At 43.9% G+C, this 122,353-nt stretch overlaps 3 protein-coding genes across 4 annotated transcripts in view; all 3 read left to right on the top strand.

Annotated features, from left to right (window-relative positions):
- The window catches only part of LOC308295431 (transient receptor potential cation channel subfamily M member 5-like), a gene marked incomplete at both ends in the record, with an annotated part of 79,121 nt that extends 62,606 nt beyond the window's left edge, over positions 1-16,515 (top strand). Inside the window, 13 exons of the mRNA XM_080738485.1 lie at positions 685-813; positions 4,478-4,607; positions 4,823-4,965; positions 5,862-5,974; positions 6,681-6,870; positions 7,143-7,258; positions 8,918-9,050; positions 10,227-10,401; positions 10,669-10,846; positions 12,901-13,091; positions 13,852-13,993; positions 16,172-16,247; positions 16,429-16,515. Of these exons, the coding sequence (XP_080594611.1) occupies positions 685-813; positions 4,478-4,607; positions 4,823-4,965; positions 5,862-5,974; positions 6,681-6,870; positions 7,143-7,258; positions 8,918-9,050; positions 10,227-10,401; positions 10,669-10,846; positions 12,901-13,091; positions 13,852-13,993; positions 16,172-16,247; positions 16,429-16,515 (1,803 nt within the window). The remainder of the gene's footprint in view (positions 1-684; positions 814-4,477; positions 4,608-4,822; positions 4,966-5,861; positions 5,975-6,680; positions 6,871-7,142; positions 7,259-8,917; positions 9,051-10,226; positions 10,402-10,668; positions 10,847-12,900; positions 13,092-13,851; positions 13,994-16,171; positions 16,248-16,428) is intronic.
- Positions 16,516-77,297: 60,782 nt separating this feature from the next.
- ctu1 (cytosolic thiouridylase subunit 1 homolog (S. pombe)) lies at positions 77,298-80,315 on the top strand. Its single transcript, XM_080739177.1, has 3 exons — positions 77,298-77,415; positions 78,334-78,836; positions 79,681-80,315. Exons 2-3 carry the CDS (start codon positions 78,341-78,343, stop codon positions 80,214-80,216), a joined length of 1,032 nt encoding a protein of 343 aa, XP_080595303.1. The 5' UTR covers positions 77,298-77,415; positions 78,334-78,340; the 3' UTR covers positions 80,217-80,315.
- A 1,737-nt stretch (positions 80,316-82,052) lies between these two features.
- Positions 82,053-117,205, top strand: pxnb (paxillin b). 2 transcript variants are annotated; one of them, XM_080739324.1, is made up of 11 exons: positions 82,053-82,196; positions 105,287-105,495; positions 106,515-106,564; positions 107,517-107,656; positions 108,137-108,320; positions 108,701-108,821; positions 112,100-112,261; positions 113,353-113,526; positions 113,622-113,703; positions 115,496-115,644; positions 116,849-117,205. In XM_080739324.1, exons 1-11 carry the CDS (start codon positions 82,184-82,186, stop codon positions 117,113-117,115), a joined length of 1,551 nt encoding a protein of 516 aa, XP_080595450.1. In that variant the 5' UTR covers positions 82,053-82,183; the 3' UTR covers positions 117,116-117,205. The 2 variants fall into 2 exon arrangements, with proteins under 2 accessions (XP_080595450.1, XP_080595451.1); XM_080739325.1 differs by having other exon boundaries at positions 108,725-108,821.
- Positions 117,206-122,353: the final 5,148 nt, after the last annotated feature.

Genomic DNA, 122,353 nt, shown 5'->3' on the forward strand with positions numbered 1-122,353 from the left:
CGCTGCAGGACTCATTCAATATGCGAAAATAGACGATAATATGATTTTTGGAGCGTAATTTCAATGCATGTGTTATTAAAAATTATACATATTTTAAAATTGAAGGGTTTAATATAGTATACATACACAGTATCTTTTTAAAGCTTGGGTCCTCTCGGATCCTTGTGGGTAATACATTTCAGGCCACCCCGAAGATCTGCTGCAATTGGACCCTACCCCACCCTGCCCCGAGGGACAAATCAATATTTTGGAACCGAACCGGCAAAGTTCCCGTGCTACCTACTTCATACTCTGAGCCAACGTGGACATTCTATGTTGGCCGGCGGATCTCGCCGGTTGTTCCGGCGTCTCGAAATGATAACATTTATTTTATACAATTAAAATGTCATGAACCAGCACAGTTATAGGGGGGTTTGCCCAGGCTTATTTTTCTTCCGATCGCCAAAATAAGCCTGGGTTTCCGAGGCTACCTACTTCATAGTTCTGTTCTTCTCTCCTCACTCAGTGTGCCGAAGAGCTGCTAAACAGAGAATATTCATACAGGAACAAGTTCTGTGAATCCCCCTGGAATCATCTCTTTATTTTGGCTGTCCTACAGAACCACAGTGACATGGCTGTCCTCTTCTGGGAGAAGGTAAAACACAGAGAAAGCTGAATGATTTTTTTCTGTTCTTCTCTCCTCAGTGTGCCGAAAAGCTGCTAAACAGAGAATATTCATACAGGAACAAGTTCTGTGAATCCACCTGGAATCATCTCTTTATTTGGGCTGTCCTACAGAACCGCAGTGACATGGCTGTCCTCTTCTGGGAGAAGGTAAAACACAGACACAGAGAAGGCTGAATGATTTTTTATTTATTTTTTATTTTTTTAACATGCACATGTGTAACGTGGCCAGGATTCAAAACGGATGCAAACATTATCTGAACTTGTAAACTTTTGACTTAATTCATACAGGACTTAGTGCAACAACAATTACCTGCTGGGTTTGACCTCTACAGGCAAAGATAACACATGTATATATATATAATATACATATCATTGTGACCGATGCTAACATTATCATCATGGTGGCCGATGCTAACATTATCTTTACTTGTAAACTTAATTCATACAGGACTTTTACAATTACCTGCAGCAAGTGGTTCAAAGCACAAAATATTAAAGTTAGCTCCTCCACTGGTTTTGACCTCTGCCGGGAAAGTTAAAGACGTGATTTGTTCCCCCCTACAACATGATCATCATTCAAATTATGTTTTTGTGAGGCCCCACCCACCTTTTCATTAAGTATGCTTTGTTGTCAGGTGGGTGGTGACCAAGCTCAAGTTAACACACCCACTGTTGCTGTATGTTAAAGAGGGGAAGGGATGATTTTATGATGTCCTTAAAGCGGTGTACTGGGTCTTTTGACTCAGAAGGCCCTATTTTGAACAAGCTCATATTCCTTAAGCAACAACAACAAGAATCTAGAGCCAGACCAATGTATTAGTCGAACAGATGTCGGTCGTTTTTGGACCCCGATGTCGGCATCGGACATTGGTCATTATCTCCCCGATGTATCGGTCATTTTTTATAATTAACATTAGACCAACATTTGATGACATTAAGACACTCAGACCCCAAACTTAAAATGTATTGTCGTTGTCCATCGTTGATCCATTTGGTTTCATTTTACACTCATGAGTGTAAAATCGTATAAGCGTCTTATAAGCGTTATTTGGTTACCAAATCTACATCATTTAGCTGGGGACCACCTGGAAACCCCTCAAGGACCACTGGTGGTCCCTGGACCATTGGTAAATAAAAGGGAAAAAAGTTTTGAAGGTAAGAAGTTTTTGAAATTTAGGTTATTTATTATTATTTTATATTATTACACAACATCGGTTAAACATCGGCATTCGGTGGTCTAACACTCCCCATCGGTATCGGCATCGGTCAAAAGATATGGCACCGGTCGGACTCTACAAAAATCCATTGCACTACATTTGACTAGGGATACAGTACTTTAACAGACATAAGGGAAGTAACCTTTTTACTTTTGGAAAATATTTGAAGAAACTAAATATGTACCGTCTCTTGAAAAGTGTCATAAGTCATAGTATGATGGTGTCACGCACCAAAAAATACCTAATCTACAAACTCACACCGCGTCTGCTCGCACCGTGTTGTGAGCTTGTAGATCTGCTCTTTTCGGTAGACTGAGAAGAAGTCACGCTGGCGACGCCACAGATTCATTCGCATGGAGCGATATATTATAACTCTATGGCAGGGATTTGAGTATCCCAAACGGATTATTATCAATGGAATTATTAATATTTTCAAGCACCACATAGCCTACTTTGTGGAACAGAACGGTTGTCCCACTGCTGCAATAGCCTACGCTGGCATTGTTTCAACTCGTCACAGACATGCAAAGTTTTGGGTCTTATGTGATGCACTATGGACAAGTGCGACACGCTTATTTCCCCGGCCCCCTATCAAAACAATGGACAGCCGCGGTGACAATTCTTCTTTTCCGCGTAAAAGTAAACATCCTTATCAATGTTACAACATAGTGAATTTCCACAACATGGACACGATCGTGGCTTCCGTGGGTCTTCAAATAAAATGCAGTCAATGGCGGCACACACCCTTAATACAACTTTTATCAATTAAATAATAACTAGTAAGACACCTCAGGGTGACATCTGGCCAGTGATGTATATGGGACCAGTTACTCATATGGAGACCCCTGCATGATAGTCAACAATGTTATGTCAAATGATGTCCCTATATGGGCACTCCCAGATATGTCCTTAATATTGATAGCATAATATCCTTAAAAGGATCCCTGGCTAATACGACAAATATGCCTTAATACATTATAATTGTCCTCTATAACGTAATAATAATGTAAAATTAAAAACACCCAAATCATTTTATTTATTCTAGAAATAGCTAATCTTTCACTCAATAGGGGAAATGCCTGTCGCAAGTTGATGATGTCATAAATGTCATGTGTAATTCTTATGGCATGCATGTGCAAAAAAGAAAAAGAAAAACACAAACACATTTGAAATATTGATTTGATGCTCATATTAACCATAGGAATTATTATGTTTGTTTTTATTGCCATAAATTCCATAGGGATAGATCACAAATTACATTTATGACATCATCAACTTGCGACGGGCATTTCCCCTATTGAGTGAAAGATTAGCTATATCTAGAAGAAATAAAATAATTAAGGTGTTTTTAATTTTACATTGTTTTTATAGAGGACAATTATAATGTATTAAGGCATATTTGTCATATTAGCCAGGGATCCCTTTAATAATATCCTTAATATTGATAATATAGGAATCTCCACATATGGGCATAACACGTATATTAATTAGTAAAGCCAAGCAGGGCCTTGGCGAGTTAGGGCCTGGGTTTGATGCCTGGGGATCTCCATACATGGGTATAAGGGGGTAACCTAACAGGGCATCATCTGGGAATGCCCATACTGTATATGGACACTTTATTTATTTAATAATTTATTAATATATATCCATATACATATATGGACTTAATATTAACGTTTTTGGCCTGGGATTGACGACATCAGAAATCTCCATATATGGGCATAAAAGGGATTTTGTTTCTGGGAATGACCATATGGACCTTTATATTTTATTTTATCCTTTATTAATAATAATATATGTATCCATATACATACAATATATTTTATGCCCATACATGGAGATCCCTATCTGAACCAGCCACACAGATATGGGCCATGCCTTTGCCATCTGGCCAGTGATATATATCAATGACATCAGGGATCTTTATATATGGGCATAAAAGGGATATGGACTGTCACTGTGATCACCTGTGATGTCACAGAGACAGTATGAATATCCAGGGTTTGATCTTTGATGAGGTGATGTCACGTGACATCACTTCCTGTACGGAAGAAAGGAAGGAAGAGAAGGACAGAAGGACAAGCTACGACATTTCTTTTAGTCGCAATAAATATTATATATTTATTGCAACCAACATCATTGAATAATAATAATTCTAATTCCTATTTAATGTTGGATCCATCAGGATAAAGTTACCACTTCTGACTGCAGTCACTGCACTGTTAGCCTCGGAAACCCAGGCTACTGCACTGCGTCTGTCCTGCCTGTCAATGTGACAGAGTGACAGGATAAGCAATCCTACGGTTTGAATGTTGTACAAACGCACAAATGGAGCAAAGATGATGATAGACTTTCCCTAGTGAGAGTCGACTTGTGTAATGAAGTCGACTGAGACTTTTTGGTTATGCCCTAATGATGTGTAGCGTATCTGTAACCAGTCTGTCTGTCTGTCTGTCTGTCTGTCTGTCTGTCTGTCTGTCTGTCTGTCTGCTCCTGTCCATCTGTCCCTCTGTCCTTCTGTCTCTGTCCATATGTCTCTGTGTTTCTCTGTCCTTCTGTCTCTCTGTCCATCTGTCTTCCTGTCCATCTCCCAGGTAGAGGAGCCAGTGCTGAATGCGCTTAATGCCTGTAAGATACTTAAAGAGATGTCAAAGTTGGAAATTCAGACAGACACCAAACATTCCATGAAAGAGCTGTCACAGAAGTTTGCGGACAGGGCACATGGTGAGACTTTGAATAAATCATCAGTATTTTTTGTATTTTTAGGTTGTGGCTCCTATGGAGACTATGCCAACTTTGGGAACATTGTATTCTACTACATGGAAATACTTTGTGTTACACATATATACATATTAATATACACTCTAATTATTTCCAATAAATTAATTGTATTTCTTTATAATGATTTGTGAGACTGTGTGCTGTCTTCCTAACCTCAGGTGTGTTGAGCTCATGTTACCAGAGCGATGAGAGTGACTCCTTTGCGCTGCTCAACAGAAAGTCTCCTGTATGGGACAAAAACTGCTTCGAGATGGGCATAGCTCTTGAATCACACAGCTTCTTCAAACATGATGGATTAGAGGTTAGTCCATCTTTGATTGGCTGGTTTAGCTGGTATCCTCAACTATCTTGGTCAAGGTTTCAATTATAAATGAAATTTAAATATTTCAAAGTATGAAACGTGAAAATAGTGGAGGTGGATATTTCTGTCAGCCTGGAATCCAGACTGACGCTACTTTCAGCGTTTCTTTTTTTTCTTCTTTTTTTCCTACACCAAAAAATGCACGCATACACGCGTACTGTCCGTGAAGACGCTCGCGTATGCGTAAACGCTCCAGGCTACACCAAGGAGGGAGTATATAATTAGGAAGACCAGATAGTCTGTGTACAAAACGCATACGCGTGCTTAAAAAATAGAACCGATCATATTTTTAGGGAATGCGTAAACGTGGTTCGCGCTATCCGTACGCCTGGTGTAGCCTGCTGAACTGACATACATTGGATCTATCCAAAACGTGCATACGCGTGCACGACCCGCACACGCACGCATACGCACTGACGCGCGCAAAACGGCTTGGTGTAGTCCGGCCGTGAAGGTCCCCAAAGCAAACACTGAACAGGGGAAGAGAGCCTTTTATTTTAACGCCCCAACCACTTGGAATGAGCTACAGCTTAAATTCAAGATATTTTCTCCTATAACATATGGTCAATTTAAATCTATGGTTGCAGATCTACTGTACCCACAAGTGTCTGCAACTGCTTTTAGATGTTTAAACATGTATGTTTTGTTTTATCATTGATATGAAAACTAAATTGTACTGTACGTATCTTGATGTATCTCAAATGAGGGCAACCTCAATGTCTTTCGAGAATAAATACATATTTGAATGAATGAATGTTTAGAGGGCCTGAAATGGTATTGGAAACTGAACTCATGACCCTACAGAAACAACTAAAACAGACCGTTCTGCTTCTCAGTCCACACTGTCTCAGACTTGGTGGGGTGACATGAAGAAGGACACAGCAGTGTGGAAAGTCCTTCTCACCCTTTTCTGCCTTCCACTCTGCTTCACCAAACTCATCACCTACAGGTTAGCACCCTGCCTTACATGTTTAACACAATAATACAGTTCACATATGCATATTATACTTTTTACTAAAACTATATATTCATTTACTTTGTTGAATGGGTTTATGATTATGCTTCACCTTGCAGAGAACCAGATGATAATAGTCAAAAGCAACTGACAAATTATTAAATTGCTTGTTCAAAACTTGGCAGCCAGAGTTTTAACTACAACTAAGATCAGAGAAAACATTACTCCAGTCTTAGCTTCACTACACTGGCTCTCAGTTGTTTTTAGGCTTGATTTTAAAATGATGTTACTTGTTTATAAAGCTCTCAATGGTCTGGCACTTTCGTATCTCTATGACTGCCTGCCAAGATATGTTCCAAACAAATCTACGGTCTATGACAGGCAGTGTCTGTGGATAGCTTTAAAGCACAGTCAAAGACCTATTTCTTCACTCTTGCTTTCAGTTGAGTTTAAATGTCTGTGCTATTACTCAGGTCCGCACTGCCTTGAAAATGTTTTGTTTTTTGTTTTTAAATGTTGTTCTTATGATTTTACTGTTCTGCTTTGTTGATAGTCATTTGTACTTTTCTGTTGAGTGCGTCTGCTTCACTTTTGTTCTGTAAAGCACTTTGAGCTGCATTTCATGTCATGAAAGGTGCTATACAAATAAAGTTTATTATTATTATAGTGAGAAGCCCAAGCCTTCCTTTGACGTATCAAGATGGAGTCAGTTCTGGAGTGCTCCCGTCACTTCCTTTGTGGGAAATGTGGTGATGTACTTTCCCTTCCTCTTCCTGTTTGCCTACGTGCTGCTGGTGGACTTTAAGAGACCGCCCCCTAGTGGGCCGTCCATCAGTGAATATGTGCTGTACTTCTGGGTGTTCACCTTCTTATGTGAGGAGATCTATGAGGTGAGTGGAAGGAGATTTACAGTAATATCTGCACTTTCCAACACATTTGGGGTCATTTTAATATTGTCTTATCACTGTACCTAAATTGCAGACACATAAGGGGCACTACAGCAGTGTTTAACACTTCAAATGTCAATAACTCAGTGACTGTCCACATAGAATGGTATAGTTCTTACAAATGTGCACTGAAAGCTATATATGCATAAATGATATGCTGCCTGCAGTGCATGTGCTGTATTATCAGTTTGATTGATGTGTCTATGAACTTTCAGGCATTCTTCATGCGTGACATTACTTCACTCCAGAGGATGAAGCTGTACATGCAGGATCAGTGGAACATGTATGACCTCACTGCCATCAGTCTGTTCATTATTGGTCTCATCAGCAGGTTGGTACAAATTATTCATTAATAGGTACTATAGCCCTTCAAGCAAGGACAGAAAACAACAACAACAACAACTGTAAACATTATGTGGGTGATGCATCAGGACCCATTTTTGTATTTTGTATTTTTTTATTAGCACATTAAAAAACAAGAAAAAATACATTTGTATGACATATTGTGCAGGAGAAGTTAAGAAGCCTAGAGGCTTATGAAGAACTTCCCCTATAAAATCAGACATAAGTATACATTACATACGTATATGCATCACATTCACCCACACATTCATACACCGGTGGCGGAGGAAACCATGCAAGGCACCAACCTGCTCATCGGGAGCAACTGAGGGAGCCCGGATTCGAACTAGGAACCCTTCGGGAACCCTCCGTGATCTAATGCCGGTTTCTCTACCGCTGAGCTAATGTCGCCACACACACACACACACACACACACACACACACACACACACACACACACACACACACACACACACACACACACACACACACACACACACACACACACACACACACGCTTAAATATAATAAAGTACATAAATTACATTCATATATACTCTACCTGCAAACCTGTACAGTACACACAAATACAAATGTATATCAGAACTGAATGCAAAGAAACTATTAAAACCATTTGGTAGATTGTGATTATCATAAATACATTTATACACAAATACATATCTGTAAAGAATTAACCTCGGACACAGACAGAATGTTTAGTTTCTTGAAGAGAGGGGCAGATGGTTCAAATCGATGAATGATATATCATATTAGCCCATATCATATTACATAGTAAGAAATATAAGGAAAAATTAGACTATAATAAAGAATTAAAAAAACAACTTCTATTCATCAATGAACATACCTTCCTTATTATACCTACTGACGTCATAGTTTTTTTACAAACATGATCAATGTGTTTCTATATATATATATATATATATACACACATACATACATATATATTTCGTCCCGCGAGGGAAATTAAACATTTTCAGCCCAACCCAGCTGATTCGCTGCCCACAAGGAGCACATGAGCAATTAGTGGTTAAGAGTCTTGCTCAGGAACACACATCGACATTGTTACCCTGGCCTCGAATCGAACCAGTGACAACCAGGGGCTCTTATCAGAAGGGGCTACTCTGCTCTGGTTCCCCAGGCGGGCTCCCTAACCATTCAGCTATGCCGCTTCCTATAAAGAAATGGAGGGCTCGTCTGGGTTTATCATCAACTATAATCCCTAAAAACTTTGTCAAAGTTACTTGATTGATTTCGGTGTCATTGATGAATAGTTGTGCCTCCTCTTTCAGTTTCAAATAAGTCTTACCTTCCATTAATGACCCATAATTGTCATTAATGGAGCTCAACTGTTATAATCTTACAGTAGTTCACCCCCAAAATGCCGTCTTTTCTATTGATTACTTGTGCCATGTTGTTGACAAAAATATCATTAAACTCAAGTCTCCATGGCATAATTAATCAATAGAAAAAAAGGCATTTTGGGGTGAACTACTCCTCTAACACCATGCTTGAAGTAAATAGAGAGCTTTAACAAATGCCAGGACAGTGATGATAATTTTCAAATCATAATAGGGTTATAGGAGGACTTATCTATGTTAAAATGTATTTTTATTTTTGTGTGCTTCAGGATGTTTGAGTGTTCCTATGAGTTTGGACGATGTGTCCTGTGTATCGACTACATGATCTTCACACTCCGCCTCATTCACATCTTCGCTGTTCACAAACAGATGGGACCAAAACTCATCATGGTTAGCAAGATGGTAAGATATGAGACACATATTAATGTTCTTTTATCACGCTGTGATGGTTGCATTGGTCACTCTCAAGCAAAGCTCTTAGGCTGGATTTACACTGGCAGTCAAATCCAGCCTGAATCAGATTTGTGTCACATCCAGATTGGAATCTGATTTGTTCCATGTGACCATTAAACCAATCGGACTCCAATCTGGATGTGGCACAGATCTGATTCAGTCTGGATTTGACTTACAGTGTAAATGGGGCCTTAGACAACTCCAACTGAACTGACTATGACCATAGTCTTAAAATCCTTACATTGGCTACCAGTCTCCCAGAGAATTGGTCTTAATTGGTTGTTACTTTTCTATAAATGTCTCTGTGGCTCTGAGCTACATCCTAGACATGCTGAAGCCATAATTATGAACCCACTAGAACCAGTGTTGTTTTTGACAGCAAATTTTGATTTAGTTTTAGTCAGTCTTTTGAATAAAATGTCATTTAGTTTTAGTCATAATTTAGTCACCCGAAAAGTTTTAGTTTTAGTCTGATTTTAGGCGACTAAATCTACAGTTGATTTGGCATCGTAATGACTGGTTTAACACTTGGTTGTGTGCTGAAAATAGCAGATCTACAAGCTCACAACGCGTCGCAGCACGCAACACCTGAGAGCAACCAAACATAAAATGACTCTTCTCCACTAGTCCCCCCATAAGTTTAAGTTTTAGTCTAGTTTTTATTTTGTTGACGAAATTGACAATATATTTAGTCTTAGTTTTAGTCATCAAAGCTTAGTTTTTATTTAGTTTTTATTTAGTTTTCGTCAGTGAAAAAAACACAGTCGACAAACATTTTTCGTCATAGTTTTAGTTGACAAAATCAACACTGACTAGAACCCTTAGATCATCTGGGGCTGTTGGAACAAAACATGGTGAAGCAGCCTTTCACCACTATCACTATGCACCACAAACCCGGATCAGACAATCCCCAACCATAGCTGCTTTTAAATCCAATTTAAAAACCTATGTTTTTAACATTGCTTGCCCCATGATTTATATGCTCTATTCTTATCTTAAATGTATGTATCATGTTTTTGTTTTTTTCATGTATTGTTGCATTCTGAATGTATTTGTTTTCTGTTCTGTAACTATACGAAAGGTGCTTTATAAATAAAGTTTCCTTGCCTAAATGTCTTGTTTCAGATGAAAGATGTCACCTTCTTCCTCTTCTTCCTGGGGGTGTGGATAGTGGCTTATGGAGTAGCCATTCAGGCACTGCTGTATTACTACGATCCCAACCCATATCGTATCTTACGTCGAGTGTTCTACAGACCTTACCTGCACATCTTTGGAGATTTGAATCTTGAGGAAATAGATGGTGTGTGTGAGTGTGTTTGTGTGTGTGTGTGTGTGTGTGTGTGTGTGTGTGTGTGTGTGTGTGTGTGTGTGTGTGTGTGTGTGTGTGTGTGTATGTGTGTGTGTGTGTGTGTGTGTGTGTGTGTGTGTGTGTGTGTGTGTGTGTGTGTGTGTGTGCGCGTGTGTGCGTATCACTTACAATACCTTACAATTATTAAATAATCATAATTAATAATTATTATTAATAATAATAGGGGTAATAATAATAATGCTGTTATTTTAATCAAAGTGCGATTACACTGGGACATGGCCGACAACTGCACTTCCGACGTGACAGAGATAGAGGGCGGTGCTGAGCCATGCAGGAACGAGTACTGGCTGAGTAACTGTCTCGTGATCATTCTGCTGTTTGTTTTCCTCCTGGTCACCATCATACTGCTCATCAACCTGCTCATCGCCATGCTCACGTAGGTACCCTGTTGTATCTGTTTGCCACCCTCCGTCTGTCTGTCTGTCTGTCTGTCTGTCTGTCTGTCTGTCTGTGACTCCATTAATGTTACTCTGTCTCTTCTTAGTCGGAGGCCTTAGGGTTTTTCAAATAAAACATTTTTTTTCTGGGTGTTTAAAGGGCCACTTCACCTCTGGGACATCATATGATGCAAAACGCATCACTGATGATGCAAAATGCATCACTAGTACATGCTGAAATACCACAATATCTAAAAACACAGATTGAACACAAAAAATAACTCAGGATTGTGTTGATCGTGTCCCAAACAACAATAAAATAAGATAGGGTTGTCCCAGAGGTGAAGTGGGCCTTTAAAGCTATACTGTGTAAGATGCTCAACTAGTGGTCAGTAGCCCTAAAGCAAACCGCAGTCGCGTTCGCGTCTTTCGCCCGTTTTTCGTACCTTCACACCCCCGCGTCTGCCTCCACAACGCCGAGAGCTATCTTTAGAGGGGTCCCTGGTTCCTGTGCGTTCAGGCATTCCGGAGAAACGGACTACTTCACCCTGCCTGGTAGGCGAGATTAGCTTTTGAGTAAAGAGACACACGGGCGACTACAAATATGGCGACCCCACTTCAAGATGCGCTGTGATTGGCCGGTAGTGTACCATGTGTGCATGATTGGCGATATGATTGGGCAACGTATACACAACGTATACAGATGATGCAGATTACGTAATTTTCGCGCGAAATCCCGCCCCTGTCACTGCTAAGAAGAAAACATATAAAGAGAAGGCTTCAGAAGCTGAAAATAACGGAGTGGGTGTTCTAAAACTTTAGCGATTTAACAGTTAGGACAATTTTAAGATTTGTTTTATAAAAAAAGTTACATGGTACAACTTTAAGTAGGATGTGAGGGGTCTAACTCATTTGTTTTGCACAAAAAAACATTCCTTGGGCTACAAATGGCCCCAGAAAACGATGGTTTAGTTTTTTGGGCGTTTTCTGGGGTCATTTGTAGCCCAAGGAATGTTTTTTGTGCAAAACAAATGCTTTTGTGCAAAACAAATCAGCATCATGACAAAAAAAAGTTTTTCTGGGTATTTTCCTCCTGTATAGAAAGTCGATGGGAGCCCAACTTGATTTGGCCGCTGTGGCGACCCCGAAGGTCGCCGACTCGGGCTCCCTAGCTAAATCCTTAGAGCATGCCCTGGGCTACATCTGTACAAAATTTGGCGCTTTTAGACTGATTAGCACGAAATTACCATTCCATCTTCCTAAGGCCCCCGACTATCTTGCTTTCCTGAACTTTCCTGAACCCATTTCTTCTCTCCTCTCATCACCTTAGCTTTACATCAATTCTCATCAGTAGTCCACCTTCCAGAATGTGAACCCAGAAACGTAGAGTATGGAATCCCAGTATTTAGAAACTGCCGGGTGCATAATTATACTGAGCAAGTTTCATAGGACCTTCTGGGTATCTTCTGGATATTTCCGCGATAATCAGTCTTAAAAGCACAAGATTTGCCCCAGACTTCATGGTTTTTCCTGGGGGGGAATAATGCTTATCGGGCGGGGTTGATGGAACCCGAATTTGCATATTTACAAGATGGTGGCTTTGTCAAAACCTTTTTGCACAATTGAAGTATATTCTAGACTACACAAAAGTCTAAGGGTCGATTCAGAGTCTTATAAGGAGCCTAACTTATTTCGGTTCGGGAGGGCTCCCCAACCCGAAATTATTTAGGTTTGGGGGGAGTCCATTCATACTTTCTTAATGGCTATTGCCAAAGTCGCTTGCAAATATTGGAGGTCCATGGCATGAAAACGTTTGTGGTCCCTCTGTTAAAACACACGCACACACGCACACACGCACGCGCGCACACACACACACACACACACACACACACACACACACACACACACACACACACACACACACACACACACACACACACACACACACACACACACACACACACACACTTTACCATATGATGAATGCAAGATCCAATCAACCCTGAATATGATTTAATAGTTTGCTGTTTTGTCATTTCAACCCTCCTTGCAGAAACACGTTCGAAAAGGTGCAGGAGAAGAGTGACCACTACTGGAAGTTCCAGTATTACAACCTCATCTTAGATTACCAGTCCCGTCCTGTTTTGGCTCCTCCATTCATCATCATCAACCACCTTTATCTCTTCATCTCTTTTTTAAAGAAGAAATTAGACACAAAGCCTACAACTGGTTATCAGACAGCTGGTAAGTATTTGATTTGGGTCAAATAAAACTGAATAAAACATATACTATCTTTAGGAAAAGGTTATTGTGTGATTTCATCACTGGGTGAAGTCTTGAACAAAGGAGCTAATCATTTCTAACTGTCTATTTTATTGTGAGCAAGTTGTTTTAGTTTTGCTTGTGAGGTTGAACTTAACAAAATTCACTTCTTAGTCTCAATACATGCTATTACTTATAACGTGCTGTGATCCATCAGTAAGGTTCTCACTTGCTACAGTATAAAGGTATGGGGTGCATCGAAGCGTTTCAGCTTATAGATCTGTCCATTTTGAAGTGTGACGACGTTATGGTCGAGACTATAAATGTCACCACATTAGAGTTCCCGGTCCATTTTGAAGTGTGACGACGTTATGGTCGAGACTATAAATGTCACCACATTAGAGTTCCCGGTTACCTTTTAAGGTTGTTAAAATGGGTGTGGATTTGCTACACGAGGCGGAATGCCTGGGGAAGAGGGAGTCCCCGTGACCGTACGCACACATGAAGGCTGTACACACTGCTTGGTGAATGGCACGTCAGTTTTTGCTTACAGAAGATACACCGGATTTAGTTATTTTATTTACACAATATTTACATCCAGATAATGAATCAGGCCCAATGAGTTAATTAATTGTTACATTTTTGTAATTGCTGACATAGTAGACCTCAGCTCACAGCTGCTGAGATACTGTGTCCATTTTGTTCATGGTGCATGATAACAATTTAACCATTTTCCCCCAAGGGTGGCGGGAGAAGCAGAGGAGAGATGTGGAGGTGGGAAAGGCAAGAGAACTTAAAAACTGGGAGTGGTGTCAGAAGGAGAAGTTCCTCACAGCCCAGATTGAGACAATTGACTCTGAGAGGATTAAGAAGATGTCTGACATGTAAGATGATAATGACCAGAGTTGGACACTAAAGGGCCGTTTATAGTTACGTATGCTTGATTTTGTGTACGTTTTGGGTGAGAGAGTATGTACAGTAAATCCGTCGACATGCATACTTCCTCTACGTTATGTAGCAGTACATACTGACCCGCTCTCCGCTCCAATTCTGCTCCCGTTGGGGCCGCGCGCCACATTGCGCCTCGCAGAACAGAACAGAATAGCTAACAAAAGCGCTAGGAGGTGGTTCTGCACTCACGTGTAAACCGAAGCATTTGGCCAAAATATGTAGAACCACAGAATTATTTCTTGACCCGACGTGATGTTTGGTAATAAGTGGTAACAGTCTGGACTGGTTCTGCTTGTCGGCAACGTTACATTGCGGTAAATGTAACGTGTGTGTGTGTGTGTGTGTGTGTGTGTGTGTGTGTGTGTGTGTGTGTGTGTGAGAGGAGTCAAGGCGACTTCTTCACGTGGTTGCAACAACGTTCCTTTTTTCCCGTTTCTTGATAAAATATATTTCTTATTGGGACCCATAGTTTGAGAACAGCTCTTTTTTGCAGAGGAAAAGTAATTTTCCTCACTACTGCCCCAACGGTTGACAACAGTGGCCGCGGGTACTTCTAGCTACGGACAATCTTGTATGTTCATTTTGGAGCTGTACGGTAGCGACCGTGTACGGACTTAAATCATACGGACATTATGTACAGGGAGAAAGACCGGACATCAAACGGACAAAACAGAATAAATCTCTCTCACCCTACGTTTCTAATGTAGACCTGCTGACCTTATGCGTATTACTACGCATGGTACTTAACAAAGTACATTTAGGCCTACTCTACTGTACTGAGTTTTTGTATTTTTGGATGACTGTCACTACACAGTGTAGTGAGCAGTCATCCAAAGCAATGTAGACTAGCAGTGTACACTGTCTACACTGCTAGACAAATATTGTACTTTTGACTCCTCTACATTTCTAGGAAAGGAAGAATTACGCTTGCAGTTTATTACCACTTAAAGGAGTAGTTCGCCCCCCAAAATGACTTTTTCTTTATTGATTACTCACGCCATGGAGACTTGAATTCATGGATATATACAGTACCGGTATATATATATTTTTGCCGTATTCCTATGACAATAATTTGATTACAATAAATGTATCTCCATTGATTCCGGATGGGGACCCGAATGAATTTGGGTCCCCATCCGGAATCAATGGGGGTAAATTTACACAAATCAATTTTTTGTCTTAGGAATGCGACGAATACAAAAAAGTATTGTAGTCTCCATGGTGTGAATAATCAAGAGAAAAAAAAAACATTTTGGGTCTTAACTACTCCTTTAAGACTGTATTTTATTATTTTCAGATGCATAAAAAAGTACAACGCTCGCCACGACCGCATTGTCAACATAGTGTCCGATGCAGTTAGAAAATGTATGCCATCTAGTGCAGCAATGTATAAACATTCAAGAGTGTTACTGGATTGGTTTGACACCAGATGTTGTTTTTTTTACACCAGTCACAGGGAGGTTCTGATTCTGGAGGTGGGCTGTGTTTTTGATCTGTACATGGAACAGGCTTTCCAAGATAAGCATTCTAGTACCAACCATTACTTGGAATCATAACAGACCTAGGGATGGGACGATATGAAAATGTCATATCACAATTATTGTGACAAAAGAAATTGCGATTTACGATATTATCACGATAATCAAAATCCATTATCCTGGGGAACATTCGCGACACATTGTGAGCTTGTAGATCTGCTATTTTTTGGCAAAGACATTTGATAGAAAGTGAAACAAATATATATATCAAGTAGTATCAAGTACGTATATTATAAGTACCTTTTACCAATTGTAGAGGGTTTAAGTGGTACCGGATATGCAGCTCGGTAAATAAAATGTGAATTGATCCCAGTGCATGACGGAGGATGATATCACAATAAATTAAATCTCCACAATACGATTATCGTGAGTGGTTTTTATCACAATAAACGATAATATCGCGTATTGTCCCATCCCTAAACAGACCTTGGGTACAGAGTTAGATTCTCAATGCTCATATTTGGAAGCCTGGGCCATGTACATAAATTGACCATGATGGAGTGGCCTAACAATAGCTGGCATGACAAAGAGCAAGGCAACTTGCTAAATATTTCTCTTTTTCTGCTGGTGTAGGGTGGAGTCTGCGTTGCCGAACATATTGTACGAAATCGACTACATGGAATGCAAACAGGATGCTTTGGAGGCCAAGGTAACGTCCATATGTTTATTTAAATCTCTTCCATCTGTAGTACAGATAATCATTAATGTTTGTCCTGTGATGACTCCTCAACAGTTTAATACAGATGTCGGTCTCCATTCTGTCAAATAGTTTTTTGCATTTAAATGTTGACATTAATGCCCATATTCATGCTCTTTTTACTGTCCACTAGGTGGAGAATGCTCTCAGTCAGATCTTGGAAACGTTGGCCAAAGGACCCTGGGCCGAACCCCGTCATTCCAGGTTGAATCCCCTGTAATAACAAGAATTGAAATATTCAATATTAACTTTTGTTGCTTGTTTTTTTCTTAAGCATAACAAAGAATATAAAATGGCGCTACACTGCAGTTAGCCAAACAATAGACTATCATAACATCCCATATTGATTTAAAACATTAATCCACACTATTGCAACACACCATGACATCCAAGGCTATAAAAACGTTTGCTTATTGTGGGTAAATTCGTAGTGGTTGGTCACTGCATGGTCAGCAGCAGATGCAAGGAAAGCAGGATAACAGGCTTTAATCCAGTCGGAAAAACATGCCAAAACATCTCGCCGTCGTCGCCCATCTATTAAAAATTCAATTAATTTCTACGCTATACCAGAGCTAACCAGCAGTAACACTAGCATCCATTACATTAGTTACAGCCCAGACCCAACAAAATATTTATTATCAACAGAATCATACAAAGTCAAACAGAGCTGCGTTTACATGACAGCTTCATTCCAAACTGATCTAAATAAACCCGATTGAAGGTATTGGATAAAGTGTTTGTTTACGAATCTCCAGTCAGCACTCCACTCCTATGGGTGTCGCTAGCGGCAACCAAGAATAACAGAATCACTCACATATACTCCCGTAGGACAATTCCCATTGGCCGAAGGGTATGTCCGTCAAATGACGTACCCGCCTGGAGGCGGACCCCTATAAATTCCCCATCCGCCGGATGTTCCCCCTCTTTTTCGCTTCTGCTTCAACTGGATTGCTTGTTTCACTCACTCGCTCCAACAGTTTTTATCTACGTTCCTCAAAGAGAAAGAATTTCGTCTCGTCTGAACTGACTTTGGCAAGTAAGGTCGAGCCACCCGGTTTCGAGACTCATTCCATTCTTCTCTTCGTTCTACCTTTATTGTTCTCTGTTAGCTCGCTAGCCTCGTTAGCTTGTTTACGCTCGCAGCCTTGTTAGCGTTTCTTGTTAGCTTGTTAGCTTGTGTTAGCACTGATGGCTACGGCTAGCTCCACGCCCGCCGGCCGTGCATGCACCACTCCGAGTTGCCCCTTTCTCCTGGAGTCGGTGGACTTGCACCAACTTTGTGTACGCTGCAGGCACTGGGCCCACGCCGCCGACAGCCTGTTGCCCGAACCAAACTGCAGCGATTGCCTCAGCACTCCGGTGCTGATTAGGCAACGACACGCCGCGCAAGCGGCTGGTCTCTTCAACATCATGGCGGCGTTCCAGCCAGGCCCCTCTCCAGGGACCGTGGAACCACCTGCCTCTCCCCCCGGTACCTCTTCAGGACGACGGGGGATGCAGGCCTCTTCCTCCACCCCTCCCACCCGGCGCCGCCGTTCTCCCTCCCCCGCTCTCTCCTATACCAGCGGGGGCAGCGGGGACTCAGGCCCGGACTTCACCCAGAGCCTCTTCAGACGCTGGTCGGATGAAGAATTCGACGACGACGAGGAGGCTGGGGCGGAGGTCGTCGAGGGTGAGGAGGTCAACGCTCCTCAAGTGGAACAGATGGACACACAGTCGGTGGAACTGGAGATCATCATCTCTATCCCCGAGACTGATTCCCCTCTGCCCGTCTTCCCTTCGGTTGCCGCCACGGCTGGAGCTGCCGCCCCCGGTCCAACAGCCGCACCCCCATCGGCGGGGGCTCCAGAGCAGGCTATGCAGGAAGGCTCCGCTTCCTCCCCGGTTGCCTCTGGTCAGCTGCCGGCCTCCCAGGTGTCCACGGAGGGACAGGCTCCCCCTCCCTCTCCCTCAGGGGGAGCTTTTGGGTCTGATGCGGTCCTCTCTGCCTCTCAGACCTCCTCTCTGAGCTCCTTGGGTCCCGCTCCTGCCTCCTCAGGCGCCATTCCAAGACCCAACAACGCGAGCTCCTCCTCCCAGGGCCCTCCTCCTCTTCCGGAGGCCTGGAGTGTACTAGAGAGAGCCACCAGTTACCTGGACCTGCCTGTTGCCTTCGCTCCACAGGCAGAGAAGGCTAAGGTGCACCGCCTAGGGAAGGCTCGCCAAGCCCCCCCCCCCCCCGCAGGTGATGTGCATGCTTCCTCAGATCCCCGGTTTCCAAGAGGCGCTGCACGAAACCTGGGAGAAGCACTGGGACCCAGACAAACTCCCTTATTCTTCGGAGTTCGCGGGAGGTCCAGAGATCGGAGTCCCCTCCTGCCCCAAGATCAGCCCGACTCTGGCCGCTACTCTTCAGGCCAAGTTCTACAAAAAGAACCCCAAGGCTACTAAGGGGCCCTTCACCCTGAGACCCGCCCCCAAACTGGTCGACAGCTTTGAAGACCAGATGTCCAAGGGCGCACGTGACACCTACAGGTCCATCGGCCACGCTGCTAGGGACCTGAACGTCACTGGTCTCCTGGGAGCCTACATTCAGAAACAGATTCAGAATGCATCCGGCTCCCTGCCTCCTGCTGTTGCCACAGAACTCCTGGCCTCGGTGGACCACCTACTAGATGCCAACTTCCATGCCATCTCCTGGGCAGGTCGTGCTATGGACCTCATCATGCAACAGCAGGCTCTCCGCTGGCTCTACCCAGTCGCCGCGGCCAAAGACTTCGAGGAGAGAGAGGAGCTCCTCAAGCTCCCCAGCTCCCCCAAAGAGATCCTGGCGGACGGTTACCAGGTTTTCCAGAGACAGGCCGCAGCCCGCAAGGAAACCCTGGAGATTGTACAGGACATGATGCCCCCCCCTCGGGGCCCCCTGTTCCCGCCGCAGTCCACTAGAGGCTCCTATTCACAGGCAGCCTCCAAGCCAAGAGCCTCCCGCTCCCAGAACAAGAGCTCGGCCTCCTCTAGCTCCAGGTCTTCCTCCAAGACGGCCCGCCGCCATCCAAGCCAGGAGCCGCCCACTCAGAGGCCCAGGGAGGAAAACCCCCAGCGTCAGCCTTTCCGCTCCGCGAGGGGCCGCGGAAGGTCTCAGCGCAAGTGACACTCTGGGGAGGGGAAAGCAGGGGTCATTAAAAAGTTCTTTTTATTCAAAACCTGTAACTCGGCCTCCTGCTGGTTCTGTCATAATATTGTCTCCCTTTGAGCCTTTGGAGTCTATCTCCTTGAAGCTTCTTAGCTTTAAGACGGCTCTTCTCCTGGCTCTGACTACAGCCAAGAGGGTCAGTGACCTTCATGCTCTTTCTGTAGATGAGGGCTGTATGAGGTTTTCGGGTGATGACCGTAAGGTCTTACTCAAACCTCACCTCAAGTTCTTACCCAAGAACGGGAGGATTCAGGAAGTTCCAGTGGAACTTCTGGCCTTTCACCCTCCTCCTTTCGCTTCGGAGGAGGATAGAAGGCTAAACTGTCTTTGCCCGGTTAGGGCGCTGAGAGTTTACTGTGAGAGGACTAAGGACCGCAGACGGTCTAGTAGTCTGTTTGTCTCTCACGGAAAGTCCACTGGTAAGACTGAGATCGCTAAGTCGACTCTGTCGGGGTGGATTGTGGACGCCATTAATTTGGCGTACGACAGTGCGAAGGTGGCTAGACCCTTCGGTCTTAAAGCCCATTCGACTAGGGGAGTTTCCTCTTCCTGGGGTCTCGCTAAAGGGACTTCCTTCCAAGAGGTCTGTATGGCGGCTAATTGGAGGTCGCCTTCCACTTTTGCGGCTTACTATCACCTGGACTTAACGCCTCATTCCTTGGCGCATTCTGTCCTTGGGGTGGCCGCTTCCTCCCCTTCCTCCTGAGCTGAGTCCCTTGGTAGGGTTTCTCTCTCAGGGAGTTTTCTAAGTGTTTTTACACTTTTCTTCCTCCACCAAGACCAGAGGGTAGTGGCTCTGGTGGAGGGGGGCCCTTTTCCTGAGTTTTCCCTTCGGTTTTAACTTGGGGCAGACTGGGATTGAGGTGGGTTCTGGTGGGCCTAGTCTGTAAGGGTTCCTTAATTCCTGTTGGTTCGTTTCCACGTCCGGGAGTTTATGTTTCCCATAGGAGTGGAGTGCTGACTGGAGATTCGTAAACAAACACGTGTTCATACGAAACAGGTGTTTCGTATGAAACACCTGTTTGTTAAGAATCGGAAGGAAGCACTCCACTCCGGTGAGGACCCTGTTCGTGAGTTTGCGCAGAGCTCTCTCAAAGAGGGGGAACATCCGGCGGATGGGGAATTTATAGGGGTCCGCCTCCAGGCGGGTACGTCATTTGACGGACATACCCTTCGGCCAATGGGAATTGTCCTACGGGAGTATATGTGAGTGATTCTGTTATTCTTGGTTGCCGCTAGCGACACCCATAGGAGTGGAGTGCTTCCTTCCGATTCTTAACAAACAGGTGTTTCATACGAAACACCTGATTGGCGTGAGACAGGTGTTTCGAGATCACCTGTGGCGTGAGATCAATCCGATCTGGTGTTTACATGTGCCCACTTTTAAATTGTGTTGTGACGCACATGATTAAATAGATTGCATTTCCCTGTATCCATTAATAATAATAGTAATAATAATGGAGCCTAATGCAAATGCACAGCCCCACCAAAGTGAAAAAATTAGCTGCAATGCTCTTTTAATTAGATTATTGGGGATGTGCATTGTTCTGTTTACGTGTATTAGGCCTATATTATCATTTTTATAATCATCACGTCACAATCCATATTTGCGCCGACGGCCCATAGAACATAATAGGCTTCATGGACAAGTGCATTCACGATAATAACAAAAAGTCTGTATAGTGAAATACTTTTAAAATGGACTCTCTTATATCCACTTACCCCAGTCCCCTTTAAATATTATTTATCTGATGAAGGATATAGGATATTTTGCTGGTGGTTTCTTAGGCTATTTATGATTGCAAGAAGAAATTAGTTAGTGGCCAGGTCAATCTGACCTGGTCAAAGACGCACAAGACTCGACAGGAGGATAGATGAACGAAGACAGCGTAACGTCCAGTCACGCTAGAATCTCTTTCTCTTTCTCTCTCTCTCTGGCCAGGCTGGACCTGGAGGGACACATCGAGAGTCTGCAGGAGGAGATTGGCTTCCTGAAGAAGATCCACGAGGAGGAGATCCATGAGCTCCAGAACCAGATGCAAGACACTCAGGTCCAGGTCCAGATGGACATGTCCAAACCCGACCTGACCGCCGCTTCAGAAGTTCACTCCAAGAAGACTGTTCTCATCAAGACCATGATTGAGACCCGTGACGGAGAGGTGGTCGAGTCCACACAGCACCAGCAAGACATCATGTAAACAGGAGGAAACCCTACTACATAATTACAAATAAATACATGAATACAAAATAATCTGTAACATTTTATATTTTCCTACCACCACTGTGAGGCATGTATAACTACAGAGATATTTCTCTAACTTTATAACACAGCCTCTATGGCTACTTTATAGTGACCATTTTGCCTCCCTTTTATTAACTTTAATTTAATTGGGGGAAGCAAATAAGTGCATGTGAAGGCAATCAGTACACACCTCCTCAGCTACGTTTGTACACTCTTGAGGCTACAAATGGATCAAACAGCGAGGACTTTACTGTGCCACAGTGCCGCACAAAATACACAAGATCTGAGGGATGAGGGGACAGTGAGGCTTTTTATTTTTATTTTTTAGAAACACTTTTCAAGCTTGAATTAAGCACAGGGCCAAGGCATTCCATGCAGGGCTAAGTAGAATTAGTGTCACTTAATGTCTCTGCACAACATGTCTGACTTGTGGGCTGGCAAAATGATCCGTCAGCTGTGGACTATGGTGTCACATGTATGGCTTTAATTAGATTTAGAATATAAATATGCAGATTTGGCCCTGGTTCTATAAACCCTACTTGGTCCTGATCTTGGTCTAAGGTATAAAAAAAAGAAAAAGAAAGGCAGAGGAACATAATAAATGTCTTTGGTATCAAGATGGACATTTGAAGGACAGAAGACATTCATCTGTTACCATGCATAAAATGGTCCAAATTATTTTTCTTTTAAATAAACCACACTGCAGCTTGTTGAACTGCATGTCATACAAAAAGTGATTTCCATGCAAATACATGCACATTTAATGATATAGCATGTGTTGGATGTGTGTTTGTGTGTATGGGCAAGCAGATTACACTGATCAATGTGCCAGAGATATCAAATAAAAAATATGTCATCTGTGTCACTTCTGAACATTTATATATTCTATCAGTTTATCAATTTCATTAAGGATGTATGAATTCTGTTCTTGTCTACTCTTCCTCGGTACGTGAAGCAAACACTCTACCTCTGATACTTAATCACACAAACCCTAGCATCCCTAGTAACATCTGGCCAAAATAGCTAATCGGCAAGCTCAAAACGCATCGTGTTACGGCGTGTTTGTATTGGTTATTTTTGGTGAAGATGTTTGGTGTAGAGCAGTGGTTTTCAACCAGTGGTCCTTGAGGGGGTTCCAGGTGGTCCCAGGTGGTCCCCTAGCTAAATGATGGAGAGTTGGTAACCAAATGGAACAGGAGATCTTTACGGGTCCATTTGGTTTCATTTTACACTCTCAAGTTAAATTATTGTTAAACATCTGCCTTTAATACTTAATTTACAAGAAGTCTACACAATTACAGAATGTAGAAGAAATTATATTTTTGATTGACCTATCTATCTATGTATCTATCTATCTATCTATCTATCTATCTATCTATCTACCTACCTATCTTTCTATTATATATAGGTTTTGGGTCTGAGAGGCTAAATCTCGTCAAATGGTGGTCCGTGGCTCAAATGCCCAATAAATAATGGACCTTGGCTTTGTATGACAAAGGTTGAAAACCCGTAGAGGGATAAAAGGAGGAGGCTTAGCCCTTTCATGCAAGAATTATGATCCCCTGAGTCAAGATTTCTTTCTTTGAGTCTGCAGTTGCTCCACTATCGGCCTTCCTATCATGCTCTGCACTTGAGCTCTACAAAAAGTAAATAGACACAAACTAATGTAAATAAAGATGCACACATTATTATTTTTGAAACAAACAATGCAGGTTACATTCTCTAGTAACACAAATAGATTGATTTATATCCAAAAATGTGACTGCAGATGAAGCATTTTCAAGAGCAAAGAATGGCAGTAAGAATAGTAGTTGAATTACTAGAGCCATGCAGTGATGCATGATGTCAAATTTCCTGGACAAATCAATCAGAATAGCCTCCCTCCCAACAAATCAATACTTGGAAATGTTTACAAGTACGACTAGTATTTAGGGTGACCAGATCCAAATTGTTCATTTGAGGGACAGAAGTATTGTGTGGGACAATGTGGGACGGGCGGGCGATGGGGTTATAGCAACTTATTACTTAAGTTGCTATTAAATTCCTTGATGTCATAGGCTATAGTCGACCGTCCATAGGCCTAATATACCTACTGCCTATAATTTGTTTGTATTAACCTGCTATAGCCTGAGGATATTTCTAATGTTATTTTTACAGGTTTAAAACATATCGTGTAGGAAAAATACAACAATTACATTGTTTAATTTTTAAAACTAACATGTAGACCTAAATGTGTTCTAACTTGATTCTATAGTACACTACTTATTACACCACATATTTCGCCTTTGTTTAGATCAACGATGCTGCAGCGTGTCATTTGAAGTTTGTCTCTCAACAAAATAAATGTGTCCAGACTAGCTTGATTTATACCTTGACTCAAAACGTTATTATTGTAACGCGGGAACAACTGACAGCCTATTAGGCTATTACCTGTGTGCCTGTATTAACAACAGCGAACAGCCTATTGTGTGGGGGGTTTACTCAGTGTAATGCGTCCTCTGGTCCTCATTGGCTCTCAGGTAGAGCGGGCTGTATTGTTTATCCATTCACCCAGCATGGCCCCAGTTCAGTTGTGCTCGGATCCCAAATAGAAGACGTCTGAAGTGTATCTCCGCTTTTACCAGGGAATTACGGACTGTATACTGTTTGTTTAGACTTACTGTTTTCTTTTTTGTTTTTCTTTACATATCTACTGCATAGTACTGTGTTCTATTTGTCTGTCATTCAATGTTATATGAGATACTACAATGGTTTCCAGTGGAAATAAGCTTAGTCTTTTCATGGATCTCCTTTTAGTAGACCTTGTACCAGTGAACTGTACCGTCATGAAACTGTACCTTTTCCTATGCAAACTTCTAATAAAGTCTTCAATCAATCAATGGCCACCCTGTAGACAATATGCCTTCCGGTGTGTTCCAAGATTTCTAGCGGAAGTGCTGCGTTTAACGGACGTTACGTCATGCGGTGCGGGTCTGTTTACATTCCCTAGCGAAAAAACTAAAATAGATTGTAGCTCTTAACTCGCTCTTCATAGGTGTAACATTGCTTGAATCAATGTTTTTGTTTGTATATTGTTTATTGCGAGCGCAACCGACGGAGCAGGAGACGTAGACCAGATTTTTTCGTGCAGGGAATACGTTTGCAGGAACACCGCACTGTGAAAAAAATACAGCTTCCAGTGAAATTCTTACGGCGGAAGTTGAACGCCTTCTGCCTTCTATTGTCACCAGGCTTTTCTCTTCGGAGATGAGTAAGCCTGGCTACGCGAGGCTACTCTCTGGCTGGACTCACACATATGCGTGAAACATCTTCTCCGTATCGTCTGAGAATGGCCACTGGGGTCGCCGTACTAATGCATTGTCAATGGAAGGTTGTTTGTTTTTTTGTCGTGCCGTGTCTCTAGCTCAACCACAGCCTGTCTTTTGGCCAAGAGACACGGCAACGACAAAACACCAAACAACCTTCCATTGACAATCATAGACTGTAGAAAAATATGGACGATGCGAAGCCATTGGTTTCTATGCAGCGCAAATGGCCCTTTTCTACCCCTTGGAATGTGTGTCGCCATCATAGAATTGTAAATGCATCAGAGATGCTATTGGCTGCCAACGGTCACGTGCAACCGCAGGGATACATGGGAGAATGTGGTCGGAGCCTCCCGAAATACAGCGCGCGAAGAAGAACACAGCCGGCTGGTATCAGTTTAGTTGGCCACGCCCCCCCGCAACTATCATTTATTTTAAAATAAATTGGACCACATTTCGACAAAACGAATATGATGGTGATTGAAAGGCAATTTTTAACTAGCGATAGGAACCATACAGTATTCATGAAAATGTTAATTAAGGTTAGAAAACGAAAAGGGAAAATGAATGGGATCCAATGGAGAACAATTCTTTTTGCGATCGGCCGGGGGGGAAAACAGCGCAACTAGCGGCCAATCATAGGAAGTTTTACTTCCGTATTGGAGTCATTTTAAATCGGCAGAACTATGCCCCTGTTGACAATGCATTAGTACGGTGCTCCCAGTGGCCATTCTCAGACGATACGGAGAAGATGTTTCACGCATATGTGTGTGGGGCGCCTTCCTCTCTCTCTCTCACACGCGCTCGCTCGCTCACACACCACATGTACGGGTCGATTTGGTGCATTTGTGCTCGTGAAGTTGGGTCGGTGTGTTAACCTCTCTCTCTCTCGTGATTTTTTGCATCGTGTGTGTGTGCGCATGCGCGCACAGCGTTGTCTCTAAAAAAAAAAAAAAAAAACGAGGGGGGCAGATAAAAGCGACTAGCCTCGCCCAAGAAAGCCGGAGCGCCGGATTCCACATCCTATGCAATGCTGACGGCATCGCCTTCAATTCAAACACACGTGCTGTGCGCCTATAGCTCCGCATTAGCCTCCTCCTTCTGTCTAATTTATCGACTGCACCATGCTCACGTGACTGTCAGGGGAGTTTCGCGGACTCAGTTCAGCTTTTGCTGCTTTCAGCAACAAAATAATAATAAGGGTAATAATAATAAAAACACATCATTTGTATACACTATTTTCAGCGGATCACTGGAGGGCGCCCGATTACATAGGAATAATGTCCAGCACTTCTGGGTTAGAAAAAGTCCCAGCGATAGTGTTGCCAAGTCAAATTATTTGCCTCAACTTTTGTCTTGTTATTCTTGGCTTATTGCTCTTGCAAGAGTTGGCATATTTGTGGAGGTGTGATGGCTTATTTCTCTCACAAGTTTGGCAACCCTGCCCAGCACTCAAATAAAAGATTACAACAACGAAGGGTTAAAGGAGTAGTTCACCCCCAAAATGACTTTTTTTCTATTGATTACTCATGTCATGGAGAGTAGAGTTCAATAATATTTTTTGGTTTTTGTCACATTCCTAAGACAAAAATTTGATTCGAGTAAATTTACCCCCATTGATTCCGAACGAATGGGGGTAAATTTATTGTTATCACATTTTTGTCTTAGGAAGGCGACAAAAAACGACAAATATTATTGAACTGTAGTCTCATGGCGTGACTAATCAATAGAAAAAAAGTCATTTTGGGGGTTCTATCTACACCAGTAATAGTATTGATGACATCCTTAACATATCAAACTCCACAGAGATGAAGCAGCATGACTCACAAGCAACAATAGGAGTACCGGGCTGAGACAAAAAAACAGTCCATACAAGTCCATATTTTAAAACTTTTGAATATAGATATTTTTTTGATTTACCAGACTAAACCACAAAGTAGTTTTTAATCTATTAAATTCTTAATGCACTCCCCCCTCATTTTGTTCAATTAGATTTTTTTTTTGCTTAACTGAGGAATTATAAGACACATGGAAAGTGGAAAAAACTGTACATCTCCAACAGTTTGTGGAACAACAGTATAAGTCTCTACAAGCAATATTCAGCAGACAAAGGGAACAGATAACATTAAAACAGACAATTAGGTAGGTGAGAGTGCATTAATTTAACAGATTAAAAATGACTAGTTTGTGTCTTAGTCTGGTAAATTATAATATATATATATATATATATATATATATATATATATAGACTTACTGTTTTTCGTCTCAGCTCAGGTACTACAAGGTAAAACTCTCACTGCTAGCTAGTTAGTCTGTTAGCTACGATGTTTACTGTATAGGGAAATAGCCTAGTCTTGTTACAACTACAATGTTATTTTCACTTAGGACAACACAACATTGATTCATTGAAATAAAACTCTTCGCTGTTGTACATCTGTGAATGCTATAGCGCATGTTTTCTGTCTTTCAGTAGTGTACAGTACGTCCAGGACCGAAGAAGCAAGATTTGAGGGTCTCTCACCACTGAGAACATTTATTGCAATATAGGCTACACACTTTTCATTGATAAGGAATGTCCCAATGATGCTTTGAATGAAGGAATATAATGCTTTTAAACACACTTGTCATTTTCTAGTAATCCCTTTTGTATTTGTAGATATTAAAGGCAAATGTATTAATTGTTTTGAAGTAACAGGTTAGGAATTAACGATTAAATGAACATTAAATATGAATGGATATTTGTATTGCACTAGATTACGGTAAGATTAAATGGATGATTTACAATGATATGGTGACGTAATAATGAACACAGCATACTGTAGGCATGCACAGATAACTTACAGGGAATAGCATAGGTGGGATACTGTTTAGTATACACTGTATGTCAGTTCTGGACTGGGTTGAGTTATTGACATGTTTTAGGCCTATTTTGTAAAACATTATGCATATCACATGACACAAGCCAACGGTGTCTTGGTGCTCATGATGCCAGAACAGTTGTATCAGTGAACTACATACTGTCATGAAACTGTACCGTGGTCCTTTTCCTATGCAAAACTAATAAATACCTAATATAAATCAATCAATCAATGCAGTGCATAAATACGTTCTCAATATGTGAAAGTCATAGGCGTTGATATAAAGAGCCATCTTCGGCCTGTGGAGGGGAGCATTACGCTTTGAACAGCGTACAGCCAGAACGCACAGTGGTAGCAGTGTTTCAGGCCGGACCATAGACGCTGCTACAAGAGTGGGGTGGCTCAGAGTAGATGACAGAGTACAGCAACTTGCAATGGGCCTGGTGTACAAGATACACTACACCACTATGATACCCATGTACCTGGCAAAATACTTTATAAAGGTTAAGGATGTCCATAATTACAACACCAGAGGCAGTGCCACAGATCACGTTCAACCCAGAGTCAAATCAAACAAAGGGTCAAACTCGTTCTTCCACTATAGGCTACAACAAAAATGTGGAACGCCTTACCGAAGGCCTTAAAGGAGTGTGGATCACTAGCATACTTTAAAATCGCCCTGAAAAACCACTTACAGGCAGCAGCCGTTCGCAACTGGTAAAAACAAACTTAGCCCAGCCCTCCCCTCCCCTGACCCTTCTTGTATTTACCTACTGTATTTTTTTCCCCCTTTTTTTCCGGACTATATCTACTGCATAGTAGTGTTCTATGATTTCTATCCGTCTGTCTTTCAATGTTACTAGAAGTTCGCAGCCCTTTGGGCCGCTCACATCTAGAGATCGCACTCACAGCTATTGCAGCAGTGATCCAACTGATACGGTCCTGCAACGCCTACTGCATGGGGGCCCAGTCCGGCCTTACTGTACTTTACCTTACTGTACTGTGCTGTACTGTAAGTTACTGTACCTTACTGTACTGTACATTACTGTACTGTACTTTACTGTACTCGACAGTACTGTACCTTACTGTACTCGACAGTACTGTACCTTACTGTACTTAACTGTACTCTACTGTACCTTAATGTACTCTACTGTACCTTACTGTACTGTACTTTATTGCACATTACTGTACTGTACTTTACTGTACTCTAATGTACCTTACTGTACTGTACTGTACTGTACCTTACTGTACTCTACTGTATCATACTGTACCTTACTGTACTGTACTGTACCTTACTATTCTACTGTACCTTACTGTACTGTACCTTACTGTACTTTACTTTACTGTACTCTACTGTACCTTACTGTACTGTGCTGTACTGTACCTGACTGTACTGTACTTTACTGTACTCGACAGTACTGTACCTTACTGTACTGTACTTAACTGTACTCTACTGTACCTTACTGTACCTTACTGTACTGTACTTTACTGCACGTTACTGTACTGTACTCTACTGTACCTTACTGTACTGTACTGTACCTTACTGTACTCTACTGTATCTTACTGTACTGTACTTTACTGTACTCTACTGTACCATACTGTACCTTACTGTGCTTACTGTGCATTACTGTATCTTACTGTACTGTACCTTACTGTACTGTACTGTTCACAACTGTAGCTTATTGTACTGTACCTTACTGTACTGTACCTAACTGTACTGTACTGTACATATTCTATGTGTTCTAGATATTTGTTTTTGATTTTACTGTACTGTACCTTACTGTACTCTACTGTATCTTACTGTACTGTACTTTACTGTACTCTACTGTACCATACTGTACCTTACTGTGCATTACTGTATCTTACTGTACTGTACCTTACTGTACTGTACTTTACTGTTCACAACTGTAGCTTATTGTACTGTACCTTACTGTACTGTACCTAACTGTACTGTGCTGTACTGTACATATTCTATGTGTTCTAGATATTTGTTTTTGATTTTGTGTTCTATATTTTTTACATTCTATGTGTTTTAGAGTGTGTGTGTGTGTGTGTGTGTGTGTGTGTGTGTGTGTGTGTGTGTGTGTGTGTGTGTGTGTGTGTGTGTGTGTGTGTGTGCCCCTACTGTGTGGTGGCCCACTCTGGCCCTGCAGTGCCTATACTGTGTGGTGGCCCAGTCTGGCCCTGCAGTGCCTATACTGTGTGGTGGCCCAGTGTGGCCCTTCAGTGCCTATACTGTGTGGTGCCCCAGTCTGGCCCTGCACCACCTACAGGCCAAAATTTGGGATTTTTTTTAATTTACATTTTGGGATTATGAGAAGTAGAGACACATCTGAAGGTGATAAAGTTGATGTTGGGCAAGGTACATGCGTTATTGATTTTTGTATTATGTTTTTTAGACAATTGAACAACTGCTGAACGTGGAGTTACAGATGGACAAACACACTATTTTTTGGTGCAATTCTGATTATGTAGTGGGATATGAGATACTTCAATGGTTTCCTATGGAAATAAGCTTAGTCTTTTCTAGGATCTCCTTTTAGTAGACCTTGTACCAGTGAACTGTACCGTCATGAAACTGTACCTTTTCCTATGCAAACTTCTAATAAAGTCTTCAATCAATCAATCAATCACTTAAAATATCCACAAGTGGGCCTCCGCCCACACGTTGGGAATCACTGTTTTAACGTAATTATTTTTAGACCATGGTTTCTTGTAAACATTAATAACCTGAATAGGGGTCAGGTCAGGTTAGTAGGTGCTGTAATCTCTGGTTGACTGTTGTCTGAAATTAACTGAGCTCACTTGACCTACATAAAACGACAAGCGCTCTCTTGTGGCAAAAGCAGGAATAGCCTTTAACTTACTCTCCTCAAGTAAAAACATGTCTCTTAAACATAAATACACAACACACATGGGCAGAAGAACTGTAGTATTATTATTCCTCTGTTTCCCATAGACATGACTTTAAGTTCCCTTCACTTATCATCTCTCCTTGCTTCTGTCATTGACTGACAGCTTTGATTCTTTGCGTTGATGTTTTTTTTAACTTAAATCTTTTAATTTACTTTGTCGATTTTAATTATATTTATTGTCCCCACCAGCCAAAGGCATGGGGGAAAGTATGTTATCGCCCCTGTCTGTCTGTCCGTCCGTCCGTCCGTCCGTGTGTCCTCCAGTTTGTTACCAGCTAATCTCCGGCACCTTTGGCCCGGTCGCTGCCAAAATGAGCACACACACTCCCTGGATGCCAATTCAGAACCTCTGCCCCACATTTTTCAAATGGCCCTGTTCTAGTGACCACCATGAGGCCGATGTTTGCAAAACACATTTCTGTACACTACTCTTAAGAGATTTTGTCCACAAATCCTACAAATCGGTAGACAGTATCTCTACAATCATGTGATCATCATGGATATGTCCGATTTTCCATATTCCATCCTGATTGGCTACAATTGGCTTCCAAAGTTTGCACGATTGCTCCGTTTTGAACAAAATGCCTCAAATCATGAACACAGCGTGCAATCATGGTGACATTTGGCGCGCACGTTCCCACTAGGCAGAGGAAGAAATGCCACTTCAAATTTCTCAAATCAGCCTCATGGTGGAGCTATAACAAGGCAATTTGTGTGACCTGTGCTCGGAAGAGCACGGCTTCTAGTTCAACAATGAAATTATGAACTTTTTAAACTCAAAATGTACAGCAAAAAAATACATTTATTTATAACTCATACCACTGTCACAACTTCTGTAACCAGCTTTTGTAAATGTATGATAAAACACTAAAAGGCATCTAAAAATGCTCCAAATGTGGTCACTGTCTTGACCCTTGACATTCAGATTTTTGTGTATGTCCGAACCCGACCTCCAAGCTCACAACGCGGCGCGTTGTAAGCTTGGAGGTCTGCTATTTTCGATATTTCCACCAAAAGGCCATTTTAGAAATGTCAGCCCCTGTCTCTGCACGTCCCTGGATAGCAGCTTTAACGGCAGTGGGTTGTCTCATTCAGCCATGGGAGTCATCAGTTCCTCTAGAGCTCTGTCTCTGTGGTTCTCGTGGACGAGCAGAACCTCTTTGATGGCGTTCTGCTGGAAGCCCATCTCCTTGAACTGAGTCAGGAGGCGCAGGAACTCTGCAGCCTGAAATCAACCAGTGTGGGTGCATACAGTAAGGTAAGTAAAATTTCAAATGAACCATGTATGCATACAATGATGAATACAATTTCAATGTACTAGACAACTAAAATGTTTTATATTATCAGCCATCGTCGACTGGAAGCGACGATGGAGGGCCAAATATTTGGAGGCCTACTTGCAATTAGAGTTCTCAAATTCTGCCCGAACCCGACCCGACATTTAGGGCCGGGTAGGGCCTAAATTGTATACTAATTTGTCGGCCGGGTCGGGCCTCAGGCTCAACGGAAAAAATATATATAAAACCTGCCACAAAAAGTTCGGAAATCTAACTTTGGTCGATTATATCTCCCCTTTAATAAACCCAAATGGTATTGTGTTTTATATCATTGTTATCGTTGATTCGTCGCCTTTACAACAAAGTACAGTTTGTAAGCATCGGGCATTCGAGGCATGAGCTACACAGCCAAACGTGTGGGTAGTGCCGACCAGAATTTTGCCAAAATGGCTTGCAATATACTGTTCTGTTGGCATTTACTCTCGTTTTGGGCTTCCCTGACACATTAGCAAAGTGTAAAAATGGCTAATATGTGTTGTTTTTTCTTTTCCTTATTACTTTGAGAGAGTGCAATCATGCAATGCCCCAAGTAACAAAGGTGAACACCAAAAGAACAGTATTGCAGGCCTGCCAGGCCATTTTAACCATTTTTGGAGGGGCCCTACCCTCACGTTTGGCTGTGTTGCTCATTCCACGAATGCCAGATCCTTACAAGCTGTACCTCGTTGTAAAGGTGACAAATCAACGATAACAATGATATCAAACACAATACCATTTGGCATAATTAAAGGGGGGATATAATGAACAGAATGTTGGCAAATTTTGGGTCGGCGCTACCCACACGTTTGGCTGTGTAGCTCATGCCTCGAATGCCCGATGCTTATAAGCTGTACCTCGTTGTAAAGGTGACGAATCAACAATGAATATATAAAACACAATACCATTTGGGTTCATTAAAGGGGAGATATAATCGACCAAAGTTATATATATTTTCTTTTTTTTTCCTTTTTTTTTTCCTTTTACTCTGTGATATAGTTCTCACATTCTTCCCAAACCCGACTATACCCGACCTAAAAGGCCCTAAAATGTATGCTAGGACACCCTGTTCATTATGACCGCTGATGACTCTACTGTGCTGCTTCCTCACCTTGCTCTCACAGCACTGAAACATCTCCAGGGCTTCTTCCACTTGACCTTCATCATAACCCAACCCACACAGATGCTCGCGGGCCACCAGGTAGCTCAGGATCTGTTGTCAAAAGGAAGCACATGGACTCTGTGTAGGGTAATAATAATAATGATAATAATTTCAGGCAGTATTTGCAATGTTCTGGGTTTGAGTCTAGTTCAGGAACCTGCATTGCTTGACTCCCTACACTGTAATAATGTAGTCTTTTATCGTATAGTTTGTTGATTCCTTTTGATGCAGAAATGGTCTTTTTGAACAGTGCTAACCACTCCTACATCTGGCTTTGTGTGTAGGTCCTCCACTGAGGCAACTAACATTCCCAGTTAGGGGATGATTGGATGTTTGCGTTCAGGTCATGATATATGGTGTTTTTAGACATGGGCCCTACCCCTTTTTTAAAGGAAATACAGGCAAACAGTATCAACATGCATGCTTAAAGATCATTGTCACTTGATTCGAGACTATTTGTACCTAATTTGGTAGGAAAAAGAAAACAACAGTAACATATGCTAGTATTTGTGCCACCTACATTTGTACAACCTACAGTCCAAGAGTTATAGGCCAAAACATAAAGTGGCCTGTTATAACGCCACAATGAGACCAATTTGACATATTTTGATGGAGGTTCTACGCCCTTAGCATACTGTCAGTGTGCATGCAAAGTTTGACACCAATTGGTCCAGCAGTGTCCGAGATTGGATGGATGCGCGCACACCGACACAGACTTAAATGACACTGCTCCAACAGATTTTGCCCTAAAATCACACAAAGCGGTACACAGTATCTCTACAGTCATGTCCTCAACATGGATCTGTCCCATTTCCCATATTCCCTCCTGATTGGCAACCATTGCCTTCCAAAGTTTGTGTATGCGACCTGACGGTCGCTTACCTCCCGATTTAGGGAGTCTTACTGGTATTACACAATAAAATCGTGAGCATTCATTTCACTCTAACAGTGTACATCTACATATTTGTACACTCTCAGAGTTAAAGTCAGACTCAGGATTTGACAGTGCACGGTACCTTCTCTGGGTTCCGATAGCCTGTCTTCTGCAGGGCCTGTATGGCCGTGCGTAACGGATAACCCTGCTCAATGACAGCTTCCAGCAGCTCTCGCTCCTCCTGACTCAGAGCTGACAGCAGCTCTGCAGATGAGTCAAGGAAAATCCCATGAGATCCACAAGGCCGCAGAACCTAGGGCAAGAGAGGAACAACATACTTACTGCCTGGCTCATGAACTGTGAACCTAGCAAGGGAGGAACAGCACAGAACCGCACCGAATGAACAGTATACTGGCTCTTGGACTGACAAAACACTAAGGCTGCATTCACACTAAAGAGTGATACCCTCTCCTTGTCCTTTGAGAATGGGGGGTGTCGTCCAATTCATTCTCTATGGAAGTCACATGGTTTCATGCCTCTTCCGAGCCTCTTGGCTTGAATCAAGCTTGATTCGAGCCAAGAGGATGCTTGGAAGAGGCATGAAACCATGTGACTTCCATAGAGAAGAATTGGACGACACCCTCCCCCCCTCATTCTCAAAGGACAAGGAGAGGGTATATGACTTTATTGTTTGTAGGAAGCCTTAGAGACTAGAACAGGGATCTTCAACATTTTCAGGCCAAAGACCCCTTAGCTGAGAGAGAGATGAAGCAGGGACCCCACTACATATTGTATAAAATTGTGTTGCAGATTGAAAATGTTCATAGATTTAGACAGCTTAGACTTGTTTGACAACACTGTCATCATGTTGGAGTAATGCGTATTTTCAGACAGTAACCACTTGAACCGTCAAATACTGCTCTTTTCCCTCAAGAAACCTCTTTGCCAAAAATAGCCGATCTACAAGATTACAATGCCTCCCGGACCCCCTGATGAAGACCCCTGAACTAGAAAACAGAACAGCATGCTGGCACAGGAACAGAATCTATCAAGAAAGGAGCCTAAGGAACAGTATATACCTGCACATGAACTGTGAACCTAGCAAGAACATAATATTACTGTCTCATGAACAGCGTAAGAATGTAAAACATGTCTTAGTTTTGCCACTGAGTTTAAAAGACAGTCTTAAGAAAGTAAATAACTTAATGTGTGTTATCATAGTTGACCTTCCTCTGCCTGCGGTTTTGAACCGCAGGTCCTGCAGAGTAAGGGCGTGGCTGGGAGGGGCTGCCGGGCCGTGTCTTGAGGGAGGGTTTTCTCGCTGCGGTGCCCGGTGGAAGCGGCTTGTTCTTGTGACTCCGTCCATGGCAGCGAGGACTGGTCTGCTGTGCTGCGGAGGCTCGTCTGTGCTCAGTGCTCCTGTGTCCTCCAAGACTGCTGAGAGAGAGAGAGACAGAGTTCCATATTGGTGGTCATTAAAGAACAATTTTAGTTTTTTACAACAAGGGTTCATATTTTAGATTGTAATTAAATAATATAAAGGATGAGTGTTAAAATGATTTAATTTACTTCTTTCTATTGTTTCAGAGATTCTTATTTCAGTGGTTGGGGGCATGCGTACAAGTGGCTAAATATGTCATTTTACACAAAACAAGCCCATTCCCAAGATACAACGCAACCTTTCATGGTTAGATGTGACTTATGGGGGCTAGAAGTATTACTGTAAACATCAATAAAGAAACGGCTGGCTTATTGTGTCTAAAAATACATATTTAGCCACTTGTAAGCATGCCCCCATGCGTACGCATTCCCCACATTTTAGCATGGTAAACACAATAAAACAATAGAACGAAGCAAATGAAAACATTTTAACACTCACTTTTTCTTTTCTCTAATTGCAATCTAAAATATGAACCCTTGTTGTAAAAAATCAAACCTCGGTTCGAAGTGGAGTGGTGAATCTGAGCAGCTATACCATGTGTGTGCGTGCGTGCGTGCGTGTTGAGTGTGCCTGGCCTGCTAAACAGCACCCCTCCTTTGAGTGTGCCTGGCCTGCTAAACAGCACCCCTCCTTTAACATGTGTGTTGTGTGTGGCCACTAGAGGTATTGCCAGCAATGCCAGGCTACAGACATAGCCAGCCAGCCAGCCAGCCACATAGCCAGCCACCCACCCACCCACCCACAGACATACCTGTCTATTGGGAGTGCTTTCACCACTCCAAAAAATCAAAGTTGTCCTTTAACCAAGGAGTTCCCAAACCTTTCAGCTTGATGCCCATTAGATACTGTAACGACCCTGCAAGAGATGTGGCCGTAACTCGCTCCTCTGGTTGCTTGCCTTGTCTGCTGAGTGGGGGGCTGGGGTTCGCCTCCTGGTTGGAGGCGGACCGCCCCAAACTGGTGTCTCCCCGGGGCCCAAACATACAAAGATATAATATGAATAAAATGTATGTCCCGTTTCAAAAAGAGTGAAAACAGGCGATCTACAAGCTGTGTTGCATTGAGACTTGCTATCTTCAAAATTTATTTTGTTTTGTTTTCCTTTTTTTTTTGGAATTAGCCAGTAGCTATGCCCCTCCCAAAAAGCTTTTGTCCAATGCTAGCTTAGAATAACTTCCTGCTTGCCAAGGTTTGCCTTGGCAACAGCCTTGGCAAGCTGCCGGTTGCTAAGCTATAGGACAAAAGCTTTTAGGGGAGGGGCATAGCTACTGGCTAATTGTTTAGATTTTTGGTTTTGACATTTTCTGAAATTCTTTTGAATCATTTTTTGACTTTTTTTAAAAGTTTGAGATCTTTTGAAATGTTTTTATTTAGTAGGAAGCGTAAAAAAGAAAAAAAAAAAGAAAAAGAACTAAGTGATATTTACTCACAACCCATAACAAGGGGTCCGTGACCCCCTCAACAATGGGTTCAATGGATTCAGACTCATTGTTTTGGGGAAACTAGTGCTCTAGTCTAGACAGATAGCAGCTCTCTGGGTGCAGCAGCGAGCGAACCTCTGACTCCCTCTGCTCCTGGAGTGGCGGCGCGCGGCGTCGGCGGAGGAGAACACCTCATCGTCCTCGGAGTAGCCGGCCGCCACCTCACTGCTGGAGACGAGCAGACGAACGGAGCGATGCTGGGGGCGCGGCGCGTCCGCAGAGCTCAGGCTGAGGCTCCGGGGACGCAGCACTATGCACAACAATGTCCCCACCCTACGCCAGTTAGTTCAAAATGTTTCTTAATTTGAGATGCCATTATGAAATATTTAAATATATTTGTAATGCATTTAACAACGGTACAATATATCTATTTAAACATAAAAAGAACTGCTCAAGTGTTATCAGAGAGCACATTAGATGATGATCCATGCGAGAGGTTCAGTGGCTAAAAGAGAACGTACACAGAATGGGTTACTTAGAACGAACAGAGGGCTACTATGAACATGATGCAGGCATTGACACTAAAGCTTGCCCACCTGCCCCTGGCAGGTAATTAAAACGTCCGGGCAGGTGAAGTTTGCTTGGTTGCCCAACTGGGCAAGTGCTTATTTGAGAGGGGACGCAACCGTCTATAAACACAACACCAGATATCTGTCTAAACACCTGAACATGTCCAGCGCACTCTGTCTTCTGGTCTGTAGAATGTAAAATAAGAGCACACCTATAATGTGCCGTTTTTACTGTTGCTACGCTTAAAAATGTAAAAGTGTGAAACCATAGACATAATCAATCATAGCCATGTAGATATTTGGTATTTGGATTATAAGTGCTGAGGTACAGTATGACATTTTTTAATCACACAGCCTCAGAAAGTAAAGAAAAAAGTGTTAAATTGAGCGGTAATTCAAATCTTAACTATCGTTTTATAATGAACAATTTACTTTTCGAGGCAAGTGGGCATGACCTTTGGGCAAGTAGAACATGACCTGTACATGCCCAATGGGCAAGTGCCTCTGAGACCTTAGTGTCAACCCCTGATGATGGATCATCTGGAATTACAGGTCCAAACATAGACTACATTGCATTCTTTTCAGCACTCACCTTTTTATTGGTTGAAGAATAGGCCTATCTTCGGCGAATTCGTGGCCGTACAAAACAGTGAGCGGCCGAGGCGTGCAGAGTGAATGACTAACACTGTAGCCATCATCACACCAGATAAATCTCTTCATTGCTCAGGAGGATTAACCTCTTCAGCAATAAGCCTCTGACATTATCCAGAGATGTTTACCAATAACGGCCTATACAGCTCCTGTTGCAACCATGATGAGGGCTGCCTGTTGTGATGTTATATAGGCCTGTGGTTCTCAACCTGTGGGTTCCCCAAATTAATTATTTTGGGGGGGGGGGGGTCCCCAGATGATTATGCAACATTGTTTTCCCACTCAACGTAAACAGACGTATAGTAATAAAGTGTATACAGAGGGTACCCTAGTAAACCGACTCCTCCCATCTTCAGGAGGAGTCTGGGAGTCCCTCATAGCAGAGTGGAGCCCATAAGCCTATCGCTTTTACGCTATTTTTTTTTTGCAGTCTAAAGTGATTGTTTTTCATCAATCTGTTATTTGTTGTCATTACACACAAGTAACATGTTCATGGAGGGAAGAAAACAAAGACTTGACCGCAACAACTAGCATAAAAGCGATAGGCTTATGGGCTCCACTCTAAGCTATGAGGGCTGCTGGGGAAACTGTACGACAGGTGCCTAATAGACCCCTAACAATCACAACAAGCACAAGATTGTGTTTTGGGCCAAGTTAGAAGTCAAATTTGTAACTTTAACAAAGAGTAGATACTAGACAGTCACTTTAACATTCCAATGTGAACATTTGTCTAGATTAGCATTAGTCTTTTAGGGGGAAAAATAAATTGAAATAATGTTAACCACTGACATTACTAATATATATTAGTGATTAATTGTTAATACCTTCATCACCATGTACTACACCAGGTCTGCTCTGACAGCTTTGAAGTCCCCCATTTAGTGGTATGTATGCAACAATGTAAATACTTGCAAAATTGTTAGTCAAAATAAATCACCTTTTGAACATAACAATTTTATTGCACATGTATTAAATTAAAATGTAACAATCTACCAACAACAGTAAACAACAAACAAACATATCAAAAACATTTAAAAGTTCAGTGGAAAAGCTTCATCCGCATCGTACCCCATCTATGGACAAAAAAACAGTTATTTCAGCACATATACCTATCGTAAGCCATGTCAAACAAGTATAACAGGAATCAAATGTGATCAGGGTTGGCTGCCTCTGCTTTTGACACCCACCCACCACCCAATTAATGGGATACATCGTGCACACAGGTAGCAGTGAGATGTGTAATAGTCTGGCAGCCACTGGGGTGGGAAATGTGGTATAGTCTTTTAACTGGTGAAAGATATTGTCTATATAGGCATGAAACCACCAGCTGAGCTCACGGCAGCACTCTGAGCCAACACGGACAGTTTCTGTATGCAGATGGACGGGCGTGGCGAATCTCTCCGCGAGTCTCTGGCCAATAGCATGTGTTCTCCTCCCCCCACCCCCCTCTGCTCCTCTGCTCAGCGCAGAGAACGCTGCTGCGTCATGACGTCAACACATTCGGTGCGGCGCTCTCTGCACTCTGATTGGTTAGGGAAATTATACACTTCCTACAACAGTGATCATAACGCGATCACCCAGGCTTCTTCTTGAGCAAGATGCTGAACCCCTAACTGCTCCTGATGTGCTCATTGGTGCCTTGCATGGTTTTCTCTGCCATCAGTGTATGAATGTAATGCACAAAGAAAAGCGCTTTGGAATAAAGCGCTACTGTATATAAAGGTACCATTTACTATTGGGCAAGAATTGTTTTTGAGTGGTGCCAACAGCTCCTACATCTGGCTTTGTCTGTTTGCAGGCATGCATGTCCCACACTTGGCAATTTGGCCAAGTTTCGTATGACGCTTAATGAATGAAATGAAGCCTCCCATGGTGGTGAGCTAGTCAGATGACAGCAGGCACCACTGGACAGATAATAGATGTATGGTCACATATCCCATATTAAAAAAGCTCAATGCTGACAGCTGGTGGTTTCATGTATAGACAATTTCTTTCACTAATAAAAATATAATTTTGACCACTTTTGCTGCTGGACTATAATGGATGCACTCGCTTACCAGTGAGTCATGTTGAACTTGACAACGATGGACATAGTAACTGAGAGGATGAGGCCTGAAGAGAGCAAGATCACAGCACAGTTACTATAAGAACTTGGATATATATTATCAATAGGTTTGTATCTTCCTATACAAACCCATTGTAACTTCAAACTCTATTTGTCCTGATATTGTCCTTCTAAAATGTGAGGGGGCAGTCAGTGTTTAAGTGTAAAAATCTACATTTTTCCAAAAACAAATAAGCATTCTTCCAAGAACATAAAAAACACTGACCCTAACGCATTAAAATGTCAATATCAGTCAACAGAACCGAGGATGTTTTCAATGAATCTAACATGGTTAAAGTAGAGTTTGAAGTTACAATAGGAAGGGGGCGTGTCTGATAAAATTATCAAATATCTAAATACTGAATAAAGCAACTTTAAAACCGTTTGGGGTTCGGGCGCATACCACTTAGGCAATACCACAGAGGCATGGATGCCTGGCGGTGGCGCCGGTTCGATTCCCGATCCGGACGACATTTGCTGCATGTCACTCCCCCTCTCTCCCCCCATTTCCTGTCAAGTCTACTACATTTAGTTTGAATTACTTATAAACAATGCAGAGGCCCACATTAACCACTTGAACCCTAGCACAGTCTGCTCATGTCATAGGGGAATATTTAGCAGAAACAGCTGATCTACAAGCGTCAGTGCATATAGAGTTTTAAGTGGTCAAGTTAAAACTAGAGCTCATTTGGAACACAAATTCATATTCAGTTCATGTGATTCATACTCAAAACAAACATCCTCGTTCTGATGCTATAAAAGATTTGATCTAATAGACCTCAAATGACAGTCTAGTGTTTGTGTCTTAAATTATTTGTATACATTTTCTGATGGGCTGAATGAGAGCCTTGTTAGAAAACTCGACAACAGACAGATAAATGAATTAATTGGTGATTGACAAGCTGAGGGACTTACAGGAGCCAGTGGGACGAGGGCGAGACATTCACAGCGGAGGCCTGTGCTGTGCCATCATCTACAAGATAAAGAAGATACAAAATATGGTTCCAGCATCAATCAATCAATGGCCAGACTAACACATTTCTCAATAGTTTCCACCTGGCAACCAGCATGACTGTTGAGCACTGCCTTTTGCCTGGCTGGCAAGTAAAGTATTGCAAGTAAAGTTACTTCCGTTGTTATGCAGTAGTGGATAAAGTACTCACATTTTTTACTTGAGTAAAAGTATCAATACTGCAATGTAGAAAAACTCTGTTACAAGTAAAAGTCCAGAATTCAAAATGTACTTGAGTAAAAGTACAAAAGTGTTGGCCTCAAAAGGTACTAAAAGTACCAAAAGTAAAAGTAGAAAATGTTTGAAAATAGCAGATCTACAAGCTCACAATGCTCAAATAGCCACGGTATAAAATAGGGCCACAGTGGTTTATTCATGTTTTATAATATTATAATTTAATATCTGCAAAATAACTAGTAACTCAAGTTTTTTTTTAAAATGTAGTGGAGTAAAAGTACTATATTTGGGTCATAGATGTAGTGGAGTAGAAGTAAAAGTATTGGAAATTGGAAATACTCAAGAAGAGTACAAATAACCTCAAAACAGTACTTAAGTAAATGTACTTAGTTACTTTACACCACTTATATGCGCGCCACCATAAACTGTCCGGGGCGGCACCGCTGTCAGCAGTTCAGTTTCTGCTCAGTCATTATTACGCTTGACACAATCTACTTTTAACATTTAGTACAAAATAAAAAATAAATCAACTGACCATTTCCACATTGTGATATAAGAAACTATTTTCTCACCTCTACATTTGCAGTAGCGCTGGTGGGTCAGTAGGCCTGCGTGAGTTTTGCAGATCTTCCCGCAAACACATACTGTGTTTGTTGCGTCATGCGATACTGTATAATTTGACAAAAATGGAAAAGGAAAAAAGTCAAAGACATTGAACGATGCCCTGTTATCTCCCAAGTAGTCTCACTTAGCCAGACAGCCATTCCACAGAATTACGCTAGCTGAGAACATAAGTCGCCATCTGTTCGTCATTTCAGTTGAAAATATCGTAATCAATATTGTAGAATAGCAAGCTAGATTTGCTATTCGGTTCGATATGTTGCACCCTAAATAAATACATAAATAAATGTATATAATTTAGTTTTTAGCTAATTATTTTGACCCCTTTTTCAATGTAGTTGTTATACCAATTGGTTCCTCCCCACACACATTTCTGTGTTGTCACAGCTGTTGTATCCTACCTGCCAGTGAGGAGCCCCCACCAGGAGGAGGTAGAGCCTTCGTCCTACTCCTCCCACCCAACACTCCCTGCTGACAGGTGCCATCCCAGCCCGTATGAATACATGCAATGACCAGTATCACCCTCCCCGTCCGGCTTCCCTCCCCCGAACACGGACCGATTGTGTTCGCACAGACGCCTGACATAGCCGGTTGCACCACAGGGGATTCGAACCCACAACCTTCCGTGGTGGTGGGCAGAGACTTTACCACTGCGCAACCTGAGCGCTTTTCATAAACATTTTTATACTCACCTGTTCATTTCAAAAAGTCTTCCAAGACTTTAACCCATTTATCTATCTATCTAGGTCGTCCTCAGACGAGCCCTCCATCGTTGTTTCCAGTCATCTCGGTTCTCCATACATCTGGCCAGCTCATTGGTGTTCTGTGTCCCTACGTCTTCCTTGAGTATGTCCACGTATGTTTTTGTGGGACGTCCTCGCGGCCGGTGCCCGTGTGTTGGCTCCCACAGTACCAATTTGCTGGCTGGAAGCTCCTGGTGTCTTTGGCAGTGTCCTGCTAGTCTCATTCTTCTGGTGGCAATTTTCTCGCTTACCTTTGGTATTCCCTCATACAGGCTCTCGTTTGTAACATGTGCACTCCTGTTGATGTTGAGTACTGCACGCAACATTCTAGTGTAGCACCCGTCTAGAGACTTCTGCAGGGTTGGCTTCAGGGTCCAGCATTCACTGCCATAGAGGAGAACAGACTCCACCGTTGCAAAGAAGAAGCTAAGTTTGATTTGGCGGGGGAGGTTAGAGTTCCATACACTGTTCATGCCGTTCAGGGCCCTCCAAGCGAGTGCCTTCCTTACTTTAAGGTCTTTCTCAGTTGAGTCGACCCATGCGCCCAGGTACTTGAAGTCCTTGACTTCCTTCAACACAGCTCCTTCTGTTGTTGTCAGAGGTGAGTGATCAGGTAGGTTATAGGTGATAACCTCAGTTTTCTTAGCGTTTAGCCTGAGACCAACTTTGGCACACTCTATCTCCACCCTGTTCAGGAGTTCTTGTGCTTGTTCCATGCTGTCGGAGAGCAGGCTGATGTCGTCCGCATAGTCCAGGTCTGTCAGAACTACTGCGGGATGCCGTCTTGACCTCCTTGGTGTTAGCGTGAAGCCAAGCTCTTGTTCCCGTCCCCCTATGGCTTTCCTGAGCGCATAATCTAGAACTATGATGAAGAGGTAGGGGGCTAGGGTGTCTCCTTGCATTACCCCAGCTCGGATGTCACTGCTGCCATCTGGGGTCACCACTTTGGCCCTTGTTTTTGCGTACATGGTCTCGATAGCCCGGAGAATGTTGGGAGGGACATTGTAGGCCTCAAGGATCTTCACCATCTTGCTTCTGTGGATAGAATCAAAAGCCTTTTTGAAGTCAATGAAGCACAGTACAGCTGCTAGGTTGTTCTTTTTCACCTCCTCTATTAATCTCCTTAATGCCAGGATCTGTGCTACGGTTGTTCTCTCCTCTCGAAAACCATTTTGGTTCTCTCTCAGGTGAGGGTCGATGGCATGCCGTATCCTGTTCAGTATCATTCGGTTGAAGACCTTAGCAGTGATACATGTCAGGCTGATGCCTCTGTAGTTGTCTGGCTTTGAGAGGTCTCCAGCTTTAGGCACCGGGATGATATTAGACAGAGACCATATTTCAGGTTGCTTGTTGTGCTGTAGAGCATTGTTGCAAAAGTCTAGGATGAGGTTGTCTAGGTCGCAGTTCTTCAAGACCTCTGGGGGTATGCCATCCGGCCCAGCACTCTTTCCCTCTCTTAGGGTGGATTTTGCCCTGGCGAGCTCGCTGATTGTGAAGGGTCCATCGTCGATGTTCAGGCCCTGGAGGACTGTCGGTATATTTTCCTCCTCTCCCTCTTCCACTGATGTTCCCAGGAGCCTCTGGAAGTGGTCGAACCATGTTGCCACCCTCTCCTCTGGACTGTGTCCCTCCACCTGGCCCTCCTTGGCCCTCTTCCGCCCTGTCATCTCATTTATTACCTTCCAGGCCTCCCCGTATTGCCTTTCACCTTGCGCTGCCTGCACTCTTCGCACACTTTCCATCACTTCTTCCCCTTTGATGGCGTCGTAGGTGCTGAAGAGAGACTGTTTGGCCTCGTTCAGTGTCTCGCGACCCTCCTCTGTTGGTTCACGCTCAAAGTTGAGTCGTGCTTCCTCCATCCTGCCTCGTGCTGCTACAACCTTCGGGTGTCTGGACCGTGGTGGTGCTCTTACTCTGTTCAGCACTGGCACGCACAGTCTGGTCGCCTCCTCATTCGCTGTGATGAATCTCCCATATTCACGGCTGGGCTCCTCTCCCCTATCCAGCTGCCGAAAGCGCTTCCTGACTTCCTCCGAGTACCTGGTTTGGAGGCCCGGATTGGTCGTGAATGCCTTCCAGTCATGCCGAATCTTGGGGCTTGGCTTGGGGACCCTGAGGCTCAGTCGTACCCTCATGGTACCCTCATGGAGACCACACGGTGGTCAGAGCCTAACCCATTTAGGCCTAGAATTATTGAATGCTTTAACCAGTGAAAAATAGCAGATATCAGGGCTCCAGACTAACTTTTTTCACCTACGTCCCGGGACCGTCCCAAAATACAAATTGAACCGTCCCCAAATGAATGTAATCCGTCCCAAAAAATAATAAAAATAATAATAAATTATTGCAGGCCTATTAGTATTACTATTATAATAATATTTATTATTATTGTTATTGTTGTTATATTGTTGTTGTTGTGGTTTTTGTTGTTGTTGCTGCTGGTGAAATTGGCTTGACAATCCTTTCTATTTTTATACTGTCATTTGTGGCTTCTAAAAATCTTACCTCAGCCAGTTTGCTGGTGTGATTGTCATATACGGTAAACTAAAGAACCAATCATGCACGACTGTTGGAGGAATTACGGTAAAACTGGGTTTGTACTTTGTCCGTACGAACGTGTTGCGCGCTAATCTACAACCCTACAACTACGCGCATCCTCAGGGCTTTGAGGGCTTTTAGATCGTCTATATGCTCACCGCACCGCACAACACCGTCGTACTGAAAGAAGTATAACCAGTGCCATCCACGCTTCATCGAGTGGAGAGTGCAGACGCGTGCAGCTGCTGCCGAAATGGAGTTATTTATTATGAGTGGACCGGTTGTTTTTGAGAGTTTTAGAGACACTACTGGACTGGAGAAAATAAGCTGTCACACGGCACGGGAACTTTGTAAAATGAATGCCAGCTTGCACGGCTCACGGCTGGTTGTGATGATGAAGTTGATTAGACGATTAGACGAACATATTCACATAACGTCTTGTAATTGGGAATATAGGCTATAGGTTTATAGAGATGACAAAAGTTAAAGTTATACCATGTAACTTTTTTTATAAAACAAATCTTAAAATTGTCCTAACTGTTAAATCGCTAAAGTTTTAGAACCCCCACTCTGTTATTTTCAGCTTCTGAAGCCTTCTCTTTATATGTGTCCCAATCTCCCCAGGAGCCAGTCATTGCAATTTTTTTCATTTTCATTTTTTCATTTCATTTGAAAGCTGGGGATCATAGCTACAAAATGATATATTGGTTGTGGAGATTGACCCAACAGTTTTGAAGATATGGCTTATAGAATGATGCCATGCTGAAATAGGACTTTTGAGATATTCAAGTTTTAAATAAATTTCTAACCTGCAATGACCTGACTCCGCCACATGGGGAGCAATCTTCAATTCAATCTTCAATTCAAAGAAGCTTTATTGGCATGAGAACACAAACGTTTACACAGTGGTGGAAAAAGTACCAACATTTTATAATAAAGTAAAGTATCAATTCTGCAATGTAGAATCACTCTGTTACAAGTAAAAGTCCAGAATAAAAAATGTACTTGAGTAAAAGTACAAAAGTATTGGTATCCAAATGTACTTAAAGTACCAAAAGTAAAAGTACAAAATGTTTGAAAATAGCAGATCTACAAGCTCACAACGCGTCGCACCGCAATGCGTTGTGAGCTTGTAGATCGTCTATTTTCAAATAGCCTTGGTATAACATAGGGCTAAAGTGGTTTATGTATGTTTTAAACTTTAGTTATTGCTCTCTAAAAAGATAATGCCACAACAGCATCTCAAGCATTATTGGGCTAAATGTAAAGACGCTACAGTGCGCCAACCGTGAAGCAGTTTAACCAATTTGCTACATACGTCTACACAAACGGTCAGATTACAAAGATAAATTGCTTAGTGAAGGCTCACAGATGTCACCATAGGGTACGCTCCAGCAGAATGTCCCGTAATGATCGTATTATTTAATGAGGAGCATTTTAATCCGATCGGTCGTCGTTTCCTTAAAAAGGTATTAATGTATCTAAGTGCAGTACACCTCGCAACCGATGGGGTCGCATGGCTGAAAAACAACAGAAAATGGCATCTGATCGGATTAAAATGCAGTTTATTAAACAATACGAAAGATACGGGTAATTCTGCTTGAGCGTACCATACTGTGACATCTGTGAGACTTCAGTAAGCACGTTATCTTTGAAATATGAAGGTTTTTGTAGACGTACGTAGCAAATAGGATTAACTGCTCAACACGAGGTTGAAGTGAATGTATTACGTGTGCAACAGGGCTAACTGTGCTAAATGTAGCATAATCAGTGTTTGTGCAACTTCAGTCAGAAGGATTATTTGACCTGATAATAAAACACAATCTACAGGCTTAACCGCCTCGCGTTGTGAGCTTGTAGAAGAGAGCAACAATAGAGTTGGGTCACGTTTTATTTGTTTATAGCCTGCAGCTAGCGCTGCAGCTAGCTAGCGCTGCAGCTAGCGCTAGCTAACGCTAGCTAGCGTTAGCCGTTAGCCACTCATAGCCAGTCAACCAGAATAGTCTACTCTAAAGTCAACTTTCCGACGGCGAGTGAACGATTGCATTCCATCCATGTTTTCTTGGCTGTCAATTTATTGTCCAAAAAAACAAACACCCTGAACGTTAGAATTAGATAGTTTAGGACGACACTGATCTATTCAATGCTAAGCTAACTCAGTGACAAAGGAAGCTTCCGCACCGGAGCTTCACAGAAGACAAACGCATACGTCACAGACGCCTCCAGGCAGGAACGGATCATTTCACCAGCGTAGAAGAAGAAACAGCGGAAGAACGGCGGAAGAATAATAAATAATAATACACAAAATCATACATTACGTGGTTAATAATTGTTCATTTGGAACACACGTGGCATTAAATTAATGGGATAAATACTGTGGGTTGCTTCGCTAAGTAATGGAGTCCCGATATTACCGCATTTGGCTACAAACGGCTAACAAAGGCTGGCTAGTTAGCATTTTAGCTAATATAAACTGGGAGGACTAACATAATTATGTACCGATCTCTCACATTAATTAAAAAAAGTCTTATTTACATGCAGAGTTAAGCTCTGGCGTTTAAGTGAAATGTAGCCTAGATATTATGAGATGCTGTTGTGGCATTAAAAAAAAAAGAGCAAAAAAAAATAAAAAAATCATTTTGGCTACAGGGAATAATGACAGTCCCCGAGATGACTAGCTGCTGGGGGTGCTGGGACACATATGTTTTCTATGAGTTGTGAGGGGGGGAGAATTTCCCGGCAAAATGATGTCATCTCCCACATGATACACTACCGGCCAATCACAGCCCCGATCATACACCACCGGCCAATCACAGCGAGTCTTGCTGTCTCTAAAGGAACTAGCTTCCCTCAGCAACTGTGTTTACATTGGTGAAGGAATCTTGCTTGCTACTCCCTCAATCCTGGTCTAAAAATGATGGGAGACGGCTCTACGGAATCGTATCGGCGAGGCGGAGGTGCTCGCGACGGCCGCGGGGGTCCGCGGACCCCCGTTCCGGTGGTCCGCGGCGACTCCGGCCGAAAAAAGCAATACCGCTACTGACCACTAGTTGAGCAGCTTCCACAGTACAGCTTTAAACAAACCGTTGATTTAATTACAATGTGTCCTACTCCAATATCCAAACAACTGCGCGTGCTGCTCACTAAACGTAGGCTATGTGTCTGTGCTTGGTGCGTTGACAGTGTTCCGTTTTACATTTTCATTAATAATCACAATCCAAATCATATAACGTTACTCTTTATGAGGCGAAGCAGGGGGCGGGGATGCTAAGATTTATCTCTCAGCCACAGCTTGTAGATCGGCTATTTTCCACTAGTTGTAACCCAGACAGTCTGTTCTCTGCCTCATTCTGCTAATTAATCTCTTCAAATTGCGCAGCATTTTAGCAACTAAGTACCTGAAAAGGATGATCAGCACTGCCTGTGGTAACTTCTTAAACATTCTGTTTACATCATAGCCTATTCATTTTCTGTGAGTCTCATGCTGCGAGTTTGCACACCATGGTTTGAGCAGTGACATTGATATGCGCCGTTGGCTCAAAAAAATCCTCTACGTCCCGAATGCGTCCCAGGGGAGATTCATTTGCGTCCCGAACACATATATTTAAGTCCCTGGGACGTAGGGATGCCGTTAGTCTCGAGCCCTGATATACAAGCTCACAGCGCGGCCACCGAGTGCAGCGCTGCGAGCTTGTAGATCTGCTATTTTTGAAAAAGTCGTGAAAATGTGTGCAAATCTTTGAATACATGTATTTTCAAAGCGAACGTTTGTAACTCAAATTTTGCATCTGGGCGGTCCCTGGAACTAAATATTTTGAGATGGGGGTCCGTGGCCAAATACATATAATTTTGGGGGTCCTTCACATGAAAAGGTTTGAGAACCACTGACATAGTAGTCACTCAGACTAACTGAGCTCCAGTTAAGTGAAAAGGACCTTTTCTTTGACGATGGCTGGCCAGATTGCCAATACAGAAACATAGGTTTTTTCAAAAAACCTTAGAAGGATTCAAAAGACACTTATAGAATCCGGCAACAGACCGCCATTCCGAAACATCGCCATTCCGAAAGGGTTAGGGTTAGGGTTAGGGTTAGGGTTAGGTTAGGGTTAGGGTAAGGGTTAGGGTTAGGCTAACAATGTAAGTCAATGTGCGGAATGGCGATGTTTCGGAATGGCGGAGTGTAACCATAGAATCCAGTCAAAGTTCTAATTTTCACGATTTTTCAAAAATAGCAGATCTACAAGCTTGCAAATGTGTAAAACAAAACACAAAAGTGGGCCATGCTGCCTGCATCCATGAGAACATACCTGCAGGTGTGGGGGTGCAGGGCAGCTCCTCCAGCAGCCTCTCCATGAAGGACTGGTAGATGCAAGAGTTGCTGAGCATCAGACTGTCACACAGCCACTGGAAGGCCCACTCGTTGTCCTGCAAGGGCGGGAGTAGCAGGGGTTGACACTAAGGTCTAAGAGGCACTTTCCCGTTGGGCAAGTACAGGTCATGTTCTGCTTGCCCAAAGGTCATGTACACTTGCCCAAAAAGTAAATCGTCCATTATAAAATGACAGGTAAGATTTTAATTATCACTCAATTTAACTCAATAAAATGTTTGAATCATACCTCAATACCTCCAAATCCAAATACCTAGGTAGTTATGATTGCTATGGTTTCACACTTTGTCATTTTATATATTATTTTTATGGCCACGGTCAGGTGTTTAGACAGATATCTGGTGTTGTGTTTATAGACGGTCGTGTCCCCTCTCAAATGAGCACTTGCCCTGTCGGGCAACCTGAAAGCAAACTTCACCTGCCCCAAAGTTTTATTTACCTGCCGGGGGGCAGGTGGGCAATCCATTATCCTGGGGCGGAACATTTGCCCAAAAATAGCAGATCTACAAGCTCACAACACGTTGTGAGCTTCTAGATCGTCTATTTTTTGGCAAACACATTTGATAGAGTGAAAAAAAGACAAAAGTTCAAGTGGTACCGGTAATGCAGCTCGTTACCACAAAAGTTCAAATGATCCCAGTGCATGACGGAGGACGATATCACGATAAATGAAATCTCCATTTTAGTGAGTGTTTTTTATCACAATAAACGATAATATTGCTTATCGTCCCATCCCTAGATGGGAGACACCATGGTCCTTATAGCTACTCAAACCTTTGTGCCAAGGACCCCCGAATTGATATGTATCGCCAAGTTAAGTATTTTAGCTGGGGACCCCCTGGAACCTGGAATTATTTTGAAGGTCACCAGCCTGAGAAGGTAGAGAACCTGTGCAGTAAGCTACCTTATAGGTGTTGACTACAGGGACTGCTGGCTCCAGACCAGCGTGGGCGATACGCATAGCCAGAGCTTCACTCATCAACAGCAACAAGCCCTGCTGTGGATACTCCTGCTGTAAACACAAAGACACTTTGATATCGTCACTGTCGGGCAGAAACCTTGTATCTCCAAGTTTCAGATTTGTATGTTTTTTTGCAAAGCAAAGCCTTGCTTCATCACACAAGGCCGTCGCACGGAAGTAGTGAAAGCAGCCGATCTACAAGCACACAACGCCTCGCTGTAGATCGTCTGTTTTCACTAGTTTCAAACACTTTTAAAATGATAAATGCAAAACGAACGGTTTTCGACATACAAGGTTTCCAACCGACAACGACGATGTGCATTACTACGAGCCCTTGCCGTGGATACTTCTGTTAACGCAAACATACTCTGCATTATGGCATGTGACCGAGTCTCATTCACAACTCCTGATGATGATTTAGATTAGCACTAATAAAATAATTTCATTTCCAAACCAGATTTAGGAACACAAGGGCTTTCAGGTGGTACAGTGGTAAAGTTCACTGCCCAGTGCCCACCATTACAGAGTGTGTGGGTTCAAATTCACTATGGTGCATCCAGCTTTGTACCAACCATAACCAGCTACAGCGCATCCTAACCATAATAACTATGTTTATAACCAAGCATTCTTTTCTAAATAAGTTAAAAACAGGAGGTCAAAACAAAGTGTATCATTTACATACAACAAGGGACACTGGGAGGCAGAAGTTCTCCCTGCGTGACAACTGCTTCAATTCCGTCCTGGCAATGATCCTCGCATCCTAAACACCAGGGAGTGAAAAAAAAGCTTTTTAAAGACAATATAATTATAAAATATAATAATGCATAATTTAATGTGGGGCTGGTTAATTAATCAAACATAGCAAAACATTTCTTTATACATCAATTGAATCATAAATCTTTTCTGGGGATCAATTGAATCAAATCTTTTCTGATTAAACCAACCAATCCACTACAAATAGTGTTATTTAGTATTAGAGTCATTCTAGTGTTCAAAGGGATGGACATACCTCTAGATACTCAGTCCTGGGTTTCTCCAGAGGGGTAGGTGTGTTTACCATGCTGAGTAGAGCCTCCCAACACCCAGCCTGGAGGATTAAAAACAAACACCACATTAGCAGCAAGATTACACGCCTGTAACAATAATGCCATTTATCATGGAATATATTAATCTCATGATTGCCTGGGCAGCTAGTGTAGTGGTCCAGATTACACACCTGTGACAATAATGCCATTTGTCATGGAATAAATTAATCTCATGATGGCCTGGGCAGCTAGTGTAGTGGTCCAGCCATTTATCATGGAATATACTAGTAAGACACCTGAGGGTGGAATGCGACCTCAGGGTGACATAAAGGGCGAGGTTGCGCCAATTCTTGACTATCTGGCCAACCACAGCGTTTCTCTGACGATTCTAGTTGTTATCATTCTGGGGGGAGTTTGTTCATGTTTTTGTGACGGTATCAACCCTAGGAGACACGGGGAGAACATGCAAACTCCACACAGAAAGGCCATATCGCCAACCCCACCTAGGGTGTGATCGATAGGGCCGAAACATGGAGATGTGGAGAACACTATATATGGAGATAGTCCAGTCCATCATGTCATATGGGACTACCGTCATAGACAGTAGCCATTGTTAGGCCGGAGTCAATGGCTGTCTGTCTGACTGTCTGTACAGGAAGTGATGTCACATGACATACTTTTTATGCCCATATACGAGTCATTCTGTACCACATCTCCATGTTTAGGCCAAACAGGTTCGCTCCATTTCTCCATGTATAGGTCCAAATGACCAACGTCGAGCTTGACAAGGAGGATACCGCACATTGTACCTCATCCACCCTTTCTTCTCTCTCTCCTTTTGGTATCTTTATCCTCCTCCTCCTTTTTTTCTTTTTTATTCTTTTTTTCACAGCCGCCCCGATATTTACTTTAGAAAATATATATTAAATTCTAAGAAGACGCTTCGAGTACAAGAGCGAATACAAGAGCGAATAAGCGCTACACTTCTGGAATCCTGTGCGTCGACTTAAAGTCGGATCCAGGCCTAATAACTTTATCTAGCCGCCCCCGTTGCCACCTCCTTTTCTTTTCTGAGACACATTGTACCTCATCCACCCTTTCTTCTCTCTCCTTTTGGTATATTTATCCTCCTCCTCCTTTTTTTGTCTTTCTTAGTCTTGTGTATCCTTCTCTTTTGGATACTGTCTATGACGGTAGTCCCATATGACATGATGGACTGGACTATCTCCATATATAGTGTTATCCACATTTCGTTTTCATTTCTGACTGTCTGTACAGGAAGTGATGTCACATGACACATGACATACTTTTTATATATATGTAAATATGGGGGCGTCTGTGTTAAGAACGTTTCGTTGTCAAGCTCAACGTTGGGCATTTGGACCTATACATGGAGAAATGGAGCGAAATTTGTTTGGCCTAAACATGGAGATGTGGAGAACACTATATATGGAGAAAGTCCATTCCATCATGTCATATGGGACTACCGTCAGACAGTAGCCATTGTTAAGCCAACTCAATGGACTGAGTCAAGCTCAAGGTTGGGCATTTGGACCTATACATGGAGAAATGGAGCGAATCTGTTTGGCCTAAACATGGAGATGTCATATGGAACTACCGTCATAGACAGTAGCCATTGTTAGGTCGGAGTCAATGGCTGTCTGTCTGACTGTCTGTACAGGAAGTGATGTCACATGACATACTTTTTATGCCCATATATGAGTCCTTCTGTACCACATCTCCATGTTTAGGCAAACTCCACACAGAAAGGCCCTATCGCCAACCCAACCTAGGGTGTGAGCGATAGGGCCTTTCTGTGTGGAGTTTGCATGTTCTCCCCATGTCTCCTAGGGTTGATACCCTCACAAAAACATGAACAAACTCCCCCCAGAATGACAACAACTAGAATCGTCAGAGAAACGCTGTGGTTGGCCAGATGGTCAAGAATTGGCGCAACCTCGCCCTTTAGGGCGAGGTTGCATGTCACGCTGAGGTTGCATTCCACCCTCAGGTGTCTTACTAGTATACCCATGAAGACAACGGACCTCAGGAATTAGTATTTGTCTCTGCAACGTTTTATATATGCCGTCAAGGCTTGCCTAGCTTCCAAGATTAAAATCGAATCCGAGATAGCATGAACCTGGCATTACAGATGCCAGGTTCATTTGTACATGTGGCAACCCGTAATTACAATATGTCAGATCTTGTTGATTTTATCCCTTAAAGGGGGCGGGACACCGGCCGAAATTTAACATTATGATACAGTAGGTCACGTGGTCTTTCTTCAAACGGTCTGAAAAGGAGGCGGGGCCGTATCAGTTAGTAGTGAATGTATACTTCGTCCGTCGTGCGGTGCCGCGCAATGTATACTTCGTCCGTCGTGCGGTGCCGCGCACAACCTTGTTGTTAGCGTGTAGCGCGGCTAGCGCTGCACCGCACGGCTATTTGCGAGAGCTATTGTGTGTGTACACACACACACGCACGCACGCACGCACGCACACGCTCGCTCACACACAGGCTACCACAGACATCAGTCCTCCGGAGCTCCGGTGAAGCACTGGAGCACTTTTTAGCAGAGAATCTCTGCCATCAGTCTGCCATCTCTGCCAGAGATGGCTGCTAAAAAGTGATCTGTGCTGCGGAGGAGGAGAACGTTGGACCCTGGTTCTAATCTCTGACAGATTTTTGTTAGAAGACTTGTACCCTGTACGCGGTGAGGGGGGATTCTATAGCAGATTATATAAAAGTGTTACCCCTAGAGCTGCTTGTTTTAAAATTCGTTTTATGAATTGTCGCATTTTCTCCTCGCACAGTTCTGTTGGGGTTGTTTCACTAGATAATACTCAGCGCTCAACTCCGCCCCCTCCCGTCATATTACCCAATCAAATTAATTTAATTCAGTTACTGTACAGAAAGTACTACTTTCAGTACAGTAACTACAATACATTAATTTGATTGGGTAATTTAACATGGGGGTACATGACATCATTAAAAAAATTGGCTAATTTGATAGCCATAATTAGCTGTTTTGGCCATGTCACTCCCACTTTAAGTCTTTGCCTTTAACGTTTTTCTTAATGAAAGTAGAGTTTCTTTTGTCATGTTCTAGTCTACGTAAAGTGCTATATACATTTGAGATGTTAATAGACTCACATGACTGAAGATGGCCTTTTGGGTTTTCATCACACTGATGGAAAGTGCCACCAAGCGGGTGTGAGGCTGCGGCACCGCACCTGGGGAAGAGTGATGTAGATGAGTGTGCTTCTCAAAGTGGGGTCTGGGGACCCCTCCAGGGGTCCTCATTGATTAACCCATTTAGACCTGAGGCTGATTCTAAAAAACACCTAAATCCTGAAAAACTTCAAATGCCAACCAGGTGAAGAAATCAAAGATTGAGGTTTAGAACCTCTGCTTTTATATGACATAACCCAGACTATTAGATATTATGCAAGATGCTCCTGAACATATTTTATATGTAATAACCCAGACTATTAGATCTTGTGCTAGATGCTCCTGAACATATTTTATATGTAATAACTAATAACCCAGACTATTAGATCTTATGGAAGATGTTTCTGAACATATTGCTAGTTTGACCACTTCAAACTCTCCAATCTTAAAATAACAAAAATAGCCTATCAACAACAACAACACATTGAGAGCTTTTGACAGGCTATTGTCACTGCCTAACATGATTTCATAGAAGACATACTGGCTTCTTTGAAACTTTTTAACATCAAATCCCATATGGGGGTCCCTGGCACAACATATGTTCTGGTGTTGTTCCTGTGTGCGCAACAATCTGCAAATTAACCTAGTCTTCTAGCTTGCCATAAGAAATTAACCCGCCACCGTTTTTCTGTAGATCTACAATACTAGAAATAAATAAATAATCAATACCAACTAGGAGCATGATAAATAGAATACACAGGACCACAATGGGATTTTTGTGTCAACCTTTTTAGCAGTATTATACATCTGTACTTTCTGCAAACTGTTAATAAAGTATTCGATCAACGATGGGGGTCCATGCTTATTTAAAAAAAAAGGTTGAGAACCATTAAGGTATAGGTCCATTTAGCTTGAAAATACATTCCATTACTGCGGTGGTGCATGTTTTTTTTTGATTACTTAGTTTCTTTAAGAGTCTGACCTTCGATTCTCTCCCACTTGGCAGCGGTCAGCGTGGCCTGTGTGGGAAGCTCATCGGTCAGCACGGGTGCGGTGCTGGTCTCCAGGATCTTCAGGTACAGCTGGAAGAAGAACGGCGAGAGAACGGCGAGGTGGGTGGGGCATTTCTGCGAAGTCCCGACAAACTGGTCCATCGCCTCCGAAAAGTCACCAGTCAAGCACGTGTACAACGGGAGGAGGTCTTTCACCTCCTGAAATCTGCACAAACACCAAGACAAATTCTTACTTTCCGTATCTGCGTTAAGTAGGTGGTCTATTATTTCCAATGGAAAAGTGAACACAGCTTCTGAATGATTTAGCCGCATGGTCACTGAACTGAATATTGGGCCCTGTCGTCACAAGTCACACAATCTTCCCAAGATTGTCATATAATACCAAAATGACTTTTTTCAATGAGACAAATCAGGAGAAAAAATGAAAACATTATCGTCGATCAAGCATCAGACTCTCAAGGAATCGAGCACCAGTAAACATCTGATCTGACGTTTAAATCTTCTGTTAGACACCAGTGCCCAGAGTGGCTTTAATTGATATGGTCTATTCTTAAATCTGTGAAATAAAACTCAAAATTCTAAACACTGAAGTATTTTTTTAGTAGCCAGCATGGTCTGGCCAACGTATCAAACCATCTAATGAATCTCGGTTTGTGTTTTGTTTTTTACATCCGTTCATCCCCAGATAAACTACACATGTCGTTGCTATTGGCCAGAAGCGCCATTTCTCCATATCTAAACTTTGTGGTATGATCAGGTAGGGTGTTCATTTACTTATGAAGAGAAGGCTTTCACACCCAGTTAGTTCCTCTCAAGCAGGTGCGTGGGTAACAAAACGTTAGGAAGGAATCTGACAAGGAGACAGATGAACTCTTACCCCCCTCCATCACCCATCTGCTAATCAAAGGTTGAAACTTCTGACGCCTCAGTAAAACTCGACCAGATACAGTGTACACGTAGCCTGACACTCAGCCTGAATTGACATTTCGTTTCACTTCATTATTCAGTCTGAAGTCGGTTCCGCCCACGGCGTTTGCAGGGATGGGCGTTGCCAAAATGAGGCACTGTTCAGCGATTGGTTCACCGACCAACACATGACATAGTGTTGTTATGTGTGCCTGGCTGGCTAGTGGCTAACCTGTTGCTTGCTAGTGCTACTTGCTAACCAAAGAAACAGTCAGAATAGGAGCACTACAAACTAGTAATCAAACACAACATAACATGCCTGCTACTGGTGTTTCATAGCGAGATCGATACGATCGCATTTTACCGCAATTTACCGCGACACGATGTGCGGTACGGTACGGCGGCGGCGCTGGTGTACCTGGAAACACACATGAGTTCTGGGAAACCCCCACCCACGCTGATCACAAGACGCTGATTCACGACGCCGATTCGCCCGTTTGGATTTTCAACCGAGGCAAGCCTCCTCATTGAGAGCGATTCTAGACCTGAATCGCCGAAACAAAAAAGTTAAAGGGGTGTGGCTAGCAATTCAGGGTCTGGAACTAGGCTAGTGTACACGCCTATTCAACCACAGATTTTCAGCGATTTTCAACATTTGCCGTCATCAGGTTAGCGTGTGTCGACACCCTAGGGCCCGTTACCCTCTGCCCTCAGATAAAATGGTTTTAACCCATTTAGGCCTAAAATTATTGAATGCTTTAACCAGTGAAAAATAGCAGATATACAAGCTCACAGAGCGCGCTGCGAGCTTGTAGATCTGCTATTTTTGAAAAACAAAATGTGAAATATGTATTTTCAAAGCAAACGTTTGTAACTCAAATTTTGCTTCTGGGTGGTCCCTGGACCTAGATATTTTGAGATGGGGGTCCGTGGCCACATAAATATCATTGTGGGGGTCCTTCACATGAAAAGGTTTGAGAACCACTGACATAGTAGTCTCTCAAGAACAGGCCAACTGAGCTCCAGTTAAGTGAAAAGGACCTTTTCTTTGACGATGGCTGGCCAGATTGCTGACATAGAAACATACGTTTTTTCAAAAAGTCTCGGAAGGATTCAAAAGACACTTAGAGAATCAATAGTTAAAGCAGTCAATAATCCTAGGCCTAAATGGTTTTAAATTAGATGTGTAAAAACCTTGTCAGCACGTCCTGGGATCCATGTGCTCTATGACACAACACGTCTGGCAGGTAGCAACACAACTCCCGATACCTGAGGACATGCGTACAACAACTGTTACACAGGCATTCAGCATTATCAGACACGAGGACATGCAACACAGATTAACGTCACACAGGTTATAGCAGCACATACATTGTAGTTTGGGGTATCAGTGTGGCCACAAGCAACATGGCAGGAAAGGTCTTTGACTTCAAGAGTCACACGTCCGGTGAAGACGCACTGTGATCTTCACTTTGTCAGTTCTGCCTTGGTAAATGTCCCTATATGCATAGTAATACAGTCAAGGCCCTAGCAGGGAGGAGTCTATACATTTATGGAAGAATGATTGTTATTGCTTAAATATGCAACTTTATAATTTGTTGTGTTACTTTTGGGTCAATGTAATAATTGTGGGCTCGCCTCTAAGGCGAGCACACTTTAGATATTGTCATTATGTATCTATCAGGCAGGCAGTCAGTCAGTCAACAGTTCTCCTCAAAACTTCGGTTCCTTTCTACTCCTACATACTTAGACAGAAAATGAAAATAAAAACATCAATGTGTTCAGCTTACAGTGGCGAAGTGTGCTATTATTATTTTTTACAGCAATCGGCCAAATGGTGGCGCTGTAGGAAGCCTTAGAAAGTGCGAACTTTGAACAGATAGAGCTCATGCTCTGTTTGAGGTACAGCCATGAAACCTGTATACACGTATGTGTCTCCTCATGCCGAACAACTTTTGCGCTCTTGACTTTTAACCTCTGACCTTTAGATCCACCAGAATTTTGAATTATATGAAAAACTGTAAAAATCTATCTCCTCCTGGGATTTTTGCGTTAGGCACACAACTTTTTTCACATGAACTTTGGACCAATACGGTCAAACTGTCTGGTCGGATTTCCTTTAAAGTGAAATATAATGTTTTAATAATTCAATCGATATTGCCGTTTTATGCAAATTATTCTTCGGCCTCTAAATCATACATGCAAAGTTACACGTTCATGGCATTTGGCAAAGATGTAGAGGGTTAGTCAAAGTATCACTGAAACCAATTTTATTCCAATCGGCCAAAGGGGGGCGCTATACAAAGCGTTTGAAAATTCAAACTTTAAACGGGCATAAGTCATGCCTCGTTTCGTTTGAAGACATGCAACTTGCTTACACGCGTGCTCTGACTCAAGCGGAAGACATCTGTGTCTTTGTTAAGTAAGCTCCGCCCTTAGATTTTCCGCCATTTTGAGCAGTTTGTAAAACGCTTAAACCCGCTTTTATTCTGGAATTTTCGCGTCACGTCCACAAAACTTTTTTTACATGAACTTTGGACCAATATCTAAAGATCTGTCAGATCGGATTTCTTTTTTTAAATTGAAATATGCTTTTTTAATAATTCAATGAATATTGCAGTTTTATGCAAATTATTCTTCTGCCTCTAAATCATACATGCAAAGTAACATGTTCATGGCATTTGGCAAAGATGTAGAGTGTTAGTCCAAATATCACTAAAAACCAATCTTACTCCAATTGGCCAAAAAGGGGCGCTAAATCATTTTGAGCAGTTTGTGAAACGCTTAAACCCGTTAGGATTTTTTGGGCAATTTGCATGAAACATTCTACACACAATCTAAGGACCTTTATCTAATGTAACTATGAAGTGCACACACACAAAAAAAAAAATATATATAGCTGCAAGCAGCGATAAAGTGGCCAAAGCCAAAAAACACCTCAAATCATGAACACAGCCTGCAATGTGCGTGAAATCTTGCAAGCACATTCCCAATAGGTCAGGGAACAGATACCACCCTTCTTACATTGGCCTGTTATAGCGCCACCAGCGGGTCAACTTTTGCACAACACATTTTTGGAACAAAATGGACCAATCTTTGACGTCAGTAACGTCAAAGAGAGCACTGCCTGCGATCTTGACATTTTGTACTTTTATAGCCATTGTTTTCTGGCTTGAAGCGAGCGCACAATTGTTTCGAAGGAACAATATTTTCTAGTTTCTTTAAGCAGCCGTGTAATAAGCAGGATAATAGATGGCGAGCCCGTCAATGTTCAGAAATAAACCCCTTCAGGATGTCTGGGTTTATTTCTCAACAAGTATCCATTGTGTATAGACCGATTTCTCAGTGCGGCAACTGTGGTGTCAAGTAGCACCGCGTACGCATGACGAAACTGCAGCTACACGGCAGCGCTCTAGAAAAAGGCCTACTGTATACCTGTGCTGGTTCTGCAGGTGCTGCACTCGCAGGAGGATCACAGGCAAGTCTTCCACAATCTTCTTGCATCCATTCTGCCCCCTCAGAATTGACACAAGGAGCGCAACGTTCCAAGGACGCACAAGCACCCTACAGCAAGCACACACATGTATTAATAGACTTGTGAGGACAGATTTTAGGAATGCCACTTCTTTAAGTGGGGTCCGGGGGCACCCAGGGGTCCTTGAGGGGGTCCCAGGCCAGAGGGTCCCCGGAAAAAAGTGTTATTAAATATAGCGTTACAATAATGTAAACACTTGAGCTGTGAGCTTGTAGGTCTGCAAAAAAAATAAACTATACTATATAATTATATTTTATTTTTAGAGCGAATATATTTCAAATGCATATCATTTTGGCAGGAAAACGGCATAACGAACCCACCTCCACTTCTCCAGTCCAGGTAAATCAGGGATGTGTAGAATGTGGAACTCCCGCAGCTTCTCAGTGAATTCTGGGCTAAAGTCTGCCAGGATCATCCGTCGCTGGACTGACCTTAGTGCCCTGGGAAAGCACAATAAGACACACAAAAGACAAGAACATTAACGACAAATAAATCATCAGAAGAACTAAGATCAAAGGTTGTGTGTTGGCCTGGGCATTGTCACACTCTACTAGGGACCAAAGCATGTCACGAATGTCACGACTGAAAATCTTTGTTTTAGGCCATCGTCCCAGTCAGGTCATTATCGTCTCTGTAGGGTGGAAACCAATAGCCTAGTAAACTGACTCCTCCCATCTTCTGTTCGAGGCAGGAAGAGTCTGGTTTACGAGGCTAGGAAACCAATGGGGGGCTCTCTCCAATCCGAAATGTCGCCACTCTGACAGTGACTTGAGTTCTTATTGTCGGAGTGGCAACACTTCCATAGAGGTTAAAGGAGTAGTTCACCCCCAAAATGTCTTTTTCTATTGATTACTCATGCCATGGAGACTTGAGTAAATGACCCCCATTGATTCCGGATATACGGAATCAATGGGGGCAAATTTATTGTAATCAAATCTATCACTTTAGAGCTACTAATAATAAGGGAGCTTAGCGAAAGGTTAATTAAACTAGACCAGGTCAACCTGGTTGTGCCAGACCCCGGTTCTGCCAACCCCCTGTCTGTCATCATCATTTATGACATCATGCCTTTTGTAGGCATGTCATCATCATGTCATCATCATATATACCCTTTATATAGAAAACCCGGACAGACAGACCGACATTTGCTTATGTAGGCCTACCCATTTCATGGGTCTGGCAAAAAAATATATAAGTACAAATCATAGGTCGATAGAATACAAGCCCTGGGCTTTAGCTTAGAAATGCTAGGCGTGAGAAAGGTTTCTGGGAGGGCGCCTACCTTTCTAACAGCAAGGCTTGGGCTGTCGTCACACTAGCCTTGGGACAGGGAGAGATGGACATCCTGCACACAGGGAAGGAGACAAGATAATTACATCAACTATAAAATAAATGTCACAAAGACTGTACGTGGACCTGCTGTACAGTAGGTGTCGGTAGGCTCAGGTTGTAGCCGGAGACCCAGTCACCCAAAATGTGAGATGACCTGCGATGTCATGCCGTACTTTTTATTTCTGTTTAATCCATTAGTTTGGTCACTAAGGTCCACAGTATGAGAAGTCTGCTCTGCCGGAAACATCGCGAAAAAAATGCAACTATCATGTGTTGTGTTACTTTTGGGTCAATCTGGGAACCCATTGTCAAAGAAAGGGCGACACCTATCGGTCTGTCTCGTAGCGACTCTGAGGCTGTCTCGAGAGATTACTTTTGGGTCAATGTAATAATTTAGCCGTGAAATATGCAGGATAATTGACGGCGATGTCGACTTCACAGAAAAATATTTTCAAAAGGAAAGAAGCTTCTTTAAAGTTATACCATGTAACTTTTTTTATAAAACAAATCTTAAAATTGTCCTAACTGTTAAATCGCTAAAGTTTTAGAACCCCCACTCCGTTAATTTCAGCTTTTAAAGCCTTCTCTTTATATGTTTTCTATGAGCCGTGAGGGGGGGAGAATTTCGCTGCAAAATGACGTCATCTGCATCATCTGTATACGTTGTGTATACGTTGGCCAATCATATTGCGGATCATAAACACATGGTACACTACCGGCCAATCACAGGCATATCTGCCTGTATCTTCAGGAAGTAGCTTCCCTCAGCTACAGTGTTTACCATGGTGAAGGATCTGAAGGATTCTTAACCTCTTAATCCCCAAATCCTGGCAATCCCCTCCACGGATTCGTATCGTCGCGGTGGTCCGCGGCGGTGGTCCGCGACTACTCCGGGCGAAAAACGGCCGAAAAAAGCAATACCGCTACTGACCACTAGTTTAGCAATCTACACAGTATAGCTTTAAGTATGTGAGGGGTCAACTAGGGGTTCTTCATGATTCTGGATCCACTGCACACATCTTCTTTTCCTGTATAGTGAAGTCGATGGGACAGTGAATATATACAAATGGACATACGTTTTTTTCACGATGTTACCGGGAGAGCAGACCTCTCATTCTGTGGGCCCTTAAGGACCAAAATAGATACAATAGATAAAACAGAAATAAAAAGTATGGCATGACATCACAGGTTCAACCCTATTCCTTGAGCTTTTGGGCCTGTGGGTCCCTGACTATTGAGGATCACAACGTCTGGGTGATAAGACTTCAAATCAGGGTCACGTTTCAACCTTTTGCCTCGATTACGATAAATGAACTTTGTTGAAGCCAATTGATGGCCTTTAAAGCAGTGGTTCTAAACTTTGCATGTCCAGGACCCCCTTGACATGCAGGGGGCAATTATCTACAAGCTTTGACTTTCATAAAATTGCAGTTCTGAAACTTTAATGTCCTCTTAACTCTTTGAACGCATGGTCCACACCGCTACCGCCAGCGCTTGTCAAATCCCTATTTGGGCACGGAAGCATAGGGGGCGCTTGTCCGCAGTCTCTGAATGATCCCAACCGATGGGTTGGTTGGGAGTGTGCCATGAAATCCTTGGCCGCTCCCAGCCTCATGACAGCAGCTGCCTTGTCTTCTTGGCTGTCGGCTTTATCTAGGAACGTCCAAACACACTCGTAGACCGGCGTGTAACTGCAACAACAAATAAATGCCATGATTTTGTATAGCTTGTTGATTAGCCATTTTCAAATGGCTAAATCATAATAGGGCATACGTTGTTAAGTTTTGTAATCATCTCTATTAAGCTTTTCAAGCAGAAGCGACGTTACATTGTATTCAAGTCATGTACTGTATGCATAGATTCTAATGACAGACGGTTCACACAAAATCATACACAATCTGTCAGTGGTCATCATTAATGTACTCACATTCTGTAGTTTGCCTTTGATCAAACTAATCAATTCAGTTGATCATTTACAAATAACAGAAAATGTATCAAGAAAATAGAAAAACAGGCCTCTTTATTAACTATTCGCCAAGAACATAATCGTAAGTTGCAGCCCCAATCCCATGCAAGCTAGGGAATGATTGTGATGACAGATTGTGTCTCTACAGTGACAGCCACAACACTAGAGGGAGCAACCAGGATCTGGTACAACTCAAGACCCAAATTTAATACAAATATGGGAAAATCCTCATTCTACTACTACCAAAATGTGGAATGCCCTGATTAAAGGAGTCATCCAGACCAAAACACATATAGGGTTAAATCTGCCTTTTATCATACCCCTTTTCACCTGCTTTAGTCGATTTTTTTCATAGCTGCCCCTGTTGCTAGATTTTGCGGGCTCTCTCATAACTAACACAATGGATTGTCCTTAGGCTGGTGCGGTTATTTCTTTAGCTTCAAAGTTAGTATTTTTTTTATTGGACATCCTGAGACCAACCACACCGCTGTTTTGACCTCAAAGGCATCCTTACTTGTCAAACTAGCCTAAGGACAATCCACTGTGTTAGTTATGAGAGCCCGCAAAATCTAGCAACAGGGGCAGCTGAAATCTAGCAACAGGGGCAGCTATGAAAAAAATCAACTAAAGCAGGTATGAAGGGGTATGATAAAAGGCAGATTTAACCCTATATGTGTTTTGGTCAGGATGACTCCTTTAAAGGGTGTGCAATACCAGTCTCTTTCAAAATCTTTTAATTAAAACAAATCAGGAGACTACAGGGGGGGGTTAATGCAAATTCCCATCAAAGCTAGGGTCATTCACTGCTGCAGTTTTTCCTTTGTACATAGTGTCTATATTTGTTCATGACATGCATTATTTATTTGTAAACTTTCTATGCCATGTTGATGAATTGAATATATAGGACCACAATGGCAAGAAGCCACTAGGACGTTTGGTCAGGTTATTCCAGGAAACAATACTTGCCATTTCAACCCAAAAAGAACACTTCATACTCACTCATAGATGAACACATGTTGCTGTGCTGTTGAGGGCTGTCCCATCAAGAAGATTAAGTACTTTTGTGTCAGATCTTCTTTGAAGCTCTCCAACATCACCCCTACACAAACCATGGAATAAAGCACAATTAAATCTTACGACTGAAAAAGGGGAAAAAAAGAAGAAAAAAAAAAAGATAATTATTTTTTAATGATTTCTTGCACCTACCCATTCACTTACTATACAGGAAAAAAAGACACCCCAAATAATCTTCTTTAAGTAGTGTTAGTGTTTAATGTGAGGGGTCTAACTAGGTTTTTTTTTCATGATTCTGAATCCATTGCAAGCTTTTGTTTTGCAGGAAAAACATGACTTGGGCTAAAAATGGACCCAACAAAACTGGGGTTTCTTTTCATGAAGAAATCATAACTAGACACCATAAAGGGTCTTAAAAAAAACAGGTTTCGAAAACATGTTGTTCGGGTGCTCTGATCTACCCTACTATATGGATGGTTAAGTCCTAATGTGCGATTTGTGAAACAGTGAAAAAGAAGCCACCCTTTGTCTGCTTTGTCAAGTGTCACTTTTTTATACAGACCCCAAGAATTAACTAAAATGACGACAATTAATTTTGCTGTGTTAAATTAGTTGTTTCTGAGGATATCATGAAGCCGCCTTCCAATAAATAAATGTCAAGGGTACTTTTTTTACCTATTTAAAATGGAAAACGGGTCAAAAATGACCAGAACAAAATGGAAGGGTTAATCATGGTGATGTGGGTTTGCGTGTGTACTAGGGTTGGGATCCTATAGGATTTTAACGATTCCCACTTAACTCTGATGGTCCGATTCCGGACCGTCAGAAGTCTGTAACTGAGGGTACAAATGGAACCAAAAAGACCCATTTTGTTCCATTTGTAACCCCGGTGGTCCTTGACATTTTTAAGTTCAAGAACCACTAGTATTCTAATGTGTGATCGAAGTAACAAGTTTCGGAAAAGTTTCAAATGTGATGGAACCCATTTATGTTCCTCAATGTAGGATCCCAACCCTACGTGTGACTAGAACTGCACAGACCGGCGTCTCGGAGGTGAGCGTCCATCTCCGACGGGGTGATGTTAAAGGCTTTCAGGGACCCCAGGAGTGGGGCGTCTCTGAGACCCTTCCAGTAGTCACTCCTATGGCTGTTGCAGTGACAGGCCTCTCTGACCGTCCACCATACACACTGGAAACACAAGACAAGCAGCTGGATTGAGTTCACCGTAACCACAGCATCAGTGAAGGAAGAAGTACTCACTGATTTACTTGAAGCTGGTATGAAAAAAAAAAAAGATAAATCAGGCTATCTCGTTGGCTAATATTGTTGATGACGTCACGGCGCGACTCTACTGTACTTCACTGTATGTACTGTACTGTTGGTCGGTCCGTCTCCCCTTGCCTGCACTATTTGAAAAACCAGGAAGTCGCCTTACAGGAAAAAGTCTGTGCATATAAAGAAATACTGTATATTACCTCTCAGATATCTTAGTTTTAGCAACGTTGTTCATGTCAAGTACAGTAGTTAGTTTGTCTTATTTGTTGAAATGATAAAATTCGCTGTGGTGGTGGGTGGATTAGCACCCCCGCTGCTGGGCGGTTGAAGGCTGGAATCCAGCCGGGGCGGAGGGAGCTAAAGACGGACATAATATGGTGGTGGTGCTCGCTGACCGTGACAAATATGGTGCTGTACGGTGTTCTCACAGCGATTTTGATCATTATATTGAATAAGCATGAACTATGACTAGTTCATGTGGATGATATCGATGTAACTAGGATATTCAATTGGGTACATCTATTTTAGATGTGCAGAATTACGATTAAAATGCATTTTAAGTTGAGGCCACTTCCTCAATTTCCTGGTCAGTGCGAGGTCCTGCTGCCTCTCGCTCTGCTCTCTGCCTGTTTCAGAACGTTTACAGAGAGACCACGTGACCTACGTTGGTGCGTGACATGACATCACACCTTTAAGTAAAAGAATCAACACAAACAAGTTTACAAGAAATAAAAGTCTGGAATTCAAAATGTACTTTGGCATGAAAAAGTACTCATTCTCAATAGTTTTGTAAATCTTTGATGTAGGAGGAAAAGAGGAGGGTAAGAACATAGGGTGTAACAAGTAGAGTAATTGTCTGGCTACTGTGAGACCAACCGTGAACTAGAGTTGTTCCGATACCAGTATCGAAAAAGATGCCCAAAATGTTGCCATCGGTGAGTATGCCAGTCTATGCCAATCCGATGCCACACAATTTATCCCATATTTCACTTACAGTAATATTTTGAATGGTTCAGTCGATACTCTACTGTACTATCTGCATTATTATTTTACTAACTTGTAGCTGTACTTAAACAATTATCAATAGCTTTTTTGGCATTTATTCCTAGAGTTTCTCACATCTTTGAATTTCAAGGACACCCTCAACTCTGAGAGTGTACAAATGGAACCAAATGGACCAGTAAATTACACACTGGTATCAAATCGGTACTTAGCATCGACTGATGCACATATTATGGTCGGAATCGGGAAGAAAAAAAAAAAAAAAGAATTCCACCCACCTGAGAAGCTAGTTTGTCACAGATGAAACAGTAACACTGCTCACATATGAGGACGTTGTTGTTAATGGGAACCTTCTTCTCGTTTGTAGGCCTGAGGACAAATGTATGGACAGAACAGTTACTCAGGGTGAGGAGGAGCTAAAGAATGCCGACATGGTGCTCTGACAAGCTTCCATTAAAGGATGTGTTATCACTGCTTTCCATACAGGCCTGAAAAGCCATCCATGGCCATACATGGGACCGCAATGGAAACCAATCTCCAGGACGTTATTGCGTTATCCTTTTAGCCTTAATATAATGTCTGACTGTACCATGTGCCGTTTACAATAAAGTAATCGATCAATGCAGAGGACCAGAGTTTAGTCCACTCACTGGAAGCATGAGGCAGCACTCAGTAATGTAATACTCACTGGAAGGGGTTAACAGGACAGTCGTAGCGCGCATGGGGCAGAACGTCAGCGCGCTGGGAGAAGGTTATGACCAGGTCTTCATCCACCACCTTTTGAGCCTGCGCTGGAAAAGCTAAACAAACACTTCCTTACAGCAGTGGTTCTCAAGCATTTCCATGTTTTAGTCTCCCCCTCTATTTAGTAATGTCGATGCCCCACCACGCGCATGCACACATTTCTGCGTGTGTATACTGTACATAAATCAACAAACAACTGCAGGACAGAAAGCACCTCTGTGAAGTTGGCACCCCATATGATGAAAACGTATATAAAAATGGTGTCATTCTTTAGTGCTGAATTTGTGCTGAATTGTGCCGTAAGTTTTATAATTTGTGCTGGTATCACTTTTGAGTTATTCCACATATCACCACTGTTCTGCTCCTATGTTCTACCATTATCTCTATCGCCCTCTGCTGGCCATACCACTGTAATGCTGCTAAATCTGCTCATTCATAACCATATAAATATTTATATATATATATAAATATATATAAAAAATTGATGATTTCAACGGCACAAATTAGAGCACATCCAGCACTAAAGCTGGTTGCACACTGCTGCGTTTTTCGTTGCGAAATGCGTTTTTCAGGGCAAGGAGAGAGAGAGAGATAGAGAGAGCAAGGGACCGAGTGGTGCGCGAAACGGGCGGCAGTGTGCAAACGTGACTGACATAACGTGAGGTTGATTTTTTTATTTGCGTGCTCCGAAATTCACTCCGATATTCGGCCCGAAAAACGCAGCAGTGTGCAACCACCTTAACCCCTTAACGCCTAATGGTGCAAATTTGATACATATTAAATGGAGGCACCTGCAGGCACAAGTGAACTACATATCCCATCACTGACTGTTGATAAGTCATCAGGGAGTGTTGTTTGATCATTGAAAATGCTAGGTCGCCATCTAGTGTTCGGTGGTGGAATTGCACAGCCTCACAATCCAGGAAGTCCAAACATTTTCTCCACATGGACAAGCAGCTCCTCATTTGGACAAAATTCACCCCTTTTGAGGTAAGTTGGGTGAAAATAAAAATACATTCTAGCTTTGTGAACCTCTCAGCTGCTTATATATCAAAATAGATTACATGTGACATCAAGTATTATCCTGATGTGAGCCGATTTTATTATGATGCAAATATGACGCACTAGGCACAAGGGGGATGAAATGAATGAATGGATGAATGGTAATGTATTGAGATGCAATATTGTAGAAATTCCAATTGCTGTGCCTATACTTCAAATGTTTTGAAGAATATAAGTATAAGTTTCCTTATAAGATTGTAAATTTGATGTTTGGCTCATTAATCAATAATGAATGACAGCTGTAATGAAAAAAAACAACAACTTTTTCCTTTCAATTTTCCTTTCAAACAATATTGGACTTTTTTTTCTCACAGTTTTTCCACTTATACAATCACAAGTCCCCCCCTTCTCCCATGGTCCACCAACCCTGCACCCCCCCCCCCCCCCCCCCCCCCCTTTTTGTTATTACAATAACAAATGCAGGTACTGAAATATGGACTATGACTAACTGTAACTGTATGTGCAGAGCAAGTGTGCAACATTGAATTTGGAAATAAATGTGTAAAATATTGCATGTTTATCCTTTGGATCATGTCTGCTATGCTATATTTATAAATTAAATCAATCTATCAACCAAAACAGGGGAAGAAACCAGTGACAGCAGTGACCAAGACAGCAGTGATGGTACTGGTGCCGGCCTTGCTCGACGTGACTTACCGAACCAGTGTTTGAACCTGCGATCCTCCCACACTCCCCTGAGGAAGACTGCATCCATGTTTGAATGCAGAAACAAACATTGTCTGACTCCCTCTCTCTGCTGTCCTACTGTCTGTCTCTCCTACACTGTCTCCCTCTCAGCTGCCCTACTGTCTGTCTTTCCTACACTGTCTCCCTCTTAGTTGTCCTACTATCTGTCTCTCCTACACTGTCTCCCTCTTAGCTCTCCTACTGTCTGTCTCTCTTACACTGTCTCCCTCTCAGCTGTCCTATACTGTCTGTCTCTCCTACACTGTCTCTCTCTCGGCTGTCCTATACTGTCTGTCTCTCCTACACTGTCTCCCTCTAAGCTGTCCTATACTGTCTTTCTCTCCTACACTGTCTCCCTCTCAGCTGTCCTATACTGTCAGTCTCTCCTACACTGTCTCTCCCTCTAAGCTGTCCTATACTGTCTGTCTCTCCTACACGGATCCCTCTCAGCTGTCCTACTGTCTGTCTCTCCTACACTGTCTCTCTCTAAGCTGTCCTACTGTCTGTCTCTCCTACACTGTCTCTCTCTCAGCTGTCCTACTGTCTGTCTCTCCTACACTGATCCCTCTCAGCTGTCCTATACTGTCTGTCTCTCCTACACTGTCTCTCTCAGCTGTCCTACTGTCTGTCTCTCCTGCACTGTCTCCCTCTCAGCTGTCCTACTGTCTGTCTGTCTCTCCTACACTGTCTCTCTCTCAGCTGTCCTACTGTCTGTCTCTCCTGCACTGTCTCCCTCTCAGCTGTCCTACTGTCTGTCTGTCTGTCTGTCTGTCTGTCTGTCTGTCTGTCTGTCTGTCTGTCTGTCTGTCTGTCCTACACTGTCTCTCTCTCAGCTGCCCTACTGTCTGTCTCTCCTACACTGATCCCTCTGAGCTGTCCTATACTGTCTGTCTCTCCTACACTGATCCCTCTCAGCTGTCTTACTGTCTGTCTCTCTCTCAGCTGTCCTACTGTCTGTCTCTCCTACACTGATCCCTCTCAGCTGCCCTACACTGTCTCCCTCTCAGCTGTCCTACTGTCTGTCTGTCTGTCTGTCTGTCTGTCTGTCTGTCTGTCTGTCTGTCTGTCTCTCCTACACTGTCTCCCTCTCAGCTGCCCTATACTGTCTGTCTCTCCTACACTGTCTCTCTCTCAGCTGTCCTACTGTCTGTCTCTCCTACACTGATCCCTCTCAGCTGTCCTATACTGTCTGTCTCTCCTACACTCTCTCTCTCCTGCACTGTCTCCCTCTGAGCTGTCCTATACTGTCTGTCTCTCCTACACTGATCCCTCTCAGCTGTCTTACTGTCTGTCTCTCCTACACTGTCTCTCTCTCAGCTGTCCTACTGTCTGTCTCTCCTACACTGATCCCTCTCAGCTGTCCTATACTGTCTGTCTCTCCTACACTCTCTCTCTCAGCTGTCCTACTGTCTGTCTCTCCTGCACTGTCTCCCTCTGAGCTGTCCTATACTGTCTCTCTCTCTTACACTGATCCCTCTCAGCTGTCTTACTGTCTGTCTCTCCTACACTGTCTCTCTCTCAGCTGTCCTACTGGCTGTCTCTCCTACACTGATCCCTCTCAGCTGCCCTATACTGTCTGTCTCTCCTACACTGTCTCTCTCTCAGCTGTCCTACTGTCTGTCTCTCCTACACTGATCTCTCTCAGCTGTCCTATACTGTCTGTCTCTCCTACACTCTCTCTCAGCTGTCCTACTGTCTGTCTCTCCTGCACTGTCTCCCTCTGAGCTGTCCTATACTGTCTGTCTCTCCTACACTGATCCCTCTCAGCTGTCTTACTGTCTGTCTCTCCTACACTGTCTCTCTCTCAGCTGTCCTACTGTCTGTCTCTCCTACACTGATCCCTCTCAGCTGCTGCCCTATACTGTCTGTCTCTCCTACACTGTCTCTCTCTCAGCTGTCCTACTGTCTGTCTCTCCTGCACTGTCTCCCTCTGAGCTGTCCTATACCGTCTGTCTCTCCTACACTGATCCCTCTCAGCTGTCCTACTGTCTGTCTCTCCTACACTGTCTCCCTCTCAGCTGTCCTACTGTCTGTCTCTCCTACACTGTCTCCCTCTCAGCTGCCCTATACTGTCTGTCTCTCCTACACTGTCTCTCTCTCAGCTGTCCTACTGTCTGTCTCTCCTACACTGATCCCTCTCAGCTGTCCTACTGTCTGTCTCTCCTACACTGTCTCCCTCTCAGCTGTCCTACTGTCTGTCACGGCCAAGTGCTCCGATTTATATTTATACAAACCCGAAGTGAGGGAACATATATTATAAAGTTCAATAAAAAAAAACGGTGCTATACCGATTATGCCTGGTGATGCAAATATGACACATATTACAATTTCCCCGAAGTGAGGGAACATATATTATATGATATTATATATTTTTTTTATTATATTTGTATTTTTTGTATATATTTTTGTATAGTTCAATAAAAAAAACTGTGCTATACTGATTATGCCTGATTGTGCCTGGTGATGCAAATATGACACATATTACAATTTCTGTTTTTTTTATGTGCTATATTAAAATTGACAATTGAAATCTTCTTTCACATCTGTTTGATAGCCAAAACACACAGAATTAATTTTTTTGTACTTTTAGAAATTAATTCAGGCGTCAAGGGGCTAAAGAATGAGACCCTTTTTTCCTGATTTGGAGCCAAAAGATTGGGGGTGCAAGGCTCAGCAAAACTATAACTTGAAATATCTCAAAAATTATACCAGCACAAATTATAACATTTACAGCACAATTCAGCACTAAATAATGACACCATTTTTATATATATTTTCATCATATGGGGTGCCAACTTCACGCAGGTACAGAAAGGTTAGGTTACCTTTGCTTTTCTCTACTTGGGTGTCCATGATGATGACCGATTGGTCACAGGCGTTAGTTTCTCCTTCCTCGTCACAGTCCGAGTCACTGTTTATGACAATCAGCTCTTGCTGAACCCGCATCAGTGGCTTTGGTAGGTTAGACAGAATAAAACACACACAAATCAAGTAAATAATACAGCCACATAACCGTTTTAAAGTCTCTCCATACATACACCCGACTGATGCAATGATAGGTTAGTTTTTGGTAGCCAAAATGTCAAATGTTTAAGCATGTTCAAATCATGATAGTCAGGGAACATTAATAAAAACCTGGGAATAAATTCCTTACCAAACAATTTCTTCACCAATGTGTTCGTAAAGGTGTCTAGTAACATATCTAACAAAGATTGAAATTTAACATCCCTAGGAAAATCTTTGACAGCTAGGGTATTTCTGGGTCTCATTCACTCACTATACACTATACTATAAGGGAAAGAATTACTCCCAAAAATATGCTTTAAGTGGGATGTGAGGGGTCTAACTAGGTGTTTGTAATTATTCTGAATCCATTGCAAGCATTTGTTTTGCACAAAAAAAACATTCATTGGGCTAAAAACAGCCCATGAAAATGATGGTTTAGTGATGTGTCATCACTTTTCACAGTGGTATGGGGGTCCATTTTTAGCCCAAGGAATGTTTTTTGTGCAAAACAAATGCTTGCAAGGTAATTCTTTCCGTTGTAGTATAGTGAATGAGACCCAGAATTACCCTAGCTGTCAAAGATTTTCCTAGGGATGTTGAATTTCAATCTTTGTTAGAAATGTTACTACACACCTTTACGAACACATTGGTGAAGAAATTGTTTGGTATGGAATTTATTCCCAGATTTAACATGTATTCTGCTCATTTTTCCTGACTATGGATATCCGGTTACCCAAGACAATTTCCCAAATTCGTAAAAAAGCATTATAACATTGAGGTGCTCACAGCCCTATTCACGGCCCGCCCACTCAGCATCCCCCTGGTGCCGAAGTCACGCTTTGAAGGGTAAAACCCTGCTAAAAGCCCATAGAGCACAGAAATTGCAAATTGAGAGAATTAATTGGACAACACCCCCCCCCCCCCCCCCCTCATTCTCAAAGGAGAGGGTATATCACTTTACTGTGTGTAGGAAGCCTGTGACTTCCATTGGGAATGAATTGGACAACGCCCTCCCCCCTCATCCCCCAAGGAGAGTCACATGTGATATCACAAGAGTGTGAATGCAGCATTAGTCCTTAGACTAATTTTAACAAATCAGATTCCAATCTGGATGTGGCTCAGATCTGATTCACGCTGGATTTGGCTGCCAGTGTAAATGGGGCCTCAGAGTTAAGGGAAATTAACAAAAGTTTGAAAGCCACTGTGTGGCTTGAACAGAGCCTTCATAGTATCAGTGTCAACACCTGTGAAATAAGTGAGAGGCGTACAAAGCCTAATTTGCCCAATGTCAATATGCAGCCAATCAATGACAGCCAGGTTAGGTCTTTTGGTAGCAATAGTAGAAATGTTAGGCCTTAAAAATAAATGTCAAATGTTGAAGCATGTTCAAATCATATATTGCCTACTGTGGGGTTTGTGTAACATTATTTGAGCCCACAATGTAAGACTCCTGCAGAGTCAATATCCTATTAAAATAAAATGCAAATTTCTAATTCAAAACCGTTTGCTATAAGAAAAACAATTCTTTAAAAGTGTGAGAACTTTAGACAAGTCTAACGTGTACAGTAAAGACAAATGAATGCTAGTTATTATCAGCCCTGAAGCCCCTGAATACATGACTGTGAGATTACACCTCATCCTGTGTGTTTTGTTTACCGTGTTGACGTGTGCAGCACTCATCTTTGGCGCCAGGTGATACAATCAAACACATTATGGAAGTGACGTACTTCTATTTATACTTCTTATTCTACATCTTTGACTGTTTATCTGCTGTTTATGCCAAAGCGTGTCCTACAACGCCCCCTAAAGACGAGCGAGCACTTCGGCGTTAAATTGGTTCTTTTTTTTTCTCAAAATGCAAAAGAAAAAAAAAAGTATGCATGATTAGATTAGAACATGCTTAAACATTTGACAGTTAAAGTTTTATAGTTCTACAATAATTGCTGCAACTAATAGCCTACAAAACAAAATCTGTCCTGTATGCCTTGCCTATCCAGTCGGGATCCGCGTCGTTCCAACTGACAAAAGAAAGTTGAAAGATAAAATTAAGTCTGATAATGCTGTACCGTGCATGTTCACACCGAATTTTAAGGCTTTATTAAAAACAATAGCAACGATAACAGTTATTCTGTGATAAATGCCCACCTGACTTGATTCAGTAGCTAGGATAAGTACGGCAGTCAGTGGTTCTCAAACTTTTTAATGTCAAGCCAAGCCATATATGACGACTACCCTTAAGGGAAGATTTGTACTGCTCTAGCAGTGATTTGCAATCATTTTAATTACAAGGAAGGAGGTCACTGTCAAACTGGGGTTCCCTTGTAATTAAAACCAGTAAGACTCCCTAATCGGGAGATAAGCGACCGTAGGTGGCTTATCTCCACAAATAGGGCAAAAATGTGTTTTTCCAAAATCTTCCTGATCCATGTTGATGACATGAGTGTAGACATGCTGTGTAGTGATATTTGTGATTTTAGGGCAAAAACTGTAGGAGCAGTGTCCAAAAATGTGTTTAAAAATCGGCCTGAAGGTGGCGCTAGAATAGGGCCATGTGAGAAATGAGGGGTGGGGTCTCCGCGTTGCCTTGGCGGACGAATAGGTACCGGCCCCGGCTCTCCCGGACGCTCCTAGCCCGAGTTACGGCATTTTATGTGCGCTGCAGTGGCAGGGGGTCCTCCACTGGGGGCGCCACCACTTTTGCATCCGTTCTGGAGCACCAGGAGTCGGTGGTCCCCGGGAATTCCCCGTGAGCAGCCCCGTTGGGGTGGTCATTTGGTCATTTTTGCACATTTGGTCATTTTTTACATCTGGGGGTCCCCCAGGGACCTGGGGGTCCCTGGGGCTCCGGGGGTCCTTGGAGGTTGTAGTTTGGCAGTCAAGGAGTGTGTGTGCAAAATTTGGCATGGATGGGGGCAACGGTTGTGGAGATATGAGCAGGGCAAAAGTGTGACGGACTCACTCACTCACTCACTGACAGACAGACAGCCGGTGGAGGTTTTGGTAGTAACTGTCAAACTGGGGTTCCCTTGTAATTAAAATGACTAGAAAAAAGCCCCCTGCGGGGGCCTGGCCCCTTTCCTAGGCGAAAGTCCCCTGTTCCCAGAGATGGATACAGTCCAGTGGGCAGCTAAGCAATACAAATTTAGGATAGCTCAACATTAAATATGCAGTTTTTTCCAAAATGCAAAATAGTGTAAATGGCAATCCATCCATCCATCCACATCCATCCGTCCGTCCGTCCGTCCGTCCGTCCGTCCATCCACATCCATCCATCCATCCACATCCATCCATCCATCCACATCCATCCATCTATCCATCCATCCACCCACATCCATCCATCCATCCACATCCATCCACATCCATCCATCCATCCACATCCATCCATCCATCCATCCATCCATCCATCCACATCCATCCATCCACATCCATCCATCCATCCACATCCATCCATCCATCCATCCACATCCATCCATCCATCCATCCACATCCATCCATCCATCCATCCATCCATCCATCCATCCATCCATCCACATCCATCCATCCATCCATCCACCCACATCCATCCACATCCATCCATCCATCCATCCATCCATCCATCCATCCATCCACATCCATCCATCCATCCATCCATCCATCTATCCATCCATCCATCCACATCCATCCATCCATCCATCCATCCACATCCATCCATCCATCCATCCACATCCATCCATCCATCCATCCACATCCATCCATCCATCCATCCATCATCCACATCCATCCACATCCATCCATCCATCCATCCATCCACATCCATCCATCCATCCATCCATCCATCCACATCCATCCATCCATCCATGCACATCCATCCATCCATCCACATCCATCCATCCACATCCATCCATCCATCCATCCACATCCATCCATCCATCCATCCATCCATCCATCCATCCACATCCATCCATCCATCCACATCCATCCACATCCATCCATCCATCCACATCCATCCATCCACATCCATCCATCCATCCATCCACATCCATCCATCCATCCATCCACATCCATCCATCCATCCACATCCATCCATCCATACACATCCATCCATCCATACTCTACTGTACCTTACTGTACTGTACTCTACTGTAATCTACTTTGCCTTACTGTACTGTACTTTGCTGTACTCTACTGTACCTTGCTGTACTGTACTGTACTGTACTGTACTTTACCTTACTGTACTTTACTGTACCCCCCCCCCTCTCTCTCTCTCTCTCTCTCTCTCTCTCTCTCTCTCTCTCTGTCTGTGTGTGTGTGTGCATCTGACCCCCCCCCCCCCCTTCCCTCTTGTAACTTGACTGACTTGATTTTCGTATTATGTTTTTTAGACAATTGAACAACTGCTGAACGTGGAGCTACAGATGGACAAACCAGCATACCAACATACACACTATTTTTTGGTGCAATTCTGATTATGTAGTGGGATGGGGACATGCCCCCATAATGCCCATTCAATAGTATTTTCTATCTCTGAGTGAGACGAGACGAGACGAGACCCCAATGTATATATTAATATAACTTACAGACCCATAAGGGTCCATTTTGTTCCTAAACTTTAATTTAGCTGGGGACCCTCTGGAACTCCCTCAAGGACCGCCGAGTGTCCCCGGACCCCACTCTGAGAACCAATGAAGAGAACAGTAGGTGGCAGTAATGCACATTTCTTTAATCTATGCCAGCCCAGAAGAAGGCAGGCTAAGAAGCTGACGTAACATCCTGTTTATTTATTTGGTCCCAGAAGATGTGCTAACAACACATGGTTGATTGGTTGTGGTAGTAAACACTTTTCCATAAGTTAGACGCATGGTTTGGAGCTTTCACTGATTACTTGGGCATTTGGTCAACCCGTTGTTATTCGGAATCCAGTCGTTGTGTACATTTTTGTAAGTATTTGTGAGATTTTACTAGTTAACTTATAGAAATGAGCTAGCTATAGTCAGCCACGGGGGTAAGTGGGGACTTGCACGTTTGACGATTTACAGGAGTGTACTCGGCTGATTCTGTCAGTTTTGATAATGCACTAACTCAAGATCTTGACTAGAGTGACACTTGATTAATTCATTGATTGAATACTTAATTAACAGTTTGCATTTGCAAATAGTACAGTGGTACGAGGGGGGGGGGGGGGGGGATATCCCTCTGGAGTTGTGCCTGTGTATGTCTTTCACGTTATTGTAGTAGTATGACAGTTATAATATAACTATGATATAATAACATCCCTGTTCCCCTAATAGAGGACGACTTCACCACTTATCTTCATATAATTGGCCCTCACTAATGTTCATGATAAAAGGGCAAAAAGGGCACCGTTTATATTCTGTTCTGTCTGTGTCTCATAGGAGGGCTGTTGGCAGTTCAGAAACCTGTCTACCAGTGAGATCATCGTTAGGCAGATTATTTTTTTAAACAAGTTTTATTTTTTAACAAATTAGATTTTTATTATTGTGAGAACAATGGCTTCCATTATCTTATTGTAACTTTTCCAGAATAGAAAGCCTGCAGTTTCTATTAGCTTGGATTCCCCATTGATGTCACTGGTAGACACTCAGCCCACAGAGTAGAAAAAAATTTGCTACTTTATCATGAACATGAGCGAGGAGCAATTATATGAATATGGGTTGAAAAGTGGTGAAGTCGTCCTTAAGACCAGGCCCATTGCTAGTTGCTGTACTCTGTCCTCTAATCTACGCTGCCGAGCCCGAGGTACCACCTGTTTAATGTTTTTGTTTAAATATCATTTTGTTGTCTGTTGTACAATATGTATTTGTCATACATTTAACTGTTTTTCTTTTCTTTTTCAGAGTAAAGATGCCAATACAGTGTAGTAGCTGCTCTGAGAAGCGTGCTGCTCTTAAACGTCCAAAGACCGGCCACTCGCTATGCAAAGAGTGCTTCTTCGGCGCCTTCGAGGAGGAAGTGCATCAGACCATTTTGGCAGCGAAGCTTTTCAATCCTGGGGAAACCGTGGCAATCGGTGCCTCCGGTGGAAAGGATTCTACGGTGCTAGCACATGTAATGAAGACGCTGAACGAGCGATACAACTACGGCCTCAATCTTCTGCTGCTGTCAGTGGATGAGGGAATCACGGGCTACCGAGATGACTCCTTGGAGACGGTCAAGAGGAACCAACAGCAGTATGACCTGCCACTCAAGATTGTGTCCTATGAAGAGCTGTATGGCTGGACCATGGATGCTATAGTGAAGCAGATCGGACTGAAGAATAACTGCACTTTCTGTGGGGTGTTCAGAAGGCAGGCTCTAGACCGAGGAGCCATCATGCTAAAAGTTGATAAGATATGCACAGGTAACTGGAAACTGTCTGCTAGTGTGCTTGTGTCTTGTCTTGTCTGTTATATCACACATTTAGTGAAAGGAGAGGAGTTGTTTATTATCTCAAAGAAGCCGGTCTATGGATAAATACATTACAATAACGTCCAAAGAAAACACATCCTCCTGCTGAGCCCAGACTCATGAAAATGCTCCAATTTTATTAACAGCACAGCAGCAATATGACCGTTTACTTGAAAAATCGAACCTCGGTTCGAAGTGAAGCGGTGAATTCTTATTCTACGTGTTCTAGAGCTATGAAATCTGTGTTCTAGATCTATACATTCTATCTTCTAGATCTATACTTTCTATGTGCTTTAGTTCTATATTTTCATGAATTCTGAATTCTGAATGATTTTGTCTGGAGGGCCAAATTGTCATGTGAAGCTTGACCAATCCTCAATTCTGCATGCACGGGACAGACATGGGACAGACAAAGCCACACCTTGGAAGCGGCTTTGACCGCTTCAAAAAGACTGCAAGGTCGAAACGTATTATTGCTGCTGTGAATAAAATTGGAGCCCCCATCTTGTTTTTCATAAATACAATAACTTCCCATGAGTGTTAAAATGTAACAGTTGAGGGCGCCTGCTGGCCTAGTGGTCAGGTGCATACCATATACTAGGCTATGATGCCTGCTGGCGTCGCCGGTTCGATTCCCGGTCCGGCTGACCTTTGCCACATGTCATTCCCCATCTCTCCCCATTTCCTGTCAGTCTACTATCCTATCAAATAAAGGCATAAAAAGCCCAAAAACAAATCTTAAAAAAAAAAAAAAAAAATGTAACAGTTGATCACTCTGCTATCTGTTTATACAACAGGTCACAATGCTGACGACGTGGCAGAGACGGTGTTGATGAACGTGCTGCGAGGGGACATTGCACGTTTACGCCGCTGCACGGCTATATCTACAGCCTCCGAGGGCGAGGGCGTCATCCCCCGCTGCAAGCCTCTCAAATATGCCTACGAAAAGGAGATAGTGCTCTACGCTTACTTCAAAAAGTTAGACTACTTCTCCACAGAGTGCATCTACTCGCCTAACGCCTATCGCGGACATGCTCGCACCTTCCTGAAGGACTTGGAGGCCGTGCGGCCTAGCTCCATTATAGACGTCATTCACTCAGGTGAGAACCTGTCGGTGAGGGAGGGGGTAAAGATGCCCGTACAGGGGACTTGCGGCCGATGTGGCTACATCTCCAGCCAGGCGCTCTGCAAATCCTGCGTGTTGTTGGAGGGGTTGAACCGAGGGCTTCCTAAGTTGGGGATAGGGAAGCACCACCGCCTCCACGGCAAAATCCTCAACGAACAGCCTCTCACCGAACGGGAGAAGAGGAAGTTGAAGGCTGTCGACTTTTGACATTTATCAGGAAACTTTATTTACATGCTATCTCCATTAAAAAGAAAACGGCCCAATCTGTTGACACGTGCACAACTTGCACAAGATGAGGTAAATGGCACACTGGTCATCGCTTTTAAGATTTTGTAACTTTAAGGTATAATTGCAATACATTTTCTGATAATTAAAGGCCGACCACTTATTTTATTTATGTTCATAATAATAATGTATGTTTTGTATTAATTATAATTATAATAAATACATTATCATCTTATGTCTGTTTCTTTTATTTTTTATTTTGCAATTAAGTGTTTTAATTAAGTGGGGGGAAAAAATTTACCCCCAAAAGTACTAATACAAACGTTACTCATTATTCTTGTGAAAGCCTATTACCAATGGGTAATGTTTTCTCTTTTAATCTAACATTTGTGTCGTTGGTCGCTAGAGGTCACACACACACAGCAGCTGGTTTGTGCGTCTGTTGCTAAGTAATCAATTTCTGTGACTCCAGGGGTCGCTTTTTTTCAAATTTCGTCAAATTCTTAGAGCGCCTACGTTTCATTTTTGTAGAAATACATTTTGTATTGGAGCGGTACTGGCAGGTCAATTTATTTAAATAAACAGAAGTTTCTGTTTAACATACATGACCTATTGGGAACTTCACAATGTTTGCTATCATGATTTGTAGACATTTCCAAAAAGTGAACTGGACACCAGTGTGGGTGTAACTCAACGAGTTGTGAAGCGCGCGCTCGTGAAGTACACGTGCACACCATGCACACAGGGGCGTCACAAGGGGTACGTAGGAAAGTGGGACTGAGTTCCAGGGCCCAAGGTGGAGGGGCCCTAGTAACTTTAGCTATTGAAAAATAGCAGATATACAAGCTCACAGCGCGGCACTTTGAAAAGTCGCGAAAATGTGTGCAAATCTTTGAATATATGTATTTTTAAGTGAACATTTGTAACTCAAATTTAGCTTCTGGGGGGTCCCTGGAACTAAATATTTTGTACCTGTCAAAATACTTTATAAACGTTAAGGATGTCCATAATTACAACACCAGAGGCAGTGCCACAGATCACGTTCAACCCAGAGTCAACTCAAAGAAAGGGTCTAACTCGTTCTTCTGCTATACTACAAAAATGTGGAATGCCTTACCGAAGGCCATAAAGGAGTGTGGATCACGAGCATCCTTTAAAATTGCCCTGAAAAACCACTTACAGGCTGCAGCCGTTCGCAATTGGTAAAAACCTAGCCCAACCCTACCCTCCCCTGCCCCTTCCTTGTATATACTTTGTTTGTTTAGACTTACTGTTTTCTTATTTATTTTCCTTTTCTTTACATATCTACTGCATAGTACTGTGTTCTGTTTGTCTGTCATTCAATGTTATATGAGATACTTAAATGGTTTCCTGTTGAAATAAGCTTAGTCTTTTCATGGATCTCCTTTTAGTAGACCTTGTACCAGTGAACTGTACCGTCATGAAACTGTACATTTTTCCTACGCAAACTTCTAATAAAGCCTTCAATCAATCAAAAAGATGCGGGTCTGTGGCCAAATACATATCATCTTCGGGGTCCTTAACATGACATAGAAACATAAGTTTCTTGCGCACATTTTCACGATTTTTCCAAAAATAGCAGATCCACAAGCTCGCGAGTGCCGCGCTGTGAGCTTGTATATCTGCTATTTTTCAATAGTTAACATTCATGGGGGGCCCACAGTGAATCATGTACCCAGGGCCCAGAATTTGGTGTGACGCCCCTGCATACACACACACACACACACACACACACACACCACAGCGCGGTCGCGAGTAGGAGGAGGACTCTCACACTGACTGGAGTTGGACGGACTACTCCTGACTCCCGAGCAACTTGCACAGCAGCAGCAGTAGCTAGGCTTCTGAAGTTTTGATAATAAATCCGGGACATTGAAATCGGCCCAAATAGACAACGAAAACATATTTGCACAACTTCACCCGCCATCATGGACGATTTAGGTAAGTTGGCTCCGAAGTTGTCCGAATACCCATTTTTACGTGTTTTATTTCCCCACAAGTTCCCAATAGCGGAAAGCTGGGTGGAGAAGTAGGCTATAAGTGAACGTTGTGACGAGGCTATAAGGATGTTAAGTTTAAAAGGATCGTTTGGTTTCATTCAGTTGCTTTTCTCTGGAACACATAGACATAAATTGTTTTAGAGAGCAACGTGGCTACAAGCTACATAGATGTGTTAAAGTTAGATTTTAATGTGACTGTCCACTTTTTACTACCGTATGTAACGTTACTCGTCATCAGAACAAATATTGGAAGTCGCTAGCCACTATACCACCTTTAAAAATGTCAGTGACAAGTTCTGACAACTGAATGTCTGTCTAGATGAGTATGTGGTTTTATTACACGAGTCTCACCAGCTCCAGAGTCCACTGTCCAGACCGTACCTGTTCTAGAGGCCTTTGCTGACATTTTGTCCACAAGTTTTCCTCAACCTTTATTTTGTTGCCCCCAGGCAAAAACTCATTCCAACTTTGAAGTGGGAGATTCACGGGCCTAACTATGTCCCTCTCAGACATTTCCATGTCAGGGAGGACCCCCGAATTGATATGTATTTTGCCGGGGGCCCCCATTTGAAAGATGTGTGCCAGGGACCATAAGAGAGACTACTAACTATGTGTCCTCATTTGTCAACATTTTTCGAAAATTCCGGATCTAAAACTAAGGTGTATTTTCAGTTTGTCTACAAGCCAAGTGAACTGTAGAGAACCCCTGATTTAGAGCACAGTGTGGGCCTAACCCTGGCTTAGTTGGCATTCTCTTGTATATGGTATGTGCTGTCATATATTTTCAGCCAGATACAGTCAGGAGCCCACGCAGCCAATTGCTAACCATAGCCTCAAATTAAATGGTAAAGCCGAAGCGTAAGCCTTTGATCAACATCCCTAATCAACATCCCTTTGAGGGGGATGTTGATTAGGGAAGCTTGACAAAATAAACACTGTAAAAATCCTTTAACCGAGTGTAGAAATGGGACTATACCATTTGCACACTCTCAGACTCACAAAATGGATACATTAACATTTGACTGAGCTGGTGTAACGGAGGTGATCCGAACCTCCCCACCCGGGTTCGTACCCGGGTCTCCCACGCGAAAGTCCAATATCTTAACCATTACTCCAAAGGGATATCCCTATGAAATGAGAGCAGATACTTGACTTTTGAGGCTTCAGGCTGGGGCTGCGACTCTCTCCGCCACTCTCACCCCCCTTTGACCTCCTCCTACGGGGAAGCCCGGATCCGGGTCACGGCACCAATGTAACGGAGGTGATCCGAACCTCCCCACCCGGGTTCGTACCCGGGTCTCCCACGCGAAAGTTCAATATCTTAACCATTACTCCAAAGGGATATCCCTATGGAATGAGAGCAGATACTAGACTTTTGAGGCTTCAGGCTGGGGCTGCGACTCTCTCTGCCACACTGGCACCAGGCATGACAGAAACTGAGCATCTTCATTAAGACATTAATGGGAGTTGTGTGTCTAACTCCAAAGAAACGGAGGTTCTTTCATGAAAGTCCTGACAAACTATTTGGCCTGGCTTGAGGATTCTAAATGGCATACTAGGCCAATGCTATGCCATAGCGTTTACCTGGCTGGCCTTGATGTGAAAGTAAGCCTGTAGCTGTAGTTATTGGTTACCTGTGTGTGACCTGCTTCAAGACATGTTTTGCTAAGAATACTTGCACTACAGTCCTGCAGCTGTGACTGACACACAAAATCTTTTCCATTCCATATGATACTTTGTTGACCACATGGAGGATGGAATATGAACCCCTTTTTGCTATCACACTATATTGTGGGAGTGCATTGTTTATTGTGTTGGCTATTCAAAGATACCTCAAGGAGTGTTCTCTGTAGCTGTTTAGCCCTCAGTCTATTTTTTGAGCCCTTTTGACCAGTGAGTCTTCAATCCACTAACCCTTGACCCTTTGGCACTGAACTCTGAATTCCTCAATTTATTACCATGTTCATCAGGTGGCCTGGCCTGTTTGCTACTGTTTTGTATGTCTGTTTGTGAACGAATTAATGAAATAAATCCCTTTGCTTCGCTATTCACACAGGATTACTCCCAACCTGATATTACGGAAGTCTGAGAATAGAAAGGCAGTAAAATGGGTTTCTCAATTGTTTAAGTGGAAAGACGAGGAGCCACATTTTGAGCGTGGCCCCGTGCTGAGAATACCTCCAGGGCACATTAGATGCTAAAGCTGCCGTGGGCCAGTGAAAGGGCTGATTGTTAGTGGAGAGGGAGCCTGCCGTCTTAAGCAGGGGGAACAGTAGGCTGAGTGAGGGGGCAAGGCTGCTATGGAATGTCTACCATCACTGTTTGTCAGGGTCCAAGGCCAAATACTAACCGAGGTCATGACTTACCTCCTACTACAACTCATGGCTCCATGAAGCCGTGCTCCTGTAGAGATGACTGTTGGGATACCCCCACCTCTCAGATCTGACTCGGATAGTCGCAAATACTAAGCCTCTGTTGTACCTTGTTTTGAGTGCAAGTTGGGTGTTGTTTACTGCATTGGCTCAGAATACTCCTTTGCGGAAACTAAATTCAACATGCTAATAAGAACAAAATTATGTCATTGTGGACTGCTGAGCAAACGTTGACTTGCCAATGTTCTTTTGGCAGTTTTTGCACCTTCAAGAGTTTTTGCACTATCCAAACATCACCGCAGGTTCACCAATGCAAACATCGTGTGTGATTGGTCAGAAACTCAATACGCTCATGATTTATATCGTTTGGTTTCCTCAATCTGCCAGTAAAATACCGTGGACAGTTTTGAAGAAGGGTTGGCTGAGGGAGGGTACAAACCCCTGAGGGACTACAAACAAAACCAGATGGCAATTAATTAATGGAGATGGCACACTACTTGTCCGCTGTTTCTGTAGCTAGATGTAAACACAGTGGAGATCCAGGTGTCAGAATCACCATTCCAGCCATGTATACAGTGTACAGGGTCTAACATTAAGAACTCTTAATGTTAGAAGAAGATGTAAGGATTTATATTCAAACTCCACTCGTCTGGCCCACAAGTAGCCCCACGCACCTAAAAACAAGCCATGAAAAGCATTCTTTTCAGTAAAGTTAGCACAGATCTGCTTTCATTGGCCCGACCCTGATCGTGGAGTCTGCTCAATGCTGTTCTGAAACCTGATCAGATGACTGACTGATAGTATCCTCTCCTCTTCGGCTCTGTATATATTGATCCTTCCACCTCCCCTGACTACTCAGAAGGAACCGAAATTCCCAAAGGGCACTGTATAAACTACTAGATTAGACGGCAGATTCTGGGAGTAATTTCTTTCCTGCGGTTCTGTCTGATCAGTCTCTCACAGTTGGGACCAGGTGGCGTCCAGCAGGCCTGGCTTCAACATTGTTAGTGATGTGGCGCTCGGCCCGGGGGGTTGGGGGGGCTGTTTCTGTGTCTTTCTCAACCCCCAGATGTGGCTCATATAACCACATGTGTGACACAGTGTCAGTGTCAGCCCTGTGCTGCCAGCTTGTTTGATGTTCGTCTGGGTGCGAAGCCGCTGCTCTCCGCTCAGTGTAAATTCCTCAGCATCCTGTGAGGTTTCGACTGACTCACACTGGTGGCTGATTGACCCCAGTGGGCAGTGGAGAGGCTGGTCCATGTCTGTAGATTTATGCTGGAGAAAGATGGATTATAGGGCTTTTACATGGGGCTGTAAAAGGGAGAAAAACATACCAACAGTTAGTTAACATCCAAACTATGTATTTATCATTTACCCTTACTCGAATACATTAACATTAACATTCAAAAATGTGGAATGGAAATATGGAATGGAATAATTTCATATGTTTCATAGGCATATTATGTCTTTGCTGTAATATCTTTACTTCAAACAAGCATAGATGGATTATAGGGCTTTTTTACATGGGGCTGTAAGGGAGAAAAACATACCAACAACAGTTAGTTAACATCCAAACTATGTTACCCTTACTGGAATACATTAACATTAACATTCAAAAATGTGGAATGGAAATATGGAATGGAATAATTTCATATGTTTCATGGGCATATTATGTCTTTGCTGCAATATCTTTACTTCAAACAAGCATAGAGAGAAAATGGTCACATTTCCTAGCTAGTTCAAGTTGTATCGTCCTATCTGGACGATGTGTGTGGGTGAGATGGTTATGTGGGCTGTTTATTGAAAGAACTGAAAGGGAGAGCACTATGTTGCCAGCTGTTTCACACACTTTTTCATAGATTTGATTGCATTAGTTGATTACCTTGCAGCGTATTTCCCCGGGCGGGATGAGGTCCCAGGATTGGCCGAGGTACCGTAGAAGCGGGGTGGTCTTAAAATGTTTACAGCGTTTGCACAGCATACCATAAGATCTTAGAAGGTCTTTGGTGACTTCTGTGTTTCAGTATGCCGGGCAGGGCAGAGTTAGTGTTACCACCACCAGACTAGCTATCATCACCCTTCGAGAGTAACAGGGTTTAGTGCGCACGCACCGCACAGCCCCTTTAACCCAGCGGCTGTCAGATTGGGCTAGCCTGTTAGGCTGAAGGGAGGCAGGGGCGTCACAAGGGGTAGGAAAGTGGGACTGAGTTACCAGGGCCCAAGGTAACTAGGCCCTAGTAACTTTAGCTATTGAAAAATAGCAGATATACAAGCTCACAGCGCGGCACCGAGTGCCGCGCTGCGAGCTTGTAGATCTGCTATTTTTGAAAAGTCGTGAAAATGTGCGCAAATCTTTGAATATATGTATTCTTTAAGTGAACATTTGTAACTCAAATTTTGCTTCTGGGGGGAGGGGGGGGGGGGGGTCCCTGGAACTAAATATTTTGAGATGGGGAGGGTCCTTCACATGAAAAAGTTTGAGCATCACTGACATGGAAACATAGGTTTCTTGGCACACATTTTCACGACTTTTCAAAAATAGCAGATCTACAAGCTCGCAGCGCGGCACCGATATCTGCTATTTTTCAATAGTTAACATTCATGGGGGGCCCGCAGTGAATCCTTGTACCCAGGGCCCAGAATTTGGTGTGACGCCCCTGAAGGGAGGTCCTGGCTGTAAATCAGCCTTGTTCCTGAGCTCCACACCCATCCGGTTCTGGGGTCTGGGGAAGGGAGCTGCATGGCTGACCTCATCGCTTAGGCAACAGACCCTGCCCCATATCCTGAGGAAACAGAGGAGAGAAACAATGGGCTGAATCAGGGTTGGAGGCCGCGGTGAACAGTGGGGGTGGAGGGTAGGGATGGGACGATACGCGATATTATCGTTTATCGTGATAACAAAAAAAAAAACACTCAAGATAATCGTATCGTGGAGATTTACTTTATCGTGATATCGTCCTCCATCATGCACTGGGATCAATTCACCTTTTATTGCTTTTTATGCTGAGCTGCATATCCGATACCACTTAAACCCTCTATAATTGGTAAAAGGGTTAGGGTTAGGCTATAATATACATACCTTATACAGTCTTTTCTTTTCACCCTCTATCAAACGTCTTTAACAAAAAATTGCCGATCTACAAGCTCACAAGATCTGCTATTTTTTGGTAAATGTTCCGCCCCAGGATAATGGATTTTGATAATCGCGATAATATCGTAAATCGTGATTCTTTTTTTCATGATATGAAATGTTCATATCGTCCCATACCTAGTGGAGGGTGGGGGCTGAGTTATCCTGCTGTTAGGATGGTGTTTTCACTCCCTACAACCAGTGTCACACAGTTGCTTCACTGGCAGCCGTCTCTTCCTCTTTCCATGCCGTGTCCTCTCCTTCGTTGATCTCTGGCCTTGTTGCTTAGCACGGAGAATAGTGCTGTTATTTTCCTCGGCGGGGTCAGAGTAAGGGAACAAGAATTTCTGAGTCGGTGCTGCTGGATTCTTCCCATATTACTCAAGCTGGGACTCCCCAGGGCCTGTTCAAAGAGCTCAGTGTTGACTGTTGATGCCAGTCGGGGACGCTGCTTCGCTCTCTACAGGGGCAGGAAACATAACTCTGTGTTTGGTCTCAGCGTGGTTGAGTGATCCCTGGAATTCTTCGGCCACTTAATGTTTTACCAAGCTTTCTGATTATTAGACTGTCCATGTAATCGCATTTTACCTGCCACTGTAGTTGGAAGACACTCTTATTAGCTACAGCTACAACTGAATAGCCGTAAATCCCCACCCTTCTCCCTGATGGCTGCTTAGTCCAGGAGTGTCCAAACCTTTTTCAAAGGGCGCCACATTAGAAAATATTAAAACACCCTAGTCTGACCATAACAAAGTTGCATAGATATGCATCTCATTTAACTAACATCATCAATATTTAATATCAAAGGTCTTTAGTCAGGTGTCTGCTCTGAACACAAACACAAATAACTCACGTTACCAATGTTACCAGACGTGCAAGGTAAAAAATACAATAACATAGCCTTTCTTTGACCTCCTCAGAACGGGAAACAATCCTGACAAATTATACTCTTGGAAAATATTCTTGTTTGATGGTGTTGGTGGACCGTTTATAGTACAATTTAGGAATGCCGCGGCCGCGGGCTGTATAACAATTGTCCTAGGGCCGCATTTGGCCCCCGGCCCCCATTATGCAGTGTGGTTTTTTTTTCTTTTTGAGTGGGAAATAGAGATTTCTGGAGTTTTTTCAAGTTTGCACCATACCACACCACACCCAGTTACACTCACTCGTGTCACAATAGTCTGCCGCTCAACCTCTTAACACATATGATATGTGTGAGTGTGTCCTCAGTGACTGTGTGTCAGATGAATCTTTAGACTTTCCCGTGTCATCTGATGTACTGGTCTGTGGGGAAGTGCTTTTATTTTGGTCCTAGAGTTCTCTCCAGGGGAGTGTCATCTTTCGGATATGGGGCTGTTCTGAAGGGTATTTATAGGTATGTTTATTTTGAAGGCATTGCCCCTTAGATACGCCAGTCTCTCTTCTTGATGCTATGCTACCCAGCTATTAAGTCTCTGCATGAGCAGGGTGGTCTTTTTCGCAGCAATATAGAGATTGCATATGTCTTCTCGTTGACACCCTCTGTCTGTCTCTCTCTCTCTCTGTCTCTGTCTCTCTCTCTCTGTCTCTCTCTCTCCGTCTGTCTCTCTCTCTCTGTCTCTCTCTCTCTCTCTCTCTCTCTCTCTCTCTCTCTCGCTCTCTTGCTCTCTTACTTGAGTCTTCACCCAGCCTTCCCTGTAGGTTTCACTGGCATCTCCCTCTCCACCCCTTCACCCCCCCCATCCCTCCTGCTGGCCCCTGTCTCTCTTGTTTGATATAAATATCATGCCAGGGTTGGCTAGATGGGGTTGGGTTTCGGCGTGGGTCTGTAGCCAGCTCTGCACTATTGCTCTCTGGCTATAAACAGGTGAGCCGTGGGCCCATCTCTAGTCACCACATGTTAATAGAAAAGATTAGCTCTCCCTGCTTGTATATGTCTGCCTAGGCTGCACTGCACCACCTTGCCTTCTCTCTGTGGGAACAGGGCAATAAAAACATTGACATCTCCCTTATCCTGGAATTCAAAGCACGTTGTAGTTTGTGGAATCGGTCCTGTAATTGTCCGCACATTATTTTCATTTTCTGAACTGACAGCTGGCGGTTTGCGTCGAAGCGCATTCCTTCCTGCCCCTCTACCTAGAATCCCGTGGAGTTTGTGGAGCATGTTGTGCTTGAGTGCGATTTTATTGCAAAACATCGTTAAGAATGTTCTTTGTAGGGTTGCCAGGTTCATGTCTGGTTTGATTGTTAATGATGAATTGCACTCGGTGCAGCTCAGCCATATACTGCCCTACAAAGGCAATCACTCCCATTTGTTTCTTTTCTTTTTTTGCTTTATAGCTCCACTGGTCATGAGTAATGTTTAGATTAGATTTAGCAAAAATACCCTTTCTAATGGGTGATATCTACGTCTATCCGTATTTGGTATAGGAGAAAATAGGGGTGGGTGATATGGTGGTAATTTTCGTTGAGACGATACAATGTGTCCACGATATGCCTTTTCAGAGGTATCGTATATATCGTGATACAATTGAGGGAGCCTTGCAAATGCAGAGATTCATTGCAGAATTCAATTTAAACCTGCATTTTGGTCAAAGTCATCAGTTCTCAAGCTTTAAAATGTCAAGGTCTCCCCTTAACTCTTGTTTTCATTTGTATACAGTCAGAGTTAGATACTTGTAAAGTTCAATTTAGACCTCCCAAAAGGAACCCAGAGAGTCTAGTTTTTGTCAAGTTGTTTTGAAAAATAACCATAAAAACCAACGTGAAAAAGAATCGTGATAAAAATGTGTACCGTGATACAGCTTGGGAAAATATCGTGATATTGTATTTTTCCATATCGCCCACCCCCAGGAGAAAATCTTTTACTGTTTGGCGTTGTGGGACGGGTTACACCCACCCACCGCCTCCATCTCATGCCTCCCCCCACCTCCTCTGCCACCTCCTCTGTGTCCCTGGCTTGAGTTTGCTTTCTTTCTGAGTTGGACAGAGGAATGTCAGGAATTCACCATGTACCTTCCCGCCCATCAGATAAAGCCTGCAGGACTACAGCATAGCCCGGAGGGGGAGGTGGGGGTGGTGGTGGTGGGGGGCTACGCAGACAAGAATGTACATGTACCCACTGCCCAAAGAATGTGTACAGTATCCACTCATATCTTCATTGTTGTTTATTGAATAACACAAAATGTTATGCCAAGTATGCTACTGCTTTCTCTCAACGCGTGGGCCAACCACTACACACGGCAAACTGTTTAGCTGTAGACGGCCAAAGAGTGGCTGATGTCTTGATGGATTTAACATGATGTATATAGGCTCAGTCACATACCCTTTGACAGAACAGTCAGTATTTCTCAATATACCGTATAGCGCTATCTGGGGTCAGGGTGGTGTCGGAACTAGGGCTGTCACGATATGACATTTTACATGATGATTAATTGTCACTCAAATAATTGCGATTAACGATTTAATTGTGTTTTTGTCGTTGATAATTACATTTCTGTTTGGCTTTTAGGCTTTGAAGTAGCCTGACACTCAGCCTGAATTGACATTTCGTTTCACTTCATTATTCAGTCTGAAAGTTCTTCCCCTGAGGGCGATTGGGGCACGTACCTTTTAGGCGAAGCCCGAACTGGCGAAGTGGGGAAATGTCCGATACCGTAGCGATCTGGCGAACGTCTTCTGGACAGGGCGTTTATCGTGCGCTTGCCCAGGCCTTACGGCCTGGGCATAAATATAACGATTGCATTCACCACGGCTTCGTAACTCGGCGGAGCGCCGCGCGGCCCTGGCCCGCTCTTCGCGGCCACTCGCGCCTGCGGCGCTCGGGGGCGAAGAGCAGGACCAAGGTCCGCTGGCCTTTACGCCGCTTGCAGTGTCGTGGACAATCGATTCGCCAGATCGCTACGGTAGGAGACAAATCCCCACTTCGCCAGTTCGGGCTTCGCCAGAACAGGACTTTCCCGGCGATTGCAGGGATGGGCGTTGCCAAAAAGAGGCAGTCTTCAGCGATTGGTTCACCGACCAACACATGACATAGTGTTGTTATCATGCTTGTTATGTGTGGCTGGCTAGTGGCTAGCCTGTTGCTTGCTAGTGCTACTTGCTAACCAAAGAAACAGTCAGAATAGGAGCACTACGAACTAGTAATCAAACACAACATAACATGCCTGCTACTGGTGTTTCATAGCGAGATCGATACGATCGCATTTTACCGCAATTTACCGCATTTTAGCACGACGCAATGCGCGGTACGGTACGGCGGCGGAGCTGTTGTACTTGGAAACACTCATGAGTTCTGGGAAACCCCCACCCACGCTGATCACAAGACGCTGATTCACGACGCTGATTCGCCGTACGGATTTTCAACCGAGGCAGGACTCTTCAATGAGAGCACTTCTAGACCCCTGAATCGCCAAAACAAAAAATGTAAAGGGGTGTGGCTAGCGATTCAGGGTCTGGAACTAGGCTAGCTTTGAAGTTGCACATGGAAGATATGACACATAGCCTAAATATACAAAGAAATTATGGACATATTTGACAACTTTCTACTTAAAAATTACATTGATAGTGGAAATAGCCGATCTGCAAGCTCACAACGCGTCGCGATGCGACGCGTTGTGAGCTTGTAGATCTGCTATTTCCACTATTTTATACTAAAAATAGTGGAAAAATAGTGTTTCTATAAATATGTATATGAAACATTTTCAACATTCACGATTATGACGATTATGAAAAATAATCGCGATTATGTAAAATAATTGCGGTTAGACGATTATGTAATAATTGTGACAGCCCTAGTCGGAACAGAACTGGACTTTGACTGTTGTTGCCCCCCCCCCCCCCCCCAATCGCTGGAATGGAAAAGATTAGTCTCATACTTGGCTTACAGTGGATGTTTGCATTCTAATGCTTTTCATTCCCCATGGACCAAACTTGACTCTCATGTCCACTCATAAGAGACACAGCACTGCCCTCCTCAGGCAAACAAACTGGGCAGGAAAAAAGTTGAGTTTCATCTTCGACTATGAAAGCGATGTTTAATGTTCAGTAACAAAGGCATAAGACCAGGCTCTTCTTCAGAAAGATCTGACCACTAATCCTGCCGCCTGCACCCGCGTCCTCTCCGCCCCTCACCTTCACTGTGCGTCTCAGAAGAGATAATCTCTCTCTACTACTCGCTATTCGTCTGAAACGGCCTTTAGCCAGGAAGAAGCTCCATCCCAAATGTTTCAAATCTCCTCATGGTGGCGCTACAACAGCTCGCTTCAAGTTTTGCCTTGCACATCTTGAACCATAGGTCGTACAATCAAGATGTTTTCCCCTGGATTCCTTGGACCATGACGTAACGTATATGCCCCATTTGTTCCAGATGACATTTTCTGCCGGTAAGAAATCGGTACACATTAACTCTGATCAAGATGTGTGAGTTCGATTTTTAAATCCCATTCTAATTGGCTAAGTTTGAGGCCCTGTGGTAGGCAACCCGGCCTGGTGGAGACCTGTGCTCAGATGACCACACATCTAGTTAAACATGATGACATCACCTTTTATTTCATATAATATCAGTACTACTTACTTACACACTTACCATACTGGTTCTGTATAATAAACTCATGTATTTCCAATTCGCAATGGTCAATGGGGGGGGGGGGGGGGGGGGGTATATCTCTGCAGGAGAGCTCAGTCAGTGCTCTTACTGTATGTGATAAAAAAAAAATTAGGCCAGTCGCCAGATACTAACTGGTTTACTGTCAATATTCCAGGATGACCTCCCACTTGGGTAATGACGCCCCCTGGCGATCATTCAGAGAAACTACTTCAGCTCCCGTACTAACGTAGGTAGGAAGGGCCTGTCACTCAAACCGGAGTGACCCGCCTCCAGGCTATATAAACCCCCGGAGGCGGAAGTAACATCCTCTTTTCACTCTCTGCGATATCACATTCAGATAAGTTGAAACTCAGCCTTTGTATTATTATTCTTCGCGCATTAGCCTAAAGCGGTGGCATTGGAGTCGCCCACTGGCGAGTGTTGAATTAACCCGTACTTAAGAATACTTATTCTTGTTCCGTCCTAAATCGACGGTTATTTCCTTTTATAACAAAGGATTATTACTGCTTGTTCAGGCCTCCGCCGAAGCAAGCGTGGCATAGCATTAGCCGTTAGCTTGTTAGCTCGTCTGCTTCTGGTTAACTCTATCTACAGTGCTTCGCCATGGATCCTCTGGCCTTCCTGCCGAGGCAATGTCCAGGCTGTCCAGGAATCATCGACGGACAGGATCTTCACCATCTCTGTGTCGGCTGCATGGGCGTTGCACACGCCTTCTCTGCACTGAGTCCTCAGGGGAGAGCAGGACCTTTCTGTGACTGCTGCGTGGCCTACGACCAAGATGTACTGATACACCGGTTCTACCTAGCCAGGGCAGGCCTCGGGGCCTGCGCTCCACCAGGTGGGTCCACTGCTCTCAACCCCACAGCCCAGTCTTTCCTTCCCCAGGCGGCCCGCACCGTTGGTCAAGGTGCGGCGCTGCCTTCCGGAGATCCGCTTGGCAATCAGCGCGCCATTCCAAGTCAAGATGGCGCCGTGCTACATGAGACACCGCCTGCCGCGCAACCGACCGCAGCTAGCTCCACTGTCACTGGAGCTGGCGGGTCTGGTGAAGTCGCCGCTAAGAAGGCGACCAAGAAGGCTAACATCCAGAAATCTCCGGTAGCCTTTTCCCCTTCGGGCGCGGTGCCCAAAAAGAAACGCTTGGATGTGACCGTCGGGGACGTCCCCCTCGACGTGAGCATCACCAAAACAGTCCAGACCTTCAGGAGAGAGTCGGACCTGAGCTCCTGTCAGAGCGAGGGTTCTGGTTCTGAATACTCTGGATACACGGCCGAGGAGGAGGAGGACTCCGTCGAGGACGAGGGTTCTCGACTCACGGTCACTGTGAAAGGTAATGCCCCTGCGGCTCCAGCACGTCAACTGGACGCCGCAGGGAGCTCCCAGGCCTCCTCAGGCACCACTGCCCCTCCACCCGCCAGTCAAGCGAGTGAAGCGGGAGCAGAGGACGTCGATTCTGCAGCAGAAATGCTGGATCATCTCACAGTCTACATGAGAGCTCTGGCCAGAGTTGGAGAGGAGTTGCCACCTCCTCTCCCCTCTGAAGAGGCCGAGGATGATGACGAAATGCCCGGGCAGGAGCCTTCGGTTCCCGCCCCGTATGTCCTCTCCAGGCTGCCGCTGGTGAAAGGTTTCACCAAGGCCCTCCATTCCTCATGGAAGACACATAAAGACCCCAGGAAGCTGCCTTTTTCTGTGTTGGATTTGGTGGGCGGTGCGGAGGCAGGCATGTCCACCTGCCCTAACCTGGACCACCTGTTGGCACAATCTTTTCTGAGTTCCGTCAGACCCCAGTACAAAGATGTAGGCACAGCTAAAAACGGGCCGTTTGTTGGCCCCGTCGGCACCAACCCGCCGGGGTTCACTGTCCTGGAGGACAAGCTGCAGTCGGACAGGGCTCGTAACGCCTACCGGTCCGCTGCTCTGGCCGCTAAGGACCTGAATCTGATCCAGCTCTTGCTCGCTTCCACCAAGGACCTGGTCAAAGGTCTGCCCACGGGGGAGCACACAGCTGAACTGAACACCCTATTTGACATCATGCTGAAGGTCAATTGGCATGCGGTTAAGTGGATGGGCAGGTCCATGGACTACAACCTCCAGTCTGAGAGAGCCCGCTGGCTCGACTATGTCGACCTCGAGCCTAAGAGGGACGTGGGCGAGAAGCCTCTAGGTCCTCGCGGGGAGATGTACAAGTCTCTCATAAACATGGAGAACAGTCCCACCACCCTCATGGGTGGGGGCTTGGAGCTGCTGCAGGGTAGAGTTACCTTCTTCAAGGCGGCTAAGGACATCGTCGAGTCCACCACAGTGCCACAGGATGAAACGCAGCAAGCTAGGAGGACGTCCCGCTCCTCCCGCGCCAAGGAAAGGGGCCGCTCTGCTTCTTTTAAGAAGCACTCGTCTTCCTCCAGGGGAGCCTCTGCAGCCAGGGCGCCTGACAGGCCCCGCAGCAAGGCTGTGGTTCCCGAGCGCGCTCAGCCGCGCCGCCCGTCCAAGGATGGCAGGCAGCAGTCTTCATACCGCGGTGGCCGCGGTAGGGGACAGCGCAAATGACACTTTGAAGAGGGGAATTGTGCTGGGGCGGGGGTCCGAGGTGTCTCTCGGTCCCCCTCCCCCCAAACGAGGGCGTTTTTCGGTACCCCGTGTCGGGGAAATGAAAATGTTAATTTTGATGCCTCCGGTGTCGACAATAAACATGTTGAAAGAGCAAAGTCTGTCTCTGTCCAACTCTCTCGCACTAGCACAGACGACCCCATCGTGCATGCCTCCTGTAGTAATGATGAAGTCCTGTCAGGACTCGATAATCAATCACAGGTTTTATCAGAATCCAGTAATGTTAATGTCAAACAATTATGTGGTTCCTCAAGCGCGCGAGTGGGATATCCCTCGCGTCGACAATATGAATCCTTTATGCATGCCTCCTGTAAGAATGATGGAGTCCCGTCAGGACTCTTTAATCAGTCAGAGGTTTTATCAGCAACCAGTAATGTTAACGTCAAACAATTATATGGTTCCTCATGCGCGCGAGTGGATTTTCCCTCGCGTGAGCGATGCTATGGATTTAACCTTGAGTCAGAAATTCTGTCGGCCTACTATGAGCCCGGGTCAAGGGACAAGCATAAAGGCCTTAGAGCAGGTATTAAACGTAAAAGTTCCTCTCCTGTCAGGGGAGAATGCTTTAGTTGTGGGCGAGTCTGTTTATCAGTCGAATCGCTTTGCTCTTCCTGTCGCTCTATCGAGCGAAAACCGAACGCTTCCGGTTTCACCGGATACGGATTCGCTAGCTCCCCGCTTCCGGTCCGGCCGCAAAAGAGCTCCGCTAGTCAAGCGGTACAATCAGAAGGTGTTCCCACCTTGCGGCCTATTGAACCCCCGCGCTCCGCATCCGGGTGTTCCGGATACGGATACGCAGGTTCCTCACTTCCGGTCCCGCCGCAAAATAGCTCCGCTAGTCAAGCGGTACAACCAGAAGGTGTTTCCGCCATGCGGCCTATTGAACCCTTGCGCTCCGCATCCGGTCGTTCCGGATACGGATACGCAGGTTCCCCACTTCCGGTCCGGCCGCCAAAAAGCTCCGCCGTCACGGAAGCACAGTGGTGGGGTTTCTCTCGCTCAAAACACGCTAGCACGCTGTGCGCGCCAGTGGAAGTTATGCAACCCGAGCCATTGGGTATTTCGAACGATAACCAGGGGTTACAGGTTACAGTTCGCAGATATACCCCCGCTTTCGAGCAGGGTTATTCATACCAGAGCACGTGGTTTAAAAGCAAGTCTTTTGAGAGAAGAGATCAGCTCATTGCTAAGCAAGGGTGCTATAGTGGAGCTGGACAGGACCCAATCCCGCATGGGATTTTGGAGCCGTTATTTCCTGGTGCCCAAAAAGGGGGGGGGGGCTACGTCCCATCCTGGACCTAAAGGCACTAAACGTGTACCTGAAGAAGTACGTTTTCAGGATGCTAACAGTACCCACCATGTTACGGTCGGTCAGGCAAGGGGATTTCCACTGTTCAGTGGATCTGAAGGATGCTTATCAGCACGTCCAGATTTATCCCCCACACAGGAAATTCCTTCGGTTCGCCTTCGAGGGTCGCCTGTACGAGTATACAGTACTCCCTTTCGGTCTGTCACTGAGCCCGAGGGTTTTCGTGAAAGTGACCGAAGCAGCCATCGCCCCGCTGAGACAGCAGGGCGTCAGGTTGGCGACGTACATCGACGATTGGATGATTTCAGCGAGCTCCGCCCACGAAGTGGCGCGTCACACACAAGTGGTTTTGGCTCACCTGAAGGCCTTAGGTTTCATAGTCAACCACGGCAAGAGCATGCTGACTCCAGCAAGTCGTCTTACATTCATTGGGGTCCTTCTGGACTCATCCGACATGTCGGCCCGTCTCTCAGAGGAGAGGGTGGACAGGTTTCGGGAATGTCTCGACTCCTTTCAAGTGGGCCAGGAGGTCACTTACAGGAGTTGCATGGTACTGACGGGAATGATGGCTTCCGCAGTACATCTGTTGCGTTTGGGCAGGTTTCATATGAGACCTTTTCAAAGATGGATGTTATCCCTCGGGATCCCGCCCTCCTTGAAGTACAAGAAGGTTACGGTTTCCCCTTCCTGCGCGATCGCCCTGTCTCCGTGGCTGGTGGAGGGGTTCCTCACCAGCGGAGTCTCGATTGGCGAGGTGGTTTCCCACAAGTCGATCACGACAGACGCCAGTCTCAGTGGATGGGGAGCCACTTTCGAGGGGCGCACAGCGCAGGGGCTTTGGCCTCTGGAGATGAGGGGTCGTCACATCAACTATTTGGAGTTGATGGCTATACTCCTGGCGCTCAAGCATTTCGAGCCTTGGATTTTGCATTGTCACGTCCTGGTCAGGACAGACAATACGACGGCCATGTTTTATGTCAACAAACAAGGGGGCCTGTCGTCGTTGCCACTGGACCGTCTGGCTCGAGAATTGACGGTTTGGTGCTTGTCGCGCCTCAAGTCGATCAGGGCCTCACACGTCCCAGGTCTCCTCAACAGCGGAGCAGATCTCCTGTCCAGGGGAGGTCCTCGCTACGAGGATTGGTCTCTCCACCCCAGGGTGGTGAGCCAGATTTTTCGCAAGTTTGGTCAACCAGTGGCGGACCTGTTTGCGTCAGCGGAGAATACGAAGTGTCCGTTGTTCTTCGCGGTGAAGGGCAGTCCTCCCTTGGGGTTGGACGCCTTAGCGCACACGTGGCCGAGAGGTCTACTGTACGCGTTTCCCCCCTTCGACTTAATCCGACCCACTCTGGAGAGAGTCAGGAGGTTCGGTCTGGAGATGCTCCTGGTGGCTCCCTACAAGGGCACGTGGAGATCGGCGATCGCCCCTCTCCTTTGCGAACCGGGTTGGCAGCTGCCTCAGTGCAGGGACCTGTTGAGTCAGGCCAGGGGGGAGATCTTCCACCAAGACCTGCAGGTCCTAGACCTGTGGGTTTGGCACGTGAAAGGTTAAACCTGCTGGCAGCTGGTTTTTCTTCTGAAGTGGTTGATACCATTCAGAGTGCTAAGGCGCCCTCTACGAGGGCGTCTTATGATGGAAGGTGGAATGCCTTTGAGGACTGGTGTGAGTCGCGTGTTCCACCTGTGGTGGCTCATGTGACGTCAGCCCAGGAAATTCTGGAATTTATGCAGAACCGCTTGAGAAGTGGTCTAGCATTTTCTACCCTTAGGGGGTATTTGGCGGCTATTAATGCCTGTCACCTGGGGGTGGCGGGCAAGGCACCTTCTAAAGTCCCGGAGGTCATCAAGTTCATGCAAGGAGTTGAACGTTTGAGGCCGGTGACTAGGTCTTTGTTCCCAGTTTGGGATCTGCAGGTGGTTCTAGGGGGCCTATGTCGGGCTCCCTTTGAGCCGCTTGTAGGGATGCCTTTGAAACTTTTGAGTTTCAAGACGGCTCTTTTGCTGGCTTTGGCCACGGCTAAAAGAGTTGGTGACCTGCAAGCTCTCTCGGTGTCTGCGGAGTGCATGCAGTTTATGAACAATGATCTCAAGGTGTTGCTCAAGCCTCATCTTAAGTTTGTTCCTAAGAACATGGTGGTTCCTAAGGAGCCTGTTGTTCTTCTGGCTTTTCATCCTCCTCCGTTTGTCTCGGTGGAGGATGAACGGCTGAATTGCCTTTGTCCTGTCAGGGCATTGAAGGCCTACTGTGACAGGACTGCTGGTTCTAGAGCTTCTTCTCAGCTCTTTGTAGAAATGGGCAATGTTCTTGTCAGAAAGCCGGTGTCTAGACCCACTCTTTCGAGGTGGATTGTGGATGCTATTAGGCTGGCTTACTCTAGTGCGGGTGTGGAAGTGCCGGCGGCACTTAAAGCCCATAGCACTAGAGGTGTGGCTACTTCGTGGGCACGGGCAAAGGGAGTCTCCGTTCAGGAGATTTGTGTTTCGGCGAATTGGTCTTCGCCTTCTACCTTTGCAGCCTACTATCACCTGGATATCGAATCCTCTTCGCTAGCGCATTCGGTTCTGGGTGCAGTTGCCTCCTCTACGTCATAGAGGAGTCGGATCTTCCCCTCCCACAGGTGGGCATGTAGCCACCTGGGGTACTTTGGGGGGACCCTGTGTTTTCCTTATATAGTGTGTCTTACTTATAAGGCGGACTTGTCCTTTTCATTTAGTTGAATGAGGCGGACTTCGGTCTGTCAGGGTCTCTCTTTAATTTCTCATGCCTTCACACCCAGGTCCGGTGGGCCTGGGACCTTCTGGGTGATGGGTCACGCCCGTTTGGGCTGTGCTCACCCGTATGAGGGGTGTGTGGGGGTATGAGAGTAGGTTGTGGCTTAGAGGGGAGTTTAAGAATCCCAAGTGGGAGGTCATCCTGGAATATTGACAGTAAACGGTAGGTTCCGTACGGAACCATTGTTTACTTAGATATGGAAGGATGACCTCCCACGTAATGCCCCTCTGTTTCACTGAATGTGGCAGAGAGTGGTATTAAGAGGATGTTACTTCCGCCTCCGGGGGTTTATATAGCCTGGAGGCGGGTCACTCCGGTTTGAGTGACAGGCCCTTCCTACCTACGTTAGTACGGGAGCTGAAGTAGTTTCTCTGAATGATCGCCAGGGGGCGTCATTACCCAAGTGGGAGGTCATCCTTCCATATCTAAGTAAACAATGGTTCCGTACGGAACCTACCGTTTTAGCCTATTGTGTGACATTGTTAATTTCACTATCAAGGAATATTATAGCCTTATTACATTAGCAATTTCAGGTTAGGATTATAGGTTTGAAATAAATAATCTAATATTGACGGAAATCCCCCTCAGGCATCTTATCTTATCCTGTAACATGAGTCACAGATGTAGTACCAGCAAGGGGTTAATGAGTTCAGTGGAGAGATCCCATTCTGAGAAACCTGGCTCTGTCTACAAGACTTCTGGAAGGCCTCAAGTGATATGGCTGGCAGTGTTGGTAGTGAGGCCAAGAGCTGCTTTCCAGGAATACATCCACACATAATTTATTTGATCGCCTTGTGATGACTAATTCTTAAGGCCAATTACATCAAAACAAGGTGTATATATAATGTATATGATATGACTCAAATCCCTCAGCAAATTATGGTATTTTTCTTTCCCGGGGCTTTGTTTTATGAGCGAACAAGTCAACTTTAGTAAGGCCTTGTTTAGCACGCCGACACCAGGTGCAGATTATTTTGAGCTGGTAGTGATATTTCAGCACATTTGCACAGACTTGGGCTACTTGCTGAGCTTACATCTTTAAATAGGCTTCTGCTCCCATGTGGTTTATGCCGAACTCGCATGGCTTAAACATTTAGCTGCTGGACTGGGTCTCCCTGTGGTGTGAAAGAATATCCTTGAGATAGTAGAAGAATGACTTGAGAGGAACATGTGGCACTAGCCGTTAAAGCAACATTTAAGTCTGTAAAGATCTAAGCCAGAATAGTACACAACCAAAGTCTGTTTGAGTTGTACTTCCTTGATGTTCAATCACTTAACAGTTCATTAAACATTTTGTCACTGTTGCCAATTCTGTCATCGTCATCAGCCATCCACGAGTCATTAGCATTATTAGATTATGAATGTCAAAGGGACTGATGAGGGGAAATTGTATGAGTTCAAGTACATTAAAGGATCTATAGCCCCAAATCACTTGTGACACTACACCATGGAATTATTCTGTTAAAGGGGGATTTAAAAAGGTTGTTATGCTGTAAATCATGTCTTGCTCTCTAAACCACGCCTCCCTGAGCAGACTGGCAGCATGTTATCGCTCCATGTCCCTCAGACTAGACCTTGTCTGTCCTACTGTCTGCGTTACTCTCACCCACATCTACGTGGTTACTTACCAGTGACTGCTACAACAGCTGGAATAATGTGAGTAAGATGATGAACTTAATGATTGAGCACTGAGCAGTGATTATTTTAAGTGCAGAAAATCAGTCAGCCGTTGCTGTTACTCTTCTAGGGCCTTCACACAGGCACAGACGTAGATGTAAGCTGTCGTGGTCTAAATGGTGACCTGTCTTTGTGTGTGTCTTTAGGATTTTAATATAATTGAAGGGTTTATTTAAGCGTCGCCTATTATTCTCAGTAAGGAATTAGCTGGTGTTTAGTGTAACCCTAAGCCACCAAAACAACCTTTTAAGGTCCTTGTTTTCAATTAAGTGTTGACTACAAATATTTTGGCTGTGATCACAATTGCATGTTTAACTTTGACTCTGTTCATCTGATTTTCTATTGCAGGTGATGTAACTTGTGGTACTTTGAACAAAGTAACAGTTGATAATTGGAAGGAGCAGAGCAGTCCAGTCAGCCAGATAATTGTGAAAGTTATTATGTCATACTAAATGTTAGTGTTGTTCATTGTAACAGTTATTTTGATATGGCTATAGGACTGTGGTTAGACGCACTGTCCATCTGTATTCTAGTAATTTATTCAAAGCATCTATCAGTCTTTTCACAGTTTCCAGGTTGATCCTACTAATAAAATGGTTGCTGGTCAGGTGGATTCCAACTTTTAAGAGACACTTACAGTATTTAACCACCAGACCAGACACATATCTTTTTAGGCTTCTAAAGGCACTGGCGGCTTGCCTGCCAAAGCAACTGAGCAACAGTGTAGCCGACCTTACCAGCCAAACCAAAGTGTAGTCACCTCTTGGCAGGTGGCTGGTGTTAATTCCCCACCCTCCACCAAGGTTTAGAAGCAAAGTAAAGCAGTTCCCTGAAGCAGCCTGCGACCGACCGTTCTTATGCTTCTACACTATAACAGTATGCTGCCTATCTGACTGTCCAGTCTATTCTTGACTGGCCGTGGATGGACGGATGGATTGTGTGATGTAAGAGCCTATTTTGTTCGTTGACGTTCCAGTGGCCACTCAGCTGGGTAACACTGTACCCCCTTCATGCCAGGACGGAGGTCAGACATGCTCCCTCTGTCTCTTTGTACTTGTCGGTCTGACACGTTATGTTCACAAACAGAGAGACCCAGGCAAAGCAATGAATGTTGTCTGACAGCTAGAATGACAGATGGGGCTCCTATAGACAGGTAACCACTTACTGACAGCACTGCTTATATTTATAGCGCAGGATTACTGTCAAAAGAAAGTGGGGGGGATTTCAGAGAGATATTAACCAGAGGACCTAATGGCTTTGGCTATGACATCTAGGCTTTAGTATGCCATGCTTGGCCATATCCTCCCTGCCATACAATGCCATACTGTGATGATGACAGCGGCTAACCTTGGCTACTGGTGTAGAACTGTTGCTGTGTGTGTGGAGGTGGTGGTGGAGGAGCGGGGCAGGCCATTTTTGGTGCGCGGAAGAGTGACGGCTTTGGAATGAGAGGCTGACTCACACACAGCCATTGTCAGTTTTACACACACTGACCCCTGTTCAGCAGTCACTACAGAGCACCCAATAACCCTAACCAAGTATTTATAGGTCCAGCAGACTAAATGTGTTTGCTGGTCACCATTAAAAACCTGTTGTAAAAATGCAGTGCAGGCATTTTGTGTGTGACTTATCTGTTCGGTTGTTCATTTTAGTTAAACTGATAACTGATAGCTTGGCTCAGGCAATGGCTGAGGGGTAGAGTGTCCGCTTGGCAACCGGAAGGTTCCCAGTTTGATCCCGGTTTGAGTTGGTGTCGAAGTGTCCTTGAGCAAGACACTGAACCCCTAACTGCTCCCGATGAGCAGGTTGGTGCCTTGCATGGTTTCCTCCGCCATCGGTGTATGAAATATGAATGGTTGAATGTAATGCACAATCTCTGTAAACAGGGTTCCCACGGTCATGAAATTCCTGGAAATATTTTGAAATTAGAAAAATATTTTTCCAGTGCTGGAAAAGTTTGGAATTGATCAAGGGTCCTGGAAGGTCCTGGAAAAATAGCTATGCATTGTCTTTGGTTATTGTTTTTGTTAATTCCTCTGAAATGAGCAAATGACAAATTAAACATTGTGAAAATAGCAGATCTACATGCTCACAACGCCTCGCGTTGCGAGACGTTGCGAGGTGTTGTGAGCATGTAGATCGGCTATTTTCACAATAAAACCGTGTTATACAAAATTCCTCTACTCTTAGTGCTCGTCAGGGTGCCCGGGTCCCCAGTTCAAATATGATTATTTTGTGGGTCATGGCCAGAAAAGGTTGAGAACCACTGGCAATACACTACCTGTCTATGGGCATTGCGCATAGGAGTAAGCGACTTGCTATTGAGCTGAATTATTGTTATATACCGGTAGTCCTGGAAATCGGGTTAAATATTCTGGAAAAGTTTTGGAAATTAATTGGTAAAAATGTGTGGGAACCCTGACCCCTAATTGCTCCCGATGAGCAGGTTGGTGCCTTGCATAGTTTCCTCCACCATCGGTGTATGAAATATGAATGGGTGAATGTAATGCACAATCTCTGTAAAGCGCTTTGGATAAAGGCGCTATATAAATGCACCATTACCATTTATAAAACGATAACACGCAAAATGGGGAATCTGACAGATACTCATGTTGTTATATTTATTTAAAGGAGCTATAGTCAACTTTTTCTTGAAAAACGGATGCTAAAATTAAAATAATGTTTCGAAAATATTTTATAAAAAAATAAGCTTCATATATTATGTGTTTCTATTCAAAAATGACCACAAAAAGCGAAAATAACGATAAAATAATCATTTTGGCCATTGTCAGACCGACACTTTGTTTACATCCTAGTCTATAGACTAGGATGTAAACAAAGTGTCGGCCCTACAATGAAAAAGTTGACTATAGCTCCTAAGTAAAAGTAGTAATGGACTGGGCTAATGATCATACAGTAAATCCAAATGCGGTGTCATGTGATTTGTCATCTTCAGGATTTATGGGACATAAACAACTTTTAGTTGTCCAGCTCTTCCGGCTTTCTAATTCCCTGTCCACATCTGTGTTATTTAACTCATTTAGTGCCCATGAAATTAACGGATTATAAAGTCCACGATGCCAGTCTCAGGTTGGCATCACCCCCGTTATCTTATTTTGAAGGCCAGAAGTCCACAGCGCAAACACTTCCGGTCTGACGTCATCGCGTCCTGCGCCGGAACCGATCGTTGTCCACGTGGAGTTGTGTAATGGCGGACCGGGAGCTTTTATACATGTGTAACATAAGCGAGCATCTGCCTCCATCCTAGCTTCTAAAGTGTAGTTTTGAGATAATGGACATTAAAGATGAGATCCCCCGTCCACCTCAATGTTATGGATGGGACTATTTTGTGCTCGTGGAGCCGTGATGATGCGAAATCAGCGACGGATTTCGTCTCCGGACCTCCGGCCATTGTTCTCGGTAATGTATCCGCCGTTACAGTAATATATTACTTTTCACGAGTATACTCGGGATTGGCACCATGTGATACTCGAGTATTTTTCACGAGTCTTCTCGGGATTGGCACTATATGAGTTTAAACGTAACCGATAATCTTTTCTTTTTTTTTGCCAGACGCGCTACTAGCTGACCTGGAATCAACGACTTCCCACATCTCAAAGCGACCGGTTTTCCTCCCCGAAGAGACGCCCTACTCCATCCCTACAGGAGGAAACTCCTACCAGGATGTGTCGGTTCCGCCCCCAGTCCCTCCCCCTCCGTCAACCGAGGCTCTGAATGGTTCTCTGATTGACCCCCCGGACTCGCCCCACTCGTCACTGCAAGTAAGTGTCTCACAGTGGGTCAAAAGCATTTGAAGTCAATGCTTTATCGTTGCAAATTGGATATAAGAAGTAAACAGAAGACATACTATATAAGACACATTAAAAGAACATAATATGTTTACGTATGTAACACGGTTTCATGAATGAAAGTGAACCTGTAACCATGTAAGGCAGGGTTGTAATGTAATACAATGTAATAGGCGGCCCGCGGGGGGCTACTGTCTGGCCCACACAAACCCCAGTAATAATGGTGGTATAAGAGCAGCAACAACACTAGTCTATCGTCGTTGTCGGGTGGAAATCTTGTATCTCCAAATTTGTACGTTCTTTCGCGAATCATACAAGGCCGTCGCACAAAAGTAGTGAAAACAGCAGATCTACAAGCACACAACGCCTCACAGCGCGAGGCATTGTGTGCTTGTAGATCGGCTGTTTTCACTAGTTTAAATCATTTTTTAAATGATAAATGCAAAACGAACAGTTTTGTACATACAAGATTTTCACCCGACAACGATTATATCTGAACTGTTGCTGGAGTAGTGGGAGCGCCACCGTCGCCACCCCTGCAATGCTGTGGCCCTCGGCTTGGCACCCTAGACATAATTTGGCCCTTGGGGAAAACTAATTAGGGAACCCTGATGTAAGGTATTGAAGAATATTCATGGGTTGCATTTGTAGTCCTACACCAGCCATTTTGAGGACCAAGACAGGTGTTTTGATTAACGCAGAACATTGGTTCTATGCCAATCAGACAAATTGAACACCTGTGTTGGTCCTCAATATGGCCGGTTTAGGACTACAAATGCAACCCATGAATACATATATACTCACCTTACGAGAGAAAGCAAACGCATACAGTACACACTCATTTTAAGATGATATGATATGATCATCTTTTTCCAGCAGGCTTGCTGCAAAGGGCTGCGTTCAGAGAATTGACACAAAGCAAACACATACACACTAATATTAAGATGATACGATGGCAAACTTGACACAACATTAACATCTGTGCTCTGCAGTCCTTAGGTTCCTTGGGTTCATCTCACATCGAGGAGGACCACGTATATAGGTAAGCTGTGAGGAATCCGTGATTCTGCTGGCCACTTTTATCACCTGAAAGATATTGGTTTGGCTGAAACCTCAAAATACTCGGGCCGGGCGGCCATAGCTGAGTGGCTAATGAGTCCTGGTTGTCCCAGGTTCGAGTCCAGGCCAGGCCAGCAATGTGTCGATGTGTGTCCCTGAGCAAGACTCTTAAAGGAGTAGTTCACCCCCAAAATGATTTTTTTCCTATTGATTACTCATGCCATGGAGACTAGAGTTATCAATAATATCTTTTGGGTTTTGTCACATTCCTAAGACAAAAATTTGATTTGAGTAAATTTACCCCCATTGATTTCGGATGGGGACCCGTTTGGAAACGGGTCCCCATCCGGAACGAATGGGAGTAAATTTATTGTTATCACATTTTTGTCTTAGGAATGCGACAAAAAACTAAAAATATTATTGAACTCTAGTCTCCATGGTGTGACTAATCAATAGAAAAAAAGTCATTTTGGGGGTGAACTACTCCTTTAACACCTCAGAGCGCCAGTAGAATAGCGCTCCCTGCTCTTCCTCTTAGTAATTATTTAGGATGGGTAAATGCAGAGGACAATTTTTACGTATGTGTACCGGTAAATACACATTGACCAAAAAAACTCCCCAAGGAGCGCAGACTATTTTATTCTTGCCTTGAGCAACCACTTTTACTAGAGACTGCTCCATCAGCTGGTGAATAATAATTTAAATAAATCATAAAGTGTTGTTGAGCTGTCACCCCATTTATAGCATACCGTTCACCATCTGCCATTGTTTGTTTTTCCTATAATGGCTATTGACAGTCATCTCTTTCTTTCTCTCTCTCTCTCTCTCTCTCTCTCTCTCTCTCTCTCTCTCTCTCTCTCTCTCTCTCTCTCTCTCTCTCACACACACACACCATCTTTTCCAACTCCCTCCCCCATCTCCTCGCTCTATTTCAGTTTTCCAAACAAACAGAAGTCGCCGGACTCGTCTGCGTTGGCCATGACCTCTGCCCTGGGCAGTAACCTGTCAGAGCTGGACCGGCTGTTGCTAGAGCTCAACGCCGTACAACAGAACTCGCCCTCCTTCGCCACCACAGGTAAACACATGTCTCATTGTCCTGCCATGAATGTTTAGTGCTTTAGTCTCTTTATGAAGTGGGCCTTGTTATCTTTCATTACTGTAGTGTTTGACTGGAGCTCCAATTAGTGTATAAATCTTACGGATGCCTGGTAAATGGATGGATAGATGGATTGATAGACAGACAGACAGACAGACAGACATGTACGGTACATAGTTTGTTTCATTCATCCAAAGGGAAATGTGTTGTTCACATATGAGCAAGTATACATTTTACTGTGTATACAGATCAATTAAAAAAATGAATATTGTTTAAAAAAGCATTTTCTTAGATAGTAGATGGTAGATGGCTGTGTTGACTCTGAACTGGATAAAACACAGTGTCAAGCAAAATCAGCATTTCATTGTATTGCTGGTGTTGGTCCACTGTGTTGTATCAAGTTAATTAGCACAGTAGAGCTATTGACATTGTTATTTGAGTGCCTTTTTTGTCCCATAGAGGAAACGGCCCCACCCTTACCATCTTGCAGCATCACCCACTACGAGAATGGTAGTGGCCCCGAAATCATGGTGAGCCCTCCCCTTCAGGAGAAGCCCAAGAGGAATGGAACACGAATGGACGAGGGCCGACCCACAGTGGAAAGTCTACTGGATGAATTGGAAGGCTCAGTACCTTCACCCAAGTAAGGTTCATTCGGTTCATTCACCACAACCACCTGAGCTTTCATAGACATGAGTAGAAATGTGTTCCCAGACTGATGCCAACTAGTTCTCAACGGGCCGGGTATGGTCGGGTTTGGGAAGAATTTGAGAACTATCATCTCAGAGTAAAAGTAATATAAAATAAAAAATAAAAAAATAATTTAGCCCGAGGCCCTACCCGGCCCGACTAATTAGCATACATTTTAGGCCCTACCCTACCCTAAATGTCGGTTCGGGTTCAGGCAGAATTTGCCAACACTAATGTTTTCATGTTGGGAACCAACCTAACTCATTGCTTATGGAACCTATGGTTTAATTGTGATACATAATAGCACACTATATTGTAAATCCTATTTGACAGCCCCAGCCCTTGCGCTCTCCACAGTGAGTTGGACTCACCTTCTCAGCAACAAGCAAGGATTTCGGCCTCCTGTGCCACACGAGAGCTTGACGAGCTCATGGCCTCCCTGTCCGACTTCAAGGTACTAAAACCTGAATATGTCTCTGACTCTTATTCTCTCCACCTCCTTTTCAAAATTCTGTCACATTCTGTTCTGGCTGGTCTCTCTTACTGTCTCCTTTCTCTGCTGTCCTCTAGCCCAGTACTGTGGCTATGCTAGATCAGGAGGGAGTGTCTTCCAGCTCTCCTCGTCCTCCAGTCTCCCCTTCTCTACCTCCTGTGGCCTCACCTTTCCTTAGCTTGTCCCGCCAGTCTGCCAGGGACTCTCCTCTCTTCTCTATTCCTGCTGGTCTGGAGCTGCACATAGATGAGGACGGAGGGGACAATGGCGCGTGCATGCATCCCCTCCCTTCCCAAAGCCCCATCTCCTCCCTCTCGGCAGCCAGTGACCAGGAGGACCTAGATTTGCTCATAGATGTTAATGCAAACATGTTGTCGTCCCAGCTCAATTCTCTGCTGGTCCTCACTCACGCTGCCAGCAACAATAACTCTGCCTTGCCTAGAAACAGCCCGAGTCCTTCCTACACCACCACCCCCTCACTGACATCAGTTAACACTGTCCTGGACCACAAGTCCTCCAAGTCTCCTAGTCCCTGTGTAGAGACGGTTTCAGCCTCTCCTACTGCCTATAAGCTCTCCACTCCGCCTTCTTTTAGAAACCTCACTCCTGCTGCTTCATCTGCCCCGAAGACTCCTTCACCTCTCCCTGCTGCTCTCTCTGTGCCTCCCTCTCCCACCCTCGCTACCTCTAAAACGTCCTCACCATCGTCGGTGAGGGCGCCCTCTCCGCCAGCTCTCCCCGACCCCAAAATACTCAGCAGGGAGCTGCCAGGGCTATCCCAGGCACACCAGCGTGCTAGCCCCCTGATCAGTCACCATTCGCCTATGATGCAACGGTCTCTAGACGAGGAGCTAGACAAGCTTCTCGCTATGGGCTTTGCACACAATCACACGACAGCACCTCGAATGGATGCCCCATGTCTGAGTAGAGAGGCACAGGAAGTTAACGAGGAGTCTATCCTGCCTATGGACAGATGTATGATGCAGCCCGACACGTTCACCTCGAGTAACACCAACACCAACACCGATGGCTCCGTGGACGGGGGCATGGACGGCCAGGGGGACCTTCTCGACTGGGCCGACGAGGAGCTGACCATGTCCTTCAACGACATGGATGGCACCATGACACCTTACACTGAGAGACCTTACACAGACGGCAGCATGACCCCGCTCACTGAGGCCAGCTGGATGGATGAGTCCATGACCCCATCTTCATGCCCTGGGACCCCGGATGTTGCACTGGACCTTCCCCTTATGCAGCCTGCCACAATGGACAGAGTGTCAGCATCCGGACATGTATGCATCCTCCTCTACCCTTGGTCTGCTAAGAATGGAACGCAGTGTTTTTTTGGCAGCATTTTGCTTTTGCACGTTAAATCTTTGGCTATTTATCAAGAGTGTGTTCTGACTTGCTAGCTCTTTCATACAGTTTGGAAATGGCCATGTTTGATTGGCAGTATTCCTTTATTACCGCAGTAACAAATGGCTCGTTGATTGGTTGTGTACGTTTATCTGCATGGCTTGTTGTTGAAATGCGATTCCAAACCCCACTATTCAACCCCCACCATCCTACAACTTGCTATCTCCTGTTGCACTACACTTGTATGATGCCTGTAAAGCATCTTGAGAGTGATCCTAGTCTGTGTTGTGGATGCGGTTGACCAGTGGGGGGGTGGGTTGATGGGAGTTTGACGGCATCTGACCTGAGCATGTGAGACGTGCATGGAGTGTGCCGCTGAGCCCAACTGACCTTCCACAGGACATGCCATATCCTGTCACGACATCTGGCTGTGAATGAAAGGGAATGACAGTTCACTTTGCTTGGACCCCTGCCCTCAGAACTCAGCTGCTGCTTGTGCTTGGATTGGCTCACGGATAAAGAAGGTTCCTATGATTGAGTGCTTACCCTCCCTTTAGCTGAAGTCGGTGATCAGGCGCACCAAGGAGACTCCCAACGTGCATCCCATGTTGCGCGACGGTCACCCGCGCAGGAAAGTGGGCCCCATCATTCCGAACAAGAGCAGTTCCCAGGACCGCCTCATAGAGGAGCTGCAGGGCAAGCTGGGGATCGGACGCGCGGAGCGCCGGCGCAAGCAGCCCGACGACTGGCTCACCGAAGGGGTCATCGTCATGTCCAATCCACAGCGCCTCCGCCCCGAGCGGCTCGAGGTGGACAAGGTTGGATTGAGAGTGCAGAAAATAACAGAATCATCTATTTCAGTTAAACTCCATTCAGCTCAAATAAATAAAATATATACCTGTATATATATATATCGTCGTTGTCGGGTGGAAACCTTATATGTCCAAAACCGTTCGTTTTTATCATTTAAAGAAATGAACTAAACTAGTGAAAACAGTCGATCTACAAGCACACAACGATCGGCTGTTTTCACTACTTTTGTGCAAACAGCCTTGTCTGATGACGCAGGGCTTTACTTCGCGAAGAAACAGACACATTTGAAACTTGGAGATACAAGGTTTCTGCCCGACAGTGACGATTTACTGTATATACAATATTCATTATCATTTAATTCAACTACAGTGCTTGCTGTACGTTTTCCTTTTCTTTTTCCTCTACTTCTTTCTCTTGCTTCATTTTCTCTTCAGATCATAATTCCCCCCGAGTCGCCCGCTCCTCAGAGGAAAGTCCTCCCCCCTCCCTCTCCCCCCGCTCCTCGCCGGCCCCCCGTAGCGGAAGAACCCAAGAGGCCGTCTGTTGTGAAGCAGCCTCCCGTTCACATACCGATACCCCCGCCTCCTCCCCCTCCACCCCCTCCGTCTCCCCCTCCACACCCCCCTCGTATGTCGGAGCCCATTTATAACGCCCGATTGCGGGATACTGTAAGAGTACCACTACCACCACCTCTACCTCCAGCCCCAGTGCAACCCCCTCCACCCGTCCATAAACTAGAGCCCCCTCCCCCTATTCACAAAGCCCCAATCCGTCCTCCTCCACCTGCGGCGCCCACGCCACCGCCAGTCCCCCCCAAAGTCCTGGTGTCAGTTGGTTGTCAAACAGAGTATGATCCCATCTTCCCTCCAATGCAGGCATGGACCTTTTTGTATCTTTATACTTCTTTTTTTCTGAACTGTTTTCTGCACTGTTGTCTTCTTTCTCTGATGACATCTGAGTTGGATACTTAGTCTTAAATGTGTACTGTATTGTGAGTTTGTTTGTACCTTTTCAAATAACTCTGTGCTGGAAGATAATGCATGTTCATCTCTTGCAACACTTTACAGATAATGGCCCAGGGGAAAGGTGGAGTTCCTGGAGGAGGCCCAACACAGGTCAACAAGCTGGACAACATGTTGGGCAGCCTGCAGTCTGACCTCAACAAACTGGGTGTGCAGACTGTGGCCAAAGGAGTGTGTGGTGCTTGCTGTAAGCCAATTGTTGGGCAGGTGAGGGACAAGACCCATTTATTCCCCCATTGTTTATGAACAAGTCTGGAGACGCTAGTGGCGTAATGTTTTCAGAAGTAATAGTGTATACGCACATACGCCATTTTGTTCTACTTCCGGGTGTCTTTCGACTTCCTTCACAGGTGTTACTGATGATACTAATTAAGGCTCTGTTTGATTTATTGTACAGTGGTTCTTTAATTTCAAGGACCCCCATAACTCTCTACAAATGGAATCAACCGGACCCTTGCAGGTCCATTTGCTTCCATTTGTACACTCTCAGAGTTACACACCTGTATGGGGATTGGGGACATTTGGAACCCACTCAAGGACACTTTGAGACCCACTGGTGTAGCAGAGTGTTTCCAGTGAGCCAACATGCACAATAGCAGCACCCTGACTCTGTTTGACCAGAATGGAACAGAGTCTTCATTGGTATCATCGGTAACACCTGTGAAGGAAGTCGAAAGACACCCGGAAGTAGAACAAAATGGTGTATGTGCTTGTGCATATACCCGTGGGAGCCCTTGAGGTGCCCTGGAGCATGGCACTATATCCCCAAGTGCAACAGTGACCGCTACATGGCACACATCTGGTGGAGGCTGTGGTTATACTCGCCAGCTCCTAGGTGTAACCGTTTATCTTGGTATACATCATGAGAAGGCTGTGGTCATACCCTTGGAGGGTAGCGCCGCCTCCTAGGGTAACTGTTTTTGTGTAGACCCTTCCTTCTCACCAAAACTGCCGTTTATATGACTGAGAAGAAGAATGTGTTCTTAGGCCACCTTTTTGTTTAAAATATAAAATAACATGCAATTCTTAGAGATACAAATGTGGATAATACAATGGAAGAGGAAGACTAAACGTCGAAACGTCAGTCACCCTGTCGCTCTACAATAAATGAACGTGCAGACCAGTTGAGTGCTCCATCATTTTTATTTGGGTAGTCATCTTTGAAGTGCCCAGGTAATATGTCTTTTTGATATAGTTTGTCCTTGTGGAGCACCAACGAGTCCTTCTACCAATAACTGCTGGCTGAAGCGCGCAGACATCTGCTACTTGTGGATAATACTCTCTTTCTGTATGTCTAGGTGGTGACTGCCATGGGACGCACATGGCACCCGGAGCATTTCGTGTGCACACACTGTCAAGAGGAGATAGGCTCCAGGAACTTTTTTGAGCGTGACGGGCAGCCCTACTGTGAGAAAGACTACCATAACCTGTTCTCCCCACGCTGCTACTACTGCAATGGGCCTATACTGGATGTTAGTGATGCTTTCACATTCTTTTGTACAATAAAACCCATTTATTGCTTGTTGGAGGTAGTTGATGCTACCTTTTCCTTACATCTCCCGCACAGAAAGTCGTGACTGCATTGGATCGGACATGGCATCCGGAACACTTTTTCTGCGCTCAGTGTGGATCCTTCTTTGGCCCAGAGGGTACGTATTTTTTGAAGCGGTGAAAGCCGCTTCCAAGGAGTGGCTTTGTGTGTCCTGTGCGTTCAGAATCGAGGCTTGGTCAAGCTTCACATGACAATTTGGCCCTCCAGATAAAATCATTCATTCATTCAGAATTCATAAAGATATAGAACCAAAGCACATAGAAAGTATAGATCTAGAACACAGAATGTATAGATCTAGAACACAGATTTCATAGCTCTAGAACACATAGAATAAAAATTCACAGCTTCACTTCAACCGAGGTTTGATTTTTTTTAGAAGACATAGTATACCAGGGTTGTGTCTGGTTCCTGTTTTAACTCTGTTTCAAGTGTAAATTCGGAAATTGACATTTATTAAAAAAAATGTTTTATTGTGTTTGGCATAGAGGTAATAACTCTCCTACCACACTGAGGCCTTCGCCTCTGGGTAGCTCTGTCCAAAAACATAATTGGCAGTGTGTGTAGAGGGTGAAAAGCCAGCAGGAGGTTTTATAATTGTCGCCACTGCACTAGCGACACCTACTGGTTGGTCAGGGTGCCTGTTCACCAGGGAGGAGAACTAGGGGAGTGTGAGCCTCTGCGTGCAGAAGCTCACACTGTCCACTCCAATTGTATCGGAGGAGGAGGGCGACCAGAAGAGTTGGTTGTCTACTAGACTACACTACTGAAACACTCAATGACCATACATGAAGCTAGTTAAGTTACTAGGTTTTCAATGTAATGGGTCCCGGGACCCACAGGTGGTCATTCAAATGGGTCCCAGAAAAGTTTTATGAGTCCTCAATACAATGTTTTCGAGCGCTGTGAGCTTGTAGATCGGCTATTTTCAAAATGTTTGCCTATTTCTTATATTTATTTTACAATTTGGCTAATGTTTGAACTTAGAACTACTAAAACTACTAAAACATGTGCCCCTAATGAATTGTTTATTATTGTGATGTTTTATCCGCTTATTGTAAGTCGCTTTGGATTAAAAGCGTCTGCTAAATGCCTAAACTGTAAACTGTACTAGTGCCTACCCAGGCAACAGTGGGTTGGCAGCAACATGGACCACAGTCCAGATACTGTAGGAACTAGGGCTTTCACCAAATATTCGAATATTCGAACATTCGAATATCAAAGTCACTATTCAACGTTGTTCACCAAAGTCGAATATTCGCTTATTCTTTTTTTTTTTTTTAAAGATTTGTTTTTGGGCTTTTGCCTTTATTGATAGGACAGTAGACTGACAGGAAATGGGGAGAGAGATGGGGAATGACATGCGGCAAAGGTCGTCCGGGTCGGGAATCGAACCGGCGACGCCGCGGCAACCATGCCTATGTGGCGGTGCCCATGTGGTATGCGCCTTGACCAGTAGGCCACCGGACGCCCCGAATATTCGCTTATTTTATTGTTTTCTCTTTAAAATATATATAGTTTATAAAGCTTGGCTAGATAGGAAGTCATAATAATGAGTTGTAAATGCCCCTGGTGGATGAATTTGTTAATGCTCTATACCAGGGGTTCTCAAACCTTTTTAGGCCGTGACCCCCAAAATAAATATATTTGAACAGGGGACCCCCACCCTGACAAGCACTTGGAACTGTAGGTAATACATTAGTTTGCATGTAGTTCGCCTCTTGCTTACTTAATATTTGACAGTTTGGACAGTCCTGTCGAATATTTGACTATTCGAATACTTAGAGGTCGAATAATTTGAATACTAAAAATCACTATTCGTGAATGCCCTAGTAGGAACATTAAATTATCTTTCAATCATTTCTCATCAAGTTTAATATTTTCTCTTGAAGGTTTCCACGAGAAGGACGGGAAGGCGTATTGCAGGAAAGATTACTTTGACATGTTTGCACCTAAATGTGGCGGCTGTGCTCGAGCCATTCTGGAAAACTACATCTCTGCGCTGAACTGCCTTTGGCACCCTGAGTGTTTTGTCTGCAGGGTACGTGCATTTCGTTTTTACGGTATAGTCCTGCCACTGAATCCTCAGAACTCTGTGATACCTAGTTTAGCGCCAGTGTCGTGTCCTGAAAATGCCAGGTCTACAAGCTCACAACAACACATTGTGACCTTGTAGATCTGCTATTTTCGGGACGTGGTACTGTTGCACATCTACTATGTATAAATCAGGATTCAGACTCTGTAAACATGGACATTCATATATGTGTTTCTATACAAAAATGACCACAAAAAGCGTAAAATAATGATAAAATAAACATTTTGGCCATTGTCAGGCTGACACTTTGTTTACATCCTAGTCTAACACTATCAAAGAATAGACTAGAACTAGCCCTTACCCGTTCAAAGATATGAGCTCCAAAATGATGTGCAGTGTGTGGGTTATGGGATGTGCACTGTGCATACAGTATATGAGGGATGGAAAGTAACTTTAACTGGTGGTTGCATGATAATATGTAGGAGCATCAATGTAAGAAATACCCGTTTCGTTTAATGGCTCCCCCCCCCCCCCCAGCCCACCCGCCCACCCGCCTGCGCACACACCCGCCTGCCTGCACACACACACACACACACACACACACACACACACACACACACACACACACACACACACACACACACACACACACACACACACACACACACACACACACACACACACACACACAGCTGGTTAAACATGTTGCCTCATGCTAGATGCAGAATAGATTAGCCTCAAGCTAGATGCAGAATAGATAGTAGATACACCATAAAAATGCTAATATACAGCATACGATTTGTGAAAGTGACAAACGGGCTTCACAGTTATGTTAGGTGTGTTCATATGCTAATTGTGATGCGATTTCAGATCAATTGCTCCAGCCACTGATGAGAAACGCTGTTTCAGACAGACAGACAGACAGACAGACATTCGCAAAATTATAGTATAGATGTAAACAAAGTGTCAGCCTGACAATGGCCAAAATGATTATTTTATCATTATTTTACGCTTTTTGTGGTCGTTATTGAATAGAAACACATATGAAGCTTACTTTTTTATAAAATATTTTCGAAACATTATTTCTATTTTAGCATCCGTTTTTCAAGAGAAAGTTGACCATAGCTCCTTTAAAGAATTACATGAAAATGTGCTTTTAATAAAGAATTCATGTCTAGTCATCTCTCTCTCTGTCATCTGTGTCTAACAGGAGTGCTTCACGCCGTTTGTGAACGGGAGCTTCTTCGAGCACGACGGCCAGCCCTACTGTGAAGTGCACTACCACGAGCGCCGCGGCTCCCTCTGCTCGGGCTGTCAGAAGCCGATCACCGGCCGCTGCATCACCGCCATGGCCAAGAAGTTCCACCCGGAGCACTTTGTCTGTGCCTTCTGCCTCAAGCAGCTCAACAAGGGCACCTTCAAAGAGCAAAACGACAAGCCCTACTGCCAGGGCTGCTTCGTTAAGCTGTTCAGTTAGGAGGTTCACGTGGAGCGGGTCTTTAGAGAAAGAGGTAGAGCAAGGGGTCTTCAACAGGGGGTCCTCAGAGTTACTACAGGGGGTCGAAACCTTTTTTTCTCCTTTTTTTATATTAACCACTTGAACCCTAGCGCCCATATTCGGAGAACTTTTGCCAAAAATAGCCGATCTACAAGCTCACAACGCCTCGCGCTGCGAGGCGTTGTGAGCTTGTAGATCGGCTATTTTTGGCAAAGAGGTTTGGTGTAGAGGGGAAAAAGAGCAGACTAAGAACAGAGTGAGAAGTCAAGTTTATTAAGTATCGACGGTTCAAGCGGTTAAATGTCTGAAAACACAAATTGAAGTGAATCCAAAATACACCAATGATCGTGCTGTCAAACAACGAAACTGTATGGAATCTATGAGAAGATTGTGGGGGTCCCTGCTTCGTCTCTCTCCCTCAACTAAGGGGTCCTTGGCCTGAAAACGTTGAAGACCCGTGAGGTAGAGTGTGGATCATGGAGGATTGTGTCTGTAAGAAGGCTGTCTGTATTCTGGTGACGTATGTTGGAAGCGTGTATGGTTAAAGTATGTGCGTGTAGTCGAGGCAGTATTAATGCTGCTGTCAAGTCAGAACCTCATGACTTCAAATAAAGTTTTGGGGGTCTTAGGGGGAAATGAAACCCGCAGAGGAGCGAGTGAACCGTCAATTCAAGTAAGAACAGGAAGATTATTTGAGAATTTAGAATTCCAAGGTCCCCCCCCCCCTGTCAGCAGAGATATGCAGGAGATAACATCATTCTCCTAATCCCTTGGCATGTATTGGACATTTTTTACAGGCCTGGGCCTGTCTACCATTTCTGTTATTCTCGGAATTGTGTGTTTTAAAAAAAATGTATTATATCTTTACTTTATAGATGGGGTAAAAGCTTACTGAACACTGTAGGAACACATGGAATACTTATGCGTGTTTGAGGTTTGTTGCTCACTGGTTGAGTGTGTCTTTTGGAAATATTTTAGCAGGGAGCAGTTGACCTGTTGTGTGTGTGTTTATTTTTTATTTTTATCATATGACGTGGTCTTTCCCCAGCCGGTGAAAGGGAAGGGCTTGTGATTACTCCCCCCCCCCCCCCCGCCCCCAGTGTTTGTAAATGAGAACAAAGCAGATGGATACACTCATGATGTCATTGTAGCATTGACTGGAAGCGAGCCGAGTCAGCATTCAGATGTATTTTTGTACTGAAGTTCGTGATGGCGTCTTCAGACATTTATGGACTATTAATCCCACGTGCTGCCTTGAGGAAACGTACTCCTTAACACCTTCCAAATAAGGATCGAGTACTTAAACATATTACGGCTGACTCGTCAGAAGGAAAATCAAGTTTCTTCTATTAATAAGCAGTACGGATGACAGGAATTTACCAACTTAACACAGTCAGTCAGACTAAGATCCCTGAGAGAAAAGTTGTTCACCGGAGTGGTGTGTTTTTTTTGTCAACCAAAGTGTAACCATCACCAAATATAGTGATATTATTTATGGTCAGAAGCATAACGTCGTTGTCGGGTGGAAAACTTGTCCAAAACCGCTGGTTTTGCATTTATCATTTTAAAAATGACTTAAACTAGTGAAAACAGCCGATCTACAAGCACACAACGCCTCGCACCGCGACTTCTGTGCAACGACCTTGTATGATCAAGCAGGGCTTTACTTTGCGAAAAAACATACAAATCTGAAACTTGGAGATACAAGGTTTCTGCCCGACAGTGACGATAACCTCAATGATTGAGGTAGCCATCTTAGAAGTCCCCCCAGTGTGCATCGATGCTTCACTAGAACTGTCTCCAGCAGTTGTCTACCTACTAGTAACTTCAGCACAGAGTTATCTCTCCGAAATGTTAAGCAAATATCTCATATTGCTGGCAGAGCATTCCTCACATCTTTGAATTCCTTCTGGGTGTGGAACAACAGTGTAGCAGGGATCAACTGCTCAAACCAGGGACGTGCTGGCCATTGGGAAAAGCGGGACAACACCCGAACGGCCGGTTCATTCCCGGCCGGTCCAGGCCGGCCATTAGGAAAAAAATAAAAATAAAATGTCGGCCTTCATTCCATTTTGGGGGCTGGGCGGCCAACAAAGTAAATCGTCACTGTCGGGCAGAAACCTTGTATCTCCAAGTTTCAAATTTGTACATTTTTTCACAAAGCAAAGCCCTACTTCATCATACAAGGCCGTTGCACAAAAGTAGTGAAAACAGCAGATCTACAAGCACACAACGCCTCGCACCGCGAGGCGTTGTGTGCTTATAGATCGGCTGTTTTCACTAGTTTAAATCATTTTTTAAATGATAATTAAATACAAAACAAACGGTTTTGGACATACAAGGTTTCCGCCCGACAACGACGAAATATAAATCATGTACAGTAATTGGCACACTGGCTTTTCACTTGTCATGATCTGAAATGGCAAATCTTTGAGTAGCAGCAGCGCTATAGAGAGAGATCTCTCTGTATAGCGCGCAATGAGTGCCTCTCCAACTCTTTTTCCCGGGCTGAATCAGGGGCCCAGCATGTCCCTGGCTCAAACGGTGCAGTGAGACTTCTTGGATGCATACATCTGCAGAGAAGACCGTTGAAAACCTAATGATAAAAAAACACTAGCTTTGTTTCAAAAGATGACTGACAACATCCTGAACCATTTTCTATGTAAATATTTAATGTAATTACATTGTACCAGCATTGTACGCAAAACATGTGCTGGTCAGTTCCTCGTATGGACATCTGTTGAATAACCACTTGTTTAGAAAGGGAGCGGTCCTCTGTGAAGGTGTCTGTATCATACTTTGGTATTCAATCTGTGTGATTACTGTACTGAGAAGCTGATGAATTTTCACTACTTAAAAAAAAACAGGAAGACGATGCACACAGCAAAACCATCAAGTAATCTAGTGTATGTGATATCCTAGTAGTACTATGCAATCATACATTTTAGAAAGTTCATCTTTATGTCATCTTCTATTTTCCAAGTAACAGGCTATCTGTGCCACTGTATCAATGCAATGTTTTTTTTAACACTGGCAAAACCAGCAAGATACTGATATCCAGTTGCTTGTCCAGGACTGTGTCTTCAGATCTTTACTTTTAATAGTTGGCTGAAAACTGTAGGCTGTTTGAATAAAGGCATTTGAGTTTAAATACAAGGACTAAGGCGACTCATTTCCCTCAGCATCTGAGTTGTATCTACTGTATGACTGCTGGGGTTGGGGTTTGAAGGCTTATTACATTGTTAATCATGTAATGCAATAAATATTGGGCCTTTGTCTTGTTCAGGGAATTCCAGAGCCTTAAAACATTTCTTGTGCTATTTAAGAAATCATGTAACTATTGTCTGTTTAAATCGTTGTTTGAATCACTTAAGTAGATTTTTATTTAACCAAAGCCATACTTTCTTGAAATTGTCCTTATGAATCACATTATGTTCTGTTCACATTTTCTCTCTTCAGTTCAAATGCCAATAGGGAGTGAGCTTACTCACTTCCAACCTGATTACTCAAATAAATTCTGTTTTGCTACCTTTGTCGTGGTTGGACTTTATTTGTGATGTCAGCTGCTTTCCATTTCTTTGTGTGTGTATATTTGTTGCTCTGTAAATTAGGCAAAAGACAAGTCTGTTGAGGTACGAGCAGCCAGGTTATTTAAAGGTATATTCAGTGATTGTATTTAATTCAAATAAAAATATAATTGGTACATTTTCATTCATTCTACTATCATTCGACTAGAATGTGTGCTGACCATATGGGACTTCCACAATGGCCCCGTGTTACGAGCATAGCTAGATTCGGTTTTCAGAGGTGGCCAGCCAGTCCTCGACCAATCAGGGTAGAGTATGGCCGTAGTTATGTTATGTTTACCGGTAGTTATGATGGTAAAAATAAAGGTTTTGAGAACCACAGTCGCTCTGAATTAAGAACGCCTGCTAAATGCCTAGATTGTAAACTACTGAACTCATAAAATGCCACAGTCTCGTAGTAAATCAGTATCATACATATCCTGAAGCTGGAGACGTAGGCCTACCGATATTCAGTGATTGGGTCTAATGATCGAAACGAGAACATTATAATGGTGTAAAAAATCTACAGAAAACTACACATTTCCACGCTGTAAGGCCAGTAAGGGACAAGATGACCCCCGGCCACTTTCATTATCACTGAATAAACCTTTGACTGGTTTGGTTAATTCATGTTCCTTTATAGACACAATTGAATATGGAAAATGCATAAAGAGTGAATGTTGTACATTTAATGTCAATAACATAAATACTATGAGCTGTGGGTCCCACGCTTGGGGCCAGAATACTGTCTCTATTGTCGATGCGCGGAACCGCTTTGCGAAGAAGTATGAGTCAGCCTTCAGAATTGCTTTTAATATGACCGACCGGTCTACTATAAACTGTTCCCAGAGTTAAAACAAAACATGGCGAGGCAGTGTTTAGTATGCCACACAGGGGTGTCGCACCAAATTCTGGGCCCTGGGTACAAGGGTTCACTGTGGGGCCCCTGTGCTTTAACTATTGAAAAATAGCAGATATACAAGCTCACAGTGCGGCACCGAGTGCCGCGCTGCGAGCTTGTAGATCTGCTATTTTTGAAAAATCATGAAAATCTTTGAATATTTCAAATCCTTCTAAGGTTTTTTTGAAAAACCTATGAGACTGTGTTGGTTTCGATGTCAGTGGTGCTCAAACCTTTTCATGTGCAGGACCCCCAAAATGGTATGTATTTGGCCACGGACCCCCATCTCAAAATATTTAGTTCCAGGGACCCCCCCAGAAGCAAAATTTGAGTTACAAATGTTCGCTTAAAAAATACATATATTCAAAGATTTGCACACATTTTCACAACTTTTCAAAAATAGCAGATCTACAAGCTCACAGCGCGGCACTCGGTGCCGCGCTGTGAGCTTGTAGATCTGCTATTTTTCAATAGTACCCCTTGTGACGCCCCTGATGCCACACACAAACTTCCAGAGGATCTGAGGCATGTGCGTGCATCTGACTTTTAAATGCAGACACGTGTTCACCACTTTACTTTTATCTTGAACATTTTAGTAGTTCACCCAAAATATGACTTTCTTGAATTCGTGGAGATTCTTTTGTTTTTGTCGCATTCCTAAGCAGTTAAAGCCAATAATTTGATGACAGAGACTCTGCAACTGGAGTCTGTCAGTCGAGTCCATCAAATTATTCTCTTAGGAATAAAACA

Source organism: Nannobrachium achirus (genome assembly GCF_963921795.1).
Source record: "Nannobrachium achirus genome assembly, chromosome: 12".
NCBI lineage: Eukaryota > Metazoa > Chordata > Actinopteri > Myctophiformes > Myctophidae > Nannobrachium > Nannobrachium achirus.

What these genes read in the sequence shown, in the direction of transcription:
- ctu1 (XM_080739177.1), top strand. Translation starts at nt 78,341, where the DNA reads ATGCCAATACAGTGTAGTAGCTGCTCTGAGAAGCGTGCTGCTCTTAAA. An exon ending in AGTTGATAAGATATGCACAG is followed by an intron (nt 78,837 to 79,680) that starts GTAACTGGAAAC and finishes TTTATACAACAG; the next exon opens with GTCACAATGCTGACGACGTG.
- pxnb (XM_080739324.1), top strand. An exon ending in GGCTCAGTACCTTCACCCAA is followed by an intron (nt 108,321 to 108,700) that starts GTAAGGTTCATT and finishes CCTATTTGACAG; the next exon opens with CCCCAGCCCTTGCGCTCTCC. An exon ending in GTAAGCCAATTGTTGGGCAG is followed by an intron (nt 112,262 to 113,352) that starts GTGAGGGACAAG and finishes CTGTATGTCTAG; the next exon opens with GTGGTGACTGCCATGGGACG.